This window comes from Gymnoscopelus microlampas (genome assembly GCF_963454915.1).
Source record: "Gymnoscopelus microlampas genome assembly, chromosome: 11".
Lineage (NCBI taxonomy): Eukaryota > Metazoa > Chordata > Actinopteri > Myctophiformes > Myctophidae > Gymnoscopelus > Gymnoscopelus microlampas.
In genome coordinates, this window is record NC_139948.1 from 13,237,545 (window position 1) to 13,355,701 (window position 118,157).

Below are 118,157 nucleotides of genomic sequence, written 5' to 3' on the forward strand. Positions count from 1 at the left end.
CACGAAACGTTTAACACTTCAACTTTGGACCTCTGCCTACAAAAATTTCCAACGGATTTTCCATAAGTGAAAAAATGCAGAAGTTAGGAGCCAATGACTGTTTTTCATATAATTCAAAATCGTGGGAGATCTAAAGGTCAGAGGTCAAAAGTCAGGGTGAAAGTTGTTCAGCATGAGGAGACGCATATGTGTATCCAAGTTTCATGGCTGTAGGTCAAACAGGGCATGAGTTGTACCTGTTCAAAGTTGCCATTTTCAATTGAGTGCTATAGCGCCACCTTTGGACGAAAGATTGTGAGAATTATTTATTGATAGTTTTTCATGACCATCTACCATATGGCCGAGTTTCGTAAAAAGCGACTGCACGGTTCAGCCAGAACTGCGAAAAGTGGCAGAAGAAGAAGAAGTGACAGAATACTGCCAATAACAAAACAGGTCCAGAGCTGAGCTCTGGCCCCGTAAATACTTGTTTTCACTTCTTTCTTTTTTTTCGGCCAATTCCCATCAGGGTGCGCCACATCATCTGTTTCCATCTGCTTCTGTTTTCGGCATCTTCCTTGGTCACTCTAGCCACCTGCATGTCGTCTCCCTCCTCATTCATAAACTTCATCTTTGGTCTACCTCTTCTCCTCTTGCCTGGCAGCTCCATCTTCAGCATCCTTCTCCCAATATACCTCTCATCCCTCCTCCGTATATATCCAAACAAACATCCAAACCTCGCCTCTCTTGCTTTATCCCAAAACCTTCTAACCTGGGCTAATCCTCCAATGTAATCATTGGCATCCTCAATTTTGCCACCTCTAGTTCCGCCTCCTGTCTTTTCATCAGTGCCACCATTTCCAAGCCGTACACATCTTCCCTCTCACTCTAGCTGGAACCCTTCTCTCACAAATCACCCCTGACTCCATCAGTTCCACCCTACCTATCGCTTCTTCAGCTCTCTTCTACACTACCCATTACTTTGGACTCAATTCAACTTCACTATATGACTTTTTACTCACGAGAAAAAAGAAAAGAAATTCAAAACATTGTGACTTAACTATGCTTTTCACCCAAACACCCCATTATGGGAGATGAAATGTGAAATACATCCACATAAAGATGATAGCCCCAGGTGGGAAAATTCAGTCAAAGGGTATACAGATGACCGAAGTCTCCAGCTCAATACTTACACTTGCTGGTATGTGTTACAGCTGAGGTTCCTGCTGCTGAGGCAGTATAGAAACTCTCCTGATGCAGATGACAGGAACCCTCTCAAACGTCCAGAGAACCACTTCCCAATGACATCACTGTTCATCAGTCAGAATCGACACTCTCAGCTCTCCAATCACATCCAGAACCGCAGACGCCGATGGACCAGTCATCGTCATGGACTAGGGGAAGGATTACATGGGTCAATATTTCATTTAAATGTGCATTACGTGTGAGCTCATTTGGTGTAAAGAATAGTGGACAGGGCTTTTCGCTCTACAATAGAGAACTTTCATTCCAAACCTGGGTGGACTTTATGTGGACAAATAACAGCTTCTGGGCAGAAATAATTGATTCTTTATTTTTATTTTGCATTGGTGCATTTTATAATTACTAATTATAAACATAGACTGTAATTATGTGTAGGTCTGAGATGTACTAACTCAGTCATCATTGTTCATTTTAATTAGTTTCAGTGATTGGTCATTCTATCTTTGCCATAACACTTAGCAGTTTAGTTTCAGTTTATTTCAGTGTCTGGTTAGATCTAGTTTTTGTACCGTGTTGGCTAGAAGATCAAGAGCTGCATCCAACACCCCAGAGGCCTTGGAGAGGAACAGCTTCCAGACTGGTCTGGAACCAGTGCAGCTGGGGCACCAGTAGTTCGGTAGGCTTGCGTGCCGCACGTCCGGGGGCCAACATCCTCCGAGACTAGGCAGTGGTACTATTTAACCCATAGTTGGGGGCTGGTTCGTGGGCACCAGTAGTTCGGTAGGCTTGCGTGCCGCACGTCCGGGGGACAACCTCCTCCGAGACTAGGCAGTGGTACTATTTGTCCCATAGTTGGGGGCTGGTTCGTGGGCACCAGTAGTTCGGTAGGCTTGCGTGCCGCACGTCCGGGGGCCAACCTCCTCCGAGACTAGGCAGTGGTACTATTTAACCCATAGTTGGGGGCTGGTTCGTGGGCACCAGTAGTTCGGTAGGCTTGCGTGCCGCACGTCTGGGGGCCAACCTCCTCCGAGACTAGGCAGTGGTACTATTTAACCCATAGTTGGGGGCTGGTTCGTGGGCACCAGTAGTTCGGTAGGCTTGCGTGCCGCACGTCCGGGGGCCAACCTCCTCCGAGACTAGGCAGTGGTACTATTTAACCCATAGTTGGGGGCTGGTTCGTGGGCACCAGTAGTTCGGTAGGCTTGCGTGCCGCACGTCTGGGGGCCAACCTCCTCCGAGACTAGGCAGTGGTACTATTTAACCCATAGTTGGGGGCTGGTTCGTGGGCACCAGTAGTTCGGTAGGCTTGCGTGCCGCACGTCCGGGGGCCAACCTCCTCCGAGACTAGGCAGTGGTACTATTTAACCCATAGTTGGGGGCTGGTTCGTGGGCACCAGTAGTTCGGTAGGCTTGCGTGCCGCACGTCTGGGGGCCAACCTCCTCCGAGACTAGGCAGTGGTACTATTTAACCCATAGTTGGGGGCTGGTTCGTGGGCACCAGTAGTTCGGTAGGCTTGCGTGCCGCACGTCCGGGGGCCAACCTCCTCCGAGACTAGGCAGTGGTACTATTTGTCCCATAGTTGGGGGCTGGTTCGTGGGCACCAGTAGTTCGGTAGGCTTGCGTGCCGCACGTCTGGGGGCCAACCTCCTCCGAGCATTATAATTGCACAAATTTAATGACCAGAAGTCTAGCGTCACATTTGCGCTTTTTATAGAATTGTCACATCAGAAGACAGACCCTTGCAGCGTAGAGAATAGAGAATAGTTATACCCTTCCAGACAAGAGCCATATCCCGGCGGACACGGACCGTCTTCAAGGCAAGAGTACAGTCAGTGATGCCACATAAACCTTATAGACGCCGGTAGGGAGGGGAAGTATTATTCGCTTATAGATTCCAAGGAACTTGGAATCAACACTCGATTAAAGATAGAACCAATCAACAGATTAATCCTATTGACACACTGTCCCTAAAGGCAAGGCTCCTTTCAGTCAGAGGTGGATATGAGCTTCAGAGCTTGCGCTATCCGGGACAGACATTGCTCCTTCAAGACAGAGCTCTGAATGGAAGGGTAGAACTATTCTTTACACTGCGATGCTCGGTCTTCTGATATGACATTCTATAAAAAGTACACATGTGAAGCTAGAAGTATGGGTATTGAATTCATTGTTATATGGGTATTGAATTCATTGTTATATGGGTATTGAATTCATTGTTATATGGGTATTGAATTCCCATCATATGGGAGCGCCAATGGAGGGGGAAGGCTGCTTCTGTACACGCTCCTCAGCGTCGCAACGTTTTTCCTTCTTTTTAGTATTTTTAAGCCTTTTATTTTTTTACATGTACTTAAAAGACGTATGAAAAAATTGCCTTTCCCTGTTCTCAAGTAAAATATTGATATGCGATTAAAATGTGATTAATTGTGATTAATTCATTACAAAGCCTCTAATTAATTTGATAAATGTTTTTAATCGAGTCCCAGCCCTAGTTCTTATTATATATATTTATAATGTTCTTACCCTTCATCACAGACACCTGTAGCAGAGTCTCCAAACTTTGATCCGGTGTACACAAACTGACCGTTGGAGATTTCCCCAGCAGAGCCACATGACCCTGTGGAAGAGAAAGAAATATCCTTCAATACACTGGTATGAAATATCCAGTGGTGTAAAGTAACTAAGTACATTTACTAAAGTACTGTACTTAAGTACAATTAGAAGGTACTTTTACTTTACTGGAGTATTTCCAATTGTCTATACTTTTACTTACATCTCAGAGGCAAATATTGTACTGTTACTCCACTACAATTATTTGAAAACTACCTCTCCACTGTATATGATGCAGCCTAAGAAAAGAAAAGTGCAGATATTAGGATTTTGTTCATTTCTAAAAGACCATGGAAAAGCAAAATAACCAATACAAATAAAATGTAAATGTAACGGCAATGTTTACGTCATGTAGATAGAAGATCTCACCTGGTGGAACGTGATGAGCTAAAGTTAGCTTCACGTATGCGATGGATGATGCCACACTCTGAGGAAGAGTAGGCATGGCCTGGTCCAGTCTGGTGAAACTGAGACCCAACAAGTCAGGGGTTAACATCAGCCAATAATAACGAATGAAATCACATCTACCTGTCTTCAAAAACCATGATACTATATATTGATGGATCTACTTACATTATTTGGTATGATGAGCAGGAAATGTTTCCCTGAAAAGTGGCAAAAATATGTTGTCATTTCAAACCTTAATGTGCATGGTTACATTTTCTATTATCTTTACTTTATGTTTTTTACCGTTCCAGAGAACATAACAAGGTGGGACACAAACTCAGCCAATCCAGTTGGAGATGCAGTCAGGGAGTCAAACACTGCGTTGATGACAACATCTTTCTCAGCAGGAAGAGGCAACACCACAAGTTCTGCACTCTGCTTTGGAGACAGGAGCCTTACAGCCTCCAGCTGGACAGAAAGACAGTCAAGAAAAGATTATCACCACCACTGGATTTTATTTGATAATAATAAGGTAACTATTTGGTCTAATCATTCTTTAGAGTTTTTTTTATGTGGCAGCGATGAAGTCTTACAGGGGAGAAGCCTGGGTTGAGATTCAGGAATTCTCTGACAGACACAAGGGCTGAGAATGGCCCAAAGTTGTTCTGCAGCCAGTAAGCACTGCTGTTGTAGGGGACAGATCAGAACAAAGTATTAAGGCATTCAAACAGAAAAATGGCTGCAAATACCAGTCAAAACATTTTCCAGTAAAGATATCCCATTCTAATTGAGAATAGAATGGGAATATATTTATTTAGCAAATACATTTGAAAATGAGAGCCAAACTGTTATTGAGATATTGCAGTTAGTCAGTACCTGCTGTGGTCGGGAGAGGAAAGGGAGGATTAGTTCCTTCAGGCCCAAATGCTGCTGCTGTGAGGTCATGTTGTCAAACTGATGGCTAAACTCCTTCAAACTGGTGAATCAAACACAGAATGAGAAATACTTATTTCTTAGCTTATTGGTGAAGCTAGAGAAAAGGCAACGGAGTCATCAAAATCAAAATCATCCCCCAGGAAGAATGAAGGTGCACAGAAAAGTCTATGGAAATCCAGCAGTCAGAATTGCCACTCTCATCTCTCCAATCACATCCAGAACCACAGACGCTGATGGACCAGTCATGGTCATGGACTAGGGGAAGGATTACATGGGTCAATATTTAATATTATTAAATTTGCATTAATATTACGTGAGGATATTTAATGTATGGAATAGTAGATAAAGATTCTGGCTCTATAATAGAGATATTCTTTCAAATCTTGATAGACTGTTTGCCTGACAGTGAATAGGGAATTTTTATTAGCATTTATTTTCATTAGCAAATCTTTTTAAGATTATTAAAAACATGAGCTTTAAATTTAAATAATTTCAGAATTCAGATGTGTTACTTTTAATTCGTTTTAGAGATTGTTCATTCTGTCTTCACCATAAAAGTTGTTTTCAGTGTCTGGTTAGAGCTACTTTTTGTACCGTGTTGGCAAGAAGATCCAGAGCTGCATCCAACACCCCAGAGGTCTTAGAGAGGAACAGCTTCCAGACTGGTCTGGAACCAGTGGAGCTGGGGGACTGGTTACACTTCATCACTGCTGCCAGATCCTGTGCTGTCAACATGGACACCTGGGTGGAGATAATGGACAAAGCAGAACAGAAAAAACAGGAAACCTTTAATGAAGTAAAAATTGGAAAATGATAACTGTTGCGTTCAATGTGAGAGACTTAAGTGGCTTACTGAAGCACACGTGTATTCTTCAATGCCAAAGTCACAAAAACGTCCATTCATCTGTCCGTTGTTGAGGAGGAGCTGTAGTGCAGTGCTTTGGTAGCCGAAAAGGAAAACATATCAAATGTTTCTTGAGTTGCAAAACGAAAAGTTTGTTCATTAAATATATTTGAGATATTGTAAGCATTTCCTCAGAACACTCACCTGTTAATTCAATTCAATTTCAATTCAATTTTATTAAAGTGTCAAATCACAACAAGTTGTCTCAAGACACTTTACATGTAGAGAAGAGACCCAACATCCCACCCTGAGCAAGCAATTTTGCGACAGTGGCAACGAAAAACTCCCTCTTAATTCAACAGGAAGAAACGTCAGGCAGACCCTAGGCTCTAGGGCGGGGGCCTTCTGCCTCGACCGTGTTGGGGGAAAGAAGAGAGAGAGAAAGGGAGAGACAGAGGAGAGACAGAAAGAGATATAGTGCAAGCAGTAACAATAACAATAATAGCAAATATAATAGTGTAAGATACTAGCATATGATAGTATAATATAGTACAGCAATAGTGTGTATGCAGTATATAATGGAATAATATAAAAATGTTTAAGATAATATAATATGCGGTATAGTGTAGTGTAGTAGAAGTCCACGGTCGTGTCCAGGTCGTGCTCCATGGAAAGAGGCCCGGTCCGGTCCGCAGTCACAGTCTTGAGCCGCAGCTGGGGGTCCGTAGTAACAGTCCATAGACTCCATGGAGAGGCCCAGGCCCGGTCCGCAGTCACAGTCTTGAGCCGCAGCTGGGGGTCCATAGTAATAGTCCATGGACCTGCGACGTGGGTGGTAGAAGAAACTCCGGGGAACGAGTCCCCGGTTGTAGAATTAGTGGCAGGCCTTACTAGAGCGTGAATCCGTACAGGGTTAATTACGATTGTACCAATGGGACACAAACCCACACAACCAAGGGGAGGACGGGAAGAGAGAGGACGAGGGGAGAGAGGAGAAAGGGGAAGGTGGGGGAGAGAGGATGACTATAGGGGGACTGAGTCTATACACTTCGGCTATAGGCTTTATCATAGAGAAAGGTTTTTAGTCTAGTTTTAAATATACAGAGTGTGTCTGCTTTACGGACTGAGACTGGGAGAAGGTTCCACAGCTGAGGTGCTTGAAACTTAAATGCTCTACCTCCTGTTCTAGTTTTTTGGGGGTTTACTGGAACCGTAAGCATTTTTTCATACTGTGGACGCAGTGGTGTTCTGGCTGGTTTACGGGGCTCGATGAGTTCTTTGAGATATACTGGTGCCTGTCCATTGAGAGCCTTGTATGTGAGGAGGAGAACTTTAAACTCTATTATTCTGTATTTAACCGGGAGCCAGTGCAAAGAGGCCAATGAAGGAGTGATATGATCTCTTCTTCTGGTTCCTGTCAGTATGCGCGCAGCGGCATTCTGGACAAGCTGCAGGCTATTTAGGGACTTACTTGGGCAGCCTGATAGTAAGGCGTTGCAATAGTCCAGCCTAGAAGTAACAAATGCGTGGACAAGTTTTTCTGCATCATTTTGGGACAGAATGTGCCTAACTTTTGCAATATTACGCAGGTGAAAAAAGGCATTTCTTGAAATTTGTTTTATGTGGGACTGAAAGGACATGTCTTGGTCAAACGTGACTCCCAGATTCTTTACAGTGGCCCTGGAGGTCAAGGTAATACCATCTAGGGTAAAATTCTCATCGATTAATTTATCTCTGAGGTGCTTAGGGCCGAGTACAATAACTTCAGTTTTGTCCGAGTTGAGGAGTAGGTAATTACGGGTCATCCAACTCTTGATGTCTATAAGACATGCTTGAAGTTTAGCCAGTTGATCTGTTTCATCTGGCTTCATTGATAGATATAATTGTGTATCATCTGCATAGCAATGGAAATTTATAGAGTGTTTCCTAATTATCTCACCTAAGGGAAGCATATATAGAGTGAATAGTATTGGTCCAAGTACAGAGCCTTGTGGGACTCCGTATTTAACCTTTTCGCGTAGTGAAGGTGTATCGTTAACGTTTACAAATTGAAATCTGTCAGACAGATAGGACTCAAACCAGTTCAATGCAGCACCCTTAATGCCAACCAGATGCTCAAGTCTCTGCAACAAAATATGGTGATCAATAGTATCAAATGCAGCACTGAGGTCCAACAGAACCAGTACAGAGAGAAGGTTATTATCGGATGCAATCAGGAGGTCATTTGTGACCTTCACCAATGCCGTCTCAGTGCTATGGTGTGCTCTGAATCCTGACTGAAAAGCTTCAAATAGCTTGTTGTTATGTAAAAAATCACATAACTGCTTGGCGACTGCTTTCTCAAGGATTTTAGAGAGAAATGGGAGGTTCGATATAGGTCTATAGTTAGCCAAAATGCCTGAGTCGAGAGTAGGCTTCTTGAGGAGGGGTTTGATGACAGCTACCTTAAAGGACTGTGGTACGTAGCCCGTCACCAGAGACATATTGATCATATCGAGTAGGGGTGCACCAACCGGGGTCAGGGCCTCTTTAAGCAATTTAGTTGGGACTGGATCCAAGAGACAGGTCGTTGGTTTGGAAGATGTGATCATTAAAGTGAATTCGGAGAGCTCGACCGGGGAGAGACTGTCCAAATATACACTGTGTCGTACAGTCACTTCTGAGGATATTACGTCGGAGGGCGGTCCGGTAGGGGCTGAGAGTAGTAGGTTATCAATACTATCTCTGATAGTATTGATTTTACCATTGAAAAAATTCATGAAATCATTGCTGTTAAGGGATATAGGAATACGCGGATCAGTAGAGTCATGACTTTTTGTCAATTTGGCTAGAGTGTCAAAAAGGAACCTATGGTTGTTTTTGTTTTCCTCTATTAGAGAGGAATAATAGGTGGCTCTGGCATTGCAGAGAGCCTTCCTATATATTTTAAGGCTGTTCTGCCAGGCTATACAGGATTCTTTCTGTTTGGTTGAACGCCATATCCTTTCAAGCTTACGTGACGTTCGCTTGAGATTTTTAGTTCCAGAGTTATACCATGGGGCTAGCCTCTGTTGCTTTATTACCCTCTTTCTTAAAGGAGCAACAGAGTCAAGCGTTGTCTGAAGGGAGCCTGTGACATTATCAACAAAGTGGTCGACCTGAGAGGGGCTATAGGTATAAAGATCTTCAATTGTATTGGAATATACTGAGTTGATGGCTGATGGTATTGCTTCCTTAAATTTGCCCACAGCACTATCAGATATATTTCTACCAAATACATTTTTGTCCAATGGTGAGTAATCAATTAATGTAAAATCAAAAGTTATTAAATAGTGGTCGGAGAGGTTCTCATTATATGGGAAGACTATGAGATGTTCAATTTCAATACCATAGACCAAAACAAGGTCGAGGGTATGGTTGAACTTGTGAGTAGGTTTATCTACACACTGAGAGAAACCAATTGACTCAATTAATGTAATAAACGCTTTACTGAGGCTATCGGTTGCAACATCCACGTGGATATTCATATCGGCAGCCAGAATGATTCTGTCAGAGTCTAGGACTAGGCGTGATAGAAACTCTGAGAATTCAGATAGAAATTCAGTGTAGGCCCCAGGAGGGCGGTACACTGTAACAAACAATAGAGGCTGTAATGATTTCCAGCTTGGGTGCGAAAGAGTGAGAACCAGACTTTCAAACGTTTTGTAAGTCAGCCTGGGTCTGGGGCTGATTATTAAGCTTGAGTTGAATATGGCTGCAACGCCACCTCCAATCTGGCCGGTGTCTCGGGGAATATGAGCATTTATGTGACTTGGTGGGGTGGCTGTATTTAGGGGGACGTATTCTTGCTCACCCAGCCATGTTTCAGTAAGACAAAGTAGATCAAGATGGTTGTCTGATACGATTTCATTTACCAATACACCTTTATAGCGTAGGGATCTAATGTTCAGGAGTCCACATTTAATTATTTTATTTTGTGGCACTACTGCATTAATTTTGATCTGTGCCAAGTTTTTATGCACAACTCCTCGAGCCCTTGGTTTCACATGCCTAGGGGGTCGAGTAGTTTCAATTGTTCTGATTTGTAGGGTAGGTGGCTGCTCTGGTGGAAGCACAGAGAAGCGTGTAAGACTGCAACTCTGCTTCCTGGTCCCAACTCTGGGTGGTCATAGTTTATTGTCGATAAACTTGTCTATATTTCTAGAGATGAGCGCTGCACCATCCCAGGTTGGATGTATGCAGTCTCTCCCCATCAGACCAGTTTTCCCCTCGAAAGTTTGCCAATGGTTTATAAAGCCCACGTTATTATCTGGACACCACCTTGATAACCAGCGGTTGAATGAGGACATACGGCTGTACATCTCATCGCCAATCATATTTGGCAGGGGACCAGAGAAAACTACGGAGTCCGACATTGTCTTTGCGTATGTGCACACAGACTCAATATTTATCTTTGTGATCTCTGATCTCTTAAGTCGTGTGTCATTGCCACCGCAGTGGATTACTATTGTATCATAACGTTTGTGTTTACTTGTAGCCAGCATTTTTAAATCTGATTCGATGTCGCCCGCTCTGGCCCCAGGGATGCATTTGACTATGGTCCCTGGTGTCACTAACTTCACGTTTCTCATTATAGAACTACCAATAACCAGAGTTGTTTTCTCAGTGACATATGGAGGGGGCGTGTCACCGAGTGGGGCTAACGTCTCACTGCTAAACTCAACGGGTGTAGCAGCGAGTGGGGAAAATCTGTTTGAAACGTGAAGTGGTTGGTGTCCCGTGTGCTTTTGTTTACTAGGCCTACTACGCCTACGACCAGGAGCAGTCACCCAGCCGTCTTGGGTCGTGGGGTGCGTGTGGGGACTATGATCAGTCACGATCGGTGACCGTGACTGGTAATGTCCCCCTGTTCCCTGTTGCACGGGAGCAGAGGCTAGGCTAATGTGAGCACCGCTAGCTATAGTTTCCTCTAGCCGCCAGAGCCTCCTCTCCAGCGCTGCAAGCACACAGCACTTGTTACATACATCCGCACATTCAATAAAGGCGTCGGAGCTGTAACTATGCATGTGACATTCAGCACAGGAGCGAGGATGAGAGCGAGAAGGGAACCGGGGGGAGGAGTGAGAAGCCATCGCCCAGCAGGCCAGGGTAGCCGCTAAGCTAAAGCTAGGCTAATTGTAAAGCCAACAACCAACGGCAAAGTTAGTCCCTTAGCTAGACAATCAGCCCAAGCAGCGATAAAGTCGCCACACAGTAGAGAGATAGGGTAGTAGTTAGCAGTGGCAGTGTGTGCTCAAATCACAACAATACAATAATATCAACGTTAACGTCTTGCGCAGCTAAACGATACACGTCTCGCTAGCTCAGACAATACAGGAAGTGACGCAATACGCTTACCGTCAGGGCTACGTCAGGGTTGCCAGGTCTGCCAGGTCTGTCGATAATTCCAACTCAAATGTCTGTTTCTGTGAAAACATTAATTCATTCATTCATTATGAAAATAAATCACATTAAAATTCATAACAATGAATCAAAACTACTATACACTTACCATTTGCTGAAGTAACATTGCACTTGGGAAAGAAAGAAAGAGTGAAATGTTTTTAATTTGGTGACATTTAGTCAATTAGACTTTAAAATGTGAATATCATTTCAGGTACCTACCTCTCCACTGTAGATAATGCAGCCTAAGTATACACAGAAAAAGTTTTGTTGATTTTAGAAATGCAATGGGAAAAACATAACCACTGCTAATAACATGTGAACATAACAGCATAGTGATACATCACTTTTAACTCAGGTACATACAGTCGAAGATCTCACCTGGTGGAATTTGATGAAGCAAAGTCAGCTTGTTGTATGTGATGGATGATGCTACACTCGGTGGAAGAGTAAACATGGCCAGGTCCAGTCTGGTGAAACTGCTTCACAATTTTACACACAGTAGAGGGTTTGAAGTCCATTTTGTCCAGCAGGCAGAGATTATAGTCTGACAGCAATTTCAATTACAAGCTTTGACTCTTGCATGGATCAAACCGTTAAGTGTATGAGTTGGTCAAGTAAATTAAAACACCAGATTGTAGAAGGCAAAAATGATTGTCAGTTAAACAAACAACTTTTGTGTATTATCTTCATATGTGTATGGGCTTAGGCATTAATGAGAGGTTACATTCCAAAGTTTCACTTTTTGTTCAGCTTTAGTAGTGAAGAACCCTTCTGATCGTGAATAGTAATTCCAAAAAAAAAACACACATCTGTATTCATTGTAAATGTTAAATACATATGACTAAATACATTACCAAACATATAGATTCACTTTTCAAACACAGGGTAAAAAGAATAATAAGTAGAGACAAAGCAGAGCAGATATAGTTTAAAGTATTTATTAACACAATTGTATTATTGGTACCTTTACTGTAAGCAACACCATCAATATATTTGGTATAATGTCCTATCAATTATTGTTATTATAGTTGTTGTTATTGTGATTATATATGTAATAATAGTATGGTTATATTTTATGATTCTATATATAGGTTAATTATAGTTATTAGTGATAATTATACAATTATATATTATGGTAACTATTACAATGCCTGTAAACAGTTTATTATTGACAGATATATTATTGATGCTATAATAATTATTATTACTATTATTACTGTTATTATCCAAAATGATATTCTAAATTTTAAGTAAATTCAGCCAAATTAGGAGTGCACGGGGGGAAAAAAATCTTGCACGGAAAATAAATAGAGGATGACTTTTGAAAAGCTCACCATCACAAAAGTCATTAAGATCTTCTCTTGAACAGGAATCACTCTGCAGCATCTCTTTTATATTAGGGTGTTTGTAAATACAATCTAATGTTTTCAAAATTGGGATATAAACAAATTTATCAGTAACAACAGCCGGATCATAGGTTCCAGTAGTCCGATTGTGCAGGGTATCAAATCTTGTACCAAGAACATATTCAACTGGGTCTACCCTTCCCCACTTCTCTTTAAAATATTTCCTTCTCTTAGTTTCAGAATTTAAGACACCAAAAGGATTTTCAATTTTCTTAAAACACTGATCAATTTTACCCTCAACCTCACTTTTAGTCTGGAGGGACAGCGTTTTGGTTTTGAAAGTAGGCCTATAAGAGGAAGGGGCCCCAGATGGAGTAAAACATTTGAGCTGAACCTCTGATCGAGTACTTTATTTTTTCCAATTTTAAAAAGAACATGAGGTCCTGTAACCAAAGTGATATTTTAGGTGGGATGGCTGATTTCCATTCTAGTAAAATTCTCCTATGGGCTAACAAGGACGCAAAGGAAATAGCATTCTTAATTTTTTTCCAAGGTGGAGATTGGACGCCGGCCACCCCAAAAATAGCAACTTCAAAGCTAGGTTGAATATTCACCTCAAAGGCATCTGAGAGAATTTTAAATACATCTGTCCAAAAAACTAATAAACTGGGGCAGGACCAGAACATGTGAGTCAAGTTGAAGTTGGCTGGGTCATGTTGACATCTCTCACAGCTCCCATCCAGGTCGGGATATATTCTGCTTAGTCTGGTTTTGCTAAAATGGGCACGGTGGAGAACTTTAAACTGTATCAGATTAAGACGGGCACAGGAAGTAATCCCATTCACTGCGCTCATAGCCCGGTCCCATGTGTCTTCCGGTATCACCACACCAAGTTCCCCCTCCCAGTCCCCCTTAATCTTGTAAAGTGAGGCGTCATTAAAAGAGGATATAGAGCTGTAGATGTTTGATATGAGACCTTGAAGTTGAGCAGGGGTCTGTAACAAAATATCAAATTTCAGGTCTGGATCTAAATTAGGAAAGGTTGGGCTTTGGGCTTTAACAAATTTTGTCTAATTTGGAAGTACCGGAATAGATGTGAGCGGGGGAGTTTGAATTTTAGTGAGAGGTCATTGAAAGTGGCAAAAGTCCCGTCTATGTAGAGGTCAGTAAATGTATACAGCCCGGATCTTTTCCAGTGTAAAAAGCTGGCATCCAATTTAGCAGGGAGAAATAAATGGTTGTTGCATATGGGGCCTTCTAAAGAGAAGCCACAAAAATTAAAATGCTGACGGAATTGGGCTAGGTTTAAAAGGCAGCCACTTCTCTCTTCTACAAAGCTAAAACATAAGCCTTAAGTGCAATGTGGTATTCTGTCCACTGCGTGGCACTGTCTATCCAAATTAAAGCTGTAAACCCCAGTATGGAGTCATTTGAATGAGCCTTAGTTCCCATTGCTGGGAGTGCCCATGGTGACGTGATTGGACAGATTGTCGTCATAGAAACCCTAAAAACCCGAGAACCCCATGAAAACCCCAGTATGGAGCTATATGAATGAGCCTTAGTTCCCATGGTTGGGAGTGCCCGTGTGGTGACGTGAATGGACAGATTGTCGTCATAGAAACCCTGAAAACCACTGTAAATGGAAGACGTTTCCCTCAGCCAGCTACGTGATGGATGGATATTTAGTTGTCCCTGTGGCCGTTAGCTGCGGGGATAGTGTCACGGAAAACAAAGTCTACAGTATAGTCATGTTTTAGTAAAAAAGAAAACTAGCCTGCTACTGCTGATAATAATAATATTGGTAATAATAATACTGGTAGTAGTAGGCTAGTAGGGCTATAGTAATGAACAGCGGCAGTAGCTGCGTCCAGTTCAAACACCCGTGGTTACTTAAAATAAGTGATAATGTTAATAATAATAATAATATAAACCATAGCTTTGTATTAGAGTGATTTTAGGGTTGGACAATAAAGGCGGCCATAGGTTGTTTTTAACCCAGTTTCAGAGGCTGCTTAAAGTTAGTTTTAGCAGATCTACAAGCTCAATTTTAACAGACAAGATATAACAAATGCAATGTTGATTAAAAGCTGCATTCTGCGTTGTATAATGAATTGTTATGGACAGGTCGATTGTGACATGAGTTTATGAAAACAAACCAACAGAGTCCTGGGGCCTGAAACAAACCGAACCTGGCGTTTGCACTGAATTCATTTAAGGCCCGTACATGTACATAAACGTTCAAATTTCAAATATAAAGTTCTTACCTCATGGCCACGGATGTGACAATTCTGTTCGAGCCCTCAGAAGTAACCGTACCTTCAGTATTGTTCAATAAAAAGCATTTTAATCCGATCGGTGGCCATTTTCTCAGCATGTCCGCCGTATGCTTTCAACTGCATTACCCATCGGTTGGTAGGTGTACTGCACTCTGATAGAGTGTGCCAGCTATGAGCAAATGGCCACCGATCGGATTAAGATGCGTTTTTATTGAACAATACGGAAGATACGGCTACTTCTGAGGGCCCGTACATAATTATAACATCCGTGGCCATGGGGTAAAAATTGTGTTTGAACTTTGAAATCTGAACGTTCATGTAGTCCAAAAAAGGCGGGAAAAAATAAAAATAAAGTAATAAAGGCGGGAAAAAAGTATATATCAAGTAATATTACTCACCTCAGACAAAAGACGACGAAATGAAAGTAGATCAGTGATATATGAACCGAAATCAAGTAGAATAGTTTCCATAGTAATCTATCATCGACCGGAGAGACCTCGTATCGAGCGACCTAGCATCCGCTGTAAACCTTGAGAAGTGAGCCGAGCACTGCAAGAGCGGCGTAGTTAAGGAGGGACAACACAGGCAAGGGCTGTGATTGGTCTGACAAGCAGACATGCGTACATGCGAGAGGGCATCCCCGGGAATGCCCTCTCGCGTGTACGCAAGCACAGCCCCCCCCCGCCCACACACACACACGCTGTTACACGCACGCACATGCGCACGCACCCAAACAACTCTATGACGTGCACACACAAACACGACACGAACACGACACAAGCCCCGCCCCCCTTCCCTACACACACACACACACACACACACACACACACACACACACACACACACACACACACACACACACACACACACACACACACACACACACACACACTATTACAAGCACGCACATGCGCACGAACCACAAAAATATATACATTTGTTTTCAATGCAAACGTCATTTCACTAATTTAAAAGTTAAAGAGAAGAAGTTAGCGAAATATATAACAGCAATAATAATAATAATAGACATACATTGTAATATTTATTTAACAATGAATATCAATGAATCAGTTATATCAATACTCCAATTGTAGAAACACTCCGTTACAAGTACAACTCTGGTAATGAAAATGTACTTGAGTAAAAGTACAGAAGTATCGGCATCAAAATATACTTAAAGTGTGGTAGATTGTTGATAGTATTACATTCTTCTCAGTTAGTAAAGTATGTTAATGGCAGTGGATATGAATGAATGAATATATTAATCTATTATTTGAATAGCTTGAATGCACAACATGGTACGTATGTCTATACATATGAAACACAATGTTATACATTATACCAGGGATCTTCAACAGGGGGTCCGGGACCCCTAGGGGGTCCTCAGAGTTACTACAGGGGGTCCGCCAAATCTTTGTGTGATATGATTTTTCTTTTTTTATATTAACCACTTGAACCCTAGCATCCATTTTCTGAGGAGAATAGTAGATCGGAATGTAGATCGGCTATTTTTTGCAAAGAGTTATAGGTGTAGAGGGAGAAAAGAGCAGCAAAAGTATATCTGAAACACCATTCTATACAATATAGAGGGGGTCCCTGCTTCATCTCTCTCTCTCTCAGCTAGGGGGTCCTTGGCCTGAAAACGTTGAAGACCCCTGCATTATACAATATATGCTGTACCACCCCCCAACGGGGGTCCCTGGCCTGAAAACATTTAAGACCCCTATGACTGCCACATTTCTGTGCCCTTGTATTAGGTGTTACAGTGAATAATACATCTACAGAATGAATATATGCTTCCAAAAAAGATGCACACCTTAAAGGATTTGTCTCTCAATGATCAAGTTATTTGAAACTTGTCCGCCATCTTATCATATAATGTAATCATCCAACTATATTACATCTATGGTCTTGTATAAGATCATCCTGAACATTCCTCAAAGCCCCTTTGTTTAACTCATCACCCTATATCGGTTACATTCATCAAACAGGTGGTATACCTAGTTTGTGTAATCTGAATCAGAACAGAAAGTCAAGACTAGTGTATAAATTATGTTAACACACATTGTTAGCACACAATCACACACAAACCTGAAAATAACTATATTTAAAACCAAATCTTATCAGATGGGGGTCTGTGGACAAATACATGTTAATCTGCGGGTCCTTTTGTCGAAGCAGAAGCAGTACTCCCTGTCATCGCCGAGAAGGTGAAGGTGGAAAACGAAGAAGACTACGTCCTCACACTCTATGGGAAATGAAATCACTGAGTCTGAAGGGACAGCAGTTAAATAAATAATCTTTATTTATATTTCTAATTAAAGTTACAATTGTGTCCTTTCACCAGACTCCCATGAACTACCAAAACACAAAGTACAAAGTAACCAATAACGAAAATCATACCAAACATTAAAAACACTTACAATCAGCCCATCGTAACTGAAATAAAGAAAGTACAAATAGTCAAGGGAACCAATAAAATCTTGTGCTCTGCTGGGGTGCTGGGGGGGGAATAGCCGAGAGCTGGCTACAGCTCCTCTTTATAGTGTCAGGCTCTAATCACACATGAGCTGAGAAGGGGAGTGACAGGTGTCTAGCCAAGACCAGGTCAGCATAGACACTAGGACAAATAATCATTAGTGAACACATAAGCATAGAAAGACTGTAGACTGAGGTGTTAATATTTGGAATTAACATATGCTTTATCGAGAGTGAGAGCTACTGTGATACTTCTTAGCTGTTGAATTTGAATCACTCTGCTGGGACGTGCATGACAGATTTCAGTGAAGGCCTCACCCAAGTAATGCCATTTTTTTTTTACTTTAGTAACTTTAACCTGGTTACTGTACTTAGGAACTATAATGTATAACAGAGAACAGGAAAACAGTTACTTTAATGCGTTAGTTTAATCCCATGTTTCTCACAGCAGCATAAAGTCTGTCAAGTGCATAAGTCTCACTTTGGTCTGTCGCTAGACAACATGATTCACTGCAGTGTAGACTACATGTTGTCTTAGCTTGGCTTACTTAACTATTGTTTGTTTTACAGGTCAATCCTCATGTCATTTGTGCTCATATATGCATTGCTGAATGTTGTAATTAAAATGATCTGAAATTAGTGTCATTAGTAAATGAGCACCTTCTTAAATGTGCTAGCTTGACTCTGCATTATTCTCAATGTAGGGTCCAGCTACTGGAAGCAAAAATGCCAGGAAGGTGCTGGCTGTGGATGAAACGGCCTTCAGGTAGTGGTGCGAAAGACAGAGTCGGGTATTGTAAAACAAAATATATATATATTTTTTAAATTAACAGTTGTCGAGAGTGAGAGCTACTGTTGAGTGAGTTTTTAGCTGTTGAATTTGAATCACTCCATCAATAAGAGAAATTGTTCCTCTATGTCTAATATCAGGGATATTTCTTGCTTACAAACTGATGGCTGTGCAAAGCAACTTAAACCATAAGGAATGCAGTAGGACTAAGATTGTATTTTCAGTTTTTCACAGCAGCATAAAGTATGTCAATTGCCAATATCATTTATTTTCCTTGCTTACAAACTGATGGCTGTGCAATTAGGGCAACAATGCAACTTAAACCATAAGGCATGCAGTAGGCCTAAGATTGTATTTTCATTTTTTTCACAGCAGCATTAAGTCTGTCAAGTGCTTAAGTATGCACTATAATCCTGCTTCACCTGTTTTTCACTCCAGAATGTTTGTTCTCAAAGCTTAAACATGATCTGCTAATGATTTGTGAAATGTCTCAGTTCCAGAACTGAGCCGTCCGAACTGTAGTCCCTGAGGCAGCATGTGGGCGACCTTCTAGATGGAGCTCAAGGCCTGCAATAGGTCACACAGAAAATTCAAGGTGTAGTGTCTGCTACCCAGGAGCTGGTGGAACCACAGGCAAAATGCCAAATAGGCATTTTGCCTGCCTACTCTGCAGAGGTATTGTTTCCATTTTGCATCGGTAACACAGTAATAATCTAATATAGTATTGGAATTAGTGTTGTGACAACTGGCTTGAACGGTTAAAATATATTGACTGTATATAACATTTTGACGTAAAAGAAAAAAATATGGATTGAGAGACAAGTAAATAAAATGTTAAGACTTTGCTTTTCAGGAAATAAAACAAAGAGAATCAAAAATCATTCAACAAATATGAATGGAGTCAGCTATCCATACTAGCATAGATAAATGTCTGATTTTCAAACCCAACTTTTTATCAAACCAAAATTGTATCTATTGATGACATCATGTCACAAGACGGACATTTGTCCACCTAGACTAGTCCACACCAGTTATGGCTGGTGTGGACACTGAAAAATGTGTGTATAATATCAATGATAAAGAGACAGAGAGAGAGACATGGAAACGGAATAGATTGAAGATAGAAACGGAATAGATTGAAGAGACAGAGAGAGAGACATGGAAACGGAATAGATTGAAAATGAAGATAGAAACGGAATAGATTGAAGAGAGAGAGAGAGCCATGGAAACGGAATAGATTGAGTCATGTTTTTTGCAATTCAACTTAAATGAGTCTGCATCAAGTGAGGCTTGAACCGGCAACCTTGCGATCGTGAGGCATTCTTAGGTAGCTGCAACACTACCTATAGTGCTATAGTTTTGTCCAGACTGTTATTGTCTGTTGAGGATCACAAACTCTTGCCTTCTGTCATGACCCAAGCCCCTGTTTCACTAACACAAAGATCACTCGTTCACAAACCATTTACCAATGAAGAAGTTGTACATCTCCTCAGAACCAAAACTAGTGAAAGTAGCCGATCTACAAGCTCACAAACCATTAAAAGTTGTCAGATTGTACATCGGCTATTTTCACAATGAAGTATGTTATACATTGAAAAAACATACTCTCATTGCTATCTGAAAAGTTGTGAGATTGTAGATCAGCTATTTTCACAATGAAGTATGTAAAAAACACTCAATTAAGTATTTAATGTTATCTTTAACAATTGCAAATGTATTCATTGATAGTCATGTTGTGTGAAATGCAACTTAGATGAAGTCTGCACCAAGTGAGGCTTGAACCTGTGACCTTGAGGTTGTGAGACATACACTTAAGCGGGACGCTATTGGACCAACAGACAAACCTCTGAAAAAAGAGATCACACTGATCATACAGTTTCACGCAAATAGCTGAAAAATCCTGGGTTTAAGTGTTTTTCAAACTGCTCAAGATTGCGGACAATCTAAGGGCGGTGCTTACTGGTCAACGTGATAGATGTGTTCCTCATTAGTCAAGGCACATGTGTAAGCAGGTCTAATGGCTGTCGGCCAAACGAGGCATGACTTTTGCCTGTTTAAAGTTTCAATTTTCAAAAAATTGCTATAGCGCCCCCGTTTGACCAATTGGAGTAAGATTGGTTTCAGTGATATTTGGAATGGCCCTTTACATTTCTGCAAAGTTTCAAAGAATGTATTTGTATTTGAGTAAGTTTGCATGTATGTGTTAGGGGCAGATGAATAATTGTCATAAAACTGCAATATTCATTGGCTCATTAAAGCTTCATTTTTTCACTTATGGAAAATATTTTGCAAACGTTTTTTGGCATAGGTCCAAAGTTCATGTGTAAAAAGTTTCGTGCAGATTACTCAGAAATCCCAGGAGGAGATAGGTTTTAACTGTTTTTCATATAATTCAAAATGGTGGGAGATCTAAAGGTCAGAGGTCAAAAGTCAGAGTGTGAAAGTTGTTCAGCATGAGGAGACGCATGTGTGCATCGAAGTTTCATGGCTGTAGGTCAAACAGGGCATGAGTTGTACCTGTTCAAAGTTGGCATTTTTCAATTGAGTGCTATAGCGCCACCTTTTGACGAAAGATTGTGAGAATTATTTCTTGATCGTTTTTCATGACCATCTATCATATGGCCGAGTTTCATAAAAAGCGACTGCACGGTTCAGCCAGAACTGCCAAAAGTGGCAGAAGAAACGGAATAATCTCAATAACAAAACGGGTCCATGCTGGAAGCCTGGCCCCGTAATAATAATACATAAACCTGCCAGGTCTGGGGATCTTAGTATAATTTGTATGTTCAATTTAAAATGTATGTAATATCACAGCCATTATAGGGCTATGTTATATAGAGTAGGAGTATGTTGTATAGCGTAGGAGATTAAAAGAGTAATTCACCCCAAATAAAATCTTTCTATCAATTAGGCTACACACCCCATGAAGCATTGAATTCATGGAGATTTTTTAGTTTTTGTCGCATTCTTAAGCCAATAATTGCCAATAAAAGATGCTAATGTCTCCAGTAGGACTCGTTGAGTCTCCTAAGGGAGAGACTACCGGTCATCAAATTATTGGCTTAGGAATAATGCCACAAAAACGAAAACAAACTTCATGAATTCAAGGCTTCATGGGGTGTGTAATTAATAGAAAATATTTGTTTTTGTTTTTGTGAACTACTCCTTTAAATGAATTTGTACTGAGCTGTCTTCCCTTCCACAAGAAGACTACTTTTGTACATTATTTTCCATTTGTAATTTTTACCGCCTTGAAATTGCTTTATTAGGCTATTTTATTTGTATATTTTTCATTCTTTTATTTTTGCAAGTTTAGTTGGATAAACATCTAAGGATTCTTGTATATTGGGTAAAGAAAGAGCCAAATCTCAAGAGCCAAATTGAAGAATGTGATAATAAAATATTTCTATCCTATTCTTTCCAAAAATACGACCATTTCTAAAGAATCCAGCAGGTGGTGGTAATGTAACATTTTGGTTGTCAACACAGAAAGGGTAGAAGAAGTGAAGGGAGAGCGCGACAACCAGGGTTGCCACGTCCGCTTATTATAAGCGACTTTGGGCTTGTTTTTCTGTGAAGTTGCTTGAAAATATATGGGCTGGTTTCTAAAGTGTACTTGCTTATTTAATAATAATAATAACCTTTATTTATATAGCACCTTTCATGACATAGATGCAGCTTAAAGTGCTTTACAGGGTGAAAAACAAAACAAAAAATAAAGCAAAGTGCTTTAAAGTGCTTGCTTCCAATTATTTTTATTATTATTCAAACCAGTAGTTCTCAATATTTTCATAAATGTTTTGTGCCAGGGAGCATTTGTGTTTGTTAGAATGTTTACAAAAACATTCCAAATATTCCTCATTTTATTTCAAGATTTTTTTGAAAATCACAGATCTACAAGCTCACAAGGTATCGCAGTGCAACGTATTGTGAGCTTGTAGATCTGCGATTTTCAAATAGATTGGCTATTTTCAAATAGATCGGTTGATAGCCGATGCATATTAGGTTTAAACGTGCTCATGTTATGTGGCCTAGTCCTTCTTTCTCTCGTTCTATCTTTACTGTCTCAACTCTTCTATTGGGCTTCTTTTCCTAGACCTGGTTGCCTATTTCTCTCGCAATATCTGGCAACGCTGGCGACAACGTAAAGCAGTAGTGCAGCAAGTCGTTGGCAGCAGACACAGTGTACAGTGTTCATGGATATGAGAACAAATACATGTATTATTTCAACATCGGTAGTAATGACCTTAACGTAGAGCTCTTAGAAGGCTTTCTGTGTTCATATTAACCGCAATGTGTCCATAGCTAGACGCGTTTCACCACAACAGTGTGCTTTACAGAAGGAGAAGAAAGTGCAATGGAAGACAGTATGATGGATTCAGAGGATGCCACAGAAATGTCATTTTCGACCCCCCAAGATGTACCTAAAGCCTGGGAGACTGTTGTTGCTGCTCTGGTGAGTAGGGTCAATCATTAGGTGAATGATCAACCCTGATCATTCTGTTGATTTGTCTTTTTTTACTCTGAGACTGAACAAATGGAGCATTTGTAACTCTGAGACTGTACAAATGGAATCAAATGGATCCTGTGATCATAGCTGAATGGGTTGAGAGCCCACCTGGGAAGCAGAAGGCAAGACACTTATAAGTGTTTAGGGGTTACAGTATAACCCCCAAACTGCATCCCCCCCCTGTTCTGAGGACCTCAAGTCTGACCACTTGGTTAGCAATCAGCTGGATGAAGCTGAAAATTGAATTTCCCCTTGGGAACGAGGCAACCAGGTGCTCACCTGACATGTAATAGTCAAAAAAGTTAAAATAGTAAAATGTGCCCCTACTCCTGGATCAGAGGGTATAAAACATCAGATTAAAAAGTTTACAAGAGGGAACAGCCTTTTGTTTATTCAATACAACGCCAACATGTTTCGACCTGAAGCGGTCTCCCTCAGGGCTCAAATTTAAATGGAACATTTGTAATTCGAGAGACTGCACTACAAATGGTTCCATTTGAACCCTTAAATAACTGTATACAGTCAACGATTTCTCCTTTTCATGGTTGTTTTAGGTGTCCCCCGCTGAGTCATCTGTGTCGGACGACGAGTCTCTCACAGAGTCTCTGGTCCTGCTGAGTTCCAGGGGCCTGGGCCAGTTTCTCGGGGCCTGGCTCCTGGAGACTTTGCAGACGAGGCTGACCAGCGCCGTGGCCCCGGAGTTCTGGGCCGGACTCAAGCAGCCAGAGAACGAACTGAACGAGAGAGACCGGGCCCGGGTTCTGCTCACTGCCTTTCAAACCCTGCTGGACAGACTGGAACCATTCCTAGGCAAGTAACTCCATTCTATAGGTCACAGGGGTGGGCAACTTTGATGATGGAGAGGGCCACTATATTTCCACACTCACTCCAGAGGGCCACATTGCATATACTGTGACAGTCTGTCGGGCCATTCTATGTCACACAAAAATAGCAAAAATAGCAGATCTACAAGCTCAAAACGCGTCGCAGCGTGAATTGGAATCCTGAAAAGTTTCATTTTTATTTACTTTAAAATGCATTAAGTTATACTTATGTTAACTTTATGAACTTAAATACAAATACATTGGACATAAAAAAGACAATAGAAATGTAATACTAGTCATTAAGCTGCTACTAATACAGTAGTAGTAATTAAAGCGGGTCATGTTTGCAATTGTAACAGCTGAAATCAATAATATATTAGTATTCCGATAATAACCTGCATTAAGTGAAGGTGGGCGCCGCATGTGGGCTTCTGCCGGACGGTGACTATTTGTTACATGTGAATAGTCGGACAAAGCACTGCTGCTGTGATACTGTTTGTCTTGACTTTTAAGTCTATTGTCTATTTATCTCTATGCATTTTCTAAATCAGTGGTTCTCACAAGTGGAGTCCAATAACACCCCCCCCCAGGGGTCCTTCAGGGGGTTCCACAGGGTCTCCAGCAACATGAGGAACAGTTTAATTTCACATTATTTAGAAGTAGACATTATCCCAATGAGAGAATGTATTATTTAGAATGACTATTCAGATCATAGGTTGGTTTCACTATCCCCACCTGCAGTAGTCATAGGATAATACTTAATCTAATCGAACAACAAAAATCTTATCAATTGGGGGCCCTAGACATGAAAATGTGTGAGAAGAACCATTGTTCTGAATGGCTAAAATGTAATATAATATGTATGATATACATAATAAATATACAATGCTAAAATCCATAAAATAAGTAATCCTCCCTCGCTCTTTCTCCCAGGAGGTCTAGAGAGGCTGGGCGCCTGGCAGGACGAGGGCCGAGGCGGCCTGTGTGGCCCCGGCATCAGGGGCCTCAGGGAGCGGGCCTTCACCGTCATCAGGGCCCTCCTCCTCTTCTCCAGCTCCACCGTGCTCCAGGAGCGCGTGCTGGAGTTCTACAGCAGGACCTTCTCCGTGCACATGAGCCAGGAGGGGGGGGGCGCCGCCGCCGCCGAAGCAGAGGACGGGGCGGAGGGAACGGACGGGGGAGCGGCGGCGCCGGCGGCGGCGTGCGCCGGCTGTGGCGTCCCGACGCAGCAGTGCTGGTGTCAGGACGCCCTGGGTCAACTGCAGGAGCTCAGCCGCATACTGTGAGCCTGTTCAGATTTGTTGTTTTCGACCCGGCGACCCGATTTTGGGCATGGGGTTACAGGAACGCATCTGTGTCATTTTAGATTTCTTTGGCCATTCAAAAATGGCAGATAATCAAGCTCATAGTGTGGTAGCGAGTGCCGCGCTATGAGCTTGTAGATCTTTTTGAAAAACCTTTGTATATACATTTTTTTAAAGCGAACATTTGTAACTCAGATCTTTGCTTCTGGGGGGGGGGAAGGGGGGGTCCCTGGAACAAAATATTTTGAGATTATTATTTTTTCTTTTTATTATATTTTTTTCAAAAAACTGTTTTTAGAATGGGCCTCAGCTCTTAATGGGTTGAGGATTGAGGATGTAACTGTGTATGCTGCTGGGTGTGCTTGCAGGTCCAGACTGCAGCTGTTAGAGAGGGTGAGCTCTGAGGCAGTGACAGCCATCCTCCACAAGCTGATAGAGCAACGCATGGAGCAGCACTGCAGAGGAGAATATGAGCGCTCCTTTCTGCTCGACTTCCAGGAGGTAACGCTCTCTCATTGCTTCAGTTCGGCGGTTCTCAACCTGTGGGCCCGGGGCCCACTGGCGGCACCGTGAGGATATCGCAAGTGGGCTGCCAAATAATTGGCTAAACACTAAGATTTTAATGACAATATAACAACATTAATATAAATATTTTGTTGTATAGTTATTTAAATTGTTTTAAATTAAATTAGTTCCATTGATCCCTGATCCAGAAGAGGTTGAGGACCACTGGTTCAGTTCAATCCACATCATCAAACTGCTGTTGAGCCCGACCCACGTACTGTATAATATACAGTATATCGGTCTGGCCATCATTTTAACTTTTTACGACATTGGTATTGGCAATCATGCAGCTTGACTTTCAACCTGGAGTCCCTCTTGTGGGCATGTTTGTCTTGGCTTTTAAGTCTATTCTGTATTTATCTCTATGTACTGTATGCATTATCTAAATAAGTGGTTCTCAAAGTGGAGATTGTGAAGTTGTAGATATGTCTTTTTTTTTTTTTTACTGTAAATATGGCTTTTATCTATCAAATAGGTTGTTGTTTTTTTGCTTAGAAGTTAAATATTTTTCAAATTGAATTCAAGATTATGCACTATTTATTGTTAAAAATATCAGTCAAAACATCGGTTATCAGTATTGCCTCTGTTGGGTGGAAACCTCATATGTCCAGAACTGTTACTTTACAGGATTAAAATTAAAAAATCACACCCTGTGTGAAGGTAGCGGCGCCTTTGATACATTTTGTCATCGATATGTGTTTATAATGTGTTTATAGCCATGTGTCACGTGAAGCTTGACCAATCACTTTGTTGACAGGTCTGACCAATCAGAGTGCTGACGGGTCTGACCAATCAGAGCGTTGACGGGTCTGACCAATCAGAGCGTTGACGGGTCTGACCAATCAGAGCGTTGACGGTGAACACGGACAAAGTCAGGTATAGAGCAGGATCCGCTCTATACCTAAAGGTATAGAGCGGCTAGCGCCGCTAAAAATATGAAAAGTAGCAGATCTACAAGCTCAAAACGCTTTGTGCTGTGTTTCGAGCTTGTGGCACTCGGTGCCGCGCTATGAGCTTGTATATCTGCAATTTTTGAATAGCCCGAAGAAATCTTAAAATGACACGGATGCGTTCTCGGATTGAATGGGTTAAACGGTGTACCGGAGCATTATATCTCTGTCTATAAACGCTGTGTGTGTGTGTGTGTGTGTGTGTGTGTGTGTGTGTGTGTGTGTGTGTGTGTGTGTGTGTGTGTGTGTGTGTGTGTGTGTGTGTGTGTGTGTGTGTGTGTGTGTGTGTGTGTGTGTGTGTGTGTGTCAAGTGGTTGGAACTGGTGCTGGGCTGGCTGAGCAGAGTGTTCAGCAGCAAGGTGAGCGGCGGCGGGGGAGACACGCCGCTGCTCACGTCTCCCGGCGGCGACGCCACCGCCGCGGCGACGACGGGCAGGCCTACCAGCACCGCGCTGCAGCACTGGAGGTGTCACATGCACCAGTTCTTCTGCAGGATCTACGTCAACATGAGAATCGACGAGCTCTTCGGCATCATCAGAGGTTAGGGGCATTTAAGTTGACGATTAATTGTCACACAAATAATTGACGGTAAATTAACGGTTTAATTGTGTTTCTGCCGTTGAACGTTGGAACATATGAATACAATTTAAATTTATGTTTGGTTTTTACGCTTCATAATCTGCACAGGGCAGAATTTACAAATAACTTAAGTATACAAATAAATGACTGACATATCTAATCATTTCATACACGGCTATAAACGTAAGCTTGTAGATCTGCTATTTCTGCTATTTTTGGGAAATGTTAGGACATGGAACATTGAAACGATTATGACGATTATGCAGATTGTGATTAACTCAAATAATTGCGATTAGGCGACTATGTAATTATTGTGACAGGCCTATTAGAGGTGAGACATCTAAAAAATGCCCCTCAGGTTTCGGCGAACATAAAACGTCTACATTTTCCACGGGCTGGTTTTTAAAAAAAGGAGGGAACAGCTAAAATTTTGTAATGACTATAATAACTATACGTAGAATAAATATAATATTTTATCATACCTAGAATTCAGACATAATAGACAAAATCTGCCTCTAATTTCTATTAAAAAATATATATATTTTAAGTATCTACTGTAGGATCGAAGGGACATTTTCTTAATGTTATTCTACAGTTGTACTCGTTCTAAAATGGCTGTGGGCATCAGCATGAGCTCACTGTCTACATTCACATGTCAGATTTCCCAGAGTCAAAGCCGGCCATTGAAGACCTGAAGTTCTGCCTGGAGAGAACCAATCAGAGGCAGCAGCTCCTCACCTCGCTGAAATCGGCTTTCGAGAGTCGTCTCTTGCACCCTGGTCAGTTTTGTCATGGGACAATGTGCGGCATTATAGGACTATACACAGTAAAATCGTCTTGTGTTACTGTATCCATTTGTAACTCTTGAGTGTGTACAAATGGAAGGGTCCATTTGGTTCCCATGTGTACACACTCAGAGTTAAATTAACACTTAAGATTTTGCTGTGTACTGTGGATGGATAGGATATGAGTGGTACTCTCTACTGGGACAAAGGGAGAGCTCTTCTTCTTATATTGTGTCTTGTTGTGTCAAATGACTTTCAGGAGTCCACACGGCTGACATTCTCACCGTGTACATCTCAGCCATCAAGGCCCTCAGAGAGCTGGATCCATCCACGGTCATTCTACAGGTGGCCTGCCTGCCCATCCGCAAGTATCTCAGGTATTTCAGCCGTAGTGTCTGTGACACTAGATCTAAAATGTTTTTTTATGTGGAGCCCAAGTTTTAGTTTTAAGTGTGACAGACTTCACAATTAGATATATATTAAAAGGGGAAGTGATGGAGAGAAAAAGAGATAGGGGAGGGGAGATTTTTGCAACTTACTATAACTACATCTACTGTATTACTATTCTTGTTGCTGTTGCTTGTATCTCTCCCTTCGTCTCCCTCTCTCTCTTTTCTCCCGACACAGTCAAGACAGATGGCCGCCCACCCTAGAGTCTGGTTCTGTCTGAGGTTTCTTCACGTTAAAGGGGGAGCTTTTCCTTGTCGGGGGGGGGGGGGGGGGTCTGATACTTAAAATTCAGCCAGCTGGGGACCATGTTTAGGCAAACATCTCTAAATGCCTCCTCTCCAAGTCAGGTGACATGACATGTCATAAGTTCATGACTGTCATAACTAGGTCCAACTGGGCGTATTTTTGCTATTTGTCGTACGTGTAGCACCTTTAGCAGCTGCTGCGTACCTGCTGCCACCTTTGCAGCTGCTGATTGCTTTTGCCCCAACTCCACCCCAGCATCCACCTGGTTAACTTTAGCTCACCTGAGGTATTGCAGTACTTGATATGTGTGCCGCAACGTTGACGTGTGTGTGTGTGTGTGTGTGTGTGTGTGTGTGTGTGTGTGTGTGTGTGTGTGTGTGTGTGTGTGTAGGACGAGAGACGACACGGTCAGACAGATCGTCGCCGGCCTGACGGGCGACGCTGAGAGCTGCAACGACCTGGCCAATGAGCTGTCCCGGGCCGACCCCGTCACCTTGGAGATGCAGGACAGCGACGACGAGGGCAGCGACCCGGAGGAGTGGGTCCCGGACCCCACCGACGCCATCACTGGTCAGTAGGATGAACGAAGATCACAGAGCCTACATGTAACATACAGTAGTACGAGATGAACGCATGGTGCATCTTGAGTCTGGATTTGAACAGATGTAAGGTGCTTTTTCATGTTCTAATGTTAATTTATGTTTACACGCCCTAACCACTCAGCTATTGGTTTGTCCCATGTTCTCCCTACTGTTCTAGCCCACACATTGAATTTAGATTCCCCCAAATGTTTCGGTAGGCGGCGATCTCTGATCATCTGACTACGCGGGAATGCTTTTCAGGAACGGAGGGGAAAAAAACCTGTGTTCCAACTTTTCATTGGTTAAATATCTATAAAACCCTCAAGCAGACTATTCCCTATTTTGGGCATGTCATTAGAGGCAAAGCTATTTAAAAAATAGCCCACAACACACTGTCATACAACGAAGTGTAAAATAGGGCATTGATGTATGAAAGAAAAGATGAAATATTATGCAAGGTTTCGACAACATATTTACTTATCTTTTGGTCTCAGATAAGACGGGCTCTAAGCGTCGCTCCTCTGACATCATCAGCCTGCTGGTCAGCATCTATGGCAGTAAGGAGATCTTCATCGACGAGTACAGGACCGTCCTGGCTGACAGGCTGCTCCTCCAGCTCAACTACAACACCGCTAGGTACTGACTGTACTGCTGAGCAGAAACGGGAAGCTTCGGTTCCCCCCCAAAGGTTTCTGTTTTGTTTGCGTTGTGAAGAGGACTGAGGATTGAGTTGTGTTTTTCCCCTCTCGCTGTGTGGCTTTAGGGAGATCCGTAATGTGGAGTTACTGAAGCTGAGGTTCGGGGAGTCCCACATGCACTACTGTGAGGTCATGCTGAAGGTGAGCCAACTGTCTTTAGTTTCAACAGTTTAAGACATTAAGACCGGGAACGCATCTGTGTAATCTTTTGATTTCTTTGGCTATTCAAAAAATAGCAGATATACAAGCTCATAGTGCGGAACCGAGTGTCGCGCTATGAACTTGTAGATCTGCTATCTTAGAAAATGTGTGAAAATTTGTGCAAATCTATGGATATGTATTCTACAAATGTCTTCTAAATCCTAACTGTTTTTGGAAAAAATGTATATTGCTATACATTGTATATTGTTCCCAAACTTTTTCATGTCGAGGACCCCCAAAATTATATGTATTTTGCGCCTATATTTTGTTCCAGGACCGCCCAGAATGAAAGATTTGAGTTAAAAATCTTCGCTTTAAAAATGTATATACCAGTATTCAAAGATTTGCACAAATTCTCACAGTTTTTCAAAAATAGCAGATCTACAAGCTCATAGTGCGGCACTCGGTGCTGCGCTATTTGTATTCTTTATTTTAACACCAGCTGTAAATAAGGTCAGGCTAAAGACAAGGTACGAGTTATGCCTGTAAATTGATTGCAGTTAAAGGCCCGGAGCGAAGCCGTCGTTTTAGACATCGTTTACGAGAAGACAAAAGGCATGGCGAATTGGCGATATCGTAGGTAAGACGTTAATCCTTATTATTGTCCTCTCGTCTTCCTCCAGGATGTAGCAGACTCCAGGAGGATCAACAGCAACATCCGCGAGGAGGAGGCGCGGCTCGGCGAGGACGAACAGCCGCCGCTGGCCCTGTCGGCCATGATCCTGTCCTCGGAGTTCTGGCCCCAGCTGAACGAGAAGAAGATGGAGCTGCCTCCGCCCGTCTCCCAGGCCATGGAGGCCTATACGCACCGCTATGAGAAGCTCAAGGTTTGGGACAAAGCTGCACTCTGTAACTTTAATGTCCTACCCGAGAACCTGGGCCCCCCGTTCAAGTGCTGAAATGTTTACCACTGAGCTAAGGGAGCATGCTGCCTGCTTACTCAGGGGAGAAACTAAATAGAAAAGCAACAAAAACTAATACAACCACCACAGCAGTTGTGTACAGAATACAGACTGGTCAAAATAACATTTAATTCACTAAAGAAAAGTTAGATAATGGAGCTTTAAACAAGATGACATCATTATAGGAGCATAGATGATGGAAATATGACATTTATGGTTGTTTATGCAAAATAATTTATTTTGGCTCAAATAAAGCCGATCAGGCGATTAATTGTGGCAGGCCTAAATGGCGACAGGAAAACTTGAGAAGTGGTCCCTCTAAAGGGCTTGAGTCACAGTGTGCATCAGATGTGTGTCTGTGCCCTGAAAAAAGGTTTATCTGTCTTTCCATCAGTGTTCATTTTGACAGCAAATTCTGATTTAGTCTTAGTCTTTTGAATAACACACCATTTAGTTTTAGTCCTATTTTAGTCATCTGAAATTGTTTAGTCTCAAGGCCCTTACACACCGGGGGCGAGTTTTTCATGTGAATAATACGTTGTTTTTTTTTAAACCTTAGTCAATGCAAGCTTCCACGGAGCGAAAAAGCGTCGTTTATTTATTCGGAACGAGTCCGAATTTTGCTTATATTCGCATAATCGCCGGTGTGTAATGACCTTATGTCTAGTCTTAGTCGACAAAATATCAAAATCTTAGTTTTTCTTAGTCTTAGTCAAAAACAATTACACTGCAGCACATTCTGATTTAGTCCTAGTCTTAGTCCTTTGAATAACACAGCATTTAGTTTTAGTCCTATTTTAGTCATATAAAATTGTTTAGTCTAAAGGTCCTTACACACCGGGCGACACCGGCGAAAATAGCGAATATACGCAAAATTCGGACTCGTTCCGAATAATTAAAAGACGCTTTTTCGCTTCGCTTTTTCGCTTTTTCGCTCCATGTACGGAGCCATTGACTTTATAAGGTTTTAAAAAAACCCGCATTATTCGCACGAAAAAATCGCCCCGGTGTGTAACAACCTTTAGTCTAGTCTTAGTCGACAAAATTAACACTGCTTTCCATGTGTTATGTATGTATGTTTGTGTGTCTGTCTCCAGGCTATGAGGACGCTGAGCTGGAAGCCCCTCCTGGGCACAGTCACGCTGGACGTGGAGCTGGAGGACAGAGTGCTCCCCAACCTCACCGTGTCCACCATCCATGCCGCCATCATCCTTCACTTCCAGGACAAAAGTCAGTATCTGTTCACGTGCAAAGATCTTCACATCTGGGTTTATAGTGGGTTTATCCTACATAAATTGTAGGATAGAAGGTGTTTGGATCAATAGTACGGTTGTGCAGTGTCAAATGTGAAGTCAGGCAGATCAGCTGTTGTCCAGAATCTTGTCTGTCCCAAATATGGTCTTCCACATGGCTCCAGAGCCACCAGTACTCTGATAACAGTAGTGCACTGTAGATATACCCAAAAGGAAATGACTGATGTTGTAGAACTGACATCATACACCAAGTACTCTGGTAATGTATGCTGTCCGCAAATATCCAAATTGATGTCCAACATCCAAACAAATTGTCTTTATAATTGTTAAGCTTCTTGGTAATTAGAGCGTTCATAATCTTGTGGTTTATATTGAACATACATTTAAAAGGATCCCTGGCTAATAAGCCAAATATGCCTTAATACATTATAATTGTCCTCTATAACTAAAATGTAAAATGAAAAACACCTTAAATATTTTATTTATTTTATAAATAGTTCATCAGTTCACTCAATAGGGGCAATGCCTGTCGCAAGTTGATGATGTCATTTGTCCATGTGGTCCAGCCCTATGGAATGCATGTGAAAATAAAACCCAACTTAATACTTCCTACGGTTAATATGAGCATCAAATCAATATTTTAAATATGTTTTTGCACATGCATTCCATAAATCCCATAGGGCTAGACCACACATGGACAAATGACATCATCAACTTGCGATGGTCATTGCCCCTCTTGAGTAAAAGATGAACTGTTTCCCTACTTTACCCCTAAGTTACTTTAGTGTTAGTAAGCCAGTGGTATATGAAATACAAGGATTATTTTATATCTCCAAACCGGCAAATCAAATAGTCTTTTTTTTATACGGCTCAAGTTCTAAAGGTTAGACCGCACCCACTTGGTAGTCTGCCTAGCAACACAGCAGCTCGCTCAAGCCAGCTCAATGGCGCTACCTCAGTGGTTCTCAAACTGGGGTCCGTGGAACCCCAGGGGTCCTTGAGGAGTTACAGGACTGTAACTCCTAGCTGGAGAGACGGGTAGACCCCTGTGACTGAACAAACACTCTATAGCAATGATTACTATCAGAATATAGTGCTTTAACCTTTTAACAAAATACTTTTTGTTTTAACCAAAAAATATCACTTACCCTACCTTTAACGATGAGAATTTTAGATAAAGATAAAAAATCACACCCAGTGTGAAGTGGGCGGTGTGGTCACAGTGGTCATCACAGTGGGTGATTCACAAAAAAAAACATAAATGTGTTTTTTTTAAGTGCACAGTCCTATTTATAGGACTGCACATGTGTCATGTGTTTCACTAGCCAATCACAGTCCTGAATAGAGTCAACCAGTGTACAATGGTGGCCAATCACGGTGCAGGGTTAGGGGGGTACAACGGTGGCCAATCACAGCGCAGGGTTGGGGGGGTGCAATGGGTGGGGGTCCAAACCTCACATATAGGGGCGGTTGCACTGCCCAAGAATGGTTCCATTGTACTCTCTCAGGCCCATTAGGGTCCATTTGGACGCCTGGTGTTCTCCCACCAGCCGTTGAAAAACAGTGCTCAGTTCGGCAAAAGGTCTTATTTGGTTTGGAGTATGCTGCACCCTTTAGCCATTGAGTCTCTGTGTTATCACATCTCTATACATGATGGAGATCTGAATAAACAGGCCAAGGATGACAATGAAGTCATCCATGTAGCCCAGGAGGTAATCGAAGAGATCATCGGGCAGGAAGTCAACCGGTAAAACTAGGTAGGTGACTGCACCGACTAGATACAGGAGTATCCGGATCCTGAATATCAAGGACAATCCACCCACTGAAAACATCTCTCTGAAAGCATGACGTAGCAGGGTGGGAACGTCCCTGAGCCTGTCCATCAAAGATCGTGTCTGTCCAGAGAACCTGCGGTTGTAGTCGTTGACGTCTCTGAGGATGAGCTGCGGCCCCCCCTCCCCGTCCTGGGCTCTCTGCGGGGAGGCGTCGCTCTCACGGAAGAGAGGGAAGAGTAACGTCACTGTTTGTCTGCAGATGGGGCAGTTGATGGCCCCCAGCCAAGTTCCATATCGCCAATAGGCTATGATACAAGAGCCACAGAAGAGGTGTCCGCAGTTAGTCTCCACAGGCAGCACAGCCTGCTGTAGACACACAGGGCAGGACATGTCCGCGTAATAACGCTGCCTGGCCTCCGAAGGCGGGTTCTCATCCCGCTCTGACTGGAGCTGTTGTCGGACGGCTCGGACGTGCTCCTGGTTCTCGGGGTGAATGTTCTGCCGCCTGTCAGTCAGTAAGCCTCCCAGGAGCGCAGCAAAGAAGAGCACCACCAAAACCAGCACCTGGTTGCTGACTCCCTCAATGAGCGTGTCCTGATCCTGGATCAGGCAGTCCAGTCCACTACAATGACTCTGTTCCATCGCACACACTGATGGCCGCCTTCTCTTGCCTTGCAAACGAAGACGTCTTTGTGTCTCTGCTAGAAATGCGTCCGCTCTCAGACAGAGGAGTGCCGAGTTGATCTTTCCCTAGCTAATGCTCCTCACACCCTGTGTTGTCACGTTTAAGCCGAGCTGCCTCACACCTCACGTCATCAAATCTGACGTCAGTCGTGGCCAAATATGGAGTTCCACGTGGCTCTAGACTAGTGGCTCTGGCCAGGGTTTTTGGTTTTAACCTGGCGTGTGGCGTTTGTTTGTTTTTTCAGACCGGAAAAATGACCTTCCCACGTGGCATCAGTCTTTAGATGTAGATACCTACACAGGGAGGGTACTATACATTATTTTGCTCTCTCAGAGAGAGATTATAGAGGTACTTGTGCATCCTAACCTCCTCAGCCAACCTCTCTTCAAAACTATCCCTTGTTTGCTGCTGGCATAATGAAGCCTTGGTCAAGCCTTGGTCAAACTGCCGAAACAAACTTCAGCAAGGCACTGTCAAAGTTTTTATAATTTTTCCCCTTTTAACACATGGCAAGACTGTTGACCTTAAGGCCAGTCCACACCAATGCAACTACTTGCAAACATTATCTAGCCTGGTTCCAGACCATAGACCCCGCCCACTCTCTGAGTGGACTGCCCCTCTTGGTCTGGTGTTGTAATGTGAGCCTAGGATTTATTTGGTACAAAAAGTACCGTCCAATGAGAGTCAGAGGTGGTGATGGGGATCACTTGTAATTGGTTTAGGGAAATTCTAATCACCTCCCCCTTGTAATCGCCTACACTGGAGCCAATGTCAGACTGAAGCTCCACGCAGCTTCAGTCTGATAATCAGGCTAAACATTATCCCCAATGGCAGTTGCAAGGAGTTGCATTGGTGCGGTCCGGCCTTTAAAACTTGTTTTCTAATCAGTTGATTAATAAGTTTGTTCCTCATAAAAGTTTCTTTGCCCTGATTTGAGCTCAAAAGCATCTAAATTTGATTAGTTAAGCCAAAAATAACTGATCTACAAGCTCTAAAAACGTTGTAGATTGGCTATTTTTGGTGCGTGACAGCCACATGCAAGTATAAATCAAGCCTTAACGGGGATATTTCACTTTCAAACTGCTCTCCTCTGGCTTTTGTGTGCACTCCAGACAGTTTTTATGTTGCTTGGCTCAGTAATTAGATATTTGATAGTCATTTTATTAGACATTCCACCTTCCTTTATATAAACCCATTGTAACTTCAAACTCCATTTTAACCATGTTAGATTAATTGAAAACACATCCTTGGTTCTGGTGACTGATACTGTCCTTCTAATGCGTGAGGGGCCGTGTATTTTCAATAACTTTTTTCATTTTTGTCTCCGCCAGAGGTGGAGAGTATGGTAAATGGTAAATGGTAAATGGTGCATTTATATAGCGCTTCTATCCGAAGCGCTTTACATTGATTGTGCGTATGTTTTCGTCTCCGTCCTTCCGTGTGTCCGCCAAGCTAACATTGGTCAAGCTTCACGTGACAGCAATATGTTGAAAGGGTGTGCTTTGATTGGCTAGCGAGACGCATGACGAAATAGAAACATATAAATAGGTGTGTCACTTCAAAAAATCATTTATATTGTTTGAAGTGAGCTTCCATCAGCCAAGCTAACATTGGTCAAGTGACACGTGACAATATGTAATATAAATAGGTAAGACAGGATTGATCAGGAACAGTACTGGCGGAGACCTGTGCTCCGAGGAGCACATTTTCTAGTTTAAATTTTATTCATTTTCCCAAAACATTATAAAACTAGAAAATGTGCTCCTCGGAGCACAGGTCTCTGCCAGGTCAGGTAGGTTAGTGTGGGCCAGCAATGTTCGGAATTCGCCAATCAGGCTGGAATGTGAAAAATCGGACAGATCCGTCTTGATCCCTTGACTAAAGAGATAATATGTACCGATTTGCGTGATTTTTGGACAACATTGCGGTGATATTTATGAGTTATTAATTTCATCATGCTTACATCATGCTTACGGTGCTTATATTTTTGAGCGGTGTAGCCGCTCCTATAAGTGGGTTTGGGACCCATCCGTGGCGATAGTTTTTCTTTACGTTGTGAAAATGTGTCTTTCGCTGTACTGTGATTGGCTGATTGGTATTCAGACCATTTGCTCAGTACTGTGATTGGCTAGCGAGACGCATGATGAAATTAATAACTCATAAATAGCACCACTCACTTCAAAATAATTACTTTTTCTTTTGAAGTGAGCTTCCATCACATCAGGTGTTGACGGTACTCCTACAGATTTTGTCCAAGCGTCATGCAAATCGGTACACAGTATCTCTATGGTCAAGCCAATGGTGCCGGAGATTAGGTGTTCACAGACGGACGGACGGAGGGAGGGTAAAACATACTCTCCGCCATGCCGAAGCAAAAATAAATGAAAACCAAATGGAGTACACTCTCAGAGTTAAATTAACACTGAGCATTTTACAACATAGATTTGGGTCCCAAAGATAAAAAATGGTCCATTGTACTCTCTCTGAGGTCCAAATGGATCTCAGAAGGATCCATTTGGACGCCTGGTCTGCCCCGGACCAGACGTTAAAAAAACAAGTTTGTTCAGTTCGGCAAAAGGTTCTTATTTGGTTTGGAGTATGCTGCACCCTTTAGCCATTGAGTCTCTGTGTTATCACCTCTCTATACATGATGGAGATGTGAATAAACAGGATAACGATGACGATTAAGTCATCGATAAAGCCCAGGAGGTAATCGAAGAGAGCGTCGGGCAGGAAGTCAACCGGTAAAACTAGGTAGGTGACTGCACCGACTAGACACAGGAGTATCCGGATCCTGTATATCAAGGTCAAGCCACCCACTGAAAACATCTCTCTGAAAGCATGACGTAGCAGGGTGGGAACGTCCCTGAGCCTGTCCATCAAAGATCGTGGCTGTCCAGAGAACCTGCGGTTGTAGTCGTTGACGTCTCTGAGGATGAGCTGCGGCCCCGCCTCCCCGTCCTGGGCTCTCTGCGGGGAGGCGTGGCACTCACGGAAGAGAGGGAAGAGTAACGTCACTGTTTGTCTGCAGATGGGGCAGTTGATAGCCCCCAGCCAAGTTCCATATCGCCAATAGGCTATGATACAAGGGCCACAGAAGAGGTGTCCGCAGTTAGTCTCCACAGGCAGCACAGCCTGCTGTAGACACACAGGACAGGACATGTCTGTGTAATAACGCTGCCTGGCCTCCGAAGGCGGGTTCTCATCCCGCTCTGACTGGAGCTGTTGTCGGACGGCTCGGACGTGCTCCTGGTTCTCGGGGTGAATGTTGTGCCGGCGTTTCCTGTACAGCAGGGTCAGTAAGCCTCCCAGGAGCGCAACAAAGAGCACGAGCACCACCGCAGCCAGCACCTCGTTGCTGAGCATGTCCAATACACCACAATGACTCTGATCCATCGCACACACTGATGGCCTTCTTCTCTGGCCTGGCAAACCAAGACGTCTTTGTGTCTGCTAGACAGGTGAGGGGCGTGTTAATCTATCCCTATGCTAATGCTCCTCACACTCTGTGTAGTCACATTTAAGCCGAGCTGCCTGACGTCATCAATTTTGCCCAAATATCGTGTTCCACATGGCTTTAGACCAGTGGTTCTCAAAGTGGGGTCCGGGGACCCCCATGGGTCCTCCATGGGGTTCCAGGGAGTACCCCAGTTACATTATTGATTGTTAGGAACCAAATGGACCCGTACAGGTCTGTAACTCTGTGTACAAACTGTGTGTACAAGGGAACCAAACGGACCGTTTGGTTCCATTTTGTACAGACCCAAATATTCTACTTGAGCAGACCCACATATTGGGTGACCATTGTAACCTGCTATCAACAAAAATGGATGCTGTGGGATGCTTTGACAGATTTGTAATGGAAATAGGTACAGTATAACAAGGCCTCTAAAGGGTGGTGTCCTAGTCATGTAGTGCATGATCCGTCCCACTGGAAAGCCTACAACGCCTTAAGGATCCTTCACACCAAACTGTGTATGACTCCAGGGTTCGATCTCTGTTGCAGAGTAAGTCCTTCAACAGCACGTTCCATGCTCGGTCACAACTGTAACTCAAACAATGCAGCAGTCTAAACTGAATCCCTGGACTGCATTCCTTTGCCTCACACACCCGGGGAGCTTGAGCAGACTGCCGACCAGACTGCTGACCACATAATCACCACCTGTCCCCCTGCATAGACCACCTTTCGGAGGATGGCCTCTTTGAAGTGGGACCAGAGATGAGGGCGTGGCTGCATGACACTGAGTTGGACATCTGATGGCCATACACGAAAGCAGAAGAACAAACTCACCTGAACATTGATAATAGTGTTCTGAGTGGATACTCTGAAGTCATTGCTGCCACACACATTGATCCAAACCCATTCTAACCGGGGTCCCCCACGGGTCTCTACTCGGCCCCCTCCTTTTTTTGCCTGTACACCAAATCTCTTTGCTGAAAATAGCTGATCTACAGTTTCCCAATGCGTGTCGTGAGCTTTGCTTATAGATTGGCTAAGAATGTTCACCTAGTATTATGACTTACCAAGAATAGGTACGCTAAGGTTCATGTAGTTAAGTTTCCTCTCCCCTCTTTGGTCTGTGTGTGTGTGTGTGTGTGTGTGTGTGTGTGTGTGTGTGTGTGTGTGTGTGTGTGTGTGTGTGTGTGTGTGTGTGTGTGTGTGTGTGTGTGTGTGTGTGTGTGTGTGTGTGTGTGTGTGTGGTGCGCTCGCGTCAGGTGCGTGGACCCTGGAGGAGTTGAGCGGGAAGCTGGGGGTCCCTAAGGAGATGGTTCACAGAAAGCTGGCCTATTGGCAGCAGCAGGGGGTCTTGAAGGAGGAGTCGGGCGGTCGCTACTCTGTGCTGGAGACCGGCTCGTCCAAGGAGAGGCTGGAGAGGGGAGTGATGCTGATCGACAGCGACGAGGAGGGAGACTCCAACACCACAACGCAGTCAGAGCAGAGAGAGGAGAAACTGCAGGTGGGGACGGCACACACGCACGCACGCACGCACGCACGCACGCACATGCACAAACAGGGGCGGCAGTGGCTCAGGGGTAGAGTGGCCGGGTAGAGTGAACTGGAAACCGCAAGGTTCCCAGTTCGATCCCGGGCTCCCCCAGAGTTAGTGTCGAAGTGTCCTTGAGCAAGACGTTGAACCCCTAATTGCTCCCGATGAGCAGGTTGGTGCCTTACATGGTTTCCTTCGCCGTTGGTGTGTGAATGTAATGCACAATCTATGTAAAGCGCTTTGGATAAAAGCGCTATATAAATGCACCATTAACCATTTTACCATTTACAAACACATACACACACCCTCTAAGTAGTTGTGTAAACACCTTTGCCCTGATTCACGGTAAGTGATTTGATGAAGTATCTAAATAAATTGATTTCAAATGGAAATAATGCTGTTAATCAGGTTATTCCTACTGCAATTACTGTAAAACCTTATAACACCAGTTAACCACTTAAGCCCTAATTTACTATACTTCAGCTATTCTAAAATAGCTGATCTAGTAAAACTTGTAGATCTATTTACAAAGATGTTGCCTAAAATAAGGACGCCAGTGTTAACATGGTTCAATGGTCTGACAAAGATATTTAGATAACTACCACATTGTACCACTGTTTTCTGTGCAGTTGTTCTGGGCTTACATCCAAGCCATGCTGACCAACCTGGAGAGCATGTCTCTGGAGCGAATCCACTCCATGCTCAGGATGTTCGTGGCCACGGGGCCCGTGGTGACGGAGATGGATGTCAACGAGCTGGAGGCTTTTCTCCAGAGGAAGGTCAGAGAGCACCAACTGATGACGACCTCAGGCGTATACAGGCTACCCAAGGCCAACTGAGGAACCACCATCACCACCACGGGAGACGGGGGAAGAGAAAGGGGTTCAAGTGGACTAAAATGAGGACTGCTCTCGACAGAATCCGAAGATGGAGGATACAGTTCTGCCAAGAGGTTGTGTGTGTGGCAGCCAGCTCTCACCGGTTCTGTTCTTCAGGCCGATGGATTCGTTCATGTTGAGCTGTGACCCTATCTGTCACCTCCACACCGACTGTCCAGAGGCCCGTGAGCTAGACATAATCCCCTTAACCACTTAAACCCGGTATTCTTCGTTGACCGGAGTCCCCCAGGGGTCTATACTAGGCCCCCCTCCTTGTTCTCTTTTGTCTTGGTTGTATCACATAGTAAATAAAGTATTTAGAAAAAGTTCTACTGGCCAAACGTTCTATGACTGCAGTTTTACAGGAAAGATCTCATGAGTGAAGATGTGGAATATAAATGGATGGCAGAGGTGAAAAACCATTCCCTGGTTAAAGGTTTTTATTTTTATTTTTAATGGCCACCTTTTCTGAACAATTCAGGATCTACCATTCTATGAATGAGTTGGAAGGAGGCTTCAAGTGCTGAAAGATTTAACCATTTTGACTAAAGATTCACCAGGACTTGTTGAGTTGAGCTTTTGTTCCAGTTTAACCCAACTAAATTTTGAGTGAAAGCCTCAAAAGTTCTCTAATGCCTTAAACACTATGTTAAACCCTAGTATATACTTTGACTGGAGTCTCCTGACGGCCCCCTCGTTTCCCCTCCACACCAAATCTCTACGAGCTCCCAGCGTGACGCATTGAGCTTGTAAATCTGTTTTTGCAGAATGTTTGCCCCATAATAGGGATGTTAGGGTTCTTGTGTTTAAAACAGTTGAAGCTTGTATGAGTTCATGTTCCTTAACTATCTCCCTGAACCAACAACCAGGAACAAAGGGATGGTTCTGCATCTACAGTACATGAGGTACCAATGTAGAGTTCTTTAAAGAATAAACTTTAACACATGGAACCTAGCTGTTTGTTTTATTTTATTTTATAGATCGTTGGTGTCATAAATGTTCAAATTCATAGAGATGTACAGGCCTTAAACACAGAACTCCAAATACTATTTGGGGAAGAGTCAAAGCCTGTCATAGATACACAAGTCGAAATTGAGAAAAGAAATAGACAGTCTTGATCTAAGCCTTAGGCTAAAGGAAACCATACCTTTTATTATATGGTTTCCTTTCCTTTATGGCTGCGTGTGTTGTCATTTCAATAGACACTGTGAATAGACAGCTGCACAGACAGTTTTTTTCCCCAATTCATTTTCGGTTCTTATTTATAAAAGAGACCAAAAAATAGGGAGGGGACAATAACATATACATATTTACAATAATGTGTATACTGTAGGTAGCACTGAACCGGTTAGTTTGCGTCCTCTTTGGGCATGGATGTTTTGACAGTGGAAACTCGTAGTTCTGTGTAGGAGTGACTTTATTTATAGTCATTTATTAAACGGTGTTTGCAAGTATGATTTTTGATTTACCCAATCTAATGGCCAATAAAGCAAAGTCAATAGACTTTAGTTCTTTCTAGTTCACTGGTGAATTGTATATGAACATCCCTTCTGTTACTGTAGCGGTGCGTTTTGGTTTTAACAGTGGACGATCAGGATAGTTTTTTCCGGAAGTGCATTATATGTCTATGAGAGCCGGCAACTACTGGCGATAGGGCGAAGTGGGCGGGGGGGGCGATGAAAAGATGGATTTTGTTTATCTTTTGGACGATGTCGTCCGGCGATCGCCCGAGTCGCCCGCTGTTAAAACGTACTGTAGGGGTTGAAGGTATGCAGTTAGTTCAAATTTACATGACAAATCAACATTGCTCTGTTTTAGCATTGCCTATGGGTTTAGTGTTGACCACTTTCAATGTGGCATTCCTATTTTCAACAATTTTCTAGGAATTGCTTATTTCTTCTAAAAAAAATAGCCATACAACCAAGTATTAATTTATAAAGCAGTGCTTAATTGATTTGTATGAGCTTATTGTACCTAGCTACAATCTTGCAATTATTTGGCAACATAATAGTAGGCTATATATAAAGTCAGAATGTAACATACAGTACAGTTGGATTTTAAAACTATTTATTTACCTAATAAGCATCATCTACATACATGTCAAATATGGTCTGAAGAATCAACAGAATTCTGGAAATTTTAGTCTGAAAAAGTATGGAATTTTGTAATGGAAAATGTGTAGGACGTAGGAACCCTGCATACTACAGTGTCAAACACATATCAAAAATAGAAGATTGACAAACTCACAACGTATTGTGTGCTTGTAAGATCGGCTATTTTTGCTAATGTTTTAAGTGAAAGTGGTTAAGTAAAAGTATCAATATCAGAACAATACTGATTTAAATACTCAAGTCCAGTATAAACAAAATACTTCAGTAAAAGTACAAAAATATTGGCATCAAAATATACTTTTAAGTAGGCTACCAAAAGTATAAGTATTCAATACTCAGAATGCGCCATTTTACAGGGACAAAATAGCCTAGGAATATATGGGCAGAAGTGGTTAATGTAAGTTGTTTTCTAAATGCACATTATTTCATACAGGATGATGGTGTACCTGCTAGGCCTTGGCCTGTCGCACCTCCAACGGTGCCGATAGAGGACTATGCATGGCAGGGGCGTCCGCTTCCCTGAGCCAGGCCTAAACCTGACCGCATACCAAAACAGTTGAGCTGCAGGGTCTTCAGCTGGGGACTACCTTTCATTGATGTTTCGCCCCTTACCCAGAACATCTCCTGGTGGCGGGGCAGTGAACAGGGACGTCTCCCTGACACCCCCTGCAGCTCAACTTATTTTGATGTTCCCCCCAAGTCTTGTCTCGTCGTCTCAGCCAGAGCCAGTGGCTTGCTTTCTCTGCTTCCTCTGATAGCTCTTTGGTGGCTTTGCTCAGTCTGGCTCCCCGTAGCCCCACGTCTCTGAGCAGGCGTGACGTGGAACTGCCAACGAAGCCCCTGGCTCCCACCTCCACCGGGTACGTCCTCGCAGTCCATCCGCTTTCCCTGCACTCCGCAACTAGGTCTGCATATTTTTTTATTTTTTTTTGTTCAAGGTTTTTTTATTTTATATTTTTACATACAGGTCAGTAATAAAAGGCATACAAAAACAGTGAATGTATGTTACCCCTCCCACCCCCCCCCAAAGTTCACGCTCCGAAACGAAAGAGCCACAACCCTGGTATCTTATTGTACCATTAACACAAAGGACAATATAAACAAGTCAAAAAATAAATACAAAAAATAAAGTAGGTCTGCATATTTTGCCATCTTCCTTTCGTAGGCAGCTTCCAGACCCTCCTCCCATGGCACTATCAACTCAACCAGCAGTACTGACTTCACCGCTGCTGACCACAGCACCACGTCGGGTCTTAAAGTGGTGGTACAGATTTCCTGTGGGAACTGGAGCTGTCTACCCAGGTCCACTTCCATCTTCCACTCCACCCCTGGTGTTAACAGCTTGGAGGGTGGTAATCTCTTGCTGGAGTGTTCTGCAGGTTCCCCCTGCCTGTGGAAGTGGATCCCATGTTGGCTCCTTGATGGACCCTGGTTGTTCGCCTCCTGCCGGCTTTTCTCCAGCACCTCTGCCAGCTTCCTGAGCACTTGGTCGTGCCGCCATGTAAGTCGACTCTGTGTCAGAGCTGTTTTACATCCTGACAGGACATGCTGGAGTGAGGCATTGGTGGTCCCGCAGAGGTCACAGGATTGCTCTGTTCCAAACCACTGATGGAGATTTCGAGGGCTTGGGAGCGTGTCGTAGGTCGCTCTAATGAGGAAACTGAGTCGACCTTGTGGCATTTTCCAGAAGTCTGCCCAGTTGATTGCTCGACTCGCGACATCCTCCCAGGTAGTCCACCGCCCCTGCTGCCCCTGTGCCACAGACTTCACTCTGAGCTCCTCCTGTTCTATTCTGGTAACCTTGGCAACAACAAGATCCTTCCTCTCCTTCCTGTTTGCCTTGGACCATAGAATAGGTGGGTCGCTCCATCCAAGGCCTGCCCGCCCTGTTTGGACCCTGCCCACGACCTCTTGATGTTGCAGTCTGCCCATCACCTTCTGCACCTCCTCCTCAGCCCTCCATTTCCTTCCAGTCGCAACTCTAACATTTGCTTCTGCCACTGACCTGTCGGTGGAGTCCCTTAATTCCATCACCAGTCTTGCCTTCTCCTGCCTGTAGCCCAGGGTGATGGATTTCAGGGGTAGTTGTAGTGAGTTCCGACCGTATAGGCCAGCTGCTGAGAAACACCGTGGTAGCCCGAGCCATTTGCGGATGAAGGAGTTGGCTTTTGCGTCCATCCTGCTTACAGCTGATGAGGTGACTTCACACAGTTTCAGAGGCCACATCACTCTCGGGTACAGGGTGAAGTGATAGCACCACACCTTGTGCTTTCCGGGTAGCTGGCTTGAGTCGATCTTTGCCAGGCCTTCTGACAGCTGCTGAAGAATGGTTTTCCCCATGTCCTTGTCTGAGAGACCTGATGTATATAGTCTTCCCAGGCTTCGGATGGGCTGGTCCACGATGAGAGGGATGTCTTCCCCGCCAATGGTGAAGGCAACTCTATCATTCCTCTCCCCTTTCCGCAACGAGAGGCTCCTGGACTTCTGAGGCTTGAACTTCATCCTTGCCCAGGCGATCAGCTCGTCCAGCAGCCTGGATGTGCATGGGGCAGTTCGTAGCAGGCAAGTGATGTCATCCATATAGCTCCTTAGGGGGGGAAGCCTCTGACCTGCAGGCAGTCGGACACCACCCACCACCTGCCTGGCCCCGATCAGGAAGACCTCGAAGGCCGCCACGAAGAGGATGGGGGAGATGGAGCATCCCATTGCAATCCCTACTTCTAGTTGTTGCCAACCAGTAGTGACCTTTTTCAGTGCAAAGCACATGTACATGTCCTGAAAATAGTTCATGATCATGGTCTTGATGTTGTTTGGGATGTAGAAGAAATCAAGGGCATATCAGCTGGTGTGGCACTGACCCATAAGCATTGGCTAGGTCCAGCCATATGACATGCAGATCTTTCTTCAAAGTAACAGTAATTTGTACGTTTTCAAATAATTGCAGTGGAGTAAAAGCACAATATTTGCCTCTGAGATGTAGTGGAGTAAAAGTATTGAAAATTGGAAATTTACTCCAGTAAAGTAAAAACAGTTCAGAATTGTACTCTCAAGTCAGTTCTTGAGTAAATGTACTTAGTTACTTTACACTGACAAATTCAAACTCCTGCATATTGTCACAACACACAGAAGTGGAACTGAGGTATGGTGTGTAGGATTTTTAATGTCATATTGAAGAGAGACATGTTTTATTGCTTTGTTTATTTGGAGTCAGACAAGATTGTTTGCTGTTAAACAGTCCTTTGCATTAAAAACAACAACAGACAAGACACTGACTAGTTACTGTTGAACACTTTTGGGGCTCTTATTGCCATGAGACGAATACCTAGTCCAGGATTATCATCACATTTACAAACACAGAGCACATGGTTGATTGAATTAGTATTTAAGAGAAAGACCCTTTTAGTGTGTTAGCATCTTCTCTGGGTTACACTTCTAGTGGACATTTGACACTTTTTTCCCTTTTAAAAAAATGGAACTGACAGCCGACCATACTGTAAAAACATAACTAGCAAAATAAAGTCTGCACATAAACAGTGGTTTTGCTATCCTGCTCCCCCCTCCCCCTTTGTGCCTTCTCAGTGCAAGGTTAATGCATGTAAAACCTCTGGCCTTCCACACACACAGGGTTTGAACCATTTTTTCACTCCAGAGACTAACCCCCCACCCCCCCCAACACCTACCGTACACTTGTGGCATTTTGTATTGCTTGGCTAGATAAATTGACACTACATCTGTGACATTTGCGAATTTAAAGTGATAGAATAAGGCACAGTTTTCCCTATATACTTCGACATTGAATGTTTTCCATTGAGCGTCAACACATTTTAAAGCGCAACAACACTTTGTTTCGAGGTTTGATTTATGTAGTCATCTTGCCATGACGCAACTCCAAATATTGGCGGGTTATCTTCAATAGTTGCACAGTGAAACAGGTCTCAAGAGTCACTCTTTTAACACAAATGAACAACACTAAAAGAGTGAATTTGAAAACCGTTTCATTGGGCAATGCAAGTCAGTGGTTCCCAACCTTTCCTGGATCAGGGCTCACGCGAAAATCGTGTTAAGTGGTCAGATGGCTTCATTTTCAGAGCATGTTTATTTAAACTATTTTATTCGATTGTGTTACGGCTTGGATCAATGGAACTACCATAGTATACTTTATGTTCCTATTCATCGAGATTACAATGTCATTTTATGTAATTAGTATATATATTTGTTCACGTTATATTATCAAGAAGATCTTAGTGCTTTGCCAATATTTGGGGGCTTAATGGCAATATCCTCGAGGCCCACCAGTGGACCCTGGCCCGCAGGTTGGGAATCGCTGACGTTGAATATTTTTGGAAAATCAATTTCTAATCAACAGAGCAACTATGGAAGATATCTCAACAATATCTGGAGATCAAGCATCAAGGCAAGGTAACTACAATACACAACCCAAACCTCTACCAAAGTATCCTCTCGCTTTAAGGCCCATTTCAAAAATAGCTTAACAAATAAAATAAAAAAAAAGATTTCTACAAGCTCACACAACTCGTTGTGACACGACACGTTGTGAGCTTGTAGATCAGCTATTTTTGGCTATTTTTGAAAGTTTTAGCCTACAACAATATGCCCAAAATATGGACGCCAGGTGGAAAGTGGTTAAGCGGTAGCATCCAGTAGATCTCAGCAACATTTCTTCCCTCTCTTCCTCCGGTGGTCTCTCTGGGCGTTGATGTGCACCGTGTCATCTCTCTCACGCTCTCTCTCCGCACGGTTCTGGCTCTGCTTCTTGGCCCGGAGGACCATGTGAGTGAAGGCCATGAACATCTGAAAACGTAGAGACGAATACATTTTATCCAATCAGGATAGAGAACTCACACAGGATACAGATTAAACAACTGAAGTTGGAAGTCATGACACAAAGAAATGAGCAGACAAAATGGAACTGGAACACTATAAACTTTAAGCTGATAAATGGGTACTCTCTCCTAATTGGCTAGAAATGTGCTACCCACCTGTTAATGTGTTTTCTGTTTATTTAAGAGCTGGAGAGACAGGGAGACCCCTGCGACTGAACAAACACTCTATAGACCCCTTAACAGACGACGTCACACTGGTTGCAAGCGTCATACTGGTTGCAAATGAAACCCATTCTATCAGGTCTCGCTAGGGCGCGCAGCACTAGCCAACACACAAGAGGGGGTTGGGGTGCGCTGAAACCAGCGCACCCCGAAACAACAGGCTGAGAATTGATTGCATGAAAAGGTGATTACCTGTGCACCCAGTCTCAATGTTGGTAAACAAATAATGGGTCTATAGCAATGAAGATCAGATGATCAGATGAATTATGATCAGCATATAGTGTGCTTTTACCTTAATCTTTAACCAAAATATATCTCTTCCCCTACCTTTAAAGCTACAATCCATGATTCATTTAAATGAATACAATGTTAACTTAACCAATCTGTATGGTAGAGTATGTTACAATATAACTAATACCTCTGCAGTGGTTGGAGGTAGTCTCTTTACTCTTCCATTGAGAAATTTAGACCCTGGGTAGGCTGACAATGTCAATAAGTTATTTGAAGCAAATGTGCACCGGATTTGTCACTAGATTCGCCACCATCTTTATTGAAGTTTAGACATCATTGCAATTGCCTCTCTGTCAGGAGAGATGGACACTGAACAACAAACATGAAACTTATGGATTTTAGCTTTACAAGTGGATTAAGAAGATTAAATACAGTTAAGACCCAGTGCTGTGATGACTGTGTTAAACTGCAGCAAATTGGACATGTGACAGTTCTATGACACCAGTTAAAATCCAAATTACACACACAATTACACGCGACCAAAACAAACCGAGATTAAGGGTCACATGTATTACATGTGAACATTAATGACTCTGTAGAAAATAAAGAATGCATGGAGAAGCTATGGAAACGTTGTCTTTCTACAGTCAGATTTATACTTAAGTCCTATGACATTCTCGTGTGCCAAAAATAGCCAATCTCTAGCTGTAGATTGGCCGCATGACGGAGGATAACTTGGACATAAATGCGACTCCCTGGTGCAGCGGGCTGTATCTCTACATCTGGGTAGGCATTATTCATTCAAACACAAAGCGCGTTTCGTATTTCAATCTGCAATGGCTTTAACCTGCCAATCAATTAGCTACGCCCCCTCCAGACCAGAAGACTTGTGTGTGGTTTTGTGAGGCGGCATGTAGATTGTGATTCGTTGGATTCAAAATGGGGATATTCAACCAGCAACTATAAACAATATGGGTACCTTAAGGTATGAGGGCAAAGCCTTCATTATTATTTGCCTAATATGCAGGCACAATGCCCTACATTTAGTTTGCAGAAACAATTAAATCTAAAAGACCCAATTCTGCCTATCATGGTTTCTACTACTGAACCAAAATAAGACTCACTCACTACGCCACCAAATTCCTAACAAGTTGTGTTTGCCAGATATATACTTTGTTTTAGTTATTGCCAAGCTCACCATTTCTTTAACCATTGTTAAATAATAATATTTAGAACTAACTCCCATATAATATTTAGAACTTATTAATGAGGTGTTTAAACGTGGAATGAGAGCACTATGAAATAGGTGACCCAATGCCTATTTCCACACCAAGGTATTGTTTTAAAACATGTTCTAACTCAAGTGGCTGACAGAGTCCACCCCACAACTACGACAGTGGTGAGCAACATTGGGATACAGGATTTCATGTTCAACACGTCACTCACATTCAACCTTTTTACAGAACGTTATAGTTCATCGGTGTGGATGCTCACATCATTATCTTTACAGTTATCGTTGTTTTCATCATTCATGGTGTGGACGGCCCTTTAAACTTCAACATAATGCTGTGGAAATTGCAGGTCAATGTTAAAAATGTTAACACAAATGACAGGCTAAATTCTCCAGAAAGTCTGTAGTTGATCAATTCTTCTAGGCTTTATTAGAGTGAACCCCCCACCCCTCCGAGCTCACCTCTTCTACATTGACATTCTCTTTGGCGCTGGTCTCGAATACACGCACTCCCACGGACTCGCCGAAACGTTGTGCATCCTGGGTGTCCACCTGCTTCCTGGTCGGGTCGTCGTTCTTGTTGCCCACTGAGGAAACAAAAGGGGGTACAGGACAATTTTTTTTCTCACCGTTATATGTAAACTCACTAGCCAACCAACCAGAAAGGGCTCCCAAAAGGCCACCTAGTATAAATCAAGAGAGGTTTGAAAACCGCAACAAAAAGTATAATCAAGGCGTCATATCAAGAAGCATTGAGAGCTTGTAGAAAGGCTATTTTTTCTATTCGGTGTACGGAGTATGTATATAAGTGGTTAAAGCATGTAAAGGCAAAGAAACCAAGAATGGCTTATTAACTTTCTCATACTGTACTAGGACACCACTTCCAACCTTGAGTCCCGAGTTTGGGAATGTCATAAAAGGCCAACATTTTCAAAATATTCAAAGATAGCGAAAATAGCTGATCTACAAAACTTATAATTATAACAAAAGAAGGAAATAATGCAAGGTGTAAGAACAAAGAAACAGAGAACCAGGAAAGGGAATTAAAGGAGTTGTATTAATCTCCTACAAGCATGTAGCTGCATCAAACAGGATAAATAAGTTTCATCTTGTGTTGGATCGACCAATTGCAGTTCATCAGTTCAACTCATTGCTGCTACAAACTAGCCTGGTAAACCTTCCCTCCGGAAATCTCATTTCCATTTGATTTCAGGAGTGAGTGTGGCATGAACGCCCATTCTGCAATATTGGCTGTGGGCTGGAGTTGGGCGGGAGTAATACCGTTGACTGACAACCCCTTCAGCCAATGATCGTTTTTCCCCTTCAGCCAATCAGCAGTTCATTTTTACCACCTCCAGACTATGTGACGCAAAGGGACTTTTGAGACGGCCATGCCCAAAATAGGTTGCCTCATTGGGATACATGCGTGTCACTCCCCGCCCCTGCCGGTTCTCTAAATTTATATTTTTAAATAGGCTCTGTCATGATTAAATGACCACATATATGAAGTTAAACAACTAAATTCTATCCAAACGATATCTTAATAGTAAATTCCGTGCCTCAAAAAAGAAGTTTGAGACGGTTTTAAAAACGAAAATAAGAATTGAAGGCTCTCGCACAAACAACAATGGCTGCCGTTCGTCTTTTGTCGGCGCACTCAGGCTGCACTCGGCTTCATTCGGGCTCACTCGAACTCGCCACCTGATTGGCCAACTGTCGCTGTCAATCACAGAACAATGAGCGACGACGCTGATAGGCTCGTCCGTTTGGCGTACAGAGCCAATATTGCAGAATGGGCGTTCATGCCAGACTCACTCCTGAAATCAAATGGAAATGAGATTTCCGGAGGGAGGGTTTACCAGGCTAGCTACAAACTGTGTTGGAGGAAATTATAGAGAGACACATGTGCTTCAGCCAGCTTTTTCTAATCCCTGGTGCTCACAGAAATGGACATACAGCTCAGTAAATAAATACACTCTAAGTAACTTCCAGGGACTAACCCAGACAAAGACACTGGAGCACAACGATCTTCTTTTAAATATTTAATATGCAAATACAACCAGTGTTTCAATGCTGCTGCATTTTCAGAGTCAGTTGACGCTGATGCTCTGTCCCCAGAGTCCGAACTAAATGCAGAGAAGGAGCGTTCAGCACTTATGCACCACATATCTGGAACAAACTCCCAGAATACTGCAGGTCTGCTACAACGCTCAGTACTTTTAAATCAAAGCTAAAGACTTTGTGCTGCACTGTAACTTTATGCTCATATTTTATCAGCTTATTCTTATTTTCTACACTCTTAACTGTTTAAAGCACTTTGAATTGCCTTGTTGTTGAAATAAAATAGATAAAGAGTCAACTGACTCTGACGATGCAGTAGAATCGAAACCTTGATCGTCTTTGCATATTAAATATTCAAAAGAAGATCAGTGTGATCCAGTGTCGTTCCCAGGGTTAGTAACTTCAAGTTAACCAGAGTGTATGTCCTGATCTGTGTCGGAGGGAACACTGTGACAATCACCCAATATATATGGTGATGGTGAACCTCTCCAGCAAAATCCCAATGAGAAAAAAACAAACCAAAACTCACCCAAGATCTTGCAGACGGTGTCGCAGTTTTGAGAGATTTCATTCAGCCATCTCTTAACATTGACAAATGACTCTGGGTTGGTCACATCGTAAACTATAATGACACCATGGGTGTTTCTGTAATACCTGAGGATGAGAAGAGACAAAAAGGTTTGAGATCTATGCACCATGGCAGCACCCAGGCACGTAATGAGCGCTGGAAATAATGTACCGCAGTAGTTCACAAACTTTTTAATTTTCAAGGACCTCCATAACTCTGCGAGTGTACGAATGGAACCAAATGGACCCATAGGTTAACCCTGAGGTTCCCTGGACCCCACTGTGAGAACCACTGACCTATGGTTGCTACATGGCTTGTTGGTTTGAGGTCATTATTATGGAACAGTAGTTGTCAACCAGTTGTCAACCATGTGTCTTGAAATGTTATGACAGGGTGACATAATCAAGAGGGAATAGTATTTGCTTTCCTGAATTCATGGTTCAAATTCATAACTTAAATGTTTTTATTTTAAAAAAGTGTAATGATCAGTTTGTGCTGGGCTTTTTCCAACCACAAGGCCAAGCGAAGGCTATTCACTTTCGTTAAGCCTACTTCCTTCAAAGAAAGGAAGTAGGTTTATAGTTTAACATGTACAAAAGAACATCTAAACATTGTGCCTTGGCTCCACTAACCCTGCTCCCATTGTGAAAAAGAAAAAAAGAAAACACACATTCCGGTAGATTCCTGTAGAATGACCCATTTGCAAACTTCCCTAATATTCCATGACATCATGACAGTCCCTGATCTGCTGTCTGGAATGTGTTTCTCATAATTCCATGATATCCCATGATCAGTAGAAATGCTGGAAATTGGTGTTGACCGTCTGTTTCTTTGTATTTTATCATTGAGTTTTGAACTCAAAGCATGGTCAAATGTCATGAAGCCATAAAGGATTACTTTCTGTCTGATGACAGAATATAAATAAGATGTTCCATGTTTCTCTGAGAGAAGTCACGGGTGTTTGGGTACAGATGATGTGATGTGTTACAGAATGCTTAACAATTTATGACATGAGAATTAATGCAACGTACTGCCACACATTCTCTACAGTCGTGTTTTCAACCAGTGGTTTGGGACCCAAGATTGGGCCAGAGGATCGCAAACCAACAAGGGATAGTGTGTGTATATATGAACTGGCTCTGGGATAGGATGTTATAGAATATACAGACCATGGTCAACATAAACTTTGAGTCCATGTGTAAAAGCAGATGAGGAAAAGTCGCAACGGTTAGCTAATTTAAAAAAGAAGACCACACCGTAATGCCCAACTTTTTCACACCACTGTAGACTGGCAACATCCATGAGGTTCTAAGTGCCATCAGTTAACTTTCATCCCAAGGTAATAAATAGGCTTCCAATTTTGGAATTAACTGTAATAGTTTCATGTACCTGGACTATTGCAGTCTATACCTCCCTGGCCCTGTAAAGCCACTATATCATTTAGATTATATTACATTTAGTACAGTCATTCTTATCTTCCTGTGTGCAATAATGCACTTTGGTTTAGATCTTTCATTCCTCCTAACCCTTCGTTGACAACTGTAAAATGGAATTCACTACAAATGCACTTTACCACAGAGAATTGAGCCCCAACATTTGTGGGAAAGCTGAAATCACTGCAATTATGATGCTATGTGTAATAACACACATTGACTGTGTATGACAGTTCCAAAAGAAAGTTACATTTTGTCTGCAAATCACAGCCTTTGTAGAGCCATAATATACATGCATATACATCTATAATTGGAGTGCAGAAGAGAACTGTGGTTCTGAGGCATCAACATTACGTGGATGTGATGGTTCGGAATCTCTCTTGACCCGCCGTGTCCCAGATTTGCAGTTTGACACGCTCCCCGTCGATGTCCACCGTGCGGATCTTGAAGTCCACACCAATGGTAGTGATGTAGCTGCCTGAGAGAGATCAGAGCCAAGCATTAGAACCATCAATACAAAAAAAAAGAAAATAGAAAAAGCAAAAGAGAATAGGCGAATATACCATGAAAATAGGCAAACACATTACTATTTGAAGTATATATGGTTTAAGTGGTTAAACCATTTGTGATGAAGGTAGTAGACATTGAGCCATATCATAATCGTTTTGGGGTTTGATTTTGACAAATCTAACCCAGTACTAGATGCCACAGCAAATTTATATGGCCTGTGCAGCTGTTATGCTGCTACATACCAATATGTTGCACTTTAACTGTTTGCAGATTATGGAGACAATGCTGAAACAATAACTCACCAGAGAAGGAGTTGTCTGCAAAGCGGAGGAGGAGACTGCTTTTCCCTACATCTGTGACAGGGAGGACAGAGAACACAATTAACAAGATCTCAGTCTAAGAACAATTGATAGACAATAGATTGATAGATCAGATCATCAATAACCCAATTACAGCAAAACCCCAGAAGTCTACAGTACATTTTCCAAAGGGCCTATGAATGCCTGGATTTACAGTATAAACATTCAAGGGAAGAAATCTCTAGATTTTAAGATGAATCTACAGGGGGCTGTACTTGGGCCCCTCCCTTTTTCCCCTCTACACCAAATCTCTTTGCCAAAAATAGCCGATCTACAAGCTCACAACATGTTGCTCGCATTCACTCGCAACAATCTACAAGCTGTGAGCTTGTAGATTGATGTTGTAGCTGAATGATATTTGGAAAAAATATATATTGTGATTGTGATATTTTAGTTTTTTTTTTCCAATATAGGCTATATTGCAGGAGTTACATAATTACACCAGATATAAGTAGATATTCATATTTAAACTCAATTAGCTTCATTTGGAAAGAATGTATCATTCTAGCATTTCTAGAGGGGAAAATAATAAGGCAGTTGTTCAATACTCTGGTAGTCTAGTTGACTCAACCTCTGAGAACGCAGAATGGACGTGCAAGACCAGTTACCAAGAAGTCATTACTATTGTTTTACTGTCTGTTTAGTCATGAAAATTGTGAAACTTGCTAGTTTTTGTGTTTAGTACAATGTGACTGACTGGATTGCCTTAGTTGTCCATTGCAGTGTTCCTATTGCACATTTACTTTTACAGTGGATGCTGAAAATAAAAGAAGGAAATGATATATATAAATATTGCACTATGTGCAATACCACTACTATGTGCCTTGGATACCAAGGCTTATGATCAGCAGGACAATTCAAAATGCCAGAGATAACAAAAAAATAAAACTCCAGTGGAAATCAATGAGTAGCGTGTCCAAAAACAACTCAAAACAGGAAAGATCACATCCTTGAGGACAGAATAGACTAGCAATGAATGAAGAGTTGACTAGTTGCCTACTTGTACAGGCCTTTGACACAAGATAAATTGTGGAATTTGTTCTTTGCAAGTAAATAAAGGATAAGTCAAAATGCACTAACTGGAGTCTCCAATGATGAGCAATTTGAAAAGATGATTGTAGTCCTTCCCCGCCATGTTACTGCTGCTAATGTGGACGGTCCCTTAGCTTCCCAGTAAACACAGATAGTTCCACAGTCAGGAGGTAATGGTGCAATGTCCCCAGTAAAACTTCAACTCTCTTCCCCAAATGCTAACACATCATCGTAGTGTAAAACCTTTTCCAAAAAAGATTTCCCTGTACAGTACAATGTCATTTCCAGTTGATTTCCTCAATTTTAAGAAATTCTGTGCAGTTTTTCACATCATATACGGTTTCGTTTCCACGTGCAACCGCAGCCAGTGGAGGTGGATCGCTTTATACACTTGACATGTGTGATTCATGCTAAGGCAAGGAAGGTCCCTGTGATTCCACCTTAGTTCCAGTTCCCATCCGACATTCCAGTTGGGGAATCCCAGCTCACCACATCCAAATGTTAATACTCCTTGAATGAATTCACAGTGTTGTTGCCATCAACCCAGTGTGCACTCTCTTCCCCGCCTCGTCCTCAGGCTGCAGTCGGCTTCACACAATGAATGGCAATGCCTGGGGCACTTTGGTAGAAGAATACAATTCCAAGAGGTCTGTCCCTACTGCTTTGCAGTGGCTGAACTTAGATGTCCTTCACATAGGCCGTTGTTGCCCTGAACCGTTGAAAGTTGTGCATAATGTATTTCTTAACTGTATTTGTTGCTTGACATCGTGACAGAAACACGAAAAAATAGATACACAAGTGGATGCATAGACAACTTGCAGACTAATCAAGTTGCTGCGAGCCAATCCTCAACTTGGTCCCTCATTTGTAATCTTGTGTCATTTGTTCAGCTCTATCAAACCGCATCCGCTTTTGTTAGACAGGAGGTCTCGGGGAGAAAGAGCAGAAACTAGGATGCTTTTTCCCTCTGACGTTATGTAGTGGTTATATCCGATGCCTCAAGCAATAATTCCTTAATTTCACTTCCTCTCCTCAGACAGCAGAGCAAAACGACATCTGCTGCGCCTCCTCCCCGTCTCATTCTACGAACAGGTTGTCCAGCTTCCTCTGCGTGTTCGCCCCGGGTTTAAGAGCACTGAGGACAGAAAAGAGAAGATGATCAGGGTTTTGCCGGCAAACTCTGGGGTTCAAATCGCAGTCATAATTTCCATTGTAGTATATGATTCTCCATACCAGATGACCTTATCGCTGTGTCCCTCCCTCCCCTGCATTGCCTCAACCAGCAGCTGTGTGTCACTAAATATAACTTCCCCATCCTGCTTTTACCCACCCTGCATGCATGCTGGCATGCATACACCCTTCTCTCCCCATCATCATTAAATACCAAAAAACCAACACCACACACATACAGTGTTGGGGCTCAGTCACCCCCCTCTTCTGGAAGACAAGAAGACACCCTGGGAGATGATTTGAACATACGAGTTTAACTCAATCGCACGACGGTGTCGCTTGCCGACAAGAACAGATCTACAAGTGATTATATGCGTCGCGCATGAAAGCTTGTACTGTAGATCTGTTCTAGTCGGCAAGCGACAAAGTAGCACAATGGAGTTATAAATTGTTTTTTCCAAAATATGTGAAAATGCAAATAATGTATCTAAGTTCCTGAGCTATTTGTGTGTGTAAGTGTTTTCTTTTTGTAAAAAAACAAAACAATACAAACTAATTTAATAAAATAAATTGGGATTTCAGTGACTTTTAGCTAGGGATTGTGCAAACAGACATAACGTTAAAGTTAGTTATATATTTTAATATTCTAACGTTATCCACCCACTCCATTCTCAGCCAACAGAGCACAGCCAGAGGTGGAAGAAGTACTCACATTTATTACTAAGGTAAAAGTATCAATACCACACTGTAGAAATACTCTATTACAAGTAAAAGTCCTGAATTCTAACGTTACTTGAGTAAAAGTACAAAAGTATTGGCATCAAAATATACTTATAGAACCAAAAGTAAAAGTAAGGTGTCCCATTTCACAAGTTTTCAAAATGTATACAATATTTTAAAAATAGCTAGATTGGCTATTTTCAAATAGACAAAGTATATAGGGCTGACATTTTTAAAGTAACTAGTAAGTAACTAAAATGTTCCAATAATTGTAGTGGAGTAAAAATACAATATTTGCCTCGGAGATGAGATGTAGTGGAGTAGAAGTAAAAAAGTATTGAAAATTGGAAATACTCCTGTAAAGTAAACGTACATCAAAAATGTTACTCGAGTAGTACACGTACTCAGTTACTTTTTTACACCACACGGCACCTAGCTAAGCTAGCGACATCATCACACTGTCAACAATGCTAGCGAGAAAGAAACTTCTCCATAACTTTTCAACGCACCCGTCTCAAGCAGTCAGCCCCCGTCGCTCCCATGCTGCTCGGTCTGTCCTGTCGGTGGGTCTAGAAGCAGGAGTGGTGCCAAACATGTCCCTAAAAACACTGTCTGGAACCCCTAAGCCGTGGTGTTGGTGCTGGAGGAGGAAGGAATGTGTTGTGTGTGTTGTTCGACCACACCTCACCTGACGACGCTGTGAAGCAGCGGCCCCGAGCAGCGATGTTGCTTTGCTGCTGATGAAATGACTCAACATCAGCCCTGTGAGCTCACTGCCAGTGTTGCCAGGTTCCGCGAGAGAGATAAGCCCACTAGGTCTAGGAAAACAAGTCCCAAAAGAAGAAACTATGAGCACTTTAAATCTATAAATATATATGTGCGTCGGTTATTTGAAAATAGTAGATCTACAAGCTAACAACGCGCGTGTAGATCTGCTATTTAAAAAAAAAAACTCTTTATTTGTAAAATTGTGAGTATTTTTAAAACATTTTAAAAGCACAAATCTTGTAGTGGTCCCTGGCATAACATATTTACAGATGGGTGTCCACAGACAAATACATATTCATTTGGGGGTCCTAGACTCGAATATGTTTGAGGAACACTGGTTTAAACAACATCAGGAAGGAAGCCCAAATAAGCAACTACACAGCAACTAGAAAAAAGCTCCCAAAAAAAACGCAACCAGCGACTGACCAATATTTACAAGCACATTTACAGAAAAATAAACCATAAGTCGCTTATAATAAGCGGACATGGCAACACTGCTCACTGGCGTCTGCTGTTGCGACAAAACCCGTCACTTATCTAATTTTGTGACCCCCCCGGAAGTCGCTGCTGCTGTTCTGAATCTGCCAAGTAAAAAAGCGACATCTAGCGTCGCAGAATTCAAGAGGCCACCGATTTCGGTGAGGCACAGGATCATGTTTGCGAAACACTCCCTTCCTCGACTAGTTTCTTCCTCGTCTTGCTCAATATTCAAGACGTTATGCACACATGAATGTAATCGACATTTTCATACAGTCAGCATGAACACAGAACAAAACGCATAATATAAAACACAAATATGTTTAAAAGTTGAAAAATGTATTTTATTGTCATAAAATACTACACCACACTTGAAAATGTGAGTTGTAACATCTGCAATGAACTGTTGGACAAATTAATAAAGAGCCAACTAAAGAAAACAGTCTCGTAGAATAGACAACACTAGGAACTGCAGTTTTTAAAGGTGTCTAACGTACAATAAGCACATATCAATATACAAAAATCACTGAAATAGGACTCCCTCAAGGTATGGGTGTATACTTTCAGAAGGTTAGAGAAAAAGCTCTGTAGGACAGGTTGGTGAATACATCTATGTGATCACTGCTGCCTCCCACAGTCAGCACCTGAAAGACAAACACAGCCTTCTGTGTTAGTTATATTTGGTCCATTGTAAAAGATCACACTTGTTAACTCCTTAAACCCTCTATACTTAATAAACTGGACATGAGTTGTCTCTGTACTTGGTGCGCTTTTTTCCCCTTTCCACCAAAAGAGGCAGATCTACAAGCGCACAATGCATCTCCCCCAGAATGGGGATAATAGGGTTAACCACATGAACCCTAGCATCCCTATTCTGGTGCAAACATTCACCGAAAATAGCAGATCGGCTATTTTCGGTGAAGAGATTATTGGTATAGGAGGGAAAAAAGGAGGACGCCTAGTATAGTCCCTCTGGGAGACACCGGTCAATAAAGTATATAGGGTTTAAGTGGTTAAAAGCCCAATTTGAACTAATATAAGTACAAATGGTGGCCTAAACATTAATTACAATTGGACAGACTTGCAGTATGAGACTGCTGGTGGTCTGATTGAGAAGGCATGTGAATAGGGGTGGTTCTTAGCCCGACACTCCGCCTGCATTTTCATTTCGTTTCACTCAATTATTCAGTCTGAAAGCCCTCTCAGTGTAGCAGTTTTCTGAGATGGGGGCGTGGCCAAAGTGGGACTCTTTAGCGATTGATTCATACTGGATTAACCCAATCCCGCCGGTTAGATTTTCAACCGAGAAAACCCCACCTTCTACAGCGTCACCAGACCCTGAATGCGAGGCTAGCGATTTCAGGGGCTGGAGCCAGGCTAGGTGGTTCTGAGATGGTAGACTAGACTGGTGAAACTCCTGAAGGTGTTGTGGGCAAAAATTGATGAAGCATATCTGATGGGTGCTGCCCAAATCAACAAATTCTGTTTCTCACCCACCTCGCTAACACACAGTAAAATCCTCAGTGTTCATTTAACTCAGAGGGTGTACAAATGGTCAGACATTTTTGTCTGGTCGGCGTTAATTACTTTCAACCTGGTGTCCCTATTTTGGGAATGTGGCTGTAGGCGAAAATTGTCAAACATCTAAAATAGACGATCTACAAGCTCACAGCTTGTAGATCGTCTGCAGCGCAACACAGTTGCACGATAAAGTATAAAACATCACAAATTCTACCTAGGTCCTCATCCTAAAACAGCAGGGACTCATTCACAGCATATCTGTTGGGTTAACATCTCAGATCTCACCCTGTGTTCTGTGCTGTTGGAGTTGAGTGCTAGTGTGTTGAGGGAGTGGGGCGTACAAGGGATCTGGGCTTTGATGTCTCCTCCCAGCAGACAGTGGGAGACGCACTGGCCTTCACCCACCGTCAGGATCTATGCCACCGGACAGAGGGATGAAACAAATGTCAGAAAGAAGGCAACGCTGAAGATAAGGTTAACAATAAATACATGCACTGTCATCGCAAATAAAAAAACTGCACATACCAGGCTAGAACAGGGAATGACATTGATGCACGGCCATACACGCACGCACACAAAAAGACAAGACACGCACACTCTCGGATCTCACCATGTCTTGGTAGAAGGTTGCTTGTCGCTGACAGCCTGACAGAGGGAAGACAGAGGTGGGGGACATGGAACGGAGGTGCCAGAGAGACAAGGACGGACCTCCTCCACACAGCTGGAGACAACAGAGACACACCAAGATTCATTCAGCTGTAATTTCATTTTCAGGGAAACATTGTGTTCTTTACAACGGCACAAAGATGCCAAGAAAGAAAGAAAACAGGGAGAAGACAAGCAAAGTTTCTAATAAAGCAGGCGGTGTGCTGCACTGTAGTTGTCTCTAGGTTTGATGTTTACCTGGTTTACCTAGTTAGTTTGTAGCACTGCATTTGTACTATCTACCCTGTTGTTTGTCGACAAGCGTTAATGCCATATACTCTTCTTGCAGCTGTAAGTCGCTCTAGATAAGAAGAGTGTGTGCTAAATGCCTAAAACGTAATTGACTGAGAGCAACGAGTGCCTATGTAAGTCTTATGGGCATTAGGTGGAAACCAAGGTCTGTTTTAATGCAAGAAACCAAGATCTACAGTATATTGTCATTTGTCACTATGGGTCTTCTTAAATGTAAATGTATCAACCCTGATGACTGGAAGACTGAATCTATCACTGCGCAATTAAGTGCGAATGGAAGTGGTGTGCCTTTTGGCTCAGTCAATTAGTTCCTTGTCAGTCGGGGGAACCCGAGTTTAAATCCAGCTCCCGTCATGTCTTGCATGTCTCCCCTCTCTCTTCCCTAGCTTTCTTGTCTCTCTACTACGCGCTCCTATAACCTATGCACCTTAAGAACACTGTACCTGCTTCTACTTTATTTTTTAATATTTTTTTATGTTATGTACACACCTGCATATGATGCTAATGTTTCAAAAGGAATATGTACACACCTGCATATGATGCTAATGTTTCAAAAGGAATATGTACACACCTGCATATGATGCTAATGTCCTAAATAATCATGTGCAGTACATACCTGCTACTACATACACTATCTGTATATTAAAAATAAACAATAAAGCTTATCCTGAAATGCATAAAATGCCCCTCCAAAAAGTATGTATTTAGTTTGTTCTGCGCTCAATACATTTTTAGCGGTGCCAGCCGCTCTACTCTTGACTATGTCCGTCCGTATGTCCGTTTGTCCGTTTGTCCGTTTGTCCGTTATGTCCGTTTGAGCACGGGCTTTAAACAGCTATAACTCCAGTTCGCAGCATGCCAGCAAGTCCAAATTTGGTATGTGGACTTACACCACCAATTGGGACGAGCATTGATTGCTGAAGCCCCGCCCCGCCCTATTATAGCGCCACCAGGAGGCCACTGGCTTTAAACAGCGCTTTACACAGCTATAACTCCAGTTCGCAGCATGCCAGCAAGTCCCAATTTGGTATGTGGACTTACACCACCAATAGGGACGAGCATTAATTGCTGAAGCCCCGCCCCGCCCCGCCCTATTATAGCGCCACCAGGAGGCCACTCATCAAAGGCACCGCTTCCTTCACACAGGGTGGGATTTTTTTTGTATCAAAGGCACGGTCAAGGTTATCAATTCCCATTTCAACAAGAAGCAAAGCAGTTTAGGATGTTATCTGCATAAATGTGGTCACTACAGTATTGGAATCTTTACAATATCAATAAACTATAGTGGACCCCAATCTAGTAACCAGAGCTTCTAGCAACACAACGGGGGAAGCTCAAACAACTTTTCACTTTGAAGGTTTTCAGATTTTTCTGAATTTGCCAATGACAAAAGGCATTAGGAAATGGTTCAACTTCCTACCATTACTTGATTTCCGGTTAGTCACTGCTTGCAATGCAAAGTCGGCATGTGTGAATTCATTCACTTTAATACCAAATCTATAGCTTTTACTTTTGTTGTCAACTAAATCTACTGATTTCCTCTGCACTCATTGCTATGTCTGCAGTAAGAGTCCATATTATGCATTTCTAGCTCACTTAGTACAAGTGTAGGATGTGGTCTTGTGTACTTCTGTGCTGTCGCCTGTTGAGTATAATTCACTGCCAGATTGTTCAATGTGATCAAATGAGGCTTATTATAGTCTCCGTTTACTCTATTGAACAAAATAATTCTACTCTTGTGTACCCACACACAAGATACAAAAAAACAACCTCAAACCTTGAATTCTACTCTACTGTTCCAATGTGTTGAAATCAGATGAACTGTCCCTGCATCAAAGAATTGCCACCATGTATGTAAGTATATACAGTAAGCACAAATTATATACCAATGTAACAGCACATTCTTCTATAGCTAATTAGCTACAGTACTAAATGTATCGAGAGTTTCTTGGATCAGCCACGAACAAACACTTGAGTGGACACGATACATTTTCTGGGAACAGGGAACATGAAGAAATGAAACAAGGAAATGGGGCGAGTGAGTCATAACACCATCTTGCATCTTGCAGAGATAAAAATCTTGTGTCCATTCTAAAATACCTCAGGGCTTTCTTAAGGGTGAGGCCCACCGGGCCTAGAGAAATCATAACCATTTCAGTAGCATGTTTCAAAGAGAGAGCAATTCTTGACAAGTCTGGGCAATGTTCACAGTCCAATTCCAGAAAGACAACCCGTACAATAGGAGGGTGTGTGTATAGTATGTGGTTTCTTACCATCCAGTCAGAGTCTGTGGTGAGGCAGCTGATCCATTTGCCGTACTGAGGGCGGGCACAGCTCTATCTCACCATCAGGAGGTGACGTGAAGGAGAGAGATGGAATAAGATTTTGGTTTAAATTCCTGATGCCAGGTTGTTGTTCTTTAAATAGCAATTACATAAATGTATATGCAGTAATGCTTCAACAGTTTAATTTATTGGTACACAAATTGTTGTAGACTCAGGGCGGCACCAATTCTGTACTGAACATCTCAATCCAGGTCCGAAAACATTAGAGCTACAATCCGGGACTTACTTATAAACAAAACATAATGTTGTACCAATCTGTATAGTAGAGTATGTTAATACAATATAACTATCACATCTGCAGTCAGTGGTTGGAGGTGGTCGCCCTACTCTTCCATTGAGACATTTAGACCCTGGAGTACGATATAAGGACACCTATCGGTTGGCAATGTCAATAAAGTTATTTGAAGCAGAGGAATTGTTGTGATTACTGAGGGTCTATACTTGGTCCCCCTCCTTTTTTTCTCCTCTAAAGTTTAAACAAATCTCTTTGCCGAAAAAGGCAGATCTACAAGCTCACAACGCGTTTTGGCAAAGGAATTTGGTGTAGAGTGAACCACTACCAAGTATGGTTGCAACTCAGGTCCGTTTCAATAAGAATAGAGTGTTCGTGGTTAAATTTGTTGAAACGCTGTTAGAACATTTCATGACCCACTTTTGCGTCGACATACTGGTTGAGAAACTCTGTTCCTGAGGGCTGAAAGGACAACCTAGCTAATGTGAGACATGCCAAAAATAAAGTCTTGCTATTACTGAAAATAGAGTGAAAAATGCCACTCTATTTTCCAGTTTTCTCTGAAAGGGTACAGTATGCCATCTTTCACCTTTTTATGAACTTATATTTTAGAAAATATAACTACACTTGTTTGCACAGCCTTTTGCCAGTGTTCTTCTTTTCATTTGAACTGTTATAACTTATTTGTCTTAAAACGGTTTCATAATTGATACATGTCTGATCTTTGCATCTTGCGTTCAAACTTTTCATCACCAAGATGCAGACTATCAACCAGCATAACATGTTGCACATTCTAGCAGCCTGTTCACCAATACAAGCTACATAACATCTCATATTTTCAGAGAGTATCTTATTGTTACATTTCTAATGCTTCAGAATGATCTAATGATGTAAACTAAAGGGTGGGGGGAAAGGGGGGGGGGGCACTTTTCATATCTTTTTACTAGACAATTCAACCCAATTCATGTTTAATTGATCATATTTAAATATGAAACAGGAACCCATGTCTTACCTCATACTTATAAACTTCAATGCAGTGTACAGATTGGTTCGTCCTGGAGTCTAGAATTACAGCAAGAATTTAGTTTTGAACCCATTAAGACCGGGAACAAATCTGTATCATTTTACGATTTCATTGGCTATTCAAAAATAGCAGATATACAAGCTCATAGTGCGGCACTATGAGCTTGTAGATGTGCTATTTTTGAATAGCCAATGAAATCTTAAAATGACACAGATGCGTTCCCGGTCTTAATGGGTTAATCTCAAGTCACGTGAGCCTGAAGTCAACTGTATGGGATGACGGTACGATGGCCGTGCGAGGCCGTCACTCACCCCAGATCCTGACGGCGCCGTCCTCGCCTCCTGACAGTATCTCCCCTTCCCTCTCTCTCAGTCCCAGACAGTGGATGTAGTCTGTGTGACCCTGGAGGACGGACTAGCGACAGAAGACACAGGCAATAGTTAAATGTAACCCAAAAGATTAATACAATTTGATTTAGACTCATCTGTATGTTAGAATATGTTAATACAATATAACTGGCACATCTGCAGTGGTTGGAGGTGGCCTCCCCACTCTTTCATTGAGAAATGTAGGACAACTACTGGTTCACAAAGGTAGCTCTGCCTGAAGCTCAATATATCCCAAATATATCCCCTGTCCAAGGGACGATTGCTTCTTGAATGAGTGTCTCTTCCCACGCAGGGGACCAGGATTGTATCTTTAAAACACAATTCCCCTAAATGTAATGAGTCAAGAGGTGTTATTTGTTCTGATGATATTTAATCCCTTGTTTGTTTTTTAGTGTTTATCTTTCTCTTAATTTTTTGGGGCATGCTCTCTGTGAAGTTTCCATCATTGTAAACGGTTCCTGCATCTAATACTGTTTTATGTTATATTATTGTAATCAGTGACGCCTGGATCGGCTTCACCAGCACATGTTGGTACATTGGACCATAAAAAAACACAAACACAAACACACAGTAAAATCCTGAGTGTTAATTTAACTCTTAAGAGTGTACGAAGTGCAACCAAATCCCCCATAATGGTCATTCCATTTGTACACTCTCAGAGTTAAATTAAACGTCATGATTTTACAGTGCAAAGAGAGATTTAAATTATTTGTCAGGAAAAGAAGTGTCATACCTTGAAGGTACCGTGCTCCAGGTCCATGATGTGAATGTTGTTGTCTCCGCCGCCAACAACCAAACTGTTGTCCTGAGATGCACACAATGGCAAGAGGCTTAAAGAAAAACCTCTTTTAGCATCTACACAAATAAGAGTCTTAACAGAGACTCACAACCAGAGCAAAAGTGCTTTGAGCCAACCAACATAGCTATCCCCAGAGACAAGCGCATTCACTAGTAGTGGAGCTATACTATATAAATAAGTAAAATGAATTTAGGGTTCATGTGGTTAAGTACTGTATACTAACAGTACTTAAAGGGATATTTCACTTTCAATCATGTTTTGGGTCATTTTAACGTCTACTCTCGCTTTTGAGAGCACCCTAGAGTTTATTTAATTATGTTTTTCATTTATAACGATTTTATTTTTTTCAAAGAAAAAATGCATGTAATAGAAGGACAATACCAGTCACCAGAACCAAGGACGGGTGTGTTCAATGAATCTATCATGGTTAAAATGGAGTATGAAGTTACAATGCATTTGTATAGGAAGGGGGGGGGTGTCTGATAAAATGAATATCAAATATCTAAAAATACTGAATCAAGCAACTTAAAAACTGCCAGGGGAAACTGGGCTCCCCAGTCACCCCCGGTGGCCGCGGCCTGAAACCCTGCCTGTTAGAGTATACTCACTGTGGGGTTGATAATCATGGCATTAATCTCCGGGATCTCCAGGCTGGATCTGAAAGCAAAACAAAGACCCTATTTATGGTCTGCATACCCTTAAAGCCCACACACACACACACACACACACACACACACACACACACACACACGCGGACACACACAGTTCAAGAAACACACTTGGTTTAAGTTAACACTGTCAACAAAGACACCATGCACGCACATGCTGAAATGCACATGTGCACACACAACACAACACACATGTTGTTTCACACACACACACACACACACACACACACACACACACACACACACACACACACACACACGGCCTGTTGTCTCTCACTTGTAGTTGGGCCTGCGAGTCCAAACCGCTTTGCTATTCTGTGTGAAAAGGCACAAATAGAAAACATGTCAGATTATAATCTCTGAAAATAAGGTGCTGTAAGTGATATATACCATATATACATTTTTTTGTTTTGTTTTGTTGTTTGTAGTTTGTTTATTGCTACTGTATAGTGTGTTTGTTCAGTAACAGGATCTCCCTGTCTCTCCCACTCTTAAGTAAACAGTAAATACATTTTCAAGTCTGGATACAAATTTCATCCAATCAGGAGAGAGCACTCATAGAGGATTCAGGGTACAGGATAAGTAAGTGAAACTGGACATTATGACACTTAAAAAGCTTAAATGACAGACAAACTGGAACACGAGTTGGTAAATGATCTCAGTTGAGAGGATTGGATGAAATTTGTAACCCACCTGAAAATATATTTGTTTGTTTACTACACAGCTGGAGAGACAGGGAGACTCCTGTTACTGAACAAACACGCTTTAACTTTTTAACAAAACAAACAAAAAACGGTCTAGTTTTAGACAGTGTACCTTCTTAATGAGTTCAGTCCAGCTCCAGGCGCTGACCTCACCGTTTCCAGCACTGAGGAGCTGAGAGTCGGTGGAGAGCAGAGAGAACACTGGCCCCTCATGAGCTGAGGAGAGATGAAAAATACAACACCACGTCAGAAGGAATACTCCACCACAGCTAAAACCTGTGGTGTTGAAGAAATTGCACACTGACATGGGCATTGTAGCTGCTGATAGGGTGATCCATCTTGCCCGCAAAAGGTTGTATTGGCCCCAATGGGATCTCTCACATGTATCACAACAAGTGCCCCGTTCGAGTTGGTGTGTAATATTGACTATTTACACCTTCAACCCAGCAAGGGAGGATATGAGTATATCCTTGTCATCGTCGACCACTTTGCGGTTTCACCGTGACACTCTTGAGCTATGGTGTCAGGTAGCTCACTAATTTCAGACAGCGTTGGCCTAGAATGCTGAATGACTCAAAAGATCACACACATTCATTGCAAACACTTGCACATGTGTGTGCACACACACACACACACACACACACACACACACACACACACACACACACACACACACACACACACGTATAATGAATAAAGCATGGATGTGGCCCCAGCAGGATATGAATTGACCACGTCTGTGAATAGCACTGGATACAATCAACTAACTGTTCTGACCCAGGGTTCCCCCAAAGGACCTTTGTAATAAGATGATGAACACAATAAAACATTAAAGTTGACCTTTGTTGCATAGTGGGAATGTGCACTGCAGGATCTTGTGTCCCAATCACATTATTCAGAATTCACTTATGGTTAACGCAATAGATAAGTAACACATTGCATAATCTTGCTTTCATGGGTAACCAAACCAAGTAATAAAATGCATTACTTAACTACATTTTATAATGTTATTACAGTTACCATGTCAAATATCATTTTGCCACATAAGGGAAACAAAATAGAGAATAAAAGCTATGTTCAAACGCACAATGGATCAAAGAACTAAATAGCTCATAGGAATGACTACGTGACAACCAGGAATAGTTTGGTGACCAATGGAGAGACATTTAACAGGCATCTGGGAGCAGTATGGGTTAGCGCCCAAGCCTGTGTCTTCCGTGAGGAAGAAGCCCAACAAATCCACGGTGAGGCCTATAAGGAGGGCCATTCAAGTAAGCCGTAAGTGAAGCCTGCAGTACCACCACCGCCCAAGAAACCATCACGCCAGAATGAAATGTTTGGAGCGGGGAAGTCTGGTGCAACGCTCAGGTCCTGGACCTGGTGAGACAGAGGAGGAGCCCGGCCAGGAGGCCATCCACAGAGCCTAGTCCCTCCACGTGCCAGAGCTCCTCCTCTCCCCCAGTCCCGGCAGAGTAGTTCCGGAGAAGCGGATTGAGAGGCCCTGTCTTACCCTAAGAGGACTGACCGTGGGTAGCTACTGGGACGCAAGTCGGGGCTTGATCAACCCCGGCATGTGATGTTTTTCCGTTGTAATAGAAACATTGTACTTTTGGTAGGGCTAATCATAATGAACATTATTTTGGTCAATATTGAGATAATTATTTAACATGATTACTCATTGTTTTTGGAATCATCATGCATTTATTGAAAATATGTCTTTTATACAGTGGATTGTCTTGAACTTTTGAAAAAAGAAAAAAAAGCTTGATGAAGCCCTGTAAGGGAGAAACGTTGTTCAGAACTTGATGAAGCCCTGTATGGTGAAACGTTGTTCACTTTTGGTTAAAATTAAAAAAAACAGGCGAACAATTTATCGTGTGCGGACATTCCTTTTTTTCTTCACTTGATTATTTTTGGGTCCAGCACTGTGTTTAAAGAACTGTGGGGATGTGCACATCCTACCTTCTTTCAATTGTCTTGAACTTTTCTTAGTTTTTGCAACCTTATTGTTTGGTCATACACCACTTCGTATTTGAATTGATTTTAAATCAATTTGTTTGATTAACAATTGCACCCCTAGTGTCCTGCTCTACAGATGGGAGACATATGGAGACATGGACATCAAATATATATATGCCAATCTATTCCAGGCAGTAGGTTCAAATAGGAGGAAATGTATGACACTGATAATACAATACTGACTAACCTGTGAATGTTAGGATGGGTTTTTGACTCAGTTCAGTAGCATCTGGGCTGAGAGCTGAGGAGAGGCTGGAAAGAGACAGAGAGAGACAGAGACAGAGACAGAGAGATTACAAACAGAGCAAGTCTTCACTGTACATTTCACAGCACATTTCCTGTACATACTGTATTGTACAGGTTTGGACTGTATCTTGCCCAGAAATGCTACATTTGTACAATTCAACACATCGTATTTAATTTTTTTGCACTACTATGTATATATACTTGGCCAGCGTTCTCCTGCATGTATATCCTGTTTATCTCTGCTGTCGGGCAACTCCATTTTACAGGAAATGACAAAAACAAAACAAAAAGTGGAGTTAGAGTGGAGGTTTTATTCATCATTGATAAGAACAGCTAAAGAGCCTGGGCTCAGCAAAACCAGCTAAGTCCACCCCCCTTTGGTGGAGTTAGCTGGTTTAACATAAAGTTTGAGGATCTAATGGAGTTAGCTGGTTTTGTCAGAAGCACTTTTTAATACTTTTCATTGGTTCAATATTTTTTTAATCAACACAAAGGGTGTTCAATAGCACTGATTTATGGAAAAAAATGCAAAAGTGGAAAAATGGAGTTAGCTGGTTTCTTCCCGACAGCAACGATATTCTAGTGTAGACAGTACTAAAGTGTCATATTGATATTGTGTTTCTGCACACAGACTTTGCACTTTATTGTTTGCTTATTAGTCTGGTATGTCACCTATTTGAATGAGCGTGACAAATAAATCTCTTCATGTCCTTAAAAGTCAAAGCTGTTTCCACTATTACTGTGTTTCTTTATGTCCTCTAAGCATTTATTTCACATTTTCATATTTGGGCCCATGATAAGTCAGTCAATTAAATAATGAACCTGAAGAGAGCTATTTCTCCATAGTTGTTGCCCGCTGCCAGGTAGCGACCACATGGAGAGAAGCTCTGGGAGAAGACGGACATGTGGAGATGCTGCATGGATGGAGAAGAACAGAATGATTGGAACAACACAGGTCTGGAGTGGGTACCAAGGAAGAGTGGGCACCTCTGTGTTAAATTGGCTATTTTTTCCAAAATGTAAAAAAAACGTTTTTAAGTAAAGTATACATGATTAGAACATGTTTAAACATGTATTTTGTTAAAAGGTTAAAATACTATATTCTGATAGTAACCATTGCTATAGAGTGTTTTTTCAGTAACAGATGTCTCCCTGTCTCTCCAGTTCTTTAATAAACAGAAAATACATTTTTCGGTAGGCGTCAAAATCTCAGCCAATCAGGAGAAAGTAACAATTTTTAAGCTTAATTTGTATAGTGTTCCAGTTCCAATTTTGTCTGCTCATTTCTTAGTGTCATCACTTCCAATTTCACTTGTTTAATCTGTATCCTGATTGAGTTCTCTGTCCTGGTTGGATAAAATTGGAAATGAAATTGAAACTGAAACGAAAATGCATTTTCTGTTTAATAAAGAGCTGGTGAGACAAGGAGACTCCCTTTACTGAACAAACACTCTATAGCAATGAGTACTATCAGAATATAGAGCTATTTAACAGTTATTTTAACCAAAGCAAATCACTTACCCTACCTTTAAGTCTGATAATGATGTACCGTGCATGTTCACATCATGTACACTTGACATGACTTAAGAATAGATATTAAAAAATGTAAACAGACAAAAAAGCCAATTTTACATTGATGTGCCCAGATGTCCCCAGCTATCCTGTATCCCCCTGTCATGTTTGTAACTCTTTGTATAAAACAGTAAACAACAACAATCAAATGGATCTAAACCTATGTGAAACTCTTGAAGGCACAAATGGTAGCTCTAGCTGTCACCTCCTCAGAATTTAAACACCCAGGGTTGAGTCCATTTTATCACAATGGATCATCATGCATAACATTATGGTGCTGCTTGCAGAGGGTTGGCTAAAACTAGATCAATTTACATCAGAAAAGCATCTTAAATAGTTACCTCTATGGGACCCATGTTTCGACTCTTGTAGCGTCCAATGCAAATGTGTGTTTACTACTACTACAACAACTACAACAACTACAACAACAACAACAACAACAACATAGACACGAGTTGAAGATCTACGAGCAAAAGTATTGTCCTTTTCAAATCGTTGAGGCGGTCGCGCAACTATGACATCATAGCTCAACGGTCGCATCCTGGGACGTCATCTCGCGTCACAAGAATTATCGCCTGTGGATAGTGTTGCCAGGTTCTGTGAGAGAAAACAAGCCCAAAAGAAGCCACTTTAACCCCATTTGGAAAACAGCCGATCTTTGATTGACTGATGATTGATTGATCTACAAGCTCACAACACGTTGTGATGCGCGGCGTTGTGAGCTTGTAGATCTGCTATTTTCAAAGAAGATCTTGGGAAAAAAGTGAAAAATGTATAATATGTTTTAGATGGGGGGTCTTTGGATAATAATTACATATTCATTTGGTATGATGTTTGATATGAAATATTTTAAAACCACTGGTTTCAACAACATTATGAAGCAAGTCCAAAAAAGTAACTACACTTTAGAAACAAGGCCAAAAAACCGCAACTACCAATATTTACAAACAACTTTGCAGAAAAACAAGCCCCAAAGTTGCTTAATAATAAGCCGACATGGCAACCCTGCCTGTGGAAAGCCTGGTTTCTATTTACTACTCAATGCTCGAATCCGGCTTAAAGCCCGCCTACTGTATCCGGTCATTTGCACAAACACAAACATGCATATACCAAATCCGTATCCGCTCTAGTCCCAGACCGGATCAGTGAATAGATGCTCGTCTACCCTGGGAGTCGGAAGTCTTCTCGTGGCGCACATGATGCATTTCCCCTCAGCATGTCTTCATTCTCATGGACGTCGTACGTGTGTCAAGCCGAAGTGACTGTCATGATCTCTTATGAATGACTTTACAACCACGATATGCATCTGTAAAGTTATAAAGCATATACCGGTACTGTGAATAGTAGTAGTTTACCACGCATTTAAGCTAGCTGTAAAGTTTCTGTAGCTTGAGCCGTCATGGCTCATGTTAGCCATTTAGCTTAGCACCACGCTAACAACAACAACAACAAGTACCTGCATGTAACAGCAAAAAGGGCTTGCGTTATCACCACCCACTAGAACGTTGCAAAATGGAGGTGGGTAACCGTGACTTCATGAACACCCCTCCCATGAAGACTGTCCGCTTTGGAGGCAGCGTGGTGGACACCTTGACCAAACACAAGCAGGGAGACTCCAGTGACTATGAGCTGCTGAAACACCAGCTGGCTGATCCTGAGATAAAGGACGCCCAGATCATCAACTGGCTCCAGGAGTTCCGGGGCTGCGTGACCCTGCTCAGCAAGGACCACGAGCAGCTCATCTACACGGTGCTGAGGCTGCCATGGCTGGGACGCAGCCCTGCGGTGGTGGAGGAGTACCTGGCCTTCCTCAGCAACCTGGTCTCGGCTCAGACGGTCTACCTCCGCTCCTGCCTCAAGATGGTGGTCTCCCACTTCACCCCCAAGAGAGTGACGGTCCACGAGGAAGGGGTGGACATCTCCGATTCGGACGACGAGAGTGAGGACCTGCCCAGGAACTTCGATCAGTGTCACCGGGCCCTGCAGCTCATCGCCAGATATGTCCCGTCCACCAGCCACTTCCTGATGCCCATTCTCAACGACGGTTTCCCGTTTGTGAAGAAATCCTCCAGAACCCTGGAGTGTTACGTCCACAACCTCCTGAGATTAACCGTGTATCTCCCCTCCATCCGCCGAGACATACTGGAGCTCATCATTGGAAGGATGCTGAAACTGGACGTGAGCGCCCCGCGGGCGGAGATAGAAGAGGTAGAGGAGAACGCCACACTGAAACACATAGAAGGAGAATGTGACGAAGAAGGACTCTTTGACATGGATGAGGACGACTTGTCAGCGTTCAAGGCCTCCGGGCCACCAGGTGGCGCCATGATGGCCCACCCAGTGGCCGAGAGGCTGGACACTCTCATGGCCGTGCTGTTGGCTTATATCAAGGACATCTGCCATGTCGACGGTATGCTGGAGGTGGAGAGGACAAAAGAACTGTACAGAGAGCTGACGAGTGTGTTTGACAAGCTCATCCTCCCCACGCACGCCTCCTCTCACGTCCAGTACGCTCTGTTCTACCTTTGCAGTTTCCGCGTGGCCCTGGCAGAGGCCTTTCTGGAGCACCTGTGGAAGTTTGTTCAGAGCCCCTCACAGCCCGCAGTCCTGCGCCAGGCCGCCGCGGGATACATGGGCAGCTTCCTGGCCCGTGCAAAATTCCTTCCCGTGGCCACGGTGCGCGCCTGCCTGGACCTACTTGTCCCCTGGCTGCACCGCTACATCAACAGCCAGGACTGCGGCGGGCAGAGGGCGTACTGCGACGTGAGCCTGCACGGTCCCTTCTACAGTGCCTGCCAGGCGGTCTTCTACACCCTCATCTTCAGACACAGAGCCATGCTGGACGGCAACATGAAGAAAGGCCTGGAGTATCTGCAGAGTCTCAACCTGGAGCGCCTGGTGATGTGCCAATTAAACCCTCTTAAAGTCTGCCTGCCCGCCGTCACGAACATGTTCGCCGCCATCACCCGGAAGTACCAGCTGGTGTTCTGCTACACCGTCATAGAGAAGAACAATCGCCACATGCTGCCGGTGGTTCGCAGCTCCAGAGGCGGCGACGGCGTCCACGCCAACACCAACCCGCTCGACAGCTTCTTCCCCTTTGACCCCTACCTGCTCAAGGTGTCGGGGAAGCTGATCGAGCCCTTCTACCAGGTGTGGGAGGAGCCCGCGGAAACGCAGCTCGATGAAACCGGCCGGAGGAGGAGGCGGCAGAGCTCTATGGAGGACGAGGACGATTTCCTGCACTGCGGGACGCCGAAAACAGAGAACGTTATGGGAATGACGCCCGGCTCCTATGAGTCACACCTCCGCAGCCCGGCCAGTGTTGGCTCGCCTCCCATCGCCTTCCTGCAGAGACCCTTCTGAATGTTGACTGTTCTGACATGGTCTAGCCTCACTGTTAACTCTTAAGGGTCTGTAACTCTGAGAGTATACAAATGGACGTTTTGGGACCCCAATCCGAATCCACACTGTAAAAAAATAATTTCATCACCATTTGAACACTAGTGTCCCTATTTTGGGCCTATATAGTAGGCGAACATTCGGTGGAAATCGCAGCTCCATAAGCTCAACACATTGCATCGCAACGAGATAGGATGCATTGCGAGCTTGTGGATCTGCTGTTTTCGGCGAAGAAGTTTGATGTCAAGGGAAAAAAGGAGGGGGCCGAGGACAGACCTCTGAGGGACCTCGGTCAATAAAGTATAAATGGTTTAAGTGTTTAAGTTAGAAACATTTTTTGACACATGCAGTCGTTTTAGAAATTGAAAGAAAACAGACTGGTGTTTACATGTACCAATTAAAGAGAGCAGAAATCTAGCTTTGTTAACTGCGTTATGATTATCTTAATAATTTGTATTTAGCTGCAGGGCCCGGTGACACTGATCAAAGTTCCTGGGCAGGTCCTCACTCTCGTCGCCCGACTCAGATAATTTAATAAATCTTAGTACTGTCTCAATCAGCTAAAGATTAAGCCTGTTTTATACTTAGTTGTGCGACCCAGAGACGTGTTGAGTAATTAAATTCATCCCCGTCTTTACCAGCTGCAACGTTAACATTAACGATGCATTAGTAATTACAATCCAATAAGATGGTATATGAAATAGGCCATTCTGCATAATGAGTATTCTTGATTCTTGAGTACTTCTACATTTAGTACTGTAAGTGTATTTTGTTACCAATACCGTTGTACTTTTACCACCAAAAACTTAATAGACTTGGTTCTCAGTAATGCTTGTGCTCTGTCTACCCGCTCTGGACAGTTCAGAAACCTGAACCTTGGGCACCCACTGGCCTAGCGGTCCAGGCGCATAACACATGCTGGTAGTCCAGCTTGACAACGTGTCGCGGGTTCGACTCCCGTTTCGATGACCTTTGCTGTCACCCCCCCCCCCATATCTCTCCCCATTTCCTGTCAGCCTACTGTCCTGTCAAATAAAGGCATGAAAGCGCCCAAAAATATTACATTTTGAATTCATGCAAGTACTATGCCTTCTATTTCAGCATGCTCACTTGCTAAGAAGAGAAAGGCTGTAGTTTCAATAAGCTTAAGAGTCCCCATCGATTATGTCATTGGTTGGCTGGTTTCTGAACTGTCCACAGCCTACCAAAGAGATACAGAGGGAGTAGGGTTATGATTATCTTAATAATTTTTCGGACCCAGATCATTTAATAAATCTTAGTACTGTCTAAATCAGCTAAAGATTAAGCCTGTTTTATACTTAGTTGTGCGACACAATGGGCACACGAGTATAAATCAGGCATTATATTGCCAGTGACTGAAATTGTGCCGTGGTGTAATGAGCATTAATGAGGACCTAGTATATAAAGATGAGGTTGAAAATGATCGGCTCAGTGATTCACTGTGAGAAATAAAGCTTAATACTGTTGACAGCTTTGTCAGGTGGATAATTCTAGTGTTTTATATTCAAAACTTTACTTTTGGCACTCATAAACCTTTAGTCATGTATAAACACCACACCATACTGTGTTTACTGTTGATTCCAGTTGTGTAAATTAATTCCAGTTTTGTAGCCTCTTAACTTGAACCAGAGAACCTTGGGCTCACAACAGGTCCCACTCCCAATGCAATGCTTTGTGAGCTTGTAGATTGGCTATTGTCGTCAAAGATATAATCTGATCTCTGATCTCAAATTCAGCTACAATTATACTGTTAGAAGTAGTGTAAATGTAATGTTTCTATAATTACTGAGCTTTTATCCAAGTCAAATAACAAATATTGTTGAAGCTGCTCCGCATCAGCTCAGTGAATACTCTTCTTTCTTGTTTGGCTCTCTTTGGCTAAGTAGGAAAGTATGTTTAGGGTTATATTTCTTAAAATGGACCCTTGAGTCACACACGCATCAGTACCTTACTCGACCACCTGAGGGCAGCAACATAACACCAATGTGACCTGTGTCCTGAGTAATTATTCATGTACAATGCCTGTTCTTGATTTGTTTTGACTGGACCACAATGGAAATATGTTGTGTTCTTATTTCTAAGAAGCATGTCCATGTTCTCTTAAACTAACAAAATAAATCAAATCAATTAACTGATGCTCTTAAATGGTGCCAGCAACCTTTATTTACAAGAAAGGTTTCTGAAACATTGCCTTACAAGAGACAAAAGGTTCAAAACTACCTGTATCCCGATTGTATTAACAGCAAAACTAAGATTCTGTAATAAATGCCTTTCTAGAAGTACAGTATTTAATTTGAATAACAAATCTAAGTGAAAGTAGTTATTGGTTTTAGAAACTACACAAAAACATATTACATGAAAAAGCTGCTCAATTACAGTAATGTATATTTGTAATTAGTTACTTTTCCTGGCACCCCTCAAACCTTCTCTCAAAGGTTTCCAGATGGAACTGCAAACACAACACATCTTCCTTTTAAGCTTAACCACTTGAACTTTAGCAGCCCTATCCTGGGGTGATTGACAATAAGCTAAAATAGCCCATATACAAGCTTTTATTGGGAGCTTGTAGATTTTCGGCAAAGATAATAGTGTAGGGTAGACCCTATACTAGGGTCTACTTTTCACGCTACAGCACAAAGTCTAAACTGTAAAATGAATACATGAGGGGGCCTAGTACAGCCCTACTGGACTTCACAGTTCACAATTATCCCAATGACATTTTCCTCACATATGTATATTTGAGGCTATTCTGACTTATGTCACTGCTGTAACAGTAAATTTACAGTGCAGGAAATGAATGTGACACAACTAAAAGGTACAACCACATTTTATTATTTGCAACAAAGAAATGAACCACATAATATTGTACCTCCTAATCACATTACATGGAAAGGGCACATCCGTTCAGTTAAGATTAAACAAAATACAGACGGCTCATACTGTATCTACATTTAGAACAATGCCAGACAGACAGCACAGAGGGCAGAGGAGAGCCAAGTTAACATTCTTTCATTGGGTTACATTTATCTTACATCAGTGTGCAGTTGCCGCCTGCATTGCCTCATTTAAACTTGGTTACGCATCGTCTTGCACTGAACATTGCAGATCTACAAGCTCACGTGTTTGTGAGCTTGTAGATCGGCTATTTTTGGTGCGAGACACTGGTCCGCAAATAAGTATAAATCAGGTTAATGTACGTGTATGTGTGTGGATGGGTATGTGATAGTGCAACTCTCCCACCAGCTAATCTCGTCTCGCTTACAGTTCTGCCTCCTCTACCACTCCTTCAGATCATACAAAGAAATTAGTAAATTACAAATTCAGCTGACTTGACTATTCAGAAGTGATCCCAGAACCAAAGTGGGCTCCCTCATCAGTCACAGCTACGTAGCTAATCTGACCACTGGCTATGCAGTCCATAGTACAGACCAGCGACCATTCTTTTGGGTTGGGGGTGCTTAAATGGCAAAGGACTGAAGGGTCCGAACTGCAGGCTCATTTTCTTCGTCGTCTGCTGCTCGGAGAGCGGCTCGGCGAGCGCTTACCGTCGGTCCTGATGAGAAAACAAGGGAGGAAAAAGCCGATAGTCAACACTACATTCCAACAGTAGATTAAGGTTGAGCTGATTCTTCTGGTTCTCCAAATTACAATATATTTTTATCCATGAATAGAGATACTGGCGATCCAAATTCGACAAAAAATAAAAAAGGCTGAGATAGTATCAGAGTGCCAAATGGGAATATAAATGTTGCAAAGAGACAATAACAAAACTTGCTTTATCAAATTAACTACTATTGACTATGTTTTTATATTAGACAATAAACAACTACTTTATGGTCTACTACATTAGGCAAGAATTGAGTCGCTGTTGATGGTGGAAGCCTAAATACAACTTTGTAAAGCATCACGGTGCAACGTGTTGTGTTCTTGTAGATCTACTCATTTTGATGTGCGAAACCAGCACGCAACTAAGAATAAATCAATCAAGAATAATGGCTTCTATTTCAGCATGCTGACTTTCCAGGAAGAGAAAGTAGCTTTGAATCCCCTTCAATAGGCTCCATGCACAGCAGCCATATTGGACAGAAATTGGGCCCCTTCCTTGCTTCCTTCACAGGTGTTACCAATGACACTAATGAAGGCTCTGTTCCATTTAGTGTAGCACAGTGGTTCTCAAACTTTTTTAATTTCAAGGACCCCCATAACTCTGAGAGTGTACAAATGGAACCAAATGGACCCTCCCGGGTCCATTTGGTTCCATTTGTACACTCTCAGAGTTACACCCTCTCAAGGAACCATGAGGGTCCCTGGACCACACTTTGAGACCCACTAGTATTTCCAGTGAGCCAACATGCACAATATCAGCACCCTGACTCTGTTTGACCAGAATGGAACAGAGCCTTCATTAGTATCATTGGTAACACCTGTGAAGGAAGTGAGAAGAGGCCCAATTTTTCTCCGAAATGGCTGCTGTGCATAGAGCCTATTATGTAATTGGTGGGCAGGTTTCTGAACTGTGCACAGCTTACCAGATAAGCCTGAAATTGTGCCATCTTATAATGAGCATTAATGAGATGAGGTTGAAAAGGACTGGCCCACAGTGATTTACTGTGAGAAATAAAGCATAATACTGCTGACAGTTTTGTCAAGTGGATAATCCTAGTCAGCGTATAAAACGTTACTTTTGGACACTCAAAGCAATACAATAGTCACTGTGCAAAATATCCATGGAGGATCTATGCACATGACAGCAAGACATGAGTTTGTGCATGAGTGACTTATGCCTAATGTATACTCTATAGTACAATATATCGCTTGCCTCATCTGGCATAGGCAAAATTCCACCCTCCCTTCCATGGAGACAGAGCAGAAATGTAATTTATTCAAGGTACACATTCTTTCTGTCAGTTACAGACCTGCGAGTGGACGGGGAATGTGCAGCTCTCCTGTGTCTCGGGGGAGAGTAGCTGAGTGAGCGAGAATCCCTCAGTGAATCTGCCGGCACCCTGGAAGGTTTAGGCGGGCTGGTGGGCAAATAAGTGTTAAAATCACCAGAAGAACAGATATTTATTTTCATACAAATTCAAAAATAGTGCTGGCTGTCTAGGGTCGGGATCCGATTCCCTCTTGACGGTCCCATTCCTTAGTGGTTCCCTTTAACGATTCCTATGGGGGATCCATATGGACCCTGTATACAGGTCTGTAACTCTGAGAGTGTACAAATGGAACCAAATGGACCCAACAGGTCATGTTGAGCGTGCATTTGGGATTTGTGAAAGAACTGTGGAAGGCAGCAATAACTACAAAGCTTTTGGCAACACGCTTGGAAAGTAGCACCTCATTCCATAAGGGGCAAAAACTATAGACATAAAATTTGCTAACTAAACCTTTAAAGACAAAGGCAGAGGTACCAACTGACATGAGAAATACACCCCAGTGTCTGGTGGTTCTAGCTTGTATGTCAGTGTTCCACACAGGACACAGGGTCAGGAAAAAATATCAAATGTTTCAAAGTAAAACCTGGAAGTAAGATTTTCTGTTCACCTTTTTTTCTTGGTTTCCTTTTCACTTTCAGAGGAAGATGATGAAGATGAGGAGCTCTGAGCTGCAGTGGTCTTTCTGTTAAGGGGCGGAAAAAAGAACAAGAGATGAATTATGCACATGTCTCTATTCGGCAAACAAACATTTGGCAAATATAGCATATCTACAAGCTCACAGCACATTGTGACGCCTATTTTCAGTTAATACCAATCAAAGCAGTAACTCTGTATGCCTTTGTAGTTATACCATCTGTAATGTATTCAGTAACGTAGGCTCACCCTTTCACCTGCTCCGCCTCGGAGTCAGAGCTATCCGACGAATTTGATGAAGACGAGGAAGAAGATGAGGAAGAGGAGGAGCTGGAGCTGCTGCTCCTTTTGCCCTTCTTTGCCTCTTTGACCCCCTTCCCATTCACCCTGCCGCTCTGCGTCCTGCTGGCCTGCTCGGCAGGCTGAGCGGCCGCCGGTGGAGACCGATTCTTCGAGGTGTCTCTAACCGAATCCCTGGAGTCTGCTTTGTGGCTGGGCGGCGACGCACTGCGGGCCGGGTCAGAACGCCTGGCTTCCGTGGCATGGCCTCTGTTGTCTTTGGAGGGCACATGAGGCGGGGAGGCTTCAGTTCTCCTCCCTCTGTCCGGCTGCTCCATCTTCTTGTCCCTGGTTTCCGACGACGCCTTTGGACCCTTCTCGGCAGGGGGGGCCTCCTTTTTTTCGCGGGGTGGCGAGGGCGACGGGGAGGAAGAAGAGGACGAAGAGGAGGAGGATGAAGAAGAGGAAGAGCGACGTTGAGCGGGCGGGGGAGCATCTCTCTGCCGTTGGCGCTCCCTCCGTTCTTGCTCCCGTTCACGCTCTGCCTCTCGCTCGCGGCCTCTCTCAGCCTCCCGTTCACGCGCTCGATCGGCCTCCCGTTCACGCGCTCGCTCTGCCTCCCGCTCTCTGTTGCGCTCACGCTCCCTTTCTCGTTCCTTTTCTCTCGCTCGTTCCCGGGAGAGTGAGCGGCTGCTCCTCCTCCTGCGTGGGGGAGAGGGGGAGCGTCGGGATCTTGGAGAAGACAAAACAGGGCAATAGGTTTATCAGAATACCATGAATAAAATAAACGTATGACTTAGAGTTGAGCTTTTTTTTTGTTTTGAGACTCATTGTAATTTCCCTGCTCAAAAATCTAATTCATGGTGAAAAAATACCACCCGGTTACAGCTTAATGCAGACACATTTCAAGATCCAACTACTTGGATGGAAGTTTGCTGCCCTATACAAGTGGAGATGTTGTGAATTATGAGTTATTGGCTTGGTTGAATGCTCAATTCTAATTGGTCAATGTATTGGCAATCGGCGATTGGAGTCCAAATGTAATGGTCTTAAAATATAGCCAAATTAAATGTAAAGCGCAATATTGCAAGCTTGACAACGCAGGAATGCATGTCAAGTCTTGAAACGTGTCAGTTGTTTACATCACAAGTCAATCAATGTGATTTGAAATGTGAGTTCACTGCTCGATGCCGAGTTACTTTAGTTACAGGGGAGGGCGGACCGGGCGGGTGATTAATTTATCCCTCAGCGGCAGGATTTATTATTTCACGTTACTATGTTAACCCGACACTGGCACTGCACATGTTACAGCCGAATGTATACTTTGTCGTACGCCATACGGAGTTTTGAGAGCCGACCGTGATGCACAACGTGTTGATGGACTTGGCATAATGTAAAGGACCATTTCCTTTACCGTAAGCAATTGAATAATTTTATAAATCAATTAAATCATTTTGTTATATTTTGTCAATAATAAATTTAAGTAGCCTTGTAACAAACAGTGAGCTGATCATGATTGAGAAATAACGCTTAATCATCCTGTCAAGGTTTATTTCTTAATAACAACCAGCTCATTGTTCGTTATCCCTTGCTTCACATAAACAGTGATTTATACTTAGTTGCACGCTGGTGTCACACACCGAAAATAGCTAATCTACAAGCAAACAGACAGGCTATTTTCGATGTGCAACACGACGCGCAAACAAGTATAAATCAAGGGTTATTGGATACAGAGAGGCTCTATATCTAATGTCACATTACCTGTAGGCGGGACTGCGTCTCCTTGGGCTTCTAGACCTGCTCCTTCTAGCGAACCTCTCTCGGGAGCGATCACGCTCCCTGTCTCTCGCCCCTCTCTCTCGGTCTCTTTCACGGTCTCTATCCCGCTGCCTCTCTCTTTCTCTGTCCCGGTCAGGCTCCCGGCTTCGGCTGCGTCTCGGGGAGCGGGCCAGAGGAGGAGAGTGTCTCCCTCTGGAGCGAGGCGGGGGGTCCTGATATTGCCGCGGTGGGGTGCGGCGAGGCGCAGGGGAGGGCGAACGGCGCTGCTGGACGGCGGGTGGTTTCGGGGACGGAGGGGGTGACGTCCTCACCGCTGGGCTATACCTTTCTGGATGCTTGGCTTCTTCCTTTTCCCTCCCTCTCTCGGGATCTGCAGGGGCCATCCTCCGGGGCGGCGAGGGCGGCGAGGGAGGAGGGGGGCTGGGACTGTCCACCTGCGTGGGACTGTATCGCTCCTGGCCTCTGGCTTGCTCGTCGCATCGGTCTTCGACGGGCGATCTGTGGAGAGGCCTTTCCACGCCTTCTCCTGCTCCTCTCTCATCCCGCCTCTGTCCATCTCTGTCCCCGGAGGCAGAGCTCTCCCTTCCGCCGTTGGCTAAATACCTCTGGTAGGCAGCGCCGATGGCAGGAGCTGGGACCAGAGGGGGCGGGGTCACCTTCACCTTCACTGGGGAGCTTTTGTCCTTCCCTGTCGCGCTGGCTTTCTTCGCCTTACCCTCATCTTCTGAAGACGAGGAAGAGGAAGATGAAGAGGAGGAGGATGAAGAGGAGGAAGAGGAGCTGTCACTGTCACTATCGCTATCACTGCTGCTGCTACTGCTCTCTTTCCCTTTCTTGGCCTCCTTCTCACGCTTCTTTTCCGGAGGGCTCGGATCCCTTGTGCGTCTTTTGTCCGTCTCTGACGGCCTTTCGACTCTGCCCTTCTCCAGGGCTCTGTCTCGGTCCATCCTCCTCTCCACTCCGGTGGGGCCGTCTGGGCGCCGCTCCTCTGAGGATGGTGTCTGAGCACTGGAAGGCTGAGGACCGGATCTCGGCGCATCCCTCTCCCTGCCGCTGTCCCGGCTTCGCACCCTCTCCTTCTCACTCTCTCGTCTGTCTTTGTTGGAGTCCCTCTCCCTGCCACCGTCCCGGCTTCGCTCGCGATCCTTCTCGTTCTCTCGTCTGTCTTTGTTGGTGTCCCTCTCCCTGCCGCCGTCCCGGCTTCGCTCGGGCTCGTTCTCTCGTCTGTCTTTGTTCGAGTCCCTGTCCCTGCCGCGATCCCGGCTTCGCTCGCGCTCCTTCCCACTCTCTCGTCTGTCTTTGTTCGAGTCCCGGTCCTTGCCTCTCTCGTCCTGCTCCCGGTCTCTCCTCTCCTCAAGCCCCCGCTCCTTTGGGCGGCCATTGGTGAGAGATGAGGGCGGGGCTGGCGATGGGGAGTGGTGTGGCGGCTGCCTGTCCCTCGGTCTGTCTCCTCTCTGTCCGTGAGGAGATGCCTCCCTCTCCTTTCCCCTCTCCCTGTCCTCTCGGTTGTCTAAGCCCCTTGGGGATGGCGCTTTCTCCTTCCTGCGCTCCGGTTCTTCGCTCCTTTCTCTACTCACCCGCTTTTTTTCCGCTGGCTCCGGTGGCGACGAAGGCGAGGAAGAGGAGGAGGAGGATGATGATGAAGATGATGACGACGAGTCATGTCTCTGCTTTTTGTCCTGTTTCTTCCCTTCTTTCTCTCGCTCATTCTCTCTGCTCCTGGCACGCCTGTTCTCCGTTTTAGGAGGCGGAGAGGGAGAAGAGGAGGAGTCGTGTCTGCTCCTTTGCACGGCTCCTTTCTTTCCTTTGTCCTGCTGGGCTTCTCTGCTCCTAGACCGCCTACCTCGCTCCTTCTCTCCACTTTCTGGCTGTTTGGCTCTCTCCTTTTCCCTCTCTCTGCTTCTTGGCCGCCTCTCTTTCTCCGCACTCCTGGACCGTGCAGCTTTCTCGCGTTCCCGCTCTCTGCTTCTCGAGCGCCTAACTTTCTCCCTGTCCCCACTCCTGGAGCGCCTAGCATTCTCCCGCTCCCTCTCTCTGCTCCTGGAGCGCCTGCCTCTCTCTTGCTGTGCCGGTGGAGAAGGTGACGAGGAGTCGTGCCTTCTCCTGGAGGAGACCTTCTCCTTCTCCCTCATGTGCTCCCTTTCCCTCTCCTTGTTGGACCTCTGCTGGTGTTCGGGGGAGCTGTGGGCTCTCTGAGATTTCTGAAATACAAAGAATGAAATAAATTGCTACATCAGATCCTCTAGGTCTAGGGTGAAAACTACAATAAACTTCAGATGTCACTTGCAATGTTAAGTTGGGGGTCAAATGTACTTGCCACATGGCAAGTTAACATTTTCAACCATACAATTTGACTGGTTTGATAAATTGATAGTCGCAACCGAGCCGTTTATAATTCAAATTAGTTTATATTAAGGTGTCTTCAATGCTTCACCTCCACTGACTGACTGATTAATTGAGTTAACTGACTAGGAGTCATTATTTAATAAAAAACATAATACATTTGACAAACAGCTAGCCCAACGATTATCCTGCCTGTCATCTAATTCTGTTAAAGGAGACACCAGCACTCAAAGACATCAGACACTTTTAATTATTAGGCAGCAGAATAGTATGGATGTATTCCAGCAATGAAACGTGTTCCATTTGGACTATTCTGCTGCTTAATCATTAAAAGCAACATCGTCAATATTTCTGTGCACCCAGTGAAAATCGTTTATTAGTCACCTTTACAACGAGGCATAACTTGTAAGGATCGTGAAACTGGTGAAGTCAAAGGAAGACAACACACCCCAAGAAGACTGGTTCCTTTCTTCCAGAGATTTACAGGTAAGATTTGCACGACAGTACCAGAGACAATGTCAAAGTTGCAGGACCCATGCTCAGGTGCCAGTCACACACCAACGCTCAAAACGAGAGCGATTACCAACAGAAATATATTGGGGGATTTGGGCAATTTTTGGGGGGCCGCTACCCACACGTTTAGCCATGTTGCTCATTCCACGATTGCCCGATCCTTACAAGTTACACCTCTTTGTAAAGGTGACTAATCAACGATAACAATGATATAAAATACAATACCAATTAGTATTATTGAGGGGACAAAATAGTAGACCAAATATAAGTTTCCGAACTTTTTGTGAGGAGTTTTGACACTGTGTTCGACACGTATGTGTTGTGTTAATATGCAAGGAAACAGCAGAAATGACTGGGTTGGTAAAAAAGGATGCACATGTCAGCTTCTGACCTCTCTTTGATGTGGACTGTCCTCCTTGCGGCCCCGTCCCTGTCTGTCCGGTGACCGCCCCTTTCTGCCTTCATCCGGTCTCCTGATTGGCTGCTCCTGCTGTCGTGCTTTCTGCGGGGCTGGGGATTGGCTGGGGAATACAAGCAGGGGAAAGATTAACGGTTGGTTTGTGAAAAAAATGCTTCTTTAATGTATGCCTTGCAAATTGTATCATCTTTGTGCAGAGAACAGACTGAGCGGCTTCTTTATGCCCCCCTAAAAACCTAATCCATCTGGTGATGTACCTGCGCGCAGAAGCTGAAGAAGCGCTCCTGCGCCTGTGAACCTTGGTTTTTGGCGGACTGCCATCATCGCTCCCCTTCCGTTTCCGCGTCGGCACCTTCTGCTTCTCATCTGAAGAACTAGGGGGGGATCAAGTAGAAAAACTTAGGTTTGATTTAAGTTTCCATTTAACGTATAAGCAAAACTAACTTTGATAAAGAAAGAACAGACTGAACTTTACTTTAATTAACCACTTTATGTTCTATTGCAAGATTTTCAAAAATAGCCAATCTTCAAGCTCACAACATGTCTGAAAATGTTTTACATTTTTCGCCTACAATGAAATACTCCAAATAGGGACACAAGGTTTAAACTGGTTAAAAATCAGGACCAGCTGCATAATTGTCGATAGCGATATTTTTTTTAACAAAAAGTACAATAATGGCGGATATATCAACCAGACCAATATTGGCCACTAGGATATAGTTTAAACCCTGTGCATAGAAAATCTACAAGGATGTACAGAGTATGAGAGCCAAGAATTAGAAGAAATGCGCCACCTACGTACCTATCTCTGTCATCGTCATCTTCTGATGCCGCTCTGAAACAAGAGACATTTCAAATTAATATCACTGATGTCACAAATGTGAAAACAGATGATGGAAGTCAATATCATACATCAGAACTGGCATACCGTTTCTTTTTCTTCTTTTTGGGTTTCTTCTTCTCGCGATTAGGGGATGGGGAAGGACTCTCCGAGCTGAGCAAAGATGGAAAATGTTTTAAAAACGTTATAGAAGCCATCTGCGCTTGGATTTCGCCCCTGAGATATTGAGCACTCTCACAATAGTTAAGACTTCTGTACATTCTTTTGCAGTTAAACATCTTTCTTAGGGTGCGCCAGTAGCTGGACAGAGAGTGTGTTGACCTCATAATACTGAACTGTATTTCATATCCCCCATAAACCCCCTCTCCTATCTTGCCAATATGCTTTTTAAAATAAAGAGAATTCTTTTAAATAATAATTAAATAATATAAATAGTCTTATTCCCAGCTGCTGTATTGACTCAATGTAGCCCTCCGTCAGCTGACCTACTAGTTCCTCACCTGTCTCTGCTCTTGTTCTTCTTTTTCTTCTTTCGGCTCTGTTTTCTGGGAGGGGAATCAGAGTTGTCTGAATCTTCAAGTAACCTGAGGGAGCGAGACAACAAACAGCCTGATAATCCTGCATAACACCTCAAAGTAACATACCAGTGAGGGGAGATGTGCCATTTGTATGAACAAAGGTGTTTGAAACGAAGGTGTTGAAGGTATGAATTGTTTGAAACTCTGAATGTTAGTGTCTAAATTAAATGTCCTACTCCCCTGCCCTCGGAATTTCCCCCCCAAAAATGATTATGAAATAAGGAAAGCCTATTTCCAAGCCAAAAAAATCACTGAAGAGCTGGAAACCAGACACCCCAACTCAAACAGGGAAGTCTGGGATGTCATACCGAGTTCATGAATGATTTTGACGACTGTAAGCTGTCACTTTATAAATTTAGAAATCACACGAGCAAAGCCGTCCCAAGCCAATGTTATAGATCAGAAAAAAAAGACTCAAATCCCAAGCACATTTGCACTCCTTTAACCTCATGAAACCTAGCATCCCTGTTCTGGGACAAACATTCTATACATCTACAAGCACACAGCACTTTGCATTGTGAGCTTGTAGATTGGCTACTTTTGGCAAAGTGATTTGGTGTGTAGGGAAAAAAGGAGCAAACCTATTACAGAAGTGGTTTAACAGACACTCTTATGTTTGGCCAAGAAGACAGGTGTTTTTTTTTTACCTTGCTTTTATTTTCTCACTATCTGAACAGATATACTATTAAAAGAAATCTATTGCACTCAAGTGCACAGGATCTGAGCAAATCAAGGTATATCTTAATTGACTGGTATCAATGAGGCCCGATTAAATTCCAATCCTTTGTATAATTTACCCCACTGCACTCTGTCTGCAGTTATTTAACCACCTAAACACTACAGTATATACTCCGTTGACCTGTGTCCCCCAGGGCACATGCCCAGTATAGGGACGCTAGGGTTCAACATTACCCAAAACATACATCAGCCAGGCAGCAACGTGCGCTTATTGTTGACCACCGGTAAAATTCGTATGCAGTGTGGACATATTGCAAAGGGGAATCCTGGCAGCAGTGTCAGGAAATATTTTAATTACAGACATACAGCATTCCAGAACAAGCAAGCCATAATTGAAATGAGGAAGTTTTGGATGATTTAGAAATTGAAAATGAAAGCACTCCAACAGCCATTTGTAATATCTGCCATGTGAGTGTCTTGAGAGGCGCCAAGCCACATCTTACCTAAATTGGATAGATTTTTACTCATGTTAATGTACTTGAAGTGTGCACTGTGCAGCTGTATTGTCTGGGAAAATATAAAGATTGGATCGGTAGTCTGGCGGTACATTCATTTAACTCACGATTATACAAATGGAACCTTCTCAGTCACCCCATGTCAAATCCATCCCTCTCATCTACTCACACATATTTCTGCTGCTGCTGCTTCTCTTTCTCCAGGCGTTCCTGCTCCCTCTTCTCCTTCTCCTTCACCTTGCGGTCGGGGTGGAAGGAGGAGCCGTCGACGTAGTCGGTGGCGATGCCGAAGGCTGCACGCAGGCGGTCGTTCTTCTGCTGGTTGGCTGCCGCCAGAGCATGCGTCTCTGTCACCCTGAGAAAGACAGAGAAACCTAGAATCACCTGTTCTAAAGTTTTGATCGGGATCCGATTTCTGAACACAGAACCAACATTTTACATTGGTTAAAGGTAGCACTGGATCACCAAAGATCTGAATCTCATATAATCCGTTTTGAAACATGCAGTTTCCAGAGTTAATCCAATTACTATTGTCCAATAGGTTTTGAGAACCTGGGCCCTGAGCATTAGAAGGAAGTATGCACTGGTCCTGGTAGTGAATCAGCCTTTTAACCATGATAAATATAGGAATTGGGAAGGATAACAATTTAGCCTAAATGTTATTTTATTATTTGTGTTGCCCCTTACTTTGGTTAACTCAGTGCCACCATGAAAAGATTCCTGATACTAATGGTGCATGATGTATTATCCTTGTGCGCATAATCCTTATAATTGGACAACTTGGACGACTTCCGGCCAAATATACACGCACACATACAAAAAGAACACACATCGCTCACAATGGGCAGGTATGATATGCTTATATCCAGTGGTTGTTTTCTTTTTATATTCTACACTTTATGTACTTCAACATTTTCTTTTTGAAGGTCTCTTTTAAACAACAGACCGTTATGACTTATGACTTGACAAATATGTCACGGTTCATGATTTGTATGGTAGTATTTGGAGAGGGTTGCTACCGAACTAAGTTTTGTTGTATTTTTAATGCAATGGCCATAAACATCTCAACTTATTTTAGATGAAGCTTTCCTATCTGTAGTAGAAGAGGAAGATGGATGGAAAAGCACCATGGGTACTTACGATGGTCTCTCTGTGGTTGCTGGTGGTGGCTCCTGCTTCTCTTGCAGCATCATGCGGAAGCTGTTCACTTTCTCTTCAATCTCCTCATTAGAATATCTGGACAGCAGAGGGGAGACAACACATTAAAGTTTAAACATTGTGCAATAGTTGAACAATTAACGATGTCAAAATACTACAAATTCTTAGATTTCAATTCTCTTTCTTCTATTACAAGACCACAGTATCATTCAGGGAATAGTAGTAATAATAGTTTTGAAGTCCACCCAGTTTTTAGGGGAAATACAATTTCTATTGAAGCTGTCTTGACACTGGAGAGTAAACAAGAGAACGTACATAGATTAAAAGCTAGATTTTGGCTAAACTTTATTTTAACGGTATGAAAACCATTTGGTTCCGGCCTGCAGAACGTACAAAGTGTGGAACTAAGAGTTGTGCAGTTTATTTTTTTTTAACCGTCAAAACGTCCCCAAAAATGCCACCGTATATTGATGAATAAAAAAAGAAACCACACACACACACATAAACACATTGCAGGGGGCATCTACCAAGTTCCTACAATACCAGGCTGCACCGCAAATTCAGACTGCATTTCTAGGACCATAGTTGACGTCTCGAGTATTAATTCCTTTCAAACAATGTAGGATATTATGTAACACTAAATGACTGAACAGCATACAGTTTGTTATACTTTTCTTCATCTATACACAAGATCTAGATGGACAACTTGATGGATGATACTGCAACCGGACAAATCATGTTGTACTTTTTCATCTGATCCAAGTACAAGATTTTATCTGCAATGGAAAGAAAACTGACCTTTGAAATACAAATGAAATATGAATATGCTTCATAGACGGTCTGTTTAATCAAAATTTGTAAACTTTACATTGCGTCTCACCAATGCTAAACATGGCTAACTGTTTATGCTGTGCAGTTGTTCCAGAGTCAAACTGAAGCCTGCACTCCCGACTTGTCATAGGCACTAGTGTAAAGAACATAATAAGGGGAAAGGCAAGTTTATTTCAACAAGGTAATTCAATGTGTTTCACAAACACAAGTTTCAACAAATTGAGTGTTTTTGCATGTATGCATCAAACAGATGTGCATTTAAAATGAAGAATAAAAAGAACATAATATAAATATGTAGCCAATTATCCTAAACCTAAAGCATAAGGACTCGGGGAGATGCATACACATGCGCAAGAAAAGCCTTTTGACGAAATCCACCAGTGCTGCTGTCCCCTATACGTTTAACGTTGGGTATTTCAATATCGCAGTTGTGCTTTCAAAATGTCAAACATCTACTCTTCCATGGAATTGGTCAAAACTAATACAAATGAAATGAAGTAAATAAGGTTGTCCACCCTAAGTTTCATCCACTTCCAATCAGAACTGTAAGAGCTATGGTTGTTAAACACATAAAACAGTGACTGCAATACCCCTGTCACTGTGCCACACGTGTGTAATAATCCACAGATGCAAGAAACCCCCATCAAATGAAATGTAAACCAACCAGCTGTTCATGTTTTAGATTTGTGATATGATCCAGTGGGATTTTAAGAATTGTAAACACAGGGATTCTTTTAACCTCGTCCCGGTCCCACCTATTCACATTATTATGCTGCCTCACAGCTTAGCTTGCCTTTTTGTCAAACCAAGACCCCATGAAGAACCAAAGGCATTTGAGCCAACGTGAATACAGGCTCTGTCCCTCTTACCCTTGCTCCTCCATCATGTCCTGCAACTCGGCACACTTGACCTCCAGCTGTCTCTTCCTCTGGTGCTCCAGGATGTCTGCATTGGGCTGCCTGTTGAGCTGACTCTCCAGACGTTCTCTGTCCTTCTCGTCCCGCTCGCCACCGCGCTCGTCCCGGGGACGCTTGGCGCGCAGGCTGGACAAGTTGCGCTGCACATAGCCGTTGGTGCCGCTGCCACGCGGAGTGGTCAGTCCAATGCCGTTGTACATGTCTCCACTGAGGACAGTGGGAAAGAAAAAGGGTTAAGTTGGGAACTCACAATGTTAACGTCATTCCACATGACTGCAAATTTAGGTCCACAATGGTGTAAAAGTAGAATATGAGTCAATTCATCAGTTTGGTCATAGTCCACAAAGGGCGTGTTTTTTTCCACACACATCTTGTAAACTCTAGAGCAGGGGTCTTCAACAGGGGGTCCGGGACCCCTAGGGGGTCCTCAGAGTTACTACAGGGGGTCCGCCAAATCTTTATGTGATATGATTTTTCTTTTTACCATAACCACTCGAAACCTAGCATCCCTTTTCTGAGGAGAACTTTAGAGGTGTTGTGGGCTTTTAGATCGGCTATTTTTTGGCAAAGAGGTATAGGTGTAGAGGGAAAAAAGACCAAGTAAACAAAAAAAAGTATAATCTTAAACACAATTTTACACAATATAGAGGGGGTCCCTGCTTCATCTCTCTCTCAGCTAGGGGGTCCTTGGCCTGAAAACGTTGAAGACCCCTGCTCTAGAGTCTAGATATAACCCTTTAATACTGACAGTCAATAACTTTTACTAGTCAGTAGCTATTGTGAAATTAACATTCAATGTTCAAATCTCAAGCTCAACAACCTAAAAAAGGCAATCTGAAAGTGACACCTCTCAGTAGGCCCTAGGGGTTTTGATTGATTGATTGATGTACTTTATTTAGTAAGACATGAGAACAACAGTACATGGAAGTACAAATTCACAATACAAGGTCTACTAAACTGGAAGACTCATAAAAGCACTGAGCTTGTTTCAAATGAGTTCCCCATGCACACAAATCATGATGACAGTTCTAGAGTATTAGCTCATGGTACGTGTGTCCGTGTAAAAATGATGGATATATGCCGCTATGTGACGGCTAGGTAAAAAGACAACGCGGGTCATCATTTCTGGTGACGTAGATGAGTTCTAGTAGTGGTAACATTATTGGACAGGGCAGAAAATGTTACTACGCCTAAAAAATGCAGAGGGATTCGTGTAATATGCATAAATAAAACCTTCCGAGCCCGATGAGCAGATTAGTATATTGTTTCCCGATGGGAACAGAATCAGCTCCAATCAGATACTGGACTAGCATGTCAGGGACAGGTTCATCTCAGGCCTTCATCCATGTTGCCATGTCGGCTTATTATAAGCAACTTTGGGCTTCTTTTTCTATAAAGTTGCTTGTAAAAATTGGTAGTTTAAGGTTGCATTTTTTTTGACTTGTTTCTAAAGTGTTGTTGCTTACTTGGGTTTGTTTCCTAATGTTGTTTAAGCCGGTGGTTCTTAAACATAATGTAGTCCATGTCAAGGACCCCCAAATTAATATGTATTCGTCCACAAAGCCCCCCCCCCCACCCATCTAAAAATATTTAGTGCCAGCCAGGGACCCCCATACAAGATTTGTGGAAAAAGAGGTAATTTTGGACATTTTTGAAACATTTTAACAGGATTATTTTTCTCTTTGTACTTCAAAATAGCAGATCACAAGCTCACAAGGCAAGCTCACAAGGCGTCGCTTTCTGAGCTTGTAGATCGGCTATTTTCAAATAACCGTAGCCTAGTCGCTTCTTCTGGGCTCGTTTTCATAGACCTGGTCGCTTATTTCTCTCGCAGAATCACACTGGCCTTCATGTTGCTCACTAACAAAAGACTGGTCCAAGTTGTTGCGCATAAGCACGTGTGTCATACATACCAAAGGCCTGTTCCTCCTAGAAAAGGCCTGGTTAATACAGTACGTACTAACCTCGTAGTTAAGACGGTGTCGCTTGATTAAAAAAAAAAAAGAATTACAGATCTACCAGCTACCAAGTTAACTCATCGCGATGGTTGTAGATCGGTTCTTTATAAGCTGCTCTGATCTTTTTTGACAAGCGACACCGCGGTACTACGAAGTTATAAATGACAGCTTACTGTTATTACCACTCAATTTAAAGGACAATGAATCCCTTGGGGGTTTCAAGGGTATGTGCAAAAATGCATAAATAATTAATAACAATATGTATTAACGTGGTATTATAATTATTAAACAACCATAACAGTTAAATGTTAGGCCGCTCCACACAGGTCGCTGCTATACTAGCGAACCCGCTCCTCTAAGCTAACGTCGCAGCTAACAATGCTAACATTATTACCTGTGTTTCCTCCGCGAACGGGGAGAACGTCGGAGGAGGTCGACTCAACGCCGACGGAGAACTCAAATAAAACTCCCAAATCCCTCGGCTGGCTCTCCGGTAATGCCTTGTTGTCTGTTGTGTGGTGTGAAAAGAAAACAAGTGGTGATGCTAACCCACTGCTAACTAGCACCGTCCTGTCTGTCTACTCTGTTCACGCCTAGCAGCAGCGGCCACGTGATGACGTTGGTCGTGTCCAGCGTTGCCAGATTCTGCGGGAGAAATAAGCTCTATGAGGTCTATGAAAACAAGCCCAAAAGAAGCCACTAGACTGGAGCCACATGACCACTTTATAGGCTATTTGTGTGAGCTGGTAGATCTGCTATTTTCAAAAAGATCTTGAAAAGAAAAAGTGAAATATTTTGAATACATTTGAACGTTAAAATTATTTTCAGATGGGGGGTTTGCAGAGAAATACATACATTTCGGCCTTGACATGCAAATGTTTGAGAACTGGTTTAAACAATAATGATAAAATAATAATTGGAGCAAGCCTAGCCCTGAAACATGACTGTCATTCCATGACAGTCATGGTGCCAGTTGCCCCTGGGTTTTCGCGGATTTCTTTTTGTTTAGATTGCCAACTCTCACATGTACATAAACGTTCAGATTTCAAATATAAAGTGCTTACCACAGAGCCACGGATGTTACCTCGCGATGCGGACCACATTAAGCACCCTTATCTCCCGTATTGTTCAATAAAAAGCATTTTAATCCGATCGCCGGCCATTTTCTCCAAATTTTCTCCGATACTTTCAACCATGCGACACCTAATGGTTGGGAGGTGTATTGCACTCTGATACATTAAAAAAAAAAAAAAACTGAAAAAAGGAAATGGCCGGCGACGGGCTTAAAATGCTTTTTATTGAACAATACGGGAGATACGGGCACTTAATGTGGTCCGCATCGCGAGGTAACATCCGTGGCTCTGTGGTAAGCACTTTATATTTGAAATCTGAACGTTTATGTACATGTGAGAGTTGGCAATCTAAACAAAAAGAAATCCGCGAAAACCCAGGGGCAACTGGCACCATGACGCTTGTGTATACAAGCGTCATGTGAACCATGGCTAGAGCAAGCCCAAATAATGACACTTTAAAAACAAGCCCAAAAACCGCAACCCGCAACTACCAATATTTACAAGCAACTTTACAGAAAAATAAGCCCCAAGCTATGGCCCCAAGTCGCTTATAATAAGCAGACATGGCCCCAAGTCGCTTATAATAAGCAAACCTGGCAACGCTGGTCAGCGTTGCCAGGTTTTGCGAGAGAAACAAGCAATGAAGTCTATGAAAACAAGCCCCAAATAATTGATTGATTGATGTACTTTATTTAGTAAGACATGAGAACAGTACATGACAGTACATAACAGTACATGGAAGTACAAATTCGCAATACAAGGTCTACTAAACTGGATAGCTCATTAAGCACTTAGCTTGTTTAAGATGAGATCCCCATGCACACAAATCATGATGACATATAAGAGACAGACAGATATACACACTACTATACAGAATGTCATACAATCAGTTTACAGGTTACTGGTATGAAGAGTGAAAAATATGTACAAAAGAAGAAAGAGAGAGGGGGGGGGGTAGGTTAGGACATGGGGTAGGTTAGGACTTGGACAGGGGCCACTTTTGAATTGCAGCCTCCTGAAGGTGTATCTTTAGGGCATTTTTGAAAGTGAGTAGGGTTTTACACTCCTTTACTCCTTTTGGTCGGCCATTCCACATTTTTGATGAATAGCATGAGAACGAGTTCATTCCCTTTGTTGTGCCAAATTTGGGTTGAACACGATTTGTGGAGCTGCCTCTGGTGTTATGATCATGGACTTGATTAACATTTTGGAAGTATTTTGACAAATACAGGGGGGTCCCAATGTTGTGGTGTATCTTGAAGACCAGGCCCATAGCAAGTTGCTGTACTCTGTCCTCAACCCTAAGCCATCCAATCCTAGCAAAATGGGCATGGGTTAGATGAGTTTTGTGATTGAGGCCAAGAAGTAGCCTTACAAGTTTGTTTTGGGATGTTTGGAGCCTTGTTGTTAAGGCCTTGGAGGTGTTGTGATACCATGAAGTGCATGCATAATCATAATGACCTTGTATGAGGGCCCCTGCAAGAGTCTTCAGAGTATTCTTACTGACTAGAGTCTAGTCAGTAAGAATAATCCACAAAATAACACGCTATTTGTGGAGGATTGATCGTCTAGTCACTAGACGATCAATCCTCCACAAATAGCGTGTTATTTTGTGGACCTTTTTGATCGTTTTTTCAGCGTTCTTGTCACCGGAGAGGTTTGCCTCCAAGATGGAACCCAGGTAGGTCATTTCCTCCTTTCTTGTGATAACATTTTCACCCACTTTGATCATGAAACTCTCAGCCTTGCTAAGGTTAGGGTTGGACCCAAAGAGGATGGATTCAGTTTTACCCAGGTGTAATGAGAGTTTGTTGTCGGAGAGCCAGATGTTGTAGAAGCGACTACAATACGCCACATATGAGCCCTTTAAACTTATTTCGTAGGCATCGGCCTACAAGCTCACAACCCGTCTGAATGCGAGCTGCTATTTTCAAAAATATATAATTTTTTTCAGATGGGGGTCTGCACTCTGCACACACACCACAAATTCAATGCTTCATGGGGTGTGTAATTGATAGAAAAATAAGTCACACACTCTGACTGCTACACCAACTTGCAGCCAACAGCACAATAAGTACATACAACTGTATGTAACAGCAGACAGCAGTGGTTCTCAAACTTTTTAATTTCAAGAACCCCCAGTTTGGTATGTAATAGGCCACAGATCCCCATGACTCTTAAGATTGTAGAAATGGAACCAAATGGACCCGTAGGCGGTATGGTTCTATTTGTACACTCTCAGAGTTACAGACCTGTGGGTATATTTGGTCTTAACTATCAATAATTGAATTGGGAACCCCCTCAAAGGTCCCACTGGCCAACAGGATAAACAGCACACATACACACAATTAACTGCAAAAGCATAATAACTAATGCTGCCTTATTTAAGTGATGGGGAAATAACAGATAGCATGTAACAGAGGTTTTGTACAAGTGTGACATCTAGTGGCTGAATGTTGTCTAGTACTCTAGTTACTTGTAATGTAGCAGATCTAGTAATTGAGGTGTATTCTACAGTTGCACTGCTAAATCCCTTAAGCTGTATGGCGTCATAAAATAGAGAGGCAGTTGTTGATGGATTTCTCGCTGACGACCACTGTGTCTGCCTGCACCCTGGCAGAAGACAACACACTGACGTTCCTCATGGCCTGGTTGATCGGCATCACACCATTCTCCACTCACAGACAGCTCTGCACAATTGGCTAAGTCAGGGAGAGAGAAAACAGAATCAGATTTCAAAACTGTTTAGAGGTAGTAGCTCCGTTTATATGTGCAGAAGGTCTATGTCAGAGGCCCACTCGGTACAGATAGTGCAGGAATGGTTAGTAATGGTTAGTAGTCCTTCAGGAATGGTTAGTAGTAGTCAGTTCCATTTGCTAACCTTCTCTTATCACAACGGTTCCCAAATCTTGCTGCTGTGTTCACACATTGTACAGTATTTCTCCCAGTAGGTATGGGAGTTTTTTTTTCCATTGGTCCTGTTTTCAAACTCACTTAATGTGTATGTAATCTGTGGGAAGTATGTGTCTCTGATGTCTTGGTATAGTGGGCAGTTACACAGTAAAATCTTCAGTGTTAACCTCTTAAGCCCTATAAACTTTGTCATATGATGAATAGCGAACTTATCCATATACAAGCTCACAATGCATTGCCATGCCGCACGTTGAGCTTGTAGATCTATTTGGCGAATGTTCCCCCCAGAATAGGCATGCTGGAGTTCATGGTGCTTAAGCCCTATAAACCTCGTCATAGGACGAAAAGTGAAAAATACATCTACACGATCACAACACATTGCCATACGACGTGTTGAGCTTGCAGATCTGCTATTTTTGAAATGTATACCCTCACAGGCCTAATTAACACTGATGATTTTATTGTGGATTGTCATAGTGTATTAAAAAGAATGTCCAATGTCCATAACCTTAATATTGAGAACATAGCACATCATTGAAGAAAGAGTAACCAGATATCCATTCAGCAGCTGTGTTTTGGAGTAAGTCCAGTATTCACAAGCTCCTCCAAGACAGCTGTCAAAAGCACATGGAAGCAGCATTATCACACACAGCAGGCTATAAACTACAGCGTCTCTAGATATGCTACAATACGTTGACTATAATGTAATTAAGTCAACAGAATGAAAGAACTTCTTACAATATAGAAGATGTTCCTGAAATCCAAACGTTCCAATCATGGTGCTGCCGCCATGATAAGGTTGAAAATAGCCGATCTACAAGCTCACAATGCATCGCATGACGTATGGTTGTGAGCTTGTAGATTTTAAATACACAAATCTTGTCTTGGGGACCCCAGGCACAAAATGTTTCAGATGGGATCTGTGGACAAATACAAATTAATTTGGGGATCCTTGTCATGAAAATGTTTGAGAATGACTTGTTTAAACAACTTTAGACAGCAAGCCCAAATAAGAAACTACTCTTTAGAAACTACCTCAAGAAACAGTAACCACCAATATTTACAAGTGACTTTACAGAATAACTAACTATCCCAAAGTCGCTTATAATAAGCGGACATGGCAACACTGCTCACACACCTGTTTCCTTCACAGTAGAGCTTCTGAACACATCATTAACAATACTAAGAAAACATTGGCATAATGAGTCACATAGTGTATATACAGTAATAGTTGTTACCAGAGCCATTTAATACAGAGTTACGCCAGTCACAGCGCCGGTCACGTGGTTCATGTAACTGGAAATAGTGACAAACGCTCATAGACTCCAGTGCATTCCCTAAACTTCCTGTTCAGGGCTTTGTCACTATTCGCCAATAGAAGGCTATGTAGAAGACCTGGTCTGATGAAGTGAACGGAGGTGGCGTAACGCTCTAATAAATGGCTCTGGTTCTTACATACCAGGCTCCATCTCTGATGGTTTCTTTTGGCTGCAGAAGATTCCATTTCATGCCCAAAGGGGCTTCCTACCTTGCACAGGTGTTGCTGTGGCTGGTGAATCCTTGGACGTCTGCTGGAGTGCTTTGGTTTCTTGTGGTGATTTCTGTAACATATTTTAACTAGGGGTTGTCCTTAGTCTGATCCCTACCCTTCGAGCTGTTCGGCATGGTTGGACCGGCCAGGAGATTAGCTCTCTGGGTCACTGGGATAACTCAAGCTCCTCCACCACGACAAGGTGACAACCCATGAGAGGAGAACCCGATTTAGTCATTGCCAATTCCCAATTGTCCCCAAGTGTCCTTCGGTCCCTGTTGCTGGCACCACCACCTCCACAGCTGGGGAGGTATAAACTACTGTGTGCATCCTCCCATACACACTTGTCAGTAGCTTCGGCGGTGCAGCAAAAAGGATGGTCACCTGATCCATCGCAAGCTTAAGTTCCCACCCGTAAACACGGCCAATTGTGTTTGATGGAGTGCCAGGCCAAGCTGGAGGCACCGCTTTTGCTGCTGGGTGTTGAACCCAGCTGTGGTGGTGGGAGAGTGTTTTATCTCTACCTCACCCAGACGCCCCATAGACAGACAGACAGACAGACAGACAGACAGACAGACGCCGCTAAAACCAGTGGTGGAAAAAGTACTCAAATGTTTCAAAAGTATCAATACTGCAATGTAGAAGTACTCTGTTACAAGTAAAATTCCTGGATAAAAAATGTGCTTGAGTAAAAGTACAAAAGTATTGGTATCAAAATATACTTAAAGTACCAAAAGTAAAAGTACTAAAAAAAAATGAAATTAGCAGATCTACAAGCTCACATATCTGCAAAGTAACTAAAGTTTTCAAATAAGTGTAGTGGAGTAAAAGTACAATATTTGCCTTTGAGATGTAGTGGGGTAGAAGTAAAAGTATAGACAATTGGAAATAATCCAGTAAAGTAAAAGTACCTCAAAATTGTACTTAAGTACAGTACTTGAGTAAATGTAATTAGTTATACTTTACACCACTGCGCTAAACGCTCAGACGCAAAACACTACCTAGAGCCTGGCCAAGGCCAGTGATCACAACGGTGAAGGGCGGCTCAAGCTAGCCCGCCGGACGCGAGGCCAACTGACTGGTGAAAGATGAAACCTACCGCTGAGTAGCACAGAGGACAGACAAAAGAAGAGGCTGCAGCTACGTTCAGTCAGTAGAAACTGGTAAAAATACATACGATAGATAGACAGACATATATTCTTTTTTTTTTCTTTTTTTTTGTTTTTTGTAGTTTTTTTGTTTTTATGTGCATTTTTTTGTTATTTAAAGTTAAAAGCCTATGAAGTAGTTGGCCAACATAAAAAAAGAGAGAAGTTTCTCTGGGAGGGCTAATGCATGCAGAGGAACATGTAAACCTTCCCAGATTCACTTCCTGCTGAACAGGTGCCCAACCAACCCCCATAATGAATTAGATAAGATAGACAGACATTTGTCTATTTCTCAACTACAACAACTATTTCTCTTGTGCTATCCTTTTAGCCTTAATGACTGACTGTACCTCGTTTACATTCCTGACTAATAAATTATTCAATCAATCAAAAACAGGAAAAAAAGTTATCAACCACCACCCCTTAATCCATTAAGACCGGGAACGCAATCAGTGTCATTTTCAGATTTCTTTGGGCTATTCAAAAATAGCAGATCTACAAGCTCATAGGAGCTTATAGATCTGCTATTTTTGAAAAATAATGTTGTGAATATGTGTGCAAATCTTTGGATGTATATACATTTTTAACTCAAATATTTGCTTCTGGGGGTCCCTGGAACAACATATTTTGAGATGGGGGTGGGGGGGGGGTCCGCGGACAAATACATATCATTTTGGGGGTCCTTGACATGAAAACAGTTTGAGAACCACTGATATTATAGCAACATTGGATTAGGACATAGGATTTAGAAGACATTTGTAGAATCCCCCAGAAGCAAAGATTTGAGTTAAAAATGTTCACTTTAAAAATATATATATATTTTCACGATTTAAAAAAAGTGTGTGTGTGTGCGTGCGTGCGTGCGTGCGCACACGTGTACTGTGGGTGAGAGAGTGACAAAGAGACTGTTAGCAAATATCCATACACAGTCTAAATGTAACAGTTAAAAGTGGGTGAGTCTACAGGATTAGAAACATGAAAACATGATGAGCTTTTACCGCATTTTAAACAACACAACTCACCAATGAAGGAAGGCGGGAAGAGGGTGGCAGACAGCAAAGTTGTTTCATGTACTCAGAGCAGCGGCCGTGGTCGCTGTGGTCCAGTGTGACAGGTCGCTGGTCAGTGAGGTCACCGGTGGGTTCTGACAAGGTGAAGTCTGTGTCTTTGGTGGTGTGGAAACTGGTGGTAATCTCCTGAGTGTACAGTAGAATGATAGATTGAGAGATAACACATTTTGTTAGTTGTGTTATTAAAAAGAGCCGTACAGGTGATTGCCCCATAATGAATTAGATAAGATAGACAGACATTTGTTTTGTTGTATTTTTCCTTAACAACTATTTCTCTTGTGTTATCCTTTTAGCCTTAACATTATAACAAACTACAAACAATGGGAGCAGCAGTGTGCCCCAGGGGCGAGGCGCACAGGCCCACTAGTGTGTGGACACGGCGGTAATTAGAGTTATTATTTACAATGATTATTTGCAATGATTACTTACAATGATTCAAGACTTATCCAGGGGTGGTTCAACAGTTCTGGTAATGTCGCCCTGGATGCTGGATCTGTGACGAGACAGTGGTTCAAAAAGTCCTGGCCACCTGAAAAGATGTAATTAAGTTAGTGAAACGGTGTGTGTGTGTGTGTGTGTGTGTGTGTGTGTGTGTGTGTGTGTGTGTGTGTGTGTGTGTGTGTGTGTGTGTGTGTGTGTGTGTGTGTGTGTGTGTGTGTGTGTGTGTGTGTGTGTGTTTGTGTGTGTGTGTGTGTGTGTGTGTGTGTGTGTGTGTGTGCGTGCGTGAGCGTGTACTGTGTACTGTAGGTGAGAGAGAGTGACAAAGAGACTGTGTGAAAGCAAGCATGTTTGCAAATATCCATACGCAGTCTAAATGTAACAGTTAGAGTGTAAAAATGGGTGAGTGCGGCTCCATTTGTGCAATCATTCATAGTTTATTTTATCAAATACTTTATTAGTCAGAAATGTAAACAGCACGTCGTGGTACAGTAAGACATTAAAGCTTAGGATAAGGATAAGTGAAAATAAATAAAAGGAAGTATTTTGCTGTGTACTTGAGTGTGTGTATGTCTTACATTGGGACAGCTGCTTAGTGTTCATCTGTGGCACTTGGAAGCTGTAATCGTAATTGTTGTTGAAGTCGAAGGGATAGCGTCCAAACGAGATGACGTACATCACCACTCCAAGTTGCCACACGGTGTAGGGGACTGCCCTGTAGCGCGGCTTCAGGGCGTTGTTTTCTCCAAAGAACTCTGGAGGGAAGTAATACTTGGTTCCTAGAATCCACACAGAGAGAAAGAAAGGGTAAAGTGAGCAAGTGAGAACAAACAAGCAGGCATTGTAACCTTATGTTATGCCCATACAATGTCCAGAGCAGACAGAGGCAGAAATGGTCAAACAAGAATATTGCGGGAGGGAAGCCAGTCTGCGTTTTTTGTCACTGCACTAGCAACTCCCACAGGTTGCTCAAGGACGCCTGTCAGCAGGCATGTTGAACTGTGAGGAATAGGGTGGTTCCTCCACACACACTACGTCCTCCCGCGTGAAAAGAAGCGGCAGGCTTCAGAAAATTTCATTTTCTATGAATTGAGTACAAAGGACCCCAATGGAAACAAACCATATGTACTTTCCTGTACTTTTTTTGCAAGCTGCTAATAAAGTATTCAATTAAAAAAGGCGATTCCATGAGGAGGTGTGATATCATCCCTGGGACCAACGAGTCCAACAACCAACCAGTAGGGGTCAGCAGTGACAAGATTACACACAAGTAAGTGTGTGGGCATATCAGGGAATTGCCATAAGACTATATTGGCAGATAATGGGGAAAGTTGGCATACAAAAAGGAAAAAGACAAAACAATATTGTACCAGCTACTTTGGTGTATTCCTCATCTGTCTCGGTGCAGCCACAGCCAAAGTCTATGACCCTGACTACTGGACCGTGAGGGCCTGTCTGCATGATTATGTTCTGTAGCTTGATGTATGTTCTGTAGCTTATGGGGCGGCCATAGCTGAGTGGTTAGTGAGCCCGCCTAGGGAGCCAGAGGCCCTGGTTGCCCCAGGTTCGATTCCAGGCCAGGTCAGCATATGTGTCGATGAAATGAAATTCGTCCCTGAGCAAGACTCTTAACCCCTAATTGCTCACAGGTTCTCATTGGAAACAAGACCGCAAGGACTTTCATGAACGACCTGTTAAAAGGACTTATCCTTATCCCTGTGAAGAACACCTTTCTGATGGAACTCTGTCAGTGCGTCCACTAGCTGTTTTATTATGGTCTGAGGGAGAGAGAGAGACAGGACCAGGGGATATGACAGAGAAAGACATGTTATGAGACTGTTGGACTGCTGTAATGACCTAGATAGATCTATTGAAAGGACATAGTACCCCCAACACACACACACACACACACACACACACACACACACACACACACACACACACACACACACACACACACACACACACACACACACACACACACACACACAGTTTTTTCCATCCATCCATCCATTCTTCCATCCTCTTACCTTGGCCTCATGCTCCGGCCGGCTGCCTCCTCTTTCCAGCATGTATTTAAACAGGTCCACGGAGGAGGCGGGTCTCTCCAGCACCAGGACCACCTGCTGACCCAGGTCAACCCAGTCCAGCAGGGTGACGGCTGCAGACTCACCAACCGAGGTTCCTGCTACAAGTCTCTGCAGCAACACCTCCGTGGGAATCCTGAGCAGGTTCCCGTTCACAGTCTGAAGTCACAGTAACAAAGACTCTATTACATAATTATCTACTAGTATATTTTATATATTTTACTGTAAGGTGCACTGACTAACAATGGCTATGACAGTGACTGGTTTCAGATAAATGTATTGTCTAGAATAGATTCTCCCACATAATATGGGGAGATACACTATATTATAGAGAGAAGAACTAAAAACAAACAACTAAAAACAACTCACCACTTCCGTGTATTTCACCTTCTCCTTTGGAATGTATTTTATCGCCACCTTGAGGAGAGAGACACAAATATATCATTCATGGATTCATCGATGATAGGTCATTAAATAAGGTGTTTGTGTGTGTGTGTGTGTGTGTGTGTGTGTGTGTGTGTGTGTGTGTGTGTGTGTGTGTGTGTGTGTGTGTGTGTGTGTGTGTGTGTGTGTGTGTGTGTGTGTGTGTGTGTGTGTGTGTGTTTGTGTGATCCTTACAGGCAGGCTGTCAGCTCTACGGTAGCCTCCAAAGACGGTCCCAAAGCCTCCTTCCCCCAAAGGCTCTTGTTGGACATATTTAAATGGCAAACATATATCTGAAAGAGCTATACAGACAAAAGAAATACAAGTTTAATCAATCAATCTCTCTATCTACCTAAATTATTAGGGCTGCCTGCCACTATCAATTATTTTCTTAGCGGTTATTCTATTGATTACTTTCTCGATGAATCAAATCGTGTTTGTTTGCGCACAGCGGTGTCCTGTGAAAATAACAGATCTACAAGCTCATAACACATCACAATGTGACGCGTTACGAGCTTTTAGATAGACATTTTTTATTATATCCAAATAATTTTGATCTTCTTTTGAAACGTTTAACCTATAATTACATGGCCAAAATAGGGATTGATTATTAATAGATTTTTTATTAAAGTATCCATTATAAAAAATGTTATACAAGCGATTACTTGGATTAAGTGTTGTGCCTTTACATTCCACTGCATAGCTTACCTTTAATGGAAGGATCCATCTCTGTTAAGGCCAAATGGACACCACTGGAGTCTGGCCTGTGGCTGTGGGAGGATGCCGATGCCGATCCCCATGACGATGCCCATGGTGATGAAGTTGAAGATGGGGACAATGACCTGTAGCCTTGGGAGAATGACCTCCTCTCGCCAAGTTTCCCCCCACAGCGGCCGTGGTCGTTGTGGTCCAGTGTAACAGGTCGCAGGTCACCGGTGGGTTCTGGGAAGGTGAAGTCTGTATCTTTGGCGGTGTGGAAACTGGTGGTGCTCTCCTGAGTGTACAGTAGAATGAGTAGATTGAGAGATAACATTTTTGTTAGTCGTGTTCTTAAAAAGAGCCGTACAGATGATAAACAAGCGAAATATCATGTTAATTCTGTTTCAGTTCTGTTTCAGTTCTTCAGAGGATGATCAAGTTCACTCAGAAGAAACAGGATTATTGGGTTTGTTGCTCATAAACAATTTTACACAACACAGCAGTATGATGCAAAAGAAAATGTCCCCAAGCCCACCTGGTGGCCCACGCCAGGTCCACGCCAGGAAAGTCTTTTCTTGCTCCGCCCTACTGGTCTCTCCTCTCTCTGTCCTACGGGCATCTCTGCTGTCTCCTCTCTCTGCCCTAGGATCTAAATAAAGGATAAAAATGACAAAAATAAACTCCTAACAGCTCATGCAACTTAAGTAGGAAAGTTCAGTTCAAGTCCTTCTGGTGTTAAGTATATTACATTATTTCAGTTTGAATGTTAAAACATTGTAAATCGTCCAAAATTAAGATTAACACAGTATTTAAAAAAATAGAAGTCTCACTAATGAAACGAAATGGGTGGAAATATGTCATATGTCCAAAACTATTACTTTTCAGGATTCTAATTAGAAAATAGCAAAAGTAGCAGATCTACAAGCTCAAAACGCGTTGCTTCGTGCCGCGTTTCGAGCTTGTAGATCTGCTACTTTTGATGCTTTGTAAAAAAGTAAGTTAGAATAGGGAGATAAGAGGTTTCTACCCGACAGCAATGAAAAGCAAAGCAAGCAAATACATACAAAACGTAAAACATTCATATTAAAGTGCTACAGTGCAACACTGTACACTTACATGCATGTCTGGAACGTTCTCCACGAGGAACTGTGGAAACATACCATCACACAAACAAGTACAAAAAGTAATTGATTAGTTGATCGACAAATATTAACCAATCTAAATTTTAGTAATCAAATAAGTTAGTGATGTATCATGTAAACATTTGTAAAATGTACTACAACTTTACCAAATGCTTATCTTTCTTGTATATTATGAAATAAAAAATAAATGTGTGGGTAAACATATCCCAATTTATTTTAAACAAATAACAGGTGATTATCATTAAATTATAACAATGGCCAATAAGCTGCCCTAATAGCATATACGTTCAATAATATTTAGCAGAAATATCTAACTGTGAGCATGTAGATCGGCTATTTTTAGTGACAAGATTTGGTGTAAACTCTAGACTTGTTTCCCTCTACACTGTAGAAGTACTCTGTTACAACAAATTTACTTGAGTAAAAGTATTAAAGTGTTGGTATCGAAATGTACTCAAAGTACCAAAAGTAGAAAGTTCTCACTAAGCAGAATGTCCCATTTTACAAGTTTTCAAATGTATAATATCTAAATATTTTGAAAATATCTGATCTACAAGCTCACAATGCATCACAACGCGACGCATTGTGAGCTTGTAAATCTGCCATTTTCAAATGGCCAAAATGTATATAGGGCTTAATGGTTAATATATGTTTTGTAATAATCAAAATCTACAAAGTAACTAAAGTTTTCAAATAATTGTAGTGGAGTAAAAGCACAATATTTGCCTCTGAGATGTAGTGGAGTAGAAATAAAAGGATTGAAAATACTCCATTTAAGTAAAAATACCTCAAAATTGTAAATCTCAGTAAGAGAATACCAGCACTCACGGAACAGTCCTTTTAAGGCATTAGTTCTCAAAGTGGGGTCCGGGGACCCCCAGGGGTACTTGAGGGGGTTCCAGGGGGTCCCCAGCTAAATGATGGACAGGAACCAAATGGACCCGGCCTTATGGGTCTGTAACTCTGAGAGTGTACAAATGGAACCAAATGGGGTCCATTTGGTTCCATTTGTACACTCTCAGAGTTAAATTAACATTGATTTTACAATATGAATTGGGGTCCCAGAGGTATAAATGCCATTAAATGGGGGTCCGTAGCCTAATGCATGTCAAGGGGGTCCTTGAAATAAAAATGGTTGTGGTTTATCTTTTCAAATGGAGGTCCGCGGGGTGATAAGTGTGAATTTGGGGGTCCTTGACATGATCAGGACCCCCATGATCAGACACACCGCTTCATCAGCGGTGTGTCTTAACGACGCAACGCTGACGAAGGCTTAACGCCGAAATCAACGACATATAACATCCACAAACAGGCCTCTTCTGACAGTGACAAGCTGTCAAAAAAAATCAACGACACGAAATCAACGACATAACTAACGTCCACAAACAGGCTTTCATAGCTGGTTCTAAGCAGGCTAACGTCCACAAACAAGCCTCTTCTGACAGTGACACGCGACGACAACGGTAGCTAGAAGTTAACTCCAACCGTCTTGATCCAAGGCTAGTGCCTTGGATCAAGACGGTAATATAATATTTGACAGCTAGTCTTGTATCAATAAGGCTAAAACCTCGACTATGATGACAATCAACGGTGGGTAAGGTAACACAACCAAAATATACAGATCAAAAACCAGCTGTTCAGCACCATGATGACTAACCCGGTCACCTGCACGTTATCCACAATGACTTTGTTGTAGCTTCTAAAGACACATTAACTAACTCAACGCTACAATCAAACACACGGACAGTAAGGCATTTTAAATAGCATAACAACGACATTTCCCCCGAACCCCCCAAGGCCCGAGCATCATCAAAATGAACTCACCTATAGTTGAGCGTTGGTTGAAGAAAGGCTGGTTATAAAAGGAAGAAAATACAAAAAGATCCCAAGGAAACAGGTCCAAATCTGATAAGTTGTGGTCAAAATCCTGGGCTGTGATGATCTGGTGGTCGTTGGTGATGAAAATCCTCAAGTCAGTCAGTTAACCGTTAAAATCCTTTGAGATGTTGAGTCTCGAAGTTGGAAATGCGTGCGATTCAAATTAATGTCTCGTAGCATCTGAGCTCGTTCGCGCCGCTGAACGTTTTAAAAGCTAAGATTCGCTGATCGCTCATTGGTCAGCCATCATAACAACGTTGCTATTGGTGCGTTCTGTTCCCATCATGTCTCGCGAGAACGGTCTGTGAAATGGCAAACCACGCTCATTGGCTGCACGAAAGTACGTAGCCAATGAGAACAGCGTCTTTACAACACCGCGAGACGGTAGACGTTACCTTTCCCCAAGCGACAGACAGTCAGACAGGTGTCTGTTTGGTTGATTTTCAAATCAAAACAGCTTTCGTCTACGTCACGAAAAGTACAGAAAGCCTTGGATGAAGAAGGTTTGTTACAGTTACAAGCAGACAGCAGAGATGGAGAGTCAGGAGAGATGCAGTGCGTTTGTAACCGTGTGGACCAACAGTTCTACACAACTGAGTAAGTCATTTAAATGTAACGTTACTAATCTATGCTTCATTATACACTCATTATGTACGTTATATACATTATATACGTTATACACTTCCGTTGCAGTGACCGCTTGTGTTTTAAATCCATGTCTGTCTCCAGGCAGATTTGGTATTTGCATTTTGCAATGAAAAAAATATTTTTAAACCAAAGCAAACGTTTAAACCATACGAGCTTCCCAGATTGTCTCATTATGCTAATTATTAGCCTAATATTAGCCGCTAATATGCTTGTTATTGTCGTGTCGTCAAAAGCAACATGTTTTCATGTTATCCTTATTGTTTTTTTGCTTTTAGTTGTTTTAGTGAATGTCTGAGGAAGGTGTTTAGTGAGCAAAACGTTGCTATAGTTGGGCTCCTGTATCTGCAGGTTGAGCAGTGTGTGTTTTATTGATCTGATCTTTCCTACACACCTGTCAGATACTTTTAATCTAGGTGTGCCAAAGCTTTTTAACAGTTTTTATTTGAATTAACACATATATTGAGCAGTATACTGTCACAGAGGAGGTCTACACCATAGAAACAACAGGCTTAACGGTAGCTCTGGTCCATAGCGTTAGAAGGAGTACTTCTCCTTCTAACGCTATGGACCAGAGCTAGCCTAACGGACAATTCAAATAAAAACAAAATCAACATTCTAGTCAGACAAAGCAAAGGAGCAAACGTCAGCCTAAATATCTTAATGTAGTATTATTTAGGCTTATCCATTTAATTATTCTAACCTCTTTATAGTTTACTTATCAAAGACTGTCAACCTGTACATACTGTATAAGCATTTGAACTATATAATGACATAAAGCATGTTAGCTGGTTTCATGGGTTGATGGTTTCATGGTTTCTCATCCTGTAGGGAGTCACTTTGATGTTTTCATGGAGGAGGCAGAGAGTAAGAAGAGGAAGAGGTCATTGTCACCAACCTCATCATCAATGTCATCCTCATCCTGTTACAATAAAGGTAAGCTATGCCACACATTGTGAGCTTGTAGGTCTGCTATTTTCACTATATTTGATATTTTTTGTTCTTTGTAATTTGTGCTGTTGAATATCATGAAGCAAGTACTCCAGTACTTTAAGTCAAGTACAAATTTGACAACTTTCACTTGTAGGCAGTGGTGTAAAGTACATTTACTCGAGTCCTGTACTTAAGTACAATTTTGAGGTATTTTTATTTTACTGGAGTATTTCCAATTTTCAGTACTTTTACTTCTACTCCACTACATCTCAGAGGCAAATACTTTTACTCCACTACAATTATTTGGAAACTATAGTGACTAGTTACTTTGTAGATTTTGATCATCATACTGTACTATAATTCTAGTAACCTCTGTCCGTTTGTAGTGAAGGGCGTAGTGGTGAGTAGGTAGGTGAAGCTACCCGGTTCTCCTCACTGGCTGGACCAATTGCTCTGATTTTGCACACAGCCATTGACCATTACCATATGAACTTAACTGTGAAGCCCGTTTTTCAATTTCATCAAATCTCAGCTTCTTATTAGCGTTTATGTGTCAAACACTGTCGCCATGGTTACGGGCCTGCCCAGCTATGGGACGAAATGCCTCCCGGGTTGCCAGATCATGTGCGCGTATCCCCCCACGCATGCGTCGACCGGGTATGGTCTAGTTATTATAAATCATACATCACTTCAGCCCTATATATATTCTATCTACAAGCTCACACGCGAAACATTGTGAGCTTGTAGATCTGCTATTTTCAATAAAAAAAAAAAACATTTTATACTTTTGAAAACTTGTTAAATGGGACATTCTGCTTAATGAGTTCTTTTGGTACTTTAAGTACATTGTGATACCAATACTTTTGTACTTTTACTCAAGTACATTTTGAATTCCGGACTTTTACTTGTAACAGAGTATTTCTACATTGTGGTATTGATACTTTACTTAAGTAAAGAAATTCAGTACTTTTTCCACTACTGCTTGTAGGTTCATGGGTTCATGATTTCTCACCCTGTAGGAAGTCACATCATTGATGTTTTTATGGAGGAGGAGACAGTGAGGAAGAAGAGGAAGAGGTCATTGTCCTCATCCTTATCACCATCTTCATCCTCATCTTCATCCTCATCCAATGATCTGAAGAAACTGATTGCAGATGAGCTCTTTAGCGGTGACAGGGATGGTGAGGGCGAGCTGGAGGAGGAAGAGATCATTGATATCCCTCTTCAGCACGGTGATGTCGAAGATGATGAAGATGATGATGAGGAGGAGGAGGAGTCTGACCTAGACGACTTCATAGTGGACGATGATGACCAACCCATCACCAGTAAGAAGAAGGATGCAGCCCTGCTGGAGGCCCAGGAGACCTTCGGTGGGGACTTTGACTTTGCTCACGTTGTGGCTGACAGCAGCAAGAGCGTCTTTGAGCTGTATGAGCCCGGCGAGCTGGAGAGCAGCTACATGACCCACCAGGACAGCAAGATCCGCTCCACCGACATGCCTGAGAGGTTCCAGTTACGGTCAATCCCTGTGGAATCTGCTGAGGATGACGAGCTGAAGGAGGAAGCAGAATGGATCTTTAGACACATCTTCTCCACCCCAACTATTTCCAAGCAGGTACTGTATCAGCTGTGAAAACTGACTAGACACACACGCACACACGCACACACGCACGCACGCACGGGCGCACGCACGCACGCACACACACACACACACACACACACACATAGTCATTGTGTGCTATACATTTTGTCTACCCAGTTGCGCATCTTTGTTGATGTGAGACAAGGAGCGATATTACAATTCTTTATATGTAATAATTAAAAATTGAGGCTAAACGTTTGTTCAGTGATATTGCATTAGCTTAAAAAATAGCCTCAAATATATTTTTTCTTTGTTCTTTACATATTTTGTTTTTCCATTTGTATTGCAAAGTAAATAACTACCAGTTTACAAAAACTTTTACTCACACACCATTTTCTTAACCCACAACATCTATTGATTAAAATATAATGCAAGTTTATGTCTGTTTCTTAATCAGGAGAGCACAGATCACCTGGACAGAGAAACGACCACAAACTTCAGCAGGAAGAAAAAGGCCCGAACAGTTTCCAGGATTAAGGAGGCCCTGAACTTGATGAGGAACCAGCACTTTGAGGTTCCATTCATAGCGTTCTACAGGAGGGAGTATGTGGAACCAGAACTGAACATCAAAGACCTGTGGAAGGTGTGGCAGTGGGATGAGAAGTGGACTCAGCTGAAGAACCGCAAGCAGAACCTGAAGCGCCTCTTCCAGAGGATGCAGTCCTACCAGTGTGAGCAGATCTTCGCTAACCCTGACAAATCCCTGGCCGATGACATCTGTCTCTTGAACACCACCGACATAGAGAGGCTGAAACACGTCCAGACCTTTGACGAGCTGAAGGATGTGAATGACCACTTCCTGCTGTACTACGGCCGAGACATCCCAGAGATAAAGAACTCTGTGGAGGTCAAGGATCGTCGGAAGCAGGCCTCACACAGGGACATGTACAGCCTCTGCCAGAGAGTGGGGCTTCATGGCTTGGCCAAAGACTTTGGCTTGACACCAGAGCAGTTCGGAGAAAATTTGCGACACCGCTACCAGCGCCACAAGACGCAGCAGTTCCCAGATGAACCTGTGAAGCTGGCCAAAGATTATGTCTGCAGTCAGTTCACCACTCCTGAGGCAGTGCTTGAAGCTACAAGGTACATGGTGGCCATGCAGATCGCCAGGGAGCCCCTAGTTCGACAAGTTCTCAGGCAGACTTTCCAGGAGAGGGCGAAGGTCAACATCAAGCCGACCATAAAAGGCAAGAAGGAGATAGACGAGGCTCACTTCGCCTACGCTTTCAAGTACCTGAAGAATAAGCCTGTGAAAGAGCTGAACGGGGATGAGTTCCTCAAGATGTGCTTGGCTGAGGAGGAGGGGCTGCTCAACATAGACATCTGTATTGATATGATTGGTGTCAAAGGGCGTCCTGCTGACCAGACATACTTGGATGAGATCAAACAGTTCTTCTGCAGGGGTTCGTTCAGGCACCATGTGCAACAATGGAACAGGCAGTGGACCTTGACCATAGAGAAAGCCCTCAAACAGTTCCTCTACCCTCAGATGTCCAAGGAACTAAAGAACAAGCTCATTGCTGAGGCCAAGGAGAACATTGTCCAGGTAAGTGAGCCTGATATCTGATACTCTTTGCCAGTCGTGGAAGAAGTACTCACATTTTTCACTTAAGTTAATGCAGCAATACCACAATATAAACATATTTTGACATGTAAAAGGCCTGTATTCAAGACGTTACTTGAGTCAAAATACAAGTATTGGCATCAAAATATACTCAAAATTGAAAAACAATGCATCAAACATTTCCGAAAATAGCAGCTTGTGAGATCTACAATCTCACAAGCTGGCTATTTTCGAATAGCCAAAGTATAAAACATGGCTTAAGTGGTTAATGTATGTTTTGTATTTATAATATAAATCTGCAAAGAAACTAGTAACTAAAGCTGTCAAATTAATGTAGTGGAGAAAAAGTACCATATTTGCCACTGACATGTGGAGTAGAAGTATAAAGTATCACAAAATGGAAATACTCAAGCAAAGTAAAAGTGCCTCAAATTTGTATTTTAAGGACAGTACTTGAGTAAATGTACTTAGTTACTTTCCACCACTGCTCTTTGCATGATTGTGCATGTGCACTGCACATCTCCTGTATAATAACGCTGTCCATTTGTGCTTCTAGTCCTGCTGTAGGCGGTTGTACGACTGGCTGAAGGTGGCTCCATACAGACCAAAGCATCAGGTTCAAGGTCGAGGCAAAGGTATCCGAGTCCTGGGAGTAGCCTTCGCCCCCAGCAGGTGGGTGTCCCACAGGGTGTGACACAGACACTAGGGTTATTCTAGTTTTTTATTCATAATAGCACTGGTGCTACTACTACTAACAGTACTACAATGAATATGCAATAATAACACTCAATAACATTCATTTTCATGTATTCTTACTTGAAGACAGAAATATGCTGCATATCCAATAGGTTCATGTAACAAAAGTGAGTTTTTGTGGCTGGTACCAACTATTACTGTACCTCCTTGCATGTCATTGCTTCAGGGATACACCAGTGTTTTGTGCTCTCATCAACGGCCAGGGAGAGGTGACTGACTACCTGCGTCTGCCCAACTTCCTGAAGAGGAAGGACGCCTTTAGAGCAGATGAGAGGAAGAAAAAGGTAGGCAATGATTACAAGACAACAATGTACTCCTGTTGGCACAGCCAACAGGAGTTTGAATCCCTCTCATAAACTGTAACCTACCCTCTTTTTACTCTCTCTCTACTGTCATATAAAGCACAAATAATACCTTGGAATTACGTTATTTTAATAATGATGATAATAATAATAATGCTATTATTTCTCAGGCTATTGATATAGAAAATCTGAAGAAGTTTCTGAAAAGCAAGAAACCTCATGTGGTCGCTGTTGCTGGAGAGAATAGGTGAGCGTTTGATTCCTTTCTTTGTTATGCTTTGTTTTGTTTATTTTCAATCAGCTTTCTTATGAGTGGTTTTCTTAGTACTGATGCCAAACCTGTTTTTCTTATGTCTGCAGAGATGCTCTTATGATAACGGAGGACATCAAAATGACCATCAGTGAGCTTGCCAAACAAACCTCTCTGCCCCCCGTGGGAGTGGAGCTGGTCGACAATGAACTGGCTACACTGTACATGAACAGCAAGAAGTCTGAGGTAAATAATATATTTGTACATAGCGTTTGTATTTGTTGATGACATGTATTATTGTGTAAATGTTCTATGCTATGTTGATGAATTGAATACATAGGACCACAGTGGAAACAAGTCCCAAGGACTTTTTTGTGTTATCCTTTTAGCCTTAATGTCTACTGTACCATGTGCTGTTTAGTATTCAATCAATCAAAAAAGAACACACACCACCTGTGTTTCCGAGGAGCTTATGTAAGGCACCTATAACAGCAGGTTTTAACATGATAGGACTGTGCCCTGTATGTAGGCAGTCAAGTGGCTCACCACAACTCACCAAAACAATCTGCGCCTGAACATCTCTACATTTTAACTGCTATGATTGTATTTCATGTCAGCCCATGTGAACACCAACATCCACAGCATAAACACACTGACACAGCTAAAGGAGAATCTTTTCAGATGTGTTTTCATCATACATCTGTGTCCTCTGTCTGTCTGCCCCTGTGTTCAGGTTGATTTCAGAGACTACCCTCCCCTGCTGCGACAGGCTGTGTCCATAGCCAGGAAGCTCCAAGATCCGCTGGTGGAGTATGCTCATGTCTGCAGCAGTGACGAGGACATCCTCTGCCTCAAACTGCACCCTCTACAGGTGAGAGATTTACTATATAGAAATCAACGTGCAGAGACAATTAGTTGATAAATAATCCACCACACAAAATATCAATGATACAGATATTCTTTGTCAAATTGTTATTATAATAGTATTATTACCCTTTAATGAATTTTAAAATGAGGATTAAATTGAAAAGTCGAGCTGAAAATAGTCCTTAGAGAAAAGATTGACTTACAAACAAAATTCAAATGTCCATGACTTACTAACTCACAATGATCTTTAGCAAACATTAACTCAGTTATTCAGGTAAGCTCTGTAACGTAATGACTTTTGAAAAATGTAAACAAACGTGATGAGAGTTGATCTACAAGCTCACAACGTGTCGCAACGTGTCGCAAAGTGTTGTTCGGGGATCTCTGACACTAAATATTTTCAGATGAGGAGTCTGCGGCCAAATACATACATTTGTGGGTCCTTGACATGAAAAGATTGAGAACAACCGCTTTAACTGAATAACTGTGTAATGTTAACCTGTTTTCTTTGTGTTGTTTTATTTCCCCCATCAGGAGCATGTAGTGAAAGAAGACCTGCTCAACGCTCTGCATTGTGAAATCATCAACAGGGTCAATGAGGTGGGAGTGGATGTGAACAGAGCCATCGCCCATCCTTACACCCAGAGCCTGGTCCAGTTTGTGTGCGGTCTTGGACCCAGGAAGGGCTCTCAGCTCCTCAAGGTGTGTGATCATTGTTCATTCATGTTACTGTATGTCAGGAAGAGCGCCTATGGGAAAAGCCTGGTTCAGATGTAATGGGGTTGTGGAGCAGGTCATGTTATGAGGGAAAGTTTGGTAAATATGCAGTTCAGTTTATGAATTCAGACACTGGCAACATGTAAGAGATTTCAGTTTCTGAACTGCATATTACTTTACCTGCTATACTGCTATATTAGTGTGCCTGGTTCTGCAGATCATCCATTTAGTTTTCTTGTGTCTTTTCAGATTCTGCAGCAGAAGAACACTCGTCTGGAAAACAGGACCCAGCTGGTCACCATGTGCCACATGGGGCCCAACGTCTTTATCAACTGTGCCGGTTTCATCAAAATTGACACTGTGTCACTCGGAGACAGAACAGACTCGTACATTGATGCTCTGGATGGTTCCCGGGTCCACCCGGGGACGTACGAGTTGGCTCTGAAGATGGCTGCAGACGCCCTGGAGTATGACGAGTTGGCACAGGATGCCAACCAGTCGGCGGAAGCCCTGGACGAGATCCTGGAGAACCCGGAGCATCTTAAACACTTGGACCTGGACGGCTTTGCTGATGAGCTGGAGAGAAAGGGTTATGGGAAGAAGGGAATCACTCTTTATGACATCCGCGCTGAGCTGAGCTGCAGGTACAGAGACTTAAGAGTTCCTTACAGGGTCCCCAACACAGAGCAGGTCTTTAACCTGCTCACAAAGGAGACACCACAGACCTTCTATATAGGGAAGCTGATCACCAGCGTGGTAACAGGCATCGTTCGCCAGCGGCCCCAAGGGAAGAGAAGATATGACCAGGCCATCCGTAACGAGTTAACAGGGCTGTGGCAGTGCCCCTTGTGCCAGCAGGACAACTTTCCTGGACTCAGCCAGGTGTGGGACCACTTTGACAGCAGCTCCTGTCCAGGCCAGGCCATTGGTGTTCGGACCAGGTTGGACAACGGCATCGAGGGGTTCATTCGCACCCAGTTCCTCAGCGACAAGGTGGTCAAACACCCTGAGGAGAGGGTCAAGGTGGGCATGACGGTCTACTCTCGCATCATGAAGATCAACGTCGAAAGGTTCAGCGTTGAGCTGACGTGCCGCACCTCCGATCTGATGGACAAGAGCAACGAGTGGAAGCTCGACAAGGACAGGTACTTTGATTGTGACATGGAGACAGAGTCCTTCAAAGATGAGGAACGACTGTGGAAGAAAGCACAGCTAAAACACAAGCGTGCAATCATCCACCACACCAACTCCCACAATGACTTTGAGTCCATGCACCAGGCAGTGGTGACCAGGGTCTGGTGACCTGGAATGTAATGATATTTGTAAATATAATTGTATATATAGTAATAACACTGCATGCATGTATGAGTATGACAATCAATGAAATTTCAATAAAACTGTTAATATGGAATCTTTACAGTCTTTAAAGTCTTTTTGTTAATATGGACAAATGTTGCATTATTGAAGGCCAATGAGTGATGGAGTGAGTGTATGTTGTAATGTGTATTGCATAAAAATCACGAAGAATAAGAATCAGTGTATGCGTAATGAGAATGAAATAGAATCTTTATTCCCATATTTAGAAAATGTGTACAGGTTTTCTTTTCACTCATATAAACACGCATGAACAATGATCAAACAACAACAAACAAAACAAGGATCAGTCAGAAACATCACGTAGCCTACTTGAATCCACACTGAAGTACAGTGGACAGGTTTTAAAATGTTTGTCATGATACAGTCAGGGGTGAGTTATGGGTGATTTACTCAAATATTTAAGATTTATGGAAATGTGATTGGCACTGTAGCCTCGGCCACTAACAACAATATCCAGTTAGACAACAAGAGGACCTACCAATAACTGTACTTCATTTGAAAGAGTGAACAACACTGACCATGAAACAAAGACATTTCATCCAGCTTAATTGCACTCTTGACAAAATCTTGCATTTCAAACCGGTATGATTTTGGTTGAGCGAGACACACAACCCTCAACATCTTTGGAGATCAATTGGAAATGATTGTTACAGGAGAGTATTAAGTAAACATGTGACCACGCCACCACAGAGGTTGTGGGTTCAAATCCACGTGGTGCATCCGGCTTTGTCGAGCGTCTACACAAACACAATTGGCCTGTGTTCGGAGGAGGGAAGCCGGGCGGTGAGGGTGATATTTGTCATTGCATGTAATCCTACAGGCTAGGGCAGCACCTGTAAGCAGGGAGTGTTTGGCGGGAGGAGTAGGACAAAGGCTCTCCTCCTGGTGGGGGCTCCTCACTGGTAGGTGACTCGCTCCTCACTTGTAGGTGAGTCAGATACAGTAGGATGCAGCAGCAGTGACGACACAGAAATGTGTGTTTGGGGAAGAATAATGACTAAATTGCTCTTGTGGTCATGTGACCACAAGAGCTGTAACTTATCTTTTGTCCCACATGTAGTATGTGAACATATTTCAGTCCAGCTTTAAACAAAAACATTGATAGTAAACAGTGAAATCCTCTGCTCTTCATAGACTGGATGAATGAGGACACCTGGTGGTTGTTTCTAGTTACTGCATTATGTCACAAAAGGATGGTTGATTCTATGATGGTAACACTTTACTGACATGACACATTCATACACTGTCATAAACAATTCACAGAGGGGATTGAGTGCCTCTTGTACCTGTATTTAGGCCAGGTACTGGACATCAAGGCAAGAATCATGGAGAAGAGGGTAAAACATCCACACAATGGTTTAAAGCTCCCAAAACGTATTTTATTTAAATGTGCAACGTTTCAACCTTATAGGTCTTCATCAGGCAAATGTCATTTTGGCAAATGAACACCTATAAGGTTGAAACATTGCGGCATTAAATAAAATAAGTTTTGGGAGCTTTAAACCAGTGTGTGTGGCCACTTCACCTGTCATAAACATGACATAGCAGGTTTAATTATCAAGCTGTCATAACAAAGACTTCACAAACAATATCAACTTTGCATTTAAAGTGACATAAATGACTGAATGACACTTAATGACATTTAAATTCATAAAGCAGTAAAATCCAGAGTTTTAATTTATCCATTTTTAACTCAGAATGTACAAAAGGCTACATTTATACCAAGGATTCTACTGTGTAGTCAGTTTATAGCAATGGTTCTTAAACATTTTCAGGTCAAGGACCCCCAAGTTGGCATTAGGCCAGACTCTGAAAATATTTTCAAACTGTTTTGAATTGAAACTGCTTAATTTTCCTGGGGACCCCTGGAACCCACGGAAAGACCTGTGGGTGTCCCAGGACCCCACTTTGAGAATCACTGATTTAAAGAGTCCCTCTCCATAATGCCAACAATGTGATGTCATCATGCTCTTAATCTGATTAACGATGACCAATTTGTCCCCTAATGTAAAGTAGTTTGAGAGGCAGAGCAGATATAATTTAATAGTCATACACATACACAGCGCACAAACACAATTTACCAAAGGGCTTCATCTATATGTACAGCTTAATAGCCTTCGCTGCTGTGGGTACAAATCCTTATTTTGTATCTAGAGTAGACCTTAGTTTGGATGTCATTGGTCAGACATCAACAAGTCACAATAGCATCCGAATCAGGTGCCTGAGCAGGTGGCCAGGACACTT

General features: G+C 42.7%; 8 protein-coding genes across 9 annotated transcripts; 3 read left to right on the plus strand and 5 right to left on the minus strand.

The window, feature by feature from the left end:
- Positions 1–22,423: 22,423 nt before the first annotated feature.
- On the plus strand, positions 22,424–41,394 carry anapc2 (anaphase promoting complex subunit 2). The gene is made up of 14 exons (XM_084072263.1): positions 22,424–22,727; positions 23,336–23,591; positions 24,539–24,887; positions 25,278–25,410; positions 26,735–26,963; positions 27,662–27,781; positions 28,047–28,164; positions 28,875–29,053; positions 29,559–29,700; positions 29,828–29,903; positions 30,587–30,790; positions 31,963–32,095; positions 39,295–39,536; positions 40,196–41,394. The coding sequence occupies exons 1-14, from the start codon at positions 22,629–22,631 to the stop codon at positions 40,403–40,405; spliced, it is 2,490 nt and encodes an 829-aa protein (XP_083928389.1). The 5' UTR covers positions 22,424–22,628; the 3' UTR covers positions 40,406–41,394.
- Positions 33,732–34,835, minus strand: LOC311055962 (E3 ubiquitin-protein ligase RNF170-like; the record flags this gene model as incomplete). The annotated part of the gene is made up of 1 exon (XM_084072264.1): positions 33,732–34,835. Exon 1 carries the CDS (start codon positions 34,533–34,535, stop codon positions 33,732–33,734), a length of 804 nt encoding a protein of 267 aa, XP_083928390.1. The 5' UTR covers positions 34,536–34,835.
- On the minus strand, positions 36,960–38,453 carry LOC311055963 (E3 ubiquitin-protein ligase RNF170-like). The gene has a single exon (XM_084072265.1). The coding sequence runs from the start codon at positions 37,972–37,974 to the stop codon at positions 37,189–37,191; it is 786 nt and encodes a 261-aa protein (XP_083928391.1). The 5' UTR covers positions 37,975–38,453; the 3' UTR covers positions 36,960–37,188.
- A 4,342-nt stretch (positions 41,395–45,736) lies between the features above and the next one.
- On the minus strand, positions 45,737–57,673 carry LOC311055479 (ras-related protein Rab-35). The gene is made up of 7 exons (XM_084071673.1): positions 57,446–57,673; positions 55,095–56,181; positions 53,958–54,008; positions 53,500–53,623; positions 51,674–51,798; positions 49,546–49,670; positions 45,737–47,367 (listed from the first exon to the last, which is right to left on the minus strand). The coding sequence occupies exons 2-7, from the start codon at positions 55,147–55,149 to the stop codon at positions 47,224–47,226; spliced, it is 624 nt and encodes a 207-aa protein (XP_083927799.1). The 5' UTR covers positions 55,150–56,181; positions 57,446–57,673; the 3' UTR covers positions 45,737–47,223.
- An 841-nt stretch (positions 57,674–58,514) lies between these two features.
- Positions 58,515–71,156, minus strand: thoc6 (THO complex 6). 2 transcript variants are annotated; one of them, XM_084072607.1, is made up of 14 exons: positions 71,091–71,152; positions 70,999–71,060; positions 69,908–69,999; positions 69,027–69,091; positions 66,933–67,036; positions 66,394–66,431; positions 66,057–66,105; positions 65,383–65,454; positions 64,572–64,674; positions 64,249–64,298; positions 62,933–62,995; positions 60,313–60,423; positions 59,988–60,116; positions 58,515–58,825 (listed from the first exon to the last, which is right to left on the minus strand). In XM_084072607.1, exons 2-14 carry the CDS (start codon positions 71,011–71,013, stop codon positions 58,745–58,747), a joined length of 972 nt encoding a protein of 323 aa, XP_083928733.1. In that variant the 5' UTR covers positions 71,014–71,060; positions 71,091–71,152; the 3' UTR covers positions 58,515–58,744. The 2 variants fall into 2 exon arrangements, with proteins under 2 accessions (XP_083928733.1, XP_083928732.1); XM_084072606.1 differs by having other exon boundaries at positions 70,999–71,156.
- Positions 71,157–71,863: 707 nt separating this feature from the next.
- On the plus strand, positions 71,864–76,202 carry rrn3 (RRN3 homolog, RNA polymerase I transcription factor). Its single transcript, XM_084072441.1, has one exon. The coding sequence runs from the start codon at positions 72,170–72,172 to the stop codon at positions 74,021–74,023; it is 1,854 nt and encodes a 617-aa protein (XP_083928567.1). The 5' UTR covers positions 71,864–72,169; the 3' UTR covers positions 74,024–76,202.
- Positions 76,203–76,889: 687 nt separating this feature from the next.
- Positions 76,890–93,044, minus strand: srrm2 (serine/arginine repetitive matrix 2). Its single transcript, XM_084072440.1, has 14 exons — positions 92,853–93,044; positions 90,453–90,707; positions 88,735–88,830; positions 87,764–87,949; positions 86,324–86,407; positions 85,911–85,976; positions 85,785–85,817; positions 85,240–85,356; positions 84,956–85,085; positions 81,691–83,909; positions 79,900–80,661; positions 79,625–79,699; positions 78,997–79,104; positions 76,890–77,633 (listed from the first exon to the last, which is right to left on the minus strand). The coding sequence occupies exons 2-14, from the start codon at positions 90,698–90,700 to the stop codon at positions 77,576–77,578; spliced, it is 4,182 nt and encodes a 1,393-aa protein (XP_083928566.1). The 5' UTR covers positions 90,701–90,707; positions 92,853–93,044; the 3' UTR covers positions 76,890–77,575.
- A 14,349-nt stretch (positions 93,045–107,393) lies between these two features.
- LOC311054609 (transcription elongation factor SPT6-like) lies at positions 107,394–115,838 on the plus strand (the record flags this gene model as incomplete). The annotated part of the gene is made up of 11 exons (XM_084070616.1): positions 107,394–107,457; positions 108,337–108,441; positions 109,458–110,053; positions 110,478–111,626; positions 112,201–112,316; positions 112,567–112,684; positions 112,873–112,949; positions 113,063–113,198; positions 113,686–113,823; positions 114,354–114,521; positions 114,786–115,838. 11 exons carry the CDS (start codon positions 107,394–107,396, stop codon positions 115,836–115,838), a joined length of 3,720 nt encoding a protein of 1,239 aa, XP_083926742.1.
- Positions 115,839–118,157: the final 2,319 nt, after the last annotated feature.

Coding starts and splice junctions, on each gene's coding strand:
- anapc2 (XM_084072263.1), top strand. CDS start 22,629: ATGGAAGACAGTATGATGGATTCAGAGGATGCCACAGAAATGTCATTT. Junction 24,888..25,277: donor CAGGAGCTCAGCCGCATACT/GTGAGCCTGTTC, acceptor GTGTGCTTGCAG/GTCCAGACTGCAGCTGTTAG. Junction 26,964..27,661: donor GCTCTTCGGCATCATCAGAG/GTTAGGGGCATT, acceptor TTCACATGTCAG/ATTTCCCAGAGTCAAAGCCG.
- LOC311055963 (XM_084072265.1), bottom strand. CDS start 37,974: ATGGATCAGAGTCATTGTGGTGTATTGGACATGCTCAGCAACGAGGTG.
- LOC311055479 (XM_084071673.1), bottom strand. CDS start 55,149: ATGGCGGGGAAGGACTACAATCATCTTTTCAAATTGCTCATCATTGGA. Junction 54,009..55,094: donor GCTCATCATTGGAGACTCCA/GTTAGTGCATTT, acceptor TCCCTGTCACAG/ATGTAGGGAAAAGCAGTCTC. Junction 47,368..49,545: donor AGAATGTCAATGTAGAAGAG/GTGAGCTCGGAG, acceptor CTACGTTTTCAG/ATGTTCATGGCCTTCACTCA.
- thoc6 (XM_084072606.1), bottom strand. Junction 69,092..69,907: donor GGAGAAATAGCTCTCTTCAG/GTTCATTATTTA, acceptor GTCTCTTTCCAG/CCTCTCCTCAGCTCTCAGCC. Junction 60,117..60,312: donor CAACCTTCTACCAAGACATG/GTGAGATCCGAG, acceptor CCGGTGGCATAG/ATCCTGACGGTGGGTGAAGG.
- rrn3 (XM_084072441.1), top strand. CDS start 72,170: ATGGAGGTGGGTAACCGTGACTTCATGAACACCCCTCCCATGAAGACT.
- srrm2 (XM_084072440.1), bottom strand. CDS start 90,700: ATGTACAACGGCATTGGACTGACCACTCCGCGTGGCAGCGGCACCAAC. Junction 85,977..86,323: donor AAGAACAAGAGCAGAGACAG/GTGAGGAACTAG, acceptor ATCTTTGCTCAG/CTCGGAGAGTCCTTCCCCAT. Junction 80,662..81,690: donor AGACGCAGTCCCGCCTACAG/GTAATGTGACAT, acceptor GTCTTCTCCAAG/ATCCCGACGCTCCCCCTCTC.